This window comes from Pseudorca crassidens, chromosome 2 (genome assembly GCF_039906515.1).
Source record: "Pseudorca crassidens isolate mPseCra1 chromosome 2, mPseCra1.hap1, whole genome shotgun sequence".
Taxonomy (NCBI): domain Eukaryota; kingdom Metazoa; phylum Chordata; class Mammalia; order Artiodactyla; family Delphinidae; genus Pseudorca; species Pseudorca crassidens.
The window spans coordinates 178,148,472-178,292,650 of NC_090297.1; positions in this window are offsets into that span (position 1 = coordinate 178,148,472).

A 144,179-nucleotide genomic window follows, 5' to 3' on the forward strand; every position below is an offset into this window, starting at 1 on the left:
TTATATTTTACTTTTTAAAATGTGTTTATGGTCCGTCTCCATCCTCCAGAACATAAGCTCCAAGAAAGCAAAGACATTTCTGTTTCTGACCTGCTTTATTCTAAGAACCAGAATAATAGCTGTCATATTAAAGTTGCTCAATAAATATTGATAGTTTTGCTTGAATGAACGAATGTATGCTTGCATTAATAAAAAGTTACCTCAAGCAGACAGTTTAAGGGTTTTAAATCAGCATACCACAAAGGCAACATCCTAAAACCGTTAACCACCAAAAGCTTTCAAATATATTGGCAAATGATGTAAAGTTGTATTGATGTGATCTAGTCAGGCATAGGGCCATTTTAATCAAGTTGCCAAGGAAGGGCTCTTTAAGGAGATACATTTAAAATTATACCAATAGTACAAGAGAAGTCACACTTTGAAGTTTCACTCCAGGCAGAAGTCACAATAAATGGAACTTCCTTTAGTGTGACTGAGAAACATGTTAAGTGAGTATATATTGTCCCAAATGGCATAGAGGAGACTAAAGTTTACTAATTCTATAAATCTTTATGGAGCAACAGCTCTGTCAGGAATTGTGCATGGAACAGAAGACAAGATGTATCATGCTCCCATAGAGTCTAGTGGATATTTTAGTGGGAAAGAGAAGCAGAAACCACGTCATCTGAGGCCTTGGGCACAGTAGGAGGACTGAATTTTATTGTTATGATTAGAGCTTTTTAATCAGGAGATTGATATGATTTATCTTTAAAAAAGAAGTCACTCTGATCGATGCATAGAAAATGGAATATAGAGAGGCCGGTGGAGGCAGAATGAGGCGAATGTACAGTAGGTGTGACTTGGACAGTGCTGGGGGAATGGAGAGGAGTGGTCCCCTTCAGGTGATGAGCTGGTATCCACAGGACTGACTGTACATTCTTGTGCACTGTGGACAGAGAGTAGGCAGGCATGATTGAGTTTTGTTTCTTATTAACAGCTCTGTGGTCATTTAGCTCCTTTATGCCGTACTATTTTGAGGATACTTCCATTTTGAGGACACTACAGTTATGAATATCTAATCTTTGAATGTTTTTGCTAGTATGTGCCAGAGGTCTAGCAGTAGAATTGGTTAAAAGTGTACATTTATTTTACATGTTGGTGGATGTTATTAAATTTACTTGACAAGAGTTTGGACTCATTTTTGAAATCACATCAGGATTTAATGAGAGGGGACTCTATTGTAGGCATTATAAAATATCTTCTTTAATCCAACAGCTGAAAAGCGGTTTGCCATTGTTATTTTGCTCTGTATCTCTTTCATTATGAACCTAAAGCTCCTTTTATATACTGTTCATTTATGTATTTTTCTGTGTATGTCATGCCTATTGTCCATTTTGTTAGGTTATTGTTCTTTTCTCATAAATGATGCTAACTGCTTTTTTTATATCTTGGAATTAGTTTTTTCAGTTTATTTTTTGTTTGGGGACATTTTGAACTTCTAGTTATCATGGATTTATTTAATTTTTTTTAATATTCCATAAAACATTGCCTACTACATATTACAAATATAAAATTAAGTAAAGCCAAAAAAATAAATAAAGGTTAGACTTTTTTCCTAGTACTTATACAACTGTTCCGTGTATACTGGTATATTTGATATTTATTTTGTTTTAAGGGCTGATTATTGATAAATCTTCTTTCTTTCCTTCCTCCCTTCTCCCTTCCTTCCTTCCTTCTTTTCTTCCAAATGACCATTAACTTGTCAAAGCATCATTTGTCTCTAACAAGAAAAGCCACCTTCACATATCATAAATTTGTATATGCATTTTGATCTATATCTATACTAAACTGTTCTATTTGTTTATATTCCAATACTAAATAGCTCATTTTACTGTAGTTTAATAATGCATTTTTTAAAAAACAGGCCCTACTCTTTACTGTAACTATTTTCTTTAAACATATTATCTAGTATTTTTTCATGTTTAGTGTTGTTTTCTTTTAAAATTTAGAATCAGGTTATGGAATTCCAAAAAACAAAACAAATTTAAAACTATGTTTTTTTTTTCATTACAGGTGCATCAAATTTATATAGGAATTTCAATCAAATTTACACCTTCATATTATTGAACATTTCTAAGACAAGGTATGTTTTTTCATATTTTTACGCTTGATATAAACTTTTAACAATTTACTCATAGAGAATCCATCTGCATATTTATTAAGTATATTTTTGAGCTTTGTTTTCATTGTAACATGTATATAAGTAACCTACTGAGTTTTGTAGATTAATTTTTAACCAACTGGCATAATAAATTCCCACTATTTCTATCATCTGAATATAACAAGAAATAATAAATCAATTACTATTTCATTAAAAGCTTTTATCAAAATAGGTAGGATAATATAATAATATACACATGCATCCTGTATATGTGTTTTATTTAAATATATGTCCACATATGTATAATTAACACTATTGCTGTTAAAGTTTTTAAAGTAATTGGTGCTGAATTGTATTGATTATATTTGAATGAAACTTTAAAAGAGAATAGATTGATTATATATAATATTATATAAATAATATAAATACATACATATATAAATACACATATATTCATATATCACTTTAGTGTCTTTTCAAAAAGTGTTTTAAATTATTGCAACTGGCCTTTATCGAAGGCTATTTCTGTTTCTCTGGAATTTGTCATAGGGCTTAAATTCTTTGGCCTATCAATATATTTAATCATGATTATGAATACAAAACTCCTTTGAATGCTATTTATTGGTATATTGATCTTGCATAGTACAACTGAAATCTATTTGCTATGATTTTAAGTAATAGTTCTGCATTTATAGTCAAAGTGGATTGGTGTGCAGCTGTCATTATTTTGTATGCCTTTATTGAGTTAGGAAATCAGTGTTCTGCTGATTTCATATCTGAGTGCCTTCTTATTTTTATTAAATTCTGGAAATATAGACATAGATTTGGTGTAGTCTGTCTTTTGATTAACTGATAATATTCTTCTGTGATTCCTTCTGTAATTAATGCTTTGTTTTGAGGTGGGTAAATTTTTAGATGAATTAATCATCAACATTTTACATATGAATTCTTTGGTTACATTTTCTTTTATATTTCTTTTAGTGTCATTTTTTGTTAATTGATATTTTCCTAAAAATAAGTCATATCATGCAAGTTTTCAAATATATTTTTATAAGTGCCATATTATACTTTTATCATTCTTTGATGATCTCTGTACCAGTCATCATGTATTCAATTTCATATCTAATTTTGTAAAATTTATCTTCAGTTTCTTGAGTTAGTTTTCCATGAATCTATTATTTCTCTTTCCTGTGACTTAATCTTTGATATATTTTTCAGATGTCATGCTATTTTAAAAAACTGATATTCTGTAATCATTATAATTTCCTTTTCTATCACTTCTTTTTTATTTGATCATTGTATTACAAAACTTTTAGTTGAATGTTAATTATTATCTTTACTCTTTCTTGTTTTGAAATATTTATGACAATTTTTCCAAGTCCTTTTTTAAAAAGTCACCTTCATTGGTTATGACATGTAACAATTTGACTATAATTTATTTCTAGATATTTTACAATTGATATTTGTCCAGCACTTTGCCATGAGTTGTTGAAAGATCTTTATATGTATTGATGTCACAGAAATAACACAGTAGAGAGTTCCAAAAATTGATCCCTCCACTGGAGCATTAGGCTGGCAAAAACTGACAGAATCAATGTTTTCAGAAGTCTGGAACCAAATAAAAAACTTAGATAACCAGGAGGGTGCTTAATGAAGAATGAGGCTACTACATTTTGATGAATTAGCCTGCCTACCATTTCCCACTCCCCAGGTTAGCACCAGCCATTGCCAATGTTCCTGGGGAAGCTTGCTGGTTTTGGTGGTGAGAAGGTGTAGGGAGGAAAACAATATAGATCTTGTTCTAAAAATAAAATGTTTTTATGCATTTTGATCAGTGTAGAGGCTGACCTTTGTTTCAGTACCCTGTTGGGTTGCAGAAGCTTTCCTAGCAGCAGATTAGAAAGCATGTAAAGACGTGTTCCACCCGAAGCTTCCTGGAGCAAGGGAGACAGGCAGAGCAAGTAGTAGTCAAACTCGAAAGCATGGAAAGGAAGAGGCTGAGGAGGAAATTCTTGGAGGAATAAAGGCTTGGAAGGGCTCCAAGGTATACTAGGGAATCTGGAGTGCCACACACATGCCCAGGGCTGGATATATACTCAGAAAATATCCAAGGATCTTAGGTTTACACCAATGGCTGACCTTTGTGCTCCATGAAAACTAAAGCAGAGTTGTAGATGACTGGGCTTAGCATTGAAGAAGTGCCCTGCACAAAGCCATTCTGAAAAGACCAGAACAGTGTATTTTCTTTGTGGCCATAGGCATTTAAGGAAATCTCTATCAAACCACTAGCTGACCAGTGAAATAATGGGATACAGACTTCACTGACCACACATGAAAAGAAATACAGTCTTTGAAAAGATAATTTCAAAAAGTCACTAAATATGTGGACACCTGAAATTCTGAACAATCCATAAGAACAAACTTTGGGGAGGGGGAGAATCTGATTTCCAATATTATCACATTATAATATACAAAATATCCAGTTTTCAACAAAAAATTAAAGGCATGCAAGGAAACAGGAAAGTATGATCTATTCATAGGACAAAAAGAAATGGACAGAAACTATCCCTGAGCAAATCTAGATATTGGATTTGATAGTGATTTAAAGCAGCTGTCTTAAATATGCTCACAGAGCAAGTGCTGATCCTAAAAAGTTATACAAAGTTAAATGAATCTTAATTAAGAAACCAGAAGAAAAGAACAAGATCTTAGACTCTATATGAGTATAGGTCCAATATAAAGTCATGTATTATAGGGAGGAGTTAAAATTATCTTACATTTTAAGAAACTTCTTTGCCCTAAAAGTAGATAATAAGTAGGCATTTCTTCACATTCCAAGCAATAGCGCAAGTTTTCCTACTCACAGTCTTTTACCGGACTGATCAGCACAGATCACAGAGAAAGTCATAGAACATGCCCTTTCAAGAAGCAATGAGGATACACCTTTAAGTTCACTTTTCTAACTCCTATGGGAAATCTAGTTTTAGTAAGTTAGGCTTTCCATCACTTTCCTTTTAAAATACACTGAAAATAACTACAAATGTATGCCAAGATAAAGATGTGTGGCCATAGTCATGACTTTCTCACAAACATCAGTCTTGTACACGCTGCAGTCATTCCTCTGGCAAATATAAACGAAAACAGGTTGATATTTGGTGCTACTCACTAAAAGTTAGGTGTTTAAACTTGCTGAGGCTAAAAGTATGTATTATCATAAAAATAGATCACATTTTTATAGAGTTAATTATTTATTTCATAGCTCTTCATCCATTGCTTAAAATAGGGTATCACCTTAGCTGTTATAAAACTAAAATTTAAAAATAACAACAACATATATTGTGGTTTCTGTAGCATTATTTGAATTTAAAGAAGTTGTCATGTCCTGACTAACTAGATATTTATGTAGTTCCCTAAGTGTGTGGATCATGAGGTACCTGCTATAATCAAATCACCGTTGTTGGGAATGATATGCTGAATCAGTGGGGCATTAATAATTAAAGTACTGTTTCTACTTCTTTTAAATCACTAGAGAAAATTGAGTCATACTTTCCATAGGCACACTTGAAAAAGGATTATAGTTAGTAAGAACCTGTGCTAAATGTAATTTTGCTGAAATAGAATCTACACCCATTAAAGCTAGGAAGCATATCAAATCATTCTGGACACACACACTGCTTTACTTACATTATTTTGAAATGTTTTTAGGATAGAACAAACAAAAACTACCATTCCATCATCTCCTAGTTGTCATAATTACCTTAGAAAACCAAGATTCATTTGTAATCCTCCTGATTTTTAGGAGAAAATGGAGTTGTGTCACTTGATTAAAATCTGTGTGAAAATGTTCTGTGAAATTTAGTGTTACTCTTGATTTGCAGGCACATAAAACGTTAGCATTATCTAACAGTATGATGTTTCTCATACTCTGAAGTGCCAGGAAAAATTGTTTTATTACAAAATAAAAGGTAGATCAACTTAAAAAACTCCCCTTTGTATTGCTGAATTGGTTTTTCAATCACTTAACTTGGAGAGAAGACCTAAGAACCTCTGAATTCGAGGTCATCAGTGTCAAGAATCTAGGCCTACTGAAGACTGAATCAAAGCTAAACACTATGAAAGGAGCAAGGTGAATGTTGTCCTGAGGTATTGATTCAAACAGAAAATGCTATTTGAAGTTTATTTTTATGAGGTGAGCAGATGGGAAAGCCATTGAGGGAACACTGCTGAGAAAAGGTACAAAGAAACACTGACCTTTCTCAGGCCACCCTTCACGTACCCAGTTTCCCAGGCTCTCCTGGTAGAAAGTCAAGATATGTTCTGGATTATTTTTGAGGGTAGAGTTATGTTTCCACAAATGCTTTTCTGTTCTTCCCATTCTCTTTGTAAGCATTTTTAGTCCCACTGTGATGGACTGCAGGTCTTTCCTACTGTGTCTGCAATTTGCCATATCACAATGACAGGAAACCTCGATGAAGACGAGGTAGATCTGCAAAGATGGTGGCCATAGGAGTCAGAATGTTGTGTGCTTGGTTATCTTCTTGTTTATTAAAGCCACGATTGGTAAGATGCCTAAGTCTCAAATGGATTCAGAGGTTAGCAAGAATGAAGACTTGGGACTTTTCAGTCAGTTTCAAGGCAAATAAGCAGTGTCAAGTTATCAGCTGGACAAGGCTACAGTGATTGAATGCATACAGCTCCCGTAGCCAGCACAGAGATGGTAAGGCAGCTTGCTAAGAGTGAGGAGTCATTTAGGTTACAGTAACTCAGAGCCATGGCCTTGCTACCTGCTATATAATTAAGCAGATTGAGAAGTAATGCTTTACGCCATGTACTGCTTACTGTCTTGTTTGGTTAACTGCAGGCCTGGCTGTGGGTAGAAATGAGGAGTATGGTGGAAATGTAGAGGAAGGTAAACCAGAAGGTAGCTTCACTTCATATTTATCTCTTGTTGTCCATTATGTGTTTCTATGTACATTATTCTGCTCCTTGATAAAAGCAACATATAACCCATACTTTTAGAGATTATGCTGAAGGTCCTCTAAATATTGATCAACCACAGCATGGTAGTAAATGATGGTATAGGGAAGTAAGAACACCAACAAAAATGTATGCTCTTTAGGTGGATAGATGGAGTAAAATAAGTTGCTCATGATTAACACTTGAAAGTATTTGGAGCAACTTTAGAATTAATGATAAATAGTATTGGATTATAAGTCAAAGAACAAAATAAACATTCATGATTCCATAATTGGATAATAAATAATCAAGTAATATAAATAGGGATAATGCACAGCTCTTTCTCAGAAAAGAAATAATGATAAATGTATAAAAATAAAGGAAGAATAAAGTCACTATTAAAACTCCACAACAATACTTCCCACAGGCAAGATCTGAAAATGTTTATTAGGTCAGTGAACAAAAATTAAAGAAAAAATGGAATACATGCATCTTCTCAAAGTATCTACCCTCAACTAAATATGTATTAATTACAAAAAGAATAGTTGGTAACTATTCAGTAGAGAAAACTGACACTATCTTAACCAAGTTCTCTAAGTTAGCATTGTCAGAAAGAAGATTTAACATCATTTAGGCACTGAGAAAAATGCATCAATTCTGTGGTTTTCTTTCCAATAATGCATAACTTTAATAGTTATAAAAAATACCATCAAGCTCAAATTGAGAGTCGTTCTAAAAAAAGGACAGCAGAAGTTTCAAGGTCATGAAAATCAAGGAAAGACTGAGGAACCATTACATATTCCAGGAGGCTAAGGAGACATGGCAAGAAAATGCAACCTGAATTTAGCCAAAATTGTCAGTGGCTCCACCTCAGCTGTGGAAGGCATTCAGGTCAGTCTCAACGCACTGTCCAGGGTAGTTCTGGGTGATAGAGTTACCTTAGGCTTCCTCCTTATGGCACACAGTCTGTAAATCTCTAACATATCCTGCAGTACCTAGATAAATATCTCAAATCAGTGTCGAGGTCAATACTAAACCTTAGGGAGAAATCGACCTGACTCTCTAAGTTAGATCCTGAAGGTTTAAAAGATTTGTTCACAATTTAACATTTGTGTTAAATTGGGAAGCCTGGTTGAGGTCAATACTTCAAGTTGACTTCTTGTTGCTTCTTGAAGTACTATTGATAGGTTCCTAACTAAATACTGTATAGAGAAAAATAAATAAATTTGGTTCTAGATTCTCTTGGTCAGATTAATTAGACTGGTCAATGGGGTGGCATATTTCTGTGAAAATTCACCAAAGCCCAAGATAGTGTAGGTAGAAGTGGATAGTGTTGAATGAAAATCCTGACACTCTGGCCACTGCTATTGGTCTGAGTGTAATACAGTCCTATTATAGGTCACTCTGACGAAGGAATGACATCTGTTCTTTGATTATCCTTATAATTATGGCAGGGTAACTTGTTTTTACCTGTATGCTAAAAGCTCAGATCCTTCACAATTGTTGACACCCACTATAAACTACTATTTCTTATGAAGCAAAAGAGAAAGGCATGTTTACTATAAATGGATATATTAGTAGTCAAGAGCAAATGTTAATAGATAATGCATAATGTCAGGTGAACACTAGATTTTAGGAGAGGGAATGTAAAATTTTCTAGGGATAACGTGAAGCTAGAGATAGCTATCACATCTCTACTTAAACAGCTCTCATTTTTGCTAATGATGAGCTTGTAATTATTAAATAAGTTAAACAGTGTCCAATTCCTAGGTTACTGGACATCTCTGTTACACTGGACGTTTCAATCACTCCATTCTACTCAAAATTTTCCCTTCGTGTCTACAACATTTCATCTTCTCATTCTTCTTATACTTTTCTGATTATTTATTCCTTCTCAATAGGGTATCCTATCTTATCTTCTAAAAGATTACTATTTCCCCAGGATTTGCCAATGTGAAAGTTTATCTACTCCTTAGTGATTTAATTTATCAGGTATTTGCTTTTCACTCTTACACTGATATCTCTCTCTTTCCATATGTACCATTCCCTCAGTCCTAACTTCCTGCTGGATAGTTCTTTCAGAAAACTCAGTATGTTTAAAACTGAACTCACAATCTCTGCATTTTAACCATATTTTTTTCTCATTAGCTGGCAGCATCAGCCAATCAGGTGCCTGAAAGCTATCTTTAACTCGCATTCTCTTTTATATTCTATATCTTACCAACTACCTGGTCCTGCTGAGCTTTCTTATGTTGTCCCTGTTTTCTCCATCTTCATCACTGTGGCCCTTAGTGTAGCTTTCATCTGTTGTTTTCTTTACTTGTATTGTGGTACTCAAAGTTAACTTCTCTGTTGCTGCCAGAAATTTATCTCCTGGTTGATGCCCATAAGATAAAGTGAAACTAAGCTCTGGATTCAAGTACCTCTGCAAAGTTTCCTGCCTCCTTTTCAATTTTGTTTTCTGCCACTTCTTGTATTAAAGTCTGTGGTCAAGCAATAGTAAACTAGGAATTTCTACTCCAGTCCTACAAACATACAAACACTCTCTCAACTCCAAGATTATACTTGTGATGTCCCCTGGAATACTCACATGCCTGGAATAATTCCAACTTTACTATGTGTCCAGAAAAGACAATTTTTCCTTTGAGAATTAGAACTAGCTTCACTTTTTCAGAAAATTCCTTTGCTCCTAATAATTCACTGGGTCTGTTATTTGGTATTACATTACTTATTTTTGGTACTCTCATAGTGTGTTGTGAATTCCTTTTACTAAAACTATACAGTGATTTTTGATCAACTGTTTGTCTTTCTATGCTTCTAAGTTGGTGACTTCTTTAAGGTGAGGTGAAGTCAGGAAACATGTCTTTTTCATCTTTTTTGTTTTGTTTTGTTTTGTTTGTTTTTGTCAAATACAGTGACTGGTGAAGGCTCATCGATTACTTATAAGATCTGCTCTTCTATGACTGAAAATTGACTAAGGCATTTTGGCTGTTCTGAAGCAGTATTTATTAAATGATACCAAAGCCATCTCTGGATTGCCCTTTAGCAGAAGCAGCAGAATTAAGTGTTTATATTTAGCAAACTGGTTCAAGAGCCTGTATGAAGCTACTTCAAACTCATTTCCAAGTCATTTATTTTAACAGCTAGAGTATTTTTTTAAGCCAGTCCTGCCTTAATTCTTTCCTCCTAAGCGAATGTGGGTTCTGCATTAAGAATAATACAACATAACTCTTATCTCCTGAGCACCAGTTATACAAGGAACAATTTATGTGTTCTTCTTTGCTTTTTTGACTGAACATTACTTAATAATTTAAAGTATGCCCACTATTGAACATGTACAATGAAAAATACATACATATTAGTAATAAAATATATTTTGCACTTTCAGACATTATTGTAACACATATGCATTATTTCCAATAAGTAACTGATATTTATCACTTCTTCAAATCCAAACCACAGGATTCTACCTTCTAGAAATGACTATTTCATGACACCTTCTTTCATTTTTAGTTGCCAAAAAGTATGTTTCTACATGAGAATGTCTGAAAGTGCCATCTAGATTTCAACCAGATTTCTAACCCTATTTGGGGGCAGGACAATTATGGTAACAAATTAAAATGTTACTAATGTTTTAAAAACAAACATTAGCCAAGCATTGTTTTTTCAAAAAGCTCAAGTCAATGTAAACATCAACTTTTGTTCACTCTCAAAATACTTGTACAGCTTTGCACTAGCCCTTAAAATGGCTCATATTAAGACCAAATTGGGATGATGAAACAAAAAATAGAAAATGTTAATGACAGAATTTTTTCTAAAAATAATCATAAATTTTAGATTGAGTAGCTTTAGGTATCCAACTAGACTTCTCTTTAGATATGATCTTAAAAATTATTATTTATTTATAAGGGTAATACATACACATCATTTAAAAATTAATAATTATTATTAGGCTAATAAAAATATCAGATCTTTGTCTAATCATTCCTAAATATAAATTCCAGCTGCTAAGATTACATAATTTTTAATGTTTGTTTTTTGAGAGTTTTCTTCCATATTATATCATTATTTTTTGGTATTTCTGTTTTAGAAATTATGTGTTAGTTTCTTATTTTGAATGATAATCTCTTGTCTTTCATGTCTAATTCCACACTGGGCTTCTATCACCAATCCTCCAATTATAATATTATCACCATTTTCATCAAGAAATATTCTGTTTTTTTATTATGATTATATAAATATTATAATCATAGAACACTGTGATTCAGTTACATTTCTTATATGATATTTGTTTTTAAATTGAAGTTAATGATTGCCTCATTTTTTCATTTGACAACAGAATTAACATTTTCTACCCTACTCTCATTTATCTGATAATCCTTCACGCTCACTACACATCTATTCCCCAGGGATATCCATTTGCTCTACTCTGGTAGTTCCTTTAAAAAAAAAACTTCTATGAAGTATAAACTTCATAGAAATGTGCAAAGACATGAATGTATATCTTTGTGTGTGTGTGTGTGTGTGTTTACATCTTTATTGGAGTATAATTGCTTTACAATGGTGTGTTAGTTTCTGCTTTATAACAAAGTGAATCAGTTATACATATACATATGTTCCCTTATCTCTTCTCTCTTGCATCCCCCTCCCTCCCACCCTCCCTATCCCACCCCTCTAGGTGGTCACAAAGCACCAAGCTGATCTCCCTGTGCTATGCGGCTACTTCCCACTAGCTATCTATTTTACGTTTGGTAGTGTATATATGTCCATGCCACTCTCTCACTTTGTCACAGCTTACCCTTCCCCCTCCCCATATCCTCAAGTCCATTCTCTAGTAGGCCTGTGTCTTTATTCCTGTCTAACCCCTAGGTTCTTCATGACATTTTTTTCCCTTAAATTCCATATATATGTGTTAGCATACGGTATTTGTCTTTCTCTTTCTCACTTACTTCACTCTGTATGACAGACTCTAGGTCCATCCGCCTCATTACAAATAGCTCAATTTCGTTTCTTTTTATGGCTGAGTAATATTCCATTGTATATATGTGCCACATCTTCTTTATCCATTCATCCGATGATGGGCACTTAGGTTGTTTCCATCTCCGGGCTATTGTAAATAAAGCTGCAATGAACATTTTGATACATGACTCTTTTTGCATTATGGTTTTCTCAGGATATATGCCCAGTAGTGGGATTGCTGGGTCATATGGTAGTTCTATTTGTAGTTTTTTAAGGAACCTCCATACTGTTCTCCATAGTGGCTGTACCAATTCACATTCTCACCAGCAGTGCAAGAGTGTTCCCTTCCCTCCACACCCACTCCAGCATTTATTGTTTCTAGATTTTTTGATGATAGCCATTCTGACTGGTGTGGGATGATATCTCATTGTAGTTTTGATTTGCATTTCTCTAATGATTAATGATGTTGAGCATTCTTTCATGTGTTCGTTGGCAGTCTGTATATCTTCTTTGGAGAAATGTCTATTTAGGTCTTCTACCCATTTTTGGTTTGAGTTGTTTGTTTTTTTGTTATTGAACTGCATGAGCTGCTTGTAAATTTTGGAGATTAATCCTTTGTCAGTTGCTTCATTTGCAAATATTTTCTCTCATTCTGAAGGATGTCTTTTGGTCTTGTTTATGGTTTCCTCTGCTGTGCAAAAGCTTTGAAGTTTCATTAGATCCCATTTGATTATTTTTGTTTTTATTTCCGTTTCTCTAGGAGGTGGGTCAAAAAAGATCTTGCTATGATTTATGTCATAGAGTGTTCTGCCTATGTTTTCCTCTAAGAGTTTGATAGTTTCTGGCCTTACATTTAGGTCTTTAATCCATTATGAGCTTATTTTTGTGTATGGTGTTAGGGAGTGATCTAATCTCATACTTTTACATGTACCTGTCATGTTTTCCCAGTACCACTTATTGAAGAGGCTGTCCTTTCTCCACTGTACATTCCTGCCTCCTTTATCAAAGATAAGGTGACCATATGTGTGTGGGTTTATCTCTGGGCTTTCTATCCTGTTCTATTGATCTGTATTTCTGTTTCTGTGCCAGTACCGTACTGTCTTCATTACTGTAGCTTTGTAGTATAATCTGAAGTCAAGGAGTCTGATTTCCAGCTCTGTTTTTCGTTCTCAAGATTGCTTTGGCTATTTGGGGTCTTTTGTGTTTCCTTACAAATTGTGAAATTTTATGTTCTAGTTCTGTGAAAAATGCCAGTGGTAGTTTGACGGGGATTGCATTGAATCTGTAGATTGCTTTGGGTAGTAGAGTCATTTTCACAATGTTGATTCTTCCAATCCAAGAACATGGTATATCTCTCCATTTATTTGTATCATCTTTAATGTCTTTTATCAGTGTCTTATACTTTTCTGCATACAGGTCTTTTGTCTCCTTAGGTAGGTTTATTCCTAGATATTTTATTCTTTCTGTTGCAGTCGTAAATGGGAGTGTTTTCTTGATTTCACTTTCAGGTTTTTCATTATTAGTGTATAGGAATGCCAGAGATTTCTGTGCGTTAATTTTGTATCCTGCTATTTTATCGAATTCATTGGTTACCTCTCGTAGTTTTCTGTTAGCATCTTTAGGATTCTCTATGTTTAGTATCATGACATCTGCAAACAGTGACAGCTTTACTTCTTTTCTGATTTGGATTCCTTTTATTTCCTTTTCTTCTCTGATTGCTGTGGCTAAAAGTTCCAAAACTATGTTGAATAAGAGTGTTGAGAGTGGGCAACCTTGTCTTGTTCCTGATCTTAGTGGAAATGCTTTCAGTTTTTCACCATTGAGGATGATGTTGTCTGTGGGTTTGTCATATATGGTCTTTATTACGTTGAGGAAAGTTCCCTCTATGCCTACTTTATGTAGGGTTTTTATCATAGATGGGTGTTGAATTTTTTCAAAAGCTTTCTCTGCATCTATTGAGATGACCATATGGTCTTTCTCCTTCAATTTGTTAATATGGTGTATCACATTGATTTATTTGCATATATTGAAGAATCCTTGCATTCCTGAAGTAAACCCCACTTGCTCATGGTGTATAATCCTTTTAATGTGCTGTTGGATTCTGTTTGCTAGTATTTTGTTGAGGATTTTTGCATCTATGTTCATCAGTGATATTGGCCTGTAGTTTTCTTTCTTTGTGACGTATTTGTCAGTTTTTGGTATCAGGATGATGGTGGCCTCGTAGATTGAGTTTGGGAGTGTTCCTCCCTCTGCTATATTTTGGAAGAGTTTGAGAAGGATAGGTGTTAGCTCTTCTCTAAATGTTTGATAGAATTCGCCTGTGAAGCCATCTGGTCCTGGGCTTTTGTTTGTTGGAAGATTTTTAATCACAGTTTCAATTTCAGTGCTTGTGATCAGTCTGTTCATATTTTCTATTTCTTCCTGATTCAGTCTTGGTGGGTTGTGAATTTCTAAGAATTTGTCCTTTTCTTCCAGGTTGTCCATTTTATTGGCATATAGTTGCTTGTAGTAATCTCTTATGATCTTTTGTATTTCTGCAGTGTCAGTTGTTCTTTCTCCTTTTTCATTTCTAATTCTAGTCATTTGAGTCTTCTCCCTTTTTTTCTTGATGAGTCTGGCTAATGATTTATGAATTTTGTTTATCTTCTCTAAGAACCAGCTTTTAGTTTTATTGATCTTTGCTATCGTTTCTTTCATTTCTTTTTCATTTATTCCTGATCTGATCTTTATGATTTCTTTCCTTCTGCTAAGTTTGGGGGTTTTTTGTACTTCTTTCTCTAATTGCTTTAGGTGCAAGGTTAGGTTGCTTATTTGAGATGTTTCCTGTTTCTTAAGGTAGGATTGGATTGCTATACGCTTCCCTCTTAGAACTGCTCTTGCTGCATCCCGTAGGCTTTGGGTCGTCGTGTCTCCACTGTCATTTGTTTCTAGGTATTTTTTGATTTCCTCTTTGATTTCTTCAGTGATCACTTCGTTATTAAGTAGTGTATTGTTTAGCCTCCATGTGTTTGTATTTTTTGTAGATCTTTTCCTGTAAATGATATCTAGTCTCATAGTGTTGTGGTCGGAAAAGATACTTGATACATTTTCAATATTCTTAAATTTACCAAGGCTTGATTTGTGACCCAAGATATGATCTATCCTGGAGAATGTTCCCTGAGCACTTGAGAAAAATGTGTATTCTGTTGTTTTTGGATGGAATATCCTATAAATATCAATTAAGTCCATTTTGTTTAATGTGTCATTTCAAGGCATGTGTTTCCTTATTTATTTTCATTTTGATGATCTGTCCATTGGTGAAAGTGGGGTGTTAAAATCCCCTTCTATGAATGTGTTACTGTCGATTTGCCCTTTTATGGCTGTTAGTATTTGCCTTATGTATTGAGGTGCTCCTGTGTTGGGTGCATATATGTTTACAATTGTTATGTCTTCTTCTTGAATCGATCCCTTGATCATTATGTAGTGTCCTTCTTTGTCTCTTCTAATAGTCTTTATTTTAAAGTCTATTTTGTCTGATATGAGAATTGCTACTCCAGCTTTCTTTTGATTTCCATTTGCATGGAATATCTTTTTCCATCCCCTCACTTTCAGTCTGTATGTGTCTCTAGGTCTGAAGTGGGTCTCTTGTAGACAGTATATATATGGGTCTTGTTTTTGTATCCATTCAGCCAGTCTGTGTCTTTTGGTGGGAGCAGTTAATCCATTTACATTTAAGGTAATTATTGATATGTATGTTCATATTCCCATTTTCTTAATTGTTTTGGGTTTGTTATTATAGGTCTTTTCCTTGTCTTGTGTTTCTTGCCTAGAGAAGATCCTTTAGCATTTGTTGTAAAGCTGGTTTGGTGGTGCTGAACTCTCTCAACTTTTGCTTTTCTGTAAAGGTTTTAATTTCTCCATCAAATCTGAATGAGATCCTTGCTGGGTAGAGTAATCTTGGTTGCAGGTTTTTCTCCTTCATCATTTTAAATATGTCCAGCCAGTCCCTTCTGACTTGAAGAGTTTCTGCTGAAAGATCAGCTGTTAACCTTATGGGGATTCCGTTGTATGTTACTTGTTGTTTTTCCCTTGATGCTTTTAATAAGTTTTCTTTGTATTTAATTTTTGACAGTTTGATTAATATGTGTATTGGCGTATTTCTCCTTGGATTTATCCTGTATGGGACTCTCTGTGCTTCCTGGACTTGATTAACTATTTCCTTTCCCATATTAGGGAAGTTTTCAACTGTAATCTCTTCAAATATTTTCTCAGTCCCTTTCATTTTCTCTTCCTCTTCTGGAAGAAGTTTAATGTTGTCCCAGAGGTCTCTGAGACTGTGCTCAGTTCTTTTCATTCTTTTTTCTTTATTCTGCTCTGCAGTAGTTATTTCCACTATTTTATCTTCCAGGTCACTTATCTGTTCTTCTGCCTCAGGTATTCTGCTATTGATCCCTTCTAGAGTATTTTTCATTTCATTTATTGTGTTTTTCATTGTTGCTTGTTTCATCTTTAGTTCTTCTAGGTCCTTGTTAAATGTTTCTTGCATTTTGTCTATTCTATTTCCAAGATTTTGGATCATCTTTACTCTCATTATTCTGAATTCTTTTTCAGTTAGACTGCCTATTTCCTCCTCATTTGTTAGGTCTGGTGTGTTTTTATCTTGCTCCTTCATCTGCTGTGTGTTTTTCTGTCTTCTCATTTTGCTTATCTTACTGTGTTTGGGGTCTCCTTTTTGCAGGCTGCAGGTTCGTAGTTCCCGTTGATTTTGGTGTCTGTCCCCAGTGGCTAAAGTTGGTTCAGTGGGTTGTGTCTGCTTTCTGGTGGAGGGGACTAGTGCCTGTGTCCTGGTGGATGAGGCTGGATCTTTTCTTTCTGGTGGGCAGGTCCATGTCTGGTGGTGTGTTTGGGGTGTCTGTTGACTTATTATGATTTTTGGCAGCCTGTCTGATACCGGGTGGGGTTGTGTTCCTGTCTTGCTAGTTGTTTGGCATAGGGTGTCCAGCACTGTAGCTTGCTGGTTATTGAGTGAAGCCGGGTGTTGGTGTTGAGATGGAGATCTCTAGGAGATTTTCACCGTTTGATGTTACATGGAGCTGGGAGGTCTCTTGTGGACCAGTGTCCTGAAGTTGACTCTCCCACCTCTGAGGCACAGCACTGACTCCTGGCTGCAGCACCAAGAGCCTGTCATCCACATGGCTCAGAATAAAAGGGAGAAAAAATAGAAAGAAAAAAAGAAAGAAAGAGGATAAAACAAAATAAAATAAAGGTAAAATGAAAAATATTAAGAAAAAAAAATTTTAAGTAAAAACAAAATAAAAAAAAAATAAACGGACGGACAGAACCCTAGGACAAATGGTGGAAGCAAAGCTATACAGACATAATCTCAAACAGAAGCATACACATACATACTCACAAAAAGAGGCAAAGGAGAAAAAATCATAAATCTTGCTCTCAAAGTCTACCTCCTTAATTTAGGATGATTCGGTGTCTATTCATGTATTCCACAGAGGCAGGTACATGAAGTTGATTGTGGAGATTTAATCCGCTGTTCTTGAGGCTGCTGTGAGGGATTTCCCTTCCTCTTCTTTCTTTGCACAGCTTCCGGGGCTCAGCTTTGGATTTGGCCCCGCCTCTGCTTGTAGGTCGCTGGAAGGCGTCTGTTCTTCACTCAGACAGGACCGGGTTAAAGGAGCCGCTGATTCAGGGGCTCTGGCTCACTCAGGCTGGGGAGAGGAAGGGGTACGGAGTGCGGGGCGAGCCTGCGGCGGCAGAGGCCGGCGTGACGTTGCACCAGCCTGGGGCGTGCCGTGCGTTCTCCTGTGGAAGTTGTCCCTGGATCACGGGACCCTGGCAGTGGCGGGCTTCACAGGCTCCTGGGAGGGGATGTGTGGATAGTGACCTGTGCTCGTACACAGGCTTCTTGGTGGCAGCAGCAGCAGCCTTAGCATCTCATGCCCGTCTCTGGGGTCCGCGCTGTTAGCCGCGGCTCGTGCCCGTCTCTGGAGCTCCTTTAAGCAGTGCTCTTAATCCCGTCTCCTTGTGCGCCTGTAAACAGAGGGAAGAAAAGGTCTCTTGCCTCTTCGGCAGGTCCAGACTTTTCCCCAGCCTCCATCCCGGCTAGCCGTGGTGCAGTAACCCCTTCAGGCTGTGTTCACGCCGCCAACCCCGGTCCTCTCCTTGCACTCCCACCGAAGCGGAGCCTCAGCTCCCAGCCCCGCCCGCCCCGGTGGCGGGTGAGCACACAAGCCTCTCGGGCTGGTGAGTGCTGGTCGGCACCGATCCTCTGTGCGGGAACCTCTCTGCTTTGCCCCCCGCACCCCTGTGGCTGAGCCGTCCTCCGCGGCTCCGAAGCTTCCCCCTCTGCCACCCGCAGTCTCCGCCCGCGAAGGGGTTTCTAGTGTGTGGAAACCTTTTCTCCTTCACGGCTCTCTCCCACTGCTGCAGGTCACATCCTTATTCTTTTGTCTCTGTTTATTCTTTTCTCTTTTGCCCTAACCAGGTACGTGAGGGGGGTTTCTTGCCTTTTGGGAGGTCAGAGGTCTTCTGCCAGCGTTCAGTAGGTGTTCTGTAGGAGTTGTTCCACGTGTAGATGTATTTCTGTTGTATCTTTGGGGAGGAAGTTGATCTCCGCATCTTACTCTTCTGCTGTCTTCCCCCCTCCACCTCTTTTTTCGGGCCTCCAGGTTGTTTCGCATGGGGTCGGTCCAGGAGTGTGAAGTTCGAATCCACTTGTCTGTGTGGGCCCAGGCGGCACCGGGTGCAGCCCTCTGGGTGGGCGGACTAGGTGCGAAGACCTGGTGACCCACTCTAAATGTATATGTTAATGAATATTCACACGTTAAGCAATCATATGCAGTAAGCATTTAGATCAAGAAAAGACACGTCTTGAACCCTGGAAGCACCCCCTTGTGCTATTCCTTAGTCACTTTTTCATAGCATTACTTTTATCCTAACTTCTAGCACAATAGATCAGTTTTATATCTTTTGTACTTTTCATAGACAAAAGGAGTTGAAAAGAGTATATATTATTTTTTTCTGACTCTATTATCTCAAAATTATTTTTGTCAGATTATATTATATGGAATTATAATATGTACTATTACTACTACACAGTAATGCAATACGTGGCTGTATCCCACTGTATTTACCTACTTGACTTTGGACATTTGGGTACCTCCCAGGTTTTGTTTTCTGTAGCTTTATTATATGTAGTCCTGCTTAGATGTTTAGAGTTAGTGTTCTATTTCTTTTACATCTTGTTACCAATGAGAATTTATCATTCTGATTCCTATGTTCTAAAAATCCATAACGATGCAAATGGATGTGTGTGTATGTGTGTTTCACTAATTGTGTACAGTACACAGAAAGTTATTTCAATTTCAACATTGATAACTTCAGTAGTCAAAAACAATCTGGTGTAATTTATTTGATAGTTTACATCTATGTAATTTCCTCTTTTTCTTTAAATTTATATTACTGATATTGAATCTGTTAAAATAATTTTCTAAATTTCTTTCACTGATAGTTCACTGCTTTTTAATTTTGTCTTATTTCTCAGAAGATTTCTTTAATCTTTTTTTATCCCGTTTTTTGAATTTGTCTTTGTTGATCTCATATTTTTATTCTGAAAAGCACTTTATTATTCTAATTATTTGACTTTCTTTTTTCCGTAGACTCTTCTGTGTTTTAATAATGCAGTATCTTCTCTTCTTTTTTGAAAAAAAACTATATATAATAAATATATATTTGAAATTTTACAGTATTTTTTCGTTGTCCTAACATATTTCAGATTGATTTTTTTTTGTCCTTGATATGTCAGGATAGAGACTTTTCACAAATATTTTTTATTCTTTCATATTCATATTTAATAATGAGGATCTAACATGATGGAATGGTGGGGTTTTTTTTTTTTTTTTTTTGCGGTACGAGGGCCTCTCACTGTTGTAGCCTCTCCCTCCGCGGAGCACAGGCTCCAGACGCGCAGGCCCAGCGGCCATGGCTCACGGGCCCAGCTACTCGGCGGCATGTGGGATCTTCCCGGACCGGGGCACGAACCCGTGTCCTCTGCATCGGCAGGCGGATTCCCAACCACTGCGCCACCAGGGAAGCCCTGGAATGGTGGTTTATCCATTGCTGTCCACTGAACATGCCATTGAGGAATGTTAAAGAACTATAGCTACTTTTTTCTTTTTTTTGGAGATCCGTTTTCCCAAAGAATTGTACTTTTCTTTCTTATGATTGTTTGGCTTTGAGCATTCTGTGTGTGTGTGAAGCAGGGGGAGTAAAGGGTTGGAGATCTTGTGGTGTGCATGCTTTACCTAAATCTACTGTTGTCAGCATGGTTTCCACCATTACTCCATTCTCCTGCTTCCAAATTTTTTTTTGAAATACACTTATTTCCTTCTCTTATCTCTCATTTCATTCTTTTTGACCTTTTGGTTCATGCCTTTTTAAAAATTTATCTTACTGCAATTTTAGTGAAGTTTCAGAAGGAAATGGAGCTGGAATAACAAAGTACATTCAATTTTCCATATTTAATTTGAAGATCTTATGTCACTCCCAATTTCATTAACATCCCTGAAAGTTAAGAAGAGCGAATGTGTGAAAGTTTAGTTATTTAGTCCTATTTTATTTCTTTCATTGGTTTTTTAATTCCATCATTTAATAATTATTTCTTGACAGTTTAGCAGCTGTGCTAAAAGCTGTGCTACAGCAGTTAACCAGAGACATGACCTCTGCCTTTTTGATGACCCTCAGCCGTCCCCCAAGGTGTTCAAATGAGGAGAATATTTCCTGATGGAAGGGATTCTTTGAAGGAGCTAGCATGGTGACAGATGGGCGGATCAGAAAGATAGAGTCATGCCCTGAGGCTCAAGGAACAGGAAGCAGTAGTCTCCTGGGGTGAATTCTAGACACCCTGCACCTACCATGAAGAAAATCTGGCCCAAGGATATGCATGAGTGCTTAGGTGTTTTGTATGCATGAGTGTGTGCATGAGTGTGTGCGTGTATGTATGTGCCTGCATCATTGTTTCGTTTTCTCCACCTACTGTATGAAGAGCTTAGTGAAGCTGACTGAGCTCCTTGCTATTTCTTGGAAACAGTGTCAGACGAGGAGCCCAAGGCGCCTTAGGACCAACCATGTGGTGTGTACTCATTATTATACCTGTGGTTCTGGAAGAAAGGGCCATTAAAAAGGTCAGCTGGGGAACTTAGGCCTCAGGGTATCAAGTGAATGTGTGTGTTGAGAAAAACAAAGAAGAGCATCTTAATGTATAGAAAGTTAAATAATCAAATCTTGGATACCATGGTGGTTTTTCTAAGATATTTATTGTTAATTTGGTACCTAAAGGGTGAATCAAAGTAGGCAATGTAAATCTGCGAGCATTTCAAATATGGGGAAAGTCATATTCAGAGATCCTGAGGTACAAAAGAACTCTGAATATTCCAGGAACTAACAAAGTTTAGCATGTTTCTGAGCTATAGAAAGACAGACATTTTTACCAAGAATGTAATGTTAGAATATGTAGAGAAAGATGATTCGGGGTCTTCTGTTTTGCAATTTATTTTAAGCGTAATACATGGGAGGGCTGTAATCATATTTACATTTGTAAACGTTCTCTTTTAGTTCTCCCTGGGAACGAGAGGTAAAGAGAACTTGAACCAAGTGTTAAGTCAGTGGACAGAAGAAAACCTAATCTGTCTTGTTACAGTGTGTGTTTCTATAACATAAATTAGCTCATCCAAGTAGTTAAATAGAAGAATTGTGTCCATATAACATAGAGTTTGTATTTTTTCATATCAGTTTTTTTCCTGTATTCATAGAGCCATAATAGTGGGAATGGAAAGATAGCTTTAAGCAAGAAAGAGAAATTCCTCTGTCTACTGCATAAACAGGCACTTTTCAGCTCTAAGAAAGTTAAAATGAGTGCCTGATATTTCTATTTCTGGGAATTTAGAGTAACATACATTTTCCTATTCTTTTGACTAAGTATAACTAAAAGCCCCAGCAATTGTATATAAAATGAACTTAAGAAAACTCTGAAAGGTGGAGAGAAATAGGCAGACCAACCAGGTGCTCTGGAACCCGAGGAATGATGTTTTGAGGTCCCCGGTTTTTCAGAGACAAGAATTTTATATTATGATAAAAGAGTCAATCCACCAGGAATAGTAATCCTACCTGTATATACATCTAACAACAGAACTCCAAAATATATGAACAAAGTCTAATCAGCATTGATGGAACATCCTACTGAACAATGGCAGGATATATCTTCTCTTCAAGTGCCCATTGAGTATTTACTAAGATAGACTGTATCTAGGGCCATAAAATAAGTCTCAACAGTGTAGGAGAACTGAAATCATACAGAGTGCATTCTCAAAAACACAATGGAATCAAGCTAAAAATCACTAAGAGGAAGACAGGAAAATTTCCAAATACTTGAAACTAAACATTTCTGAATAACCCGTGAGCCAAAGAAGAAGTCTCAAGGGAAATAAAAGAATACATTGAACTGAATGAAAATGAAAATTTCAAGACTTATCATATAGCTGCAAAATACAAGACTGTGGTTTATAGGCAGAGGGATAAACATATAGATCAAAGTTAGAAGAGTAGAGAACACAGACATAAAATCATATAAATATGCCCAGTTGATTTTTTTGATAAAGTTTTAGAACTAATTCACTGAGAAAATATGGCATTTTCAACAAATAGTGCTGGATCATTTGGAGAGTCATAGGCAAGAAAGTGAGCTGTGCCCTAACTTTCACACTTTGTACAAAAATTAACTCAAAATAGATTATAGACATAAATGTAAAATGTGAAATTCTGAAACTTTTAGGGAAAACAAAAACAGAAGAAAATCTTTAGGACTTAAGGCTAGGCAAAGTCTTTTTAGACTTGACACCAAAAGCATGATATATAAAAGCAAAAAGTCATAAATTAGATTCCACAAAATTAAAAACTTTTCCTCTGTGAGAGAGGTAAAGAAACAAGGAGATGTTAAGGAGATAAATTACAAGGTGAGAGAAATGTTTCCAAACCACATATTCAACAATGGATGAATATCTAGAATTTATAAAGCACTCTCAAAATTCAATAATAAAAAGCAAACAATCCAATTAGAGTATGAGCAAAAGGCATAAAGTGAAGAAGATGTACAAGTGTCAAATAAGCACATGAAAAGATGTTCAATTTAATTAGCCAGTAGGGAAATTCAAATTAAAACCTACATACCTATCAGAATAGCTAAAATAAAATATAGTGACAACATCAAATGCTGGTGAGGATTCAGTAAAACTGAGCCACATATACATCGGCATAATTTAAAATAGTATAGCAGCTCTGCAATATACATTGTCTGTTTCTTTCCAAAAAAATGCAATTACTGTATGATCCAGAAATTAAAGTCCTGAGCCTTTATCCCAAAGAAATAAAAACTTATGTTCACACAAAACCCTATACAAGAATGTCTATAGTAACTTTACTTGCAGTAGGCATAAGTGGAAAGTACCCAAATGTCCTTCAAGGTATGAAGGTTCTGTAATGCATCCAGTCCATGGAATATACTTAACACTAAATGGGAAAAAAATTGATACATGCAACAACTTACACAAACACATTCCCAGAAAATCATCCTGTATAAAAAAGCCAATCCCAAAATGTTAAATATTCTATGATTCCATTTACATAACATTTTTGAAATCTTATTATACTATATTAACATACATAAATAGCATGAAATGTTATTATACTATAATTATGTTTTATGTATAAATATAGAAATAGAAAACAGATTACCAATTGCCACAGTTTAAAGAAGGGATGTGGGCAGGAGGAAAATGAATGAAATTAGGGATCTTTGTGGTGATAGAAATGCGCTGTGTCTCGAATGTACTAATGCCAATATCGTGATTCTGATGTTGAACTCTTATTTTTTATTTTATTTTATTTTTTGGCGGTACACGGGCCTCTCACTGTTGTGGCCTCTCCCATTGCGGAGCACAGGCTCCAGACGTGCAGGCTCAGGAGCCATGGCTCACGGGCCCAGCCGCTCCGTGGCATGTGGGATCTTCCCGGACCGGGGCACGAACCCGTGTTCCCTGCATTGGCAGGTGGACTCTCAACCACTGCGCCACCAGGGAAGCCCTGAACTCTTACTTTGCAAAGTATTATCATTTGGGGAAACTGGGCAAAGAGTACACAGAATCTCTCTACATTATTTCTTACAACTGCATATTTATGATTACCTTAAAGTAAGAAGTTTATTTTTTTTAAAAAATGAGTGGCTGAACCTGATCTCCGGCTTATATGGTAAACAGTTCCTGAAAAAGGTTGCACTTCTTTCTGTACCCACCTTAGAGATAGTTGACTAGCTACAAGCTAGTATTTCTACTGTGAATGTATATATGCATGTGCACAAGCACACACACACACACACAATATTTTTAATATATGAGACAGCCCCCAGTTATTTTAAGCTGTGCCAGCCTGAATTATTCAAGTTATTTCTGAAGTACTGTTAATACTCTGGTAAACAAAATTGCATAGGTTTTGAGTTGATACTGTTAATACTCTGGTAAACAAAATTGCATAGGTTTTGAGTGGTCTATCATTAATCCTGTTTTCCCCATAATCTGTGTTTTTATCAGTGCATGATTTTGCAAAAGGTAGAGTTTGTCAAGAATGCCTATGTTGAACTGTATGGAAGTATTTGTAGATATATTTTAAGATCTTTCAATGATAAAATCAACTAAATGTTCATTGATAGGAAAAAGTTTTAGAAGAGTTCATGATGTCTTTATAGTTCTTCCTTGAGTGCCTGGATCAAGGGTGGGTCTAATTGCTCAGTCAGGCCTTACTGGATAAAGCATGAATTTGAGGGATAAATATAAAAAAAAACTTAAGATTTTTATATATTATGTTAAACTTTGTCCTTAAGCCAAGATAGAATTTTGAGATAAAGATACGTGTTTGGAGATTATTAGCAAACATGATGATGATGCTGTGAGAATATATAAGAGTAAACTTATAATATAATATGTAATATTCTATAACCTTATAATATATAATAAGAGTAGGAAGAGTAGAGCAATAATAGAAAGGAGTTGTCAGGTACAGAGCCCCAGTTAAATCCAGCATTCATTTGAGTGGTCAAAAAATATACAAGCCAGGAAGATAACTTATTATGAAAGTCATATTTTTAAGTATTTTGAATATATGGTTCACTTTGTCAAATACTGCTCAGACTCAGTACTATTGAGGACTCAAAAGTTTCTGTTGGATTTAGAATAAAAGAAGCCATTGACAATCCAAGCAGACTCCCTCAAGCTGCGGAGGCAGGATGATCAGAATGTGTTGAGTGATGAGTGGGAGATGAAGAAACACACCCATGAGTTACAATCCTTTTTAAGAAATTTAGTATTGGAACTATTTTTTACTAGATAGATCTGGAAATAAAATCACTTTGCCATGCATCAGTTATGTGAATTTAGGCAATGTTAAGAAACCAAAGAAAACAAATCAAACAACAATCTGTAGTATACATTCTTCTATAAACACAAACACAGGACTGGGGCTAGAAATGTTCCTTGGGAGAGAGTATTTTCAAATACATTGAGAAGTTAGGTAGAAATATTGAAACCTCAAGAGAAGGGTGATTGGCAGACACCCAAATAACTAAAAGATGAGTAGCAATTTTGAAAAAGCTTGGAACATGTAGGGGTTAAAGATATACTCAAAACTGCTTTGTGGTTCTTCGGTCATTGGACAAAGGATATTTTAAAAGTAATGTTATCTTTATTCTAATTGAAATTATGTCTGTAATTTTTTGGTACCAATGAAACCTTTTTCTTTCCCTTTATTTCTCTAATTTTTAATGAAGCCTGTAATATTCAATTATGTTTACTTTGTGTATATGGATGTTGGGTTGTATCCGTGAAAATTAAATGGAGGCTTTATTTCACATCTTTCACATCTGAGTTAATGTGTTGCATATGAAAGTACAAGTTGGGGGCTTCCATGACGGTCCAGTGGTTAAGACTTTACCTTCCAATGCAGGGGGTGGGGGTTTGATCCCTGGTTGGGGAGCTGAGATCCCACATGCCTCATGGCCAAAAAATCAAAACATGAAACAAAGGCAATATTGTAACAAATTCAATAAAGACTTTAAAAATGGTCCACATCAAAAAAAAAAATCTTAAAATTAAAAGTACATGTGGAAATTTGCAGAACCCTTAGAGGTAAATCCACAAGTTATGGATTTTGGTGTTTACTCCAATTATATATTCATTATAAGAGGAGAGTGTCTCCATATGTCATCTGGATAATAATTTAACATGTACGTGCATCAGTTCCTTGTAAGTATAATGGTAGGATTGTTCTGAGTAACAAATAATATAAAACATGCAAAATATAAGGCGACTCATAGTTGGGGCAAACGCAATTTTATTATTAACTATTAACCTAACCTGGTATAAGAAAAGGAAAATGTCTCAAAGGAGCATCTCTTCAGCCAGAGCCTCCTCCTTGTAATATCCCCAAATCTCTGACTAAAATGTCTGCACAGTGTCCCTAGTTATCACAGTTGGAAAACCTTCATACAAGCCTATGACAGTCTGACGTATATTTTATATTACTATATCTAACAGGCAAGCACCATGCTTTTCTGAATATTACCTCTATAGGCTAAACATCTCCAGTGCCTTCAATCATATGATGGACTTTACATTTCCTCATCATTACGGTTTATAATCTTTTGGATCCCAAATTTGATGTTCTCTGTATTTTTTTGTACGTGAGCCACATGAGGCGTAAGGCACAGGCTGTCAGTTACATTGGGCAATTCATTTGTGTCTCTCTCTTTATCATTAAACCCACCCTTGCCCAGCCACTCTGTTTTAAATTCCTTGAATACAATGAGAGTTTTCCAATTCCATAGCCTTTGGATATTCTGTACTATAGGTTTGAGATGCACTTTGTTTCATTTGTCATGAGCTTTTTCTCATTCTGTAAAACTTACCTTCAGTGGCACTGACTCAGAGAGACATTCCCTGATAGCTATAACCTGCCAGCCAATGCTATTCTTTTTGCAATTGTTTCTTTGTCTCTTTCTTAGTAATTTTGATAACATTAAATTATTTTGTATTGTCCTCCTTTCTTGCTTTTTTTGGTCTTCTTCCTCACAGAAATGCAATTCTTTCATAAGTCTAGGGGCCATAATTGCATTCAAAATTGTTTTTTGTCTAGTATTTCAATCAGTAGCTAGCACACAGTAGGGGCTCAATTAATATTTGTTGAAAGAATAAATGAATGGAATCATATGAGTGAGGTATTAAATATGTAACTGTTTTAACTAAATATGTTACAAAATTTTTCTTAATTTTTTATCAGTGGATATATATGGTGTGATATATAAGAATATTATTATCTCTTTATAAGATCTAAATATGGGCATGAATAATCTGTTATTCTGTTGTCGTATATTTATTCATCTGTTACCTCTGAATCACTCAACAAATGAATATATATATGTATCTATATATGTGTGTGTGTATATATATACATGTATATATATATACATACATACATACATATATATATATATATATATATATATATAAAAAACAATTTTTAAATCTGGAATTAAATTGCCCAGCTGGATCAGTATCCAAGCTACTGATTCCATGAACTACATATAGTTTCAAAAGAAAATAGGCAACAATATTAGAAATAGGTTATTGTTTCCTTATTCTTTACCCTTATTAGTAGAACTAAGATAGATTCTACTTGCTCTGTGGCCATGCCTATATTAAAAGTAATGATTTTCATCTTGGCCTTGTAAACCTTATTAAAAACAGTTAATCTATGCAGATTAATTATTGAATGTTTATATATCACCTGAAGATTTTTGGAAGTCAGTGTTTGAGTTCAGATCTTTGAATTTAGGATGGAAACATCAGTTACATTAGGGTTCCGACTTCCAGAATTCCAGATCTGCCTTTTAGCTCCTAATAGATGGCAAATGTATAGAGTGTAAATGTATTTATATAAGGGAGTTTGTAAGTTTTATCTTTACATATTTCTTATATTGGAAGGAATGCAGGATTCAATAATTTGAGGTAATGCCTGGTTTGTGATGCAATATGCAAATATCAAAGTGAAAATAAATAGAACTCCAGTCTGATATCATATGTATGATGTATGTGGGAAAGGTTAATGGTTGGGTGTGTGTATGTGCTGATCAGGGAAAACCTGCTGGAGGAAAAATAATGAGTCACTGTTTGAGTAATGTGAAAGCTTAAAATTGGAATTTAGCAAGCTGAGATCAACGTTACCAGAGACTGATAAACAAGCCAAAGAAATTAAAGTAACACACAGAGGAAATGTAAAAACTAACCTAGTTGTCTCTGTATTAGTTTGCTGCAACTCTCTCCCCATCTCTGGCAAGGTCTATTTAAAGTTCTACAATTTCTTCCCCATTTTTATCACAAAGCAGTCAAACTCAAGAGTTCAGATTCTTACACTCTATTATATTCTTTGTGAATTCAGTATTTACCTTCCCCGCTACTAGTCATTGCTGGTCACTGAGATGATTCTCCTCAATATCAGCATCTCTTCTCTCTTCATATCTCTAAGTGCTACAGTCCCTTCTTAATAAAAATAATTTCCTTGCTATGACTGATATATTTTAATTCAGTAATAATAGTGGAATTTTTAAAGCCTTGAAACAGAATAATAACATGAATATATTCACAACTACTAGTGGCAGCAAGAAAGGACTTTTTACATTATCATCCTCAGGAAATTAAAAACTTGGGACTTCATAAGTCATGATAGTTTGCATGTTCTTATAAGGAAATGCATATGATTTATTCAGAGGAAGATATCATATTGTACACAAAATAAGACAGCGATTAAGAGCAATTTACTAAATGAAAGTGCCCTATTTTCTCTTGCCAAATTATATCTGGAATTCTTCTGGTAGTGACATGGGCTCTTATGTTCTCTGGACCTACTCACGCAGAACTATGGAATCAGAAGATGAAGATAATAAAATTGTAGGTATAGAGAAATATTGTCACAGTAAATGAGATGATTCAGAGTGTCTCAGACACTTAATCCAAGTAACTGACTCTTACAGCTCATTTTCTTTTTGCTTTATATTCTGCTATTTTAATAAGACTAATGTTGGTGCAAGGAATCAGTATTAACAGGTTTCATTCCTGATTATTCTACTTTCTAACAGTGTAAACATGGGCAAACCTCCAAATGTCTCTCTAATACTGGTATTAGAACAATGCAAGACCAGTATGAGATAAATTGAGAGGATGAACAAAAAGTTATTTGGAAAAAATATACACATCAGTATTATACTTACTGATATCATGAGGGCACAATTTGGCCATACCTCGCAATCAGCTATGCCACAAAGGTAAGGAGATCTTAATTCTCATCTCAGTTCAATTAGCAATTTGGTGTAAAACTTTGGCTATTCACTTCCTGGATTTATGCCTAGATTTTCAGCTATACATGAAAATAATTTCTGGCCTTACAGAAATGCTGTGAGGGTCAATTTCTGATTTTTAAATCAATATAAGGAAGAAATGATATTAATTTTGCAAGATGGCAAGTCATCAAAATATGTTTTATGTCAGTACTGGACTGTGTTTTACTAAGTTTGTATTTGGGACTTCTGACTTTCTGGTTTTCATGGTACAATGTTAGTGATACCTGATTCCTCTGTACTGTCAATCCCATTAATGCTCAGAAAAATATGCACATATTTATTCCTGAATTTCTGTTCTCTCAGGGTTTCCGTTCTGTCTCCTAGAAGAATTCTCTTTAGTATTACTCTAGTATAGGTTCTGATGGTAAAAATCAAAACAAGGTGTTTTTTTCCCCCTGAAAACATTTGTTTATTCTCAATGTTTAATGATACTTTTGTTTAATTTAGAATTTTAGAAAATAGTATTTTTTCTGTATTTCCCTTTTATATTCATTTATATTTATAAATATTTTTGATTGCTTTCTGATTTTTGTCATTTCTGTTGAAAAGTCAGCCATCAGTCTTACTTTTGCTCTTTTGAAGACAATACACCTTTTTCCCTCTGTCTGCTTTTATGAGTGTATAGGTCTTTTTTTTTTTTTTTAATTTAATTAAAATGTGCCATGGTAGAATGTTTTATTGTTGTTGGTTTTGTTTGTTATTGCATTTATGCTGCTTGAGATTCTTTGAGCTTCTGGAATATCTAATATGCTATTGAAGCTACCTGTTGAGTTTTTTAGTTTTAGGATATCAATTTTATCCTTTTTTCTAGATTCTAAAGTCTTGAAATTTTCCGTACTTCCATGCATGTTTGTCATACTTTTTTGTTTTCCTGAACTTACTAACATTACTATTTTTAAGTTCATGCATTATTCACATCTTTTATATATACTGTTTGTATTTTGGCTGTGTAGTCTAAATGGGAGAAAATAGAGTCATGAGATCATAAGAGAGAAACTCAGTCCTGATGATAAAATTTTACACCTTAAATAAAGGTTGCCTGAAGCATTATCATTATGTCTGGGCTCATCAGTTATATCAGCAAAAATACTTACTATATATTTCCTACATACAAATTCATTTTGGTTGTGATGTTCTGTCAGCAGTGACAGTTGAGTAGCAGAATTTAAGGAAAGTTATTATTTCTAGTAAGAATTTCATCCTTCACGAATGTTCAGCTAGCCTTTGATCACAGTAACGACACCCTAGAGGCAGTTACTAAAACAACTCAATGTCTTCATAGGCAACCGATATCTGAAGGCTTTCAATTTGACGTAAGAAATATTACCATTTAAATTTTCATTGATGAAATTTGTGACTAGTTTATTTGCATAGTGAAGGATAACATGACATCTCATGGATAAAATAAGCAATATTCAAGATATGTGTATTAACTAGTATATTTTAGCATCACTTCTTACACTTCCATATACAAAATAAGCCCTGTAGTTTGTACTCTTTACGGATAGAATCCAAAGCTTGATCATTAGTCTTGTGTCCAAGTATTGGAGGGATATAGAAAAAATTGGAGGGTTATAGTTGTCTGAAAATAAGGTAATGGAATCCTGACTTGGAATAAGATAGTATCTTATTTGAGCAAACTTATTGGTCAAGATATATTGGATTACCTGGCAGCACAGAGAGCTGGGAACTGCTTGGTGTCTGCTTACTACTGAATGCACGTGTAATAAATGTCTGGGTGTATGTCTTGGAAACAAATTTTGGGGGCCAAATTTTTTGGTGCCTATCCTTTTTAACCAAAAATAGTTTAAAGGTTGTGCTTACCCTGTTGTTTTAGTTCCATTAACAAGGACAGTTATTCCAACATTACTTATTTCATGGACTGGGATTAAATAAAATGGAGTACTTAATACAGTATGGGTGCATATGAAGTGCTCAATAAGATACTAGCTCTGATTATTAGCATTAGAAGATGGATTGCTCGTTACGTTATATTATCTTGTGTGGGAATGTAAGTTGGATGGGCAAAAATCAAGAAGGGAATTAGGTTAAGTGAATTCTTGTGAAGTATAACGTTTGAATTAATTTGATTAATGACCTAACTGGATTCATTTTACAACTTCCTGAGGATAATACCCATAAGAAATCCCTTCAGTTAAATGTCCATTTACATAGTGTTCTTCAAAATGCAGTTAAAAAGAATAATGGAGAATATTGTTCTCAGGTAGGGCAGGACTTTTTTGGATCCTCCAACGATTTCCACCTCTTGTTGACTGTATGCGTGTCTCTTAAATCTGATGGGGAAGCTTGAAGAACTAACTCTGGAGGGAAAATGGCATCTTTAGTCTCTTTTTTCTTATTTTTTTTTTTTTAGTTCTTCTCTTTCTTAGTCCTCCATAGGTAAATGGAACAACTAACTTGAGGGGTTTGATTCCTGGAAAGTTTCAAGGAGACTTTTGTTAGTAAGAGGAGTCTCTGTATATTAAAAGGGCACGTATTTGATGTGATTCTTGTGATTCTTGTTTTCTTTATACTAACGATACTAGGGGAACAAAAATACGTGGACCATGGTATACTTCCTTTACCAGGAGTTCTGGTTACTTTGCTCTTTTCTCAGGAATGCTGTTACTCACTTGGTTATTGTGTAAAGCTGCCCAGGAGTCTGGAAAGAATAGAGTAAAATCCCAAGTTTGTGTTTGAGTTTAGGAAATAGATCTTTTATCCCCATATTCTCCTACAGAACTTATTAGAGTCCTTAGAATTGAGAAAGTAAGTAATTATTCCACAGAAATGCTGACACTAGTAACATTACATGTTACAAATTGTGAAGCTTTTGAATATGCATAAGGATATGTTGTTCTCATAGAAATCCTGTAAATTTGTATATATAATATTAATTTAGTTTTCAAAATAACTTTAAATGAAATGTTGAAATAAATGCTTGAATCTATATATTAACAAAACAAGGGATTTAAAATACAAATCAGGGATTTAAAATAAAATACAAAAATTTTTTCTTTGTATTTTAAATTTAGAAAGGTAGTACAAGTTTTGTTTTTTTAAACAGGCTCATGTGATGTCAAATTCTGCTTGACCATGTCAGTGAGAAGTTTCAACATTGTTTATAAGATAATCGCCCATTTATTGGGTATCTACCCCATTGGGGGTATTCTAACAGTGAGCAATTCTAAAGTTTCTAAAGTTTCACAAATGTTTTTTTGTTTTTTTGTTTGTTTCTCTGTAGTAATTTCTTACACATGAAAACCACTAGAACAACCTTCTGTGAGACTTGAAAATTCAGAACAGAAAGGATTCAAGGGTTGAAACTAGAGTCAGAACTGTGACTCTGACACCACCTCCTGCAGCAAAATGCCCAGTAACTTGGCAGGAAGTGCAGTCAGATGGCTCTCTCTCTCTGGTTTCAACCCTCTCACAAATTCAGCCCACGCAATTTTTTGTTTTTTTCATGCATCTAGGAGAATTAAAGGAGGTAGACAGTGAGTGAATGAGAGAATGTTTATATATATATATATGATGTGTATCTATATATATTTTTTTCAATTCTACATATCTTATTTTAAATCTGAAAGTCCTGCCTACCCAATAAATGCTGCAAATAGAGTGCTATAAGAGATTTGTATGTCTTCCTAAAACTTATTGCATCAATACCCTTCACTTTAGGTAAGTAGCTATACATGTAATTGTCCATCAATTGACCATCTGTTATTTAGTTTATTGAGGTTTAATTAGTTATGTGACTCTGGGTTGCCGGCAGTTATGTTAAAGGTGTTTTAGAGTTTAAAAAATAACTGTGAATAACCTGTTTTTTTAATTATTGTAAGCAATTAATGAGGTGGTTATTATTACTTTCCTTCTCTTGTACTGGAGAAACATGAGACACAGAGATTGATTAATAAAGCCATTGATAAATGAAATTATTCAGCCTGTAAAACATTGAACTTATATTTCAACTATGCAGGCTTTTGCTCCTGAAAAATCTGCGTTCTTTTTAGCACATCTCATGTTACTTCCTTGTTTTGAAATTTAACAGCTTTGATCACTTTAAGAAATTCATTTTGAAATATTAGATGCTGTGAGTCTTTTGAATGAGGAGTGAATCGTTAGAATATTTTTCTTACTAATAGATTTTTGTTATATAACCTATATCCCCAATCTAGCTGAAGAATTAAGTCTTTACAAACCATAAATGTGCTACATGTGTCTGCCATTTTGCATATTATTCATTTTTATATTTTTAGCAATAAAATTATTATTTTTATAATTTAAGAATATAAATAATTATAAAGAAATTGGATTTTCTCAAATATAAAAAGTGGAACAGTGACAAAAATTTCCAGAGACAGTGGATTATTATTTTGCCATTCAAAATAATTCTGTTGTTCAACTTCACTTCAAAAGGATGAAACAACTTTTTGTTTCAAGCCAACAAAATTCGGCTTGAAATTTGGCATTGAAAAATGAAACAAGCCAACAAAAATTACATATACTGTAGATATATAGAACAGTTTTAATAGTCTTCACCTACTTTGTAAAATGGTACCTCAATACTTTTACTTGATTAGACAATTTTTGACATTTTAAATACTATAATTATGCAGAAATACTTATGTCAGAGTTTATTATACATGTCAATTTATCTTTAATTCGCTTACCTCGTGAATTTACACTCTGAATTTAATGATTCATCTTTCAATAAAATATAATTTTATCTTATGTAATTTTTTCCAATAAACTAGGAAACGGTGTTTGTTCTGATTTTTGTTTTTATGAAGTCACCTCATCCTTTTAGACCAGTGCTTTGAAATGTTGCCATTAACACTTTCTCTTATAAGTGTTGAAATTATAATGGGCCCACACAAATAAGTGGGAGGTGCTAATGGACATTTTATTTTTTCTGAATGCAGAGTATCTATCAGAAAAGAGATGCGGCATAGCTTTTTAAAAGCTTAGTGGTTTCTCTTCTTATTAACTGAATTTTACATGAAGAACCAAAAATGTAACTGCAATAGACTTTTATGTTGTATAAAATAGATATAGAATATAAATGTTATAAAATTTTTAATTTAAATTATAGGCCAATTTTTATTGCATATGAGTAAGAGTTACTTTTGTCTGGATCTATTATGAAACAACTTATTTCTGACACAGTCGAATGTTTGTGGACCCCAAGACTCATCACATGTTCATGCTATACCAGAGAAAAATCTATGTACCTATTCACTTTCACTGAGAATAACATAAAGAAATAACATGAACAATAATAGCTTTAAACTGTTGTGTGATGCACTATACCATATGTTTCTATCTGGACTTCTCAGAATCCCGATGATGCAGAAGCTTGAACAGCTGCTGCCATTTTGCAGATAATTGCTATAAAATGCATTTTGCCCTTCCGTTGTTGATTTCTCCTTCTGTTTCTGTAAGTCCAACTGGATGCTTATCGCATCCTCCTTCTAAATGTGTCTGCTTTCCTCCCGAGTTCACTTTGCAAAGTAAATACTTTTATCCAAGAAAAAATTTTCAGGTATGTATCTTTCCAATATATATGAAAACGTATGATAAATACTTCTCCTTCTGCTTACACTGTATTCTCAACAAATACTTAAATTAGGGCTAACCTTTAAAAATGTAGCATGCCTTCCCTTTTCTTGACAATAGATTATGATTTTTTCAGTTACAAACTTTGAGAGCTTGTATGCCAAAGGGGAGAAAATTGTCTTGTTTTTTTTTGGTTGCTTTTAAAAATTTGAAGAACATTTCAAAATCTGAAACGATTTTGTTTAAATATTTATTTTAGGGAAATGGAAACAGAAAGTTTGCAAAAGAATAATGGTAATATTGAATAATTAGTGGTTCTCACAAAGCCTTTTTTTTCCTTAACTATTTCTTACCTGTAAGTAACATATTTTATAATTATATTTTATATAAATTTATATAATCCTCATCATTTTATTGAAAAAGGTTTGAATATCAGGTTTTTCCTCTTTAAACTTCTTCTCAACTAACTTGCCATTTCTAGAAATTAAAAGTAATTGGAAAAACGTAGTAAGGTGAAATATAAATTGCTTTTCCAAACCTATAGGATCATTGAATATATTGAACACTGTTCCTATGAAAAGAGTGTTGGGGCACCTTCAAGATGGTGGAGGAGTAAGACATGGAGATCACCTTCCTCCCCACAAATACATCAAAAAAAATCTGCATGGGGAACAACTCCTACAGAACACCTACTGAACACTGGCAGAAGACCTCAGACTTCCCAAAAGGCAAGAAACTTCCCATGTACCTGTATAGGGCAAAAGAAAAAAGGAAAAATAGAGACGAAAGGATACGGACAGGACCTGCACCTCGGGGAGGGAGCTGTGAAGGAGGAAAAGTTTCCACACACTAGGAAGGCCCTTCACTGGCAGAGATGGGGGGTGGCGGGGGGGCGGGGGAGGAAGCTTCAGAGCCGTGGAGGAGAACACAGCAACAGGGGTACAGAGGGCAAAGCGGAGAGATTCCCGCACAGAGGATTGGTGCCAAACAGCACTCACCAGCCCGAGAGGCTTGTCTGCTCACCCGCTGGGACGGATAAGGGCCGGGAGCTGAGGCTCAGGCTTCAGATGTCAGATCCCAGGGAGAGGACTGGGGTTGACTGCATGAACACAGCCTGAAGGGGGCTAGTGCACCACAGCTAGCCGGGAGAGAGTCTGGGGAAAAAGTCTGGAGCTGCCTAAGAGGCAAGAGACCATTGTTTCCTGGTGTGCAAGGAGAGGGGATTCAGGGCACTGCCTAAAGAAGCTCCAGAGACGGGCATGAGCCACGGCTATCAGGAAGCACCCCAGAGACGGGCAGGAGATGCTAAGGCTGCTGCTGCAGCCACCAAGAAGCCTGTGTGCAAGCACAGGGCACTATCCACACCTCCTCTCCTGGGAGGCTGTGCAGCCCGCCACTGCCAGGGTCCTGTGATCCAGGGACAATTTCCCCGGGAGAACACACGGCATGCCTCAGGCTGGTGCAACTTCCCGCCAGCCTCTGCTGCCGCACGCTCACCCTGCATTCCGTACCCCTCCCTCCCTCCAGCCTGAGTGAAAGAGAGCCCCGTAATCAGCTGCTCCTTTAACCCCGTCCTGTCTGGGTGGGGAACAGAAGTCCTCAGGCCACCTACATGTAGAGGCAGGGCAAAATCCAAAGCTGAACCCCAGGAGCTGTGAGAACAAAGAAGAGAAAGGGAAATCTCTCCCAGCAGCCTCAGGAGCAGTGGATTAAATGTCCACAATGGACTTGATGTACCCTGCATCTGGAGTGGATGGAATACCTGAATAGACAACGAATCATCCCAAACTGAGGTGGTGGACTTCAGGAACAACTGTAGACTTGGGGTTTGCTTTCTGCATCTAATGTGTTTCTGGTTTTATGTTTATCTTAGCTTATTATTTAGAGCTTATTATCATTGGTAGATTTGTTTATTGATTTGGTTGCTCTCTTCCTTTTTTTATTTATATATATTTTTTCTTTTTTCTCTTTTTGTGAGTGTGTATGCTTCTTTGTGTGATTTTGTCTGTATAGCTTTGTTTTGCCATTTGTTCTAGGGTTCTAACTGTCCATTTTGTTTTTGCTTTTTTTTTTTAATATAATTTTTAGTGCTTGTTATCATTGGTGGATTTATTTTTGGCTTGGTTGCTCACTTCTTTCTTTCTGTCTCTTTTTTATTACGTTTTTAATGAATTTTTCTATTTTAATAACTTTATTTTATTTATTTATTTTCTTTCTTTTTTTTTCTCCTTTTTCTTCTGAGCTGTGTGACTGATGGGGCATTGGTGCTCTGGCCGGGTGTAAGGCCTGAGCCTCTGAGGTGGGAGAGCTGAGCTCAGGACATTGGTCCACAAGAGACCTCCCAGTCCCACATAATATCAAATGGCGAAAGTTCTCTCAGAGATCTCCATCTCAATGCTAAGACCCAGCTCCACTCAACGACCAGCAAGCTACAGTGCTGGACACCCTAAGCCAAAAAACTAGCAAGACAGGAGCGCAAACCCACCCATTAGCAGAGAGGCTGCCTAGAATCATAATAAGCTCACAGACACCCCAAAACACACCACGAGACATGGTCCTGCCCACAAGAAAGACGAGATCCAGCCTCATCCACCAGAAAACAGGCACCAGCCCCCTCCACCAGGAAGCCTACACAACCCACTGAACCAACTTTATGCACTGGGAGCAGACACCAAAAACAATGGGAACTATGAACCTGCAGCCTGTGAAACAGAGAACCCAAACACAGTAAGTTAAGCAAAAAGAGAAGACAGAGAAATACGCAAGAGATGAAGGAGCAAGGTAAAAACCCACCAGACCAAACAAATGAAGAGGAAATAGGCAGCCTACCTGAAAAAGAATTCAGAGTAATGATACTAAACATGATCCAAAATCTTGGATATAGAATGGAGAAAACACAAGAATACAAGAAATGTTTAACAAGGACCTAGAAGAACTAAAAAGCAAACAAACAATGATGAACGACACAATAAATGAAATTAAAAATTCTCTAGAAGGACTCAATACCAGAGTAACTGAGGCAGAAGAACATATAAGTGACCTCTAAGATAAAATAGTGGAAATAACTACCGCAGAACAGAATAAAGAAAAAAGAAAAAAAGAATTGAGAACAATCACAGAGACCTCTGGGACAACATTAAACGCACCAACATTTGAATTATAGAGGTCTCAGAAGAAGAAGAGCAAAAGAAGGGACTGAGAAAATATTTGAAGAGATTATAGTTGAAAATTTCCCTAATATGGGTAAAAAAATAGTCAATGAAGTCCAAGAAGCACAGAGAGTCCCATACAGGATAAATCCAAGGAGAAACAGGCCAAGATGCATATTAATCAAACTATCAAAAATTAAATACAAAGAAAAAATATTAAAAGCAGCAAGGGAAAAGCAACAATTAACATACAAGGGAATCCCATAAGATAAACAGCTGATCTTTCAGCAGAAACTCTGCAAGCTAGAAGGGAGTGGCAGGACATATTTAAAGTGATGAAAGAGAAAAACCTACAACCAAAATTTCTATACCCAGCAAGGATCTCATTCAGATTTGACAGAGAAATTAAAACTTTAAAGATAAGCAAAAACTAAAAGAATTTAGCACCACCAAACCAGCTTTACAGCAAACGCTAAAGGAACCTCTCTGGGCAGGAAACACAAGAGAAGGAAAAGACTTACAGGATCAAACCCAAAACAATTTAAGAAATGATAATGTGAACATACATATTGATAACTACCTTAAATATAAATGGATTAAATGCTCCAAACAAAAGACATACACTGGCTGAATGAATACAAAAGTAAAACCCATACATATGCTGTCTACAAGAGACCCACTTCAGACCTAGGAACGCATACAGACTGAAAGTGAGGAGTTGGAAAAAGATATTCCATGCAAATGGAAATCAAAAGAAATCTGGAGTAGCAATTCTCATATCAAACAAAATAGACTGTAAAACAAAGACTACTACAAGAGACAAGGAAGGACAGTACATTATGATTAGGGATCAATCCAAGAAGAAGATATAACAATTGTAAATATTTATGCACCCAACATAGGAGCACCTCAATACATAAGGCAAATACTAACAGCCATATTAGGGGAAATCGTCAGTAAAACAATCATAGTAAGGGACGTTAACACCCCACTTTCACCAATGGACAGATCATCCAGAATGAAAATAAATTAGGAAACAAAAGCTTTAAATGACACATTAAACACGATGGACTTAATTGTTATTTATAAAACATTCCATCCAAAAACAACAGAATACACTTCTCATATGCTCATGGAACAGTCTCTAGAATAGATATCTTGGGTCAAAATTCAAGCCTCTGTAAATTTAATAAAACTGAAATCATATCAAGTATCTTTTCTGACTACAGTGCTATGAGACTAGATATCAATTACAGGAAATAATCTGTATGAAATGCAAATACGTGGAGGCTAACCAATACACTACGTTATAACGGAGAGATCACTGAAGAAATCAAAGAGGAAACAAAACAAAACAAATGACAATGAAAACACGATGACACAAAACTTGTGGGATACAGCAAAAGCAGTTCTAAGAGGGAAGTTTATAGAAATACAATCCTACCTCAAGAAACAAGAAACATCTCAAATAAACAACCTAACCTTACACCTAAAACAGAGAAAGAGGAACAAGAAAACCCCAAAATTAGCAGAAGGAAAGGGATCATAAAGATCAGATCAGGCGCTTCCCTGGTGGTGCAGTGGTTGAGAGTCCACCTGCTGATGCAGGGGACACAGGTTCGTGCCCTGGTCCAGGAAGATCCCACATGCCACGGAGTGGCTGGGCCCGTGAGCCATGGCCGCTGATCCTGTGTGTCTGGAGCCTGTGCTCCGCAAAGGGAGAGGCCACAGCAGTGAGAGGCCCACACACCGCAAAAAAAAAAAAAAAAAAAAAAAAAAAAAAAAAAAAAAAAAAAATCAGAAATAAATGAAAAAGAAATGAAGGAAACAATAGCAAAGATCAATTAAACTAAAAGCTGGTTCTTTGAGAAGATAAACAAACTCTTAAACCATTAGCCATACTCATCAAGAAAAAAAAGGGGAAAGACTCAAATCAACAGAATTAGAAATGAAAAAGGAGAGTAACAACTGACAGTGCAGAAACACAAAGAATCACAAGAGATGAGTAGAAGCTAGTATATGCCAGTAAAATAGACAACCTGGAAGAAATGGACGCATTCTTAGAAAAGCACAACCTTCCGAGACTAAACCGGGAAGAAAGAGAAAATATAAACAGACCAATCACAAGCACTGAAATTGAAACCGTGATTAAAAATCTACCAAGAAACAAAGACCCAGAACCAGATGGCTTCACAGGCAAATTCTATCAAACATTTGGAGAAGAGCTAACACTTATCCTTCTCAAACTCTTCCAAAATATAGTAGAGGGAGGAACACTCCCAAAATCATTCTACAAGGCCACCATCACCTATGATACCAAAACCAGACAAAGATGTCACAACAAAAGAAAACTACAAGCCAGTATCACTGATGAACATAGATGCAAAAATACTCAACAAAACATTAGCAAGCAGAATCCAACAGCACATTAAAAGGATCATACACCATGATCAAGTGGGGTTTATCCCAGGAATGCAAGGATGCTTCAATATACACAAATCAATCAGTGTGATACACCATATTAACAAATTGAAGGAGAAGAACCATATGATCACCTCAATATATGCAGAAACACTTTCAACTGAATTCAACACCCACTTATGATAAAAACTCTCCAGAAGGTAGGCATAGAGGGCACTTACCCCAACATAATAAAGGTCATATATGACAAACCCACAGCCAGCATCGTTCTCAGTGGTGAAAAACTGAAACTATTTCCACTAAGATCAGGAGCAAGGAAAGGTTGCCCACTCTCAACACTATTCAACATAGTTTTGGAAGTTTTAGCCACAGCAATCAGAGATGAAAAAGAAATAAAAGGAATCCAAACTAGAAAAGAAGAAGTCAAGCAGTCACTGTTTGCAGATGACAAGATACTATACATAGAGAATCCTAAATATGCTACCAGAAAACTACTAGAACTAATCAATGAATGTGGTAAAGTAGCAGGATACAAGATTAATGCACAGAAATCTCTTGCATTCCTATACACTAATGAGGAAAAATCTGAAAGAGAAATTAAGGAAACACTCCCATTTTTCATTGCAGAAAGAGAATAAAATATCTAGGAATAAACCTACCTAAGGAGACAAAAGACCTGTATGCACAAAACTATAAGACACTGGTGAAAGAAATTAAAAATGATACAAATAGTTGGAGACATATACCATGTTCTTGGATTGGAAGAATCATCATTGTGAAAATGACTATACTACCCAAAGCAATCTACAGATTCAATACATTTCCTATCAAACTACCAATGGCATTTTTCACAGAACTAGAACAAAAGATTTCACAATTTGTATGGAAACACAAAAGACCCCAAATAGCCAAAGCAATCTTGAGAAAGAAAAATGGAGCTGATGGAATCAGGCTCCCTGACTTCAGACTATACTACAAAGCTACAGTAATCAAGACAGTATGGTAGTCGAACAGAATCAGAAATATAGATCAGTGGAACAGGGTAGAAAGCCCAGAAATAAATCCACACATATATGGTCACCTTATCTTTGATAAAGAAGAAAAGAATGTAAAATGGAGAAAAGACAACCTCTTCGATAACTGGTGCTGAGAAAACAGCCAAATGTAAAAGAATGATGTTAGAACACTCCCTAACACCATATATAAAAATGAACTGAAAAAGGATTAAAGACCTAAATGTAAGGCCAGATACTATAAAACTCATAGAGGAAAACATAGGCAGAACACTCCATGACATAAATCACAGCATGATCCTGTTTGACCCACCTCCTAGAGAAATGGAAATAAAAACAAAAATAAACCAATGGGACCTAATGAAACTTAAAAGCTTTTGCACAGCAAAGGAAACCTTAAAGAAAATGAAAAGATAACACTCAGAATGGGAGAAAATATTTGCAAATGAAGCAACTGACAAAGGATTAACCTCCAAAATATACAAGCAGCTCATGCAGCTCAATATCAAAAAAACAAACAACCCAATCCAAAAATGGGCAGAAGACCTAAATGGACATTTTTCCAAAGAAGATACACAGATTGCCAACAAACACATGAAAGGATGCTCAACATCATTAATCATTAGAGAAATGCAAATCAAAACTACAATGAGATATCATCTCGCACCAGTCAGAATGGCCATCCTCAAAAAATCTACAAACAATAAATGCTGGAGAGTGTGTGGAGAAAAGGGAATCCTCTTGCACTGTTGGTGGGAATGTAAATTGATACAGCCACTATGGAGAACAGTATGGAGGTTTCTTAAAAATCTAAAAATAGAACTACCATACGAACCAGCAATCCCACTACTGCACATATATCCTGAGAAAAGCATAATTCTAAGAGTCATGTACCACAATGTTCATTGCAGCTCTATTTACAATAGCCAGGACATGGAAGCAACCTAAGTGTCCATCGACAGATGAATGGATAAAGAAGATGTGGCACATATATACAATGGAATATTACTCAGCCATGAAAAGAAACAAAATTGAGTTATTTGTAGTGAGTTGGATGCATCTAAAGTCTGTCATACAGAGTGATGTAAGTCAGAAAGAGGAAAACAAATACCATATGCTAACACATATATATAGAATCGAGAAAAAGAAAAATGGTCATGAAAAATCTAGGGGTAGGATGGGAATAAAGATGCAGACCTACTAGAGAACGACTTGAGGACACAGGGAGGGGGAAGGGTAAGCTGGGACAAAGTGAGAGAGTGGTGTGTACATTTGTACACTACCAAATGTAAAACTGATAGCTAGTGGGAAGCAGACACATAGCACAGGGAAATCAGCTCAGTGTTTTGTGACCACCTAGACAGGTTTGATAGGGAATGTAGGAGAGAGACACAAGAGGGAGGAGATATGGGGATATATGTATACGTATAGCTGATTCACTTTGTTCTACAGCAGAAAGTAACACACCATTGTAAAGCAGTTATACTCTAATAAAGATGTTAAAAAAAAAAGTGTTTATTTTCCTTTAAGAAAAGTCTACCTGGATTCCAGGCTCATCCATGGGGTTCCAGTGATTCTTAGGTTATTTGAGCTAGGAAACTACCACTCACGAAAGCCATGACATTGGCAGGGATGAGTGATTTTTTTCTTCTCTTGAAACACCTCCTTTAACATGGAAAGTAGGGTGCTGTCTTCAGTGACCTTTTATCAATTATGCTTCTTAAGCATTGTTGGAAAAGGTTACATCTACAGAATTATTTCCATTAAAACTTCGTGATCAATTTTGTTGTAATGCCCATCTTCCCAAGAGAATTTACCTATCTGAAATGGATGAGAGTCTGGAAAAGACAAGAATGTGATCTATTTGAAAAAACAGATTTGCAACTGCTTAGATCATATGGTCTAGTTAACAACGTCTGATTTGCCTCACTGTAGTTTATGATCTTTCATCAAACAATAGCAGGGCATTTTTTTCTCCTTGACTGACATTTTTTAGTTTGTGTTTTTCTGAACTTATAAATAACGGTTTACAGTCTCACTTTCTAGAGGTTATTCTAACAAAGGCTGAAAATTGGAGGAAATTGCAAGCTTTTTTGTCATGTCTATTTGTTGGTGGGTTTCACTCCACCCAAATAATATTTAGCCTCTAGAAGGATGGTAACTAGGGTAGAAGGGAGAGCAAGTATTTTTTCTGATACAAAGATGAAATATTACTGCTACATAAAACACATATTCCTAGGTTCAGTATTTGTGTTAGGAGGGATATCACAAATGGTAGCTATTAGGAAAATTTTATGCAATTAGCTAGATTCAAGAATACTTCTTTACACTTGGTGTAGGAAAATCTTGTTAAAATCAGTGAGGAGTTACGTTTGATTATTTCTAACTCATTAAATATTTAAACAAAGATGTTTCCACTTGGACTACAAATAATTCTTTCTGCTATAATGAAATTATATATAAAGTGAAGTTTTCTCTATTATTGTTGGATATGTAACATTTCCTCCAGATGTCTAATAGATAATCAAGCAATTATGCCAAAATTCTGGTTTAACTTTATGAAAATGTGTCTAATATATGTTCATGAGTTATAATTAATACACATATTAATGCAATAATCTTTATATCCAATTCCAATAAATCATGAAATAATTTATGTAAATGTATTAAAATTATCTTGTCCTTATTTTTGAGAAATTCAAATGTGCAAAATTAAATTAGCTCACTCATAATCTGTGGCTTGTGATTTACTAGTATCCTTAGTTCATGTGGCCCTCATATTTTATTACACTTAGTCATATTTTATTAATATAATAGGATTATGTTATGTTATACTAATTTCCTGACAAAGATGGGCTTAAAATTCCCCTCAGCTTGACTAAACTTTAGAAGGTTTTTCCTGACGATAGGCCCTTGACCTCCCTCTTCTTGGGGAATTTAAAAAATCAGATTGTAAATTCTTTCCCTGCCTTTTTGTGATGTAAATCTTCTTCAGCCTCTTGAAGTTTTGCAACACAGAAATGTCTTTCTCAAGGACCTGGTATTGATCCCTTTGAAATGTAATCATCAAGACAGGGCCCCTGTCTTCTAGACTGTGGGAAGGTAAGAGTCTAGGAGGGTAGGGTCCCTTCAGCAAGTACCAATTAGCAAACACAGATGGTCTAATACCACAGACTAACCTCTCTAACATTCCTAGTACTTTTCCATTAGATCAACCCAGTTCTTAAAATATCTACAGGCCCTTTTTTCAACAGAATTGAGTTCAATATCTTTTCCTTATCTCAATAGTCTTCACTTCTATTATAATTGTCTTGAATAAGGTGTTCTTTCCCTTTCTAAATTTATCTGGTGCAGTTTTTCTTTGAGAGTCCCAAGCACTAGAATCATTTTTTATATTTAATTTTTCCATTAATGCTGCCTAATTTTATTTATTTTTCTTATTAATTTTAATTGATGTGCAATACTGTATTAGTTTCATGTATATAACATAGTGATGCAATATGTTTATACATTACAAAATGTTCACCACAATAAGTCTAGTTACCATACAGAGGTATTATATTATGATAGACTCTGTTCCCTATGCTGTACCTTTTATCCCCAAGACTTCTTTACCTCATAGCTGGAAGTATGGATCTCTTAATCCCTTACACCCAGCCTAACCCCCAACCTCACTCCCCTATGGCAAATACCAGGTTCTTCTCCGTATCTGTGAGTCTGTTTCTGTTTTGTTTTGTTTGTTCATTTGTTGTATTTTGAGGTTCCACATATAAGTGAAATCATACAGTATTTGTCTTCCTCTGACTGATTTCACTTAGCATAAAACCCTCTAGGTTCATCCATGTTAAAGCAAATCACAAGTTTTAATTCTTTTCATGGCTAATAGTTTATGGATATATATATATATATATATATGTATATATATATACATACACATACATATATAGATATGTGTTATATATGTGTGTGTGTGTGTGTGTGTGTATATATATATATATATATATATAACATTTTTTATCCATTCATCTTGTCAGTGGACATTTATTGTTTCCATATCTTGGCTATTGTAAATAGTGCTGCAGTAACATAGCAGTACACATATATTTTTTCAAATTAGTGTTTTTATTTTCTTTGGATAAACAACCAAGAGTGGATTGCTAGATCTTATGGTAGTACTATTTTTAGTTTTTCGAGGAACCTCCATAGTGTTTTCCATATGGCTCTATCAATTTACATTTCTACCAACAGTGCACAAGGATTCCCTTTTCTCTGCATCCTCATCAAGACTTGCTGTTTCTTGTCCTTTTCATAAAGGCCATTCTGACAGATGTTAGGTGGTATCTCATTGTAGATTTCATTTGGATTTCCCTGCTGATTAGTAATGTTTGCATGTTTTCATGTGCATATTAACCATCTGTATGTCTCTTTTGGAAAAATATCTGTTCAGGTCCTCTGCTCATTTTTAATCAGGTTGTGTGATTTTCTGATATGGAGTATAAGTTTTTTATGTATTTTTTACATCAAACACTTATCATATATATCATTTTCAAATATTTTCTCACATTCAGGAGTTTAACTTTTTGTTTTGTTGATAGTTTCCTTCACTGTTAAAGAAAGTTTTTAGTTTGATATAGTACCATTTGATTATTTTTGCTTTTCTTGCCCTTACCTGAAGAGACAGATTTTAAAAAAAATATTGCTAAGACCAACATTAAAGAGCAGAGTGCTTATGTTTTCTTCTAGAAGCTTTATTGTTTCAGGTGTTACATTTAAGTTTTCAATCCATTTTTAGTTTATTTTTGTATATGTTATAAGGAAAGTGTCTAGTTTCATTCTTTTGCATGTACTTGTCCAATTTTCCCAACACCATCTATTGAAGACACTGTCTTTTCCCATTGTGCATTCTTTCTTCCTTTGTCACAAGTTAATTGTTCATATAAGTGTGAGTTTATATCTGGGCTCTCTATTCTGACCCATTGAACTGTGTTTCTGTTTTTTTGACATTACCTTACAGTTTTGACCACTATACTTTTGTAGTATAGTTTGATATCAGGGAGCATGATCTCTCCAGCTTTGCTCTTTTTTCTCAAGATTGCTTTGACTATTTGAGGACTTTTGAGATTCTATACAAATTTTAGGATTATTTATTCTGCTTCTATAAAAAATGACATTGGTATTTTGATAGGGATCTCATTGAATCTGTAGATTGTTTTGAGTAGTATGGGCATTTTAACAGTATTGATTCTTTCAATTCATAAACGCAGTATAGCTTTCAATTTATTTGTGTGGTCTTCAATTTATTTTATCAATGTTTTATGGTTTTCAGAATACATGTCTTTCAGCTTCTTGGTTAAATTTATTTTTAGGTGTTTTATTCTTTGATGCAGTTGTAACTGGGATGCCTTTCTTAATTTTTATTTCTGACAGTTTGTTACTAGTGTATAGAAACGCCAAAGATTTCTGTATATTGATTTTGTATCCTACAACTTTACTGAATTCAGTCCTTAGTTCTAATACCTTTTGGTGGCATCCTTCGGATTTTCTATGTATAGTATCATGTCATCTGAAAATAGTGACAGTTTTACTTCTTTCTTTCCAATTTCAATTCCTTTTCTTTTACTTGTGTGACTGCTGTGACTAGGACTTCTAATACTATGTTGAAAAAAGGTGGTGAGAGTGAACATCCTTGTCTTTTTCCTGATCTGAGAGGAAATGCTTTCAGCTTTTCACCATTGAGTATGATGTTAGTTGTGGGCTTGTCAGATATGGCCTTTATTATGTTGAGATATTTTCCCTCTATACCCACTTTGTTCAGAGTTTTTGTTGTAAATGGGTATTGAATTTTGTCAAAAGATTTTTCTGCATCTTTTGAGATACTCATATGATTTTTATTCTGCAATTACTTAATGTGGTATATCACATTGAATGATTTGTGGATATTGAATAATACTTGTATCCCTGGGATAAATCCCACTTGAACATGGTGTATTATCCTTATAATGTATAGTTGAATTTGATTTGCTAACATTTGTTGAGGATTTTTGACTCTATGCTCATTAAGGATATTGGCCTGCAATATTCTTTTCTGTTGTAGTGTCTTTGTCTGGTGTTGATATCAAGGTAATTCTGCACTTGCAGAATGAGTTTGGAAGTGTTTGTTCCTTTTCTATTTTTTTTTTTGTAATAATTTGAGAAGACTAAGTATTAGCTTTTCTTTAGATATTTGGTAGAATTATACTGTGAAGCTGTCTGGACCTAGATTTTGTTTGTTGAAAATTTGTTTTTTTTTGTTTGTTAATTACTATTCACTGCCATTATGTATTCAGTGCCATTACTAGTAATCAGTTTATTCACATTTTCCCTTTCTTCAGGATTCTGTGTTGAAAGATTGTTTGTTTATAGGGATTTATCCTTTTCTTCTATCCTTTCTGATTGGTATGCATATAATTGTTCACAGTATTCTCTCATGACCCTTTGTATTTCTGTACTGTAGGTTGTAATTTCTCCGTTTTCATTTTCTGTTTTATTTATTTGCACTCTCTGTCTTCTGTCTTGATGAATTTGGCTAAAGCCTTGCCAATTTTGCTTATCTTTCAAAGTTATTTTCACTGACCTTTTCTGTTTAATTTTTCAGTCTTTATTTCATATATTTCCACTCTGATCGTTATTATTTTCTTCCTTCTACTAACTTTGGGCTTTGTTTTTTCTTATCTTTTAGTTCCTTTATGTATAAGTTTAGATTGTTTATTAGAGATTTTTGTTTCCTGATATAGGCCTGTATCACTATGAACATACATCTTAGAATTGCTTTGTACAGCACCCCATAGATTTTGTAAGTTGTTTTACCATTCTCATTTGTCTCAAAAATTTTTTCATTTCCTCTTTGACTTATTCACTGACCAGTTGATTGTTTAATAGCATGTTGTTTAATCTCCGTGGTTTTTTTTGTTTTGCTTTTTCTTGTAATTTTCTAGTTTCATTTCTAGTTGTGGTTGGAAAAGATGCTTGATATTATTTCTATCTTCTGAAATTTATTGTGACTACTTTTGTGGCCTAACATGTGATCTAACTTGGAGAATGTTTCATGTACACTTGAAAAAAATGTGTATTCTGCTTTTTATGGGATGGAATGTTCTATACATAACTGTTAAATCCATCAGGCATTATGTGTCATTTAAGGCCAGTGTTTCCTTATTGATTTTCTGTCTGGATGATCTATCCATTGATGTAAGTGGGGTATTAAAGTCCCCACCTATTATTCTATTGCTGTCTATTTCTCCCTTCGTTTCTATTAATATTTGCTTTACATATTTAGGTGCTCCTCTTTTGTCTGACATGAGTATTTCTATCCTAGTTTTCTTTTCATTTTAATTTGTGGGGTATATCTTTTTTAATCCTTTAGGGTTGAAGTGATTCTCTTGTAGGCAGCATAGAAGGGTCTTGTCTTTTCATCTATTTTCATCCATTCAGCTACCCTATGTCTTTTGATTAGAGAGTTTAGTCTAACTATTGAGATATATGTATTTACTGCTATTTTGTAAAATGTTTTCTGGCTATTTTAGAGTTGTTCTCTATTTCTTCTCTTTGTGGTTTGATTTTGTATTTACTATATGTTCTTTCTTATAAATGGTTACCATGAGTTTTACATATAACATCCTAAGTATATAACAGTTTCTTTTTAACTGATAGTAACTTAATTTTATTTTATTTATTTTTAAACTTTTATTTATTTATTTTTTGGCCACACCATGTGGCATACGAGATCTTAGTTCCCCGACCAGGGATCGAACCCATGCCTCCTGCAGTGGAAGCACAGAGTCTTAACCACTGGACTGCCAGGGAAGTCCCAATAGTAACTTAATTTTAAACACCTTCTAAAGTGTTATATTTTTATTCCCCTGGCATTTTTTATAATGTTATGACACATTTTAGATTCTTAATGTATCCCTTGACTAATTATTGTTTTTAATAACTTTCAATTTTACCCTTCATCTTTGCTTTATAAGATCTTTTTAAAATCTATTACCTTTATTATTTATTAACTTTTTCCAGTGTGATTTATATATATATATAGTGTGTGTGTGTGTGTGTGTGTGTGTGTGTGTGTGTGTGTGGTATGCGGACCTCTCACTGCTGTGGCCTCTCCCATTGTGGAGCACAGGCTCCGGACGCGCAGGCTCAGCAGCCATGGCTCACGAGCCCAGCCGCTCCGCAACATGTGGGATCTTCCTGGACAGGGGCACGAACCCGTGTTCCCTGCATCAGCAGGCAGACTCTCAACCACTGTGCCACCAGGGAAGCCCCTATATATATTTTTATTCTTAATCAGTGCCTTTTCTTTTTAGCTTGGAGAAGTCCCTTATCATTTCTTTTAAGACCAGTTTATTGGTGATGAACTCCTTTAGCTTCTGCTTATCTGTAAAGCTCTTAGTCTCTCTTTAAATTCTGAATGATAACTTTTCCAGGTAGAGAATTCTTAGTTCATTTTCTTTTTCTTGCAGCACTTTAAATATGTCATGCCACTCCCTTTTGGCCTCCTGAAAAATCTGCTGATAGCCTTATGAGTATTCCCTAATATATAATGTTTCTTTTCTCTTGCTGATTATACGATTTTCTATTTACCCTTAATATTTACCATTTAAATTGTATTGTATCTTGGTCTTTATCTCTTTGATTTCATCCTATTTGGAATTCTATGGGCTTTCTCTACCTGGCTCTCTTGTTTCTTTCCTCAGATTAGGTAAGTTTTTAGCTATTCTTCAAATTTTCTGGCCATTTCTCTCTCTCTTCTCCTTCTGGGACCCCTATAATGTAACTCTTAATCCACTTGATGTTGTCCCAGAAGACACTTAATGCATCCTCCCTTCTTTTATTTATTTATTTATTTATTTAAATTTTGCTACTCTGTCTGGGTGCTTTCCATTACTTTGTCTTCCTGCTTGCTGATTCATGTTTCTGTTTCATTCATTCTGCTGTTGAATCCCTCTAATGTATTTTCAGTTCAATTATAACTTTTGTTTGGTACTTTGTTATATATTTTGTCTCTTTGTTGAAGTTCCCAGTGTGTTCGTCCATTCTTATCCCAAGATCAGTTAGCATCGTTATGATCATTACTTTTAATTCTTTGTTAGTTAGGTTGCATATCTTTGTTTCATTAGGTCTTTTTCTGGGGATTTGCCTTGTTCTTTTGTTTGGAACATATTCCTCTGTCTCATTTTGCCTGTCTCTTTGTGTTTGTCTACATGTATTGGTTGACACTGTTACCTCCATCAATCTTAAACGAGCGACCTTGTGTAAGAGCTGCTCCCTGTGGCCCTGAAGTGCAGTCTCCCCTGGCCACCAGAGACAGGCACTTTATGGTTGTTCCTTGTGTGAGCTGGGTATGCCTGCCACTGTGATAGAGTCACAGCTGCTGCACAGGGAAGACAGGTCTCAGGATGCTTATGTGGCCTGGTTGCAGCTTGGCTGCTGTGTGGTGAGGGCAGGGTTCAAATCACTTGCATGTCTCAGTTGTGACCTGGTCTCTGTGTGTGGTGGGTGGGGCTCGGTGTGCCTGCCTAGCCTGGTTACATCTTCTCTCCTGCCCTGCAGTGAGGGCAGGCCAGGGTGCTCACACATCTGTCGGGCTCAGTCTTTGTGTGAGGTTGGCAGAAATCAGGGCACTCGCCCGGCCTGATTGTGGGTCAACTGCTGTGTGGAGAGGACAGGGCTCGGGGTGCTCACTGGCCCATTTGAAGCCCATCTTCTGCACAGGGAAGGTGGGGGTCAGGGCGCTTTCCCTTCTCAGCTCTATGTGGGGAGCCACCTGATTTATTCTTGATATGCCCCTATTTCTGTGGGTGTGCCAAGACCTGTCAGTGTTCCAAGGGGAGGAACCTCATTTAGTAGCTATTTTCAGTCTGATTGGATACCAACCCCTCAGGCAACAGCTTTTGGAGTATACAGGTATATACAGTCCTGTAAAGTCACAATTGTAACTCTTCTGGCCTCTAGAACAGAAGATCTGGAGGTATCCCCTTGGTGACAGTTGCAAAAATAGAGGCTCTCAACAAGCATTTAAGCTCTTTTTTGGGGAGTCTTGTCAAGGAGTAGTGAAGCCAAGGAGTGTGCAAGTATAATGTTTCTCGGCTTTTGTCCCTTGAGATGGACTCCTTAGCCTCTAGATGTGTAGGAAACCTGAGGTCTGTCCCTCAGGGTGAAGCTTCAGGCTAAGGAAATAGGCCTTTTGTGGAAAGTCTAGGGTTGTGTTTCAGTCTGCCATCTGTGTGTTGCCTGGGGGATGGTGATGGCCTGCCAAGAGCTGTCTTTCTGATGGTCACAGTCCTGTGACTCTCAAGAACACCAGCCCCTTGGCCACCAGTGCCCCGCCATCATGCGGTGTCCCTTGTGTGGATGGCTCACACCCGCTTGCTTTATCTAAGTAGCTGGAATGTGAAGGGGATGGGGCTGGATCTCCTGCTTCCAAGAAGGCAGTGGGAAAGTGACTTGTCTGTGTGCACCTGTGAGCTTCAACAGTGCAGCCTGAGAGTGCTTTGTGCACACATGCTGGCTTTAGGCTAGGAGTGGGACAACACCACAGCTGCTCCAGCCCGCAGGTAGGGAAGTGTGGCAGCCACCTGCTTCACAGACCGTAACTAGAGACGTGGAGAGTGCTGTGACCCTTCACACCCAGCACCACCTTCAGGGAATGGGGTGGGACTGGTGCTCAGCCACCGGGGCTCTCCAGCTCCGGCAGTGTGGCACCCCCATGTCCCAGGTCACTGTCTGTGCAGGCAGGTTAGGTGGGGAGCACAACAGTGGTGTCTGCCAGCCCCCTGTTTCTGGGGAGCATTCTCACTGCCCACTAGCCCTCCAGCCTATGCTTTTAGATTCACAAATGACTCTCTTATTCACGTATAGTCTCAGCACTTTTCAAACTGCTGTTATTTCTCTGGGTCTCAGGGTGAATGAGACTGCATGGAAGCCCTTTAACAGGGTACTCTCCATTTCCTATAGCATGTTGGGACCCTTAAGTGTCAGCATCATTGATTTCCTTAGTCAGGCATTTTGAGGGCTTATCTCTTCAATGTAGATCCCAGGGGCCAGGGTGCCTGATGTGGGCACCCACCCCTTGTTCCTCCGGGAGAAGACTGGTCTGGTGAGCGCCTTCTCTATTCTGTGTGGCCACGCCAGTGGGGATTGGCAAGAGCATTTCCCTGCCTCTCCTACCAGGGTAGTCCTTTTGATTCCTTTGTGGGGCAGGTGCTCAGCTAGTTCTCAGGTTCTTTTCAGAGGAAATTTATCCATATATGTGTAGATTGTCATGTCGATGGGAGGAGTTAAGTCCAGGCTCTTCTAATACCTCTGTCTTGAACCATCTCCCCAAGAACTAGAATCTTACCTGTAACCTACATCCTCTTTCTGCATTACATCCTCCTACCTCCCACATGAAGGCAATCACACTCCCGAATTTCAGGTTTCTCCTTCCCTTGCACTTTCTTTATTTTATTTTTGTTACATATACATGAATATCTAAACAATATTTTGTTATCTTTAAAACTTAAAAAAAAATACTGTGCTGATGATTTTCACTCAATAATACCTTGCAAAAATGAATCAGTTTTATGTGTAGCTCTTGTTTATTAATATTCACAGCTGTAATATATTTTCTCACATGAATATACAACATTGTTATGAACAGACTGTACACATTATTGTGTGTATTTCCTGGTACATACGTGTAAGAGTTTTTGTGAGTATCTTCTTGGAAATGAAGTGTTTTAGAGTATGTGAATGACAAAATTTTCAATATTTGTTCAAATAGATTTCCCAGCAGGCTGTATTGAACATTAGGTTACAACATGTTTTTTAAAACTTGATAATGTCAGTCTTCTCTCTGTCCTGTGCGTGCACTCTTTTTTTTTTTTTTTTTTTTTACAAGATGATGGGTAGGTCATTGAGAGATATGCCACCTGATGTAAAGTAAGAAATTTTCTTTATCAAAGGCATCTTATAAAATTATATTACAACTTAAAAATAATAAAATGACAAGCCACAATCTGGAAGGAGACAAACAAATAAAAATCCACAAAAAAATATAAACAGAAATTTCAAAGGGGAACATAATGTCAATAAACATAAGCTTTTAACTTTGTTCAAAATCTGTTAAACAGGGCTTCCCTGGTGGCACAGTGGTTGCGAGTCCGCCTGCCGGGTTCGTGCCCCTGTCCGGGAAGATCCCACATGCCGCGGAGTGGCTAGGCCCGGAGCCTGTGCTCTGCAATGGGAGAGGCCACAACAGTGAGAGGCCCGCGTACCACAAAAAAAAAAAAAAAAATCTGTTAAACAAATATGAAAGAAAATATACTGGAGTATAAAAATGCAGTGTAATGACTGTTGAATATAAATTTTCTACCTTTCCACATGGATGACAATCTTATTTTAGGTAGTAGTTGTATGTATATTCTTTGGATCCAATACTTTTCAAAAAATTATTTTAAAGAAGTATTGAATGTGATATTCCCAATTAAAATATCAATAACATAGATGATATTGGTGACTTGGTGAATTCTAAGTGTATCTGCTTACAAAGGACAACTCAACTTTCAACTATATCTGCTGTGCTAGAGTTACAACAAATGTCATGTACAAATATAGTATCTAATATTCTTTAGTCTCTAATTACTATAAATATTTTATTGTATTGCAAGGAAGTGTATACTTTCTAATATTATAGTAACTATAAATTATCTAACACCACTGAAATATCTGTAATAATCCACTTTATGAAAGACACTGAAGAATTATATAGAAAAACTTTTCAATATATTCCTAAGAATATTACTAGCAAAACTTCTTAAAACTTTCATTTAATTTAAAATACAGTTATTAACTTTATTACTGTATTCAAGCAATTTGAAATTACAAAACAACAATTTTTAATTTCATAATAGACTAATAAATTTGAAATATTTGAACACAGACGTAAAAGCATGCATTTACTACCATTGGAGATTTCTGGACAAGCATGCAATAAGATAGTTCCAAAGTATAAAATGAAGTCTTGGAGATGGGAAGCATAGCATTAATATGTCTTTTTGTTAAGACTTTGTATTTAGAGCAACTTTAGGTTTAAAACAAAATGGGAAAGGCAGTGCAGAGATTTCCCATGTACTGTCCGCTCCTACATACATAGCCTCCTCATTATCAACATCACTCACCAGAGGTAAGATTTTTAACAAGGATGCACCTACATTGACACGTCATAATCAACCGAAGTCCATAGTTTACTTTGGGGTTCACTCTTGGTGTTTTATACTCTATGGGTTTGGACAGATATATAATGACGTGCATCCATCATTGTAATATTATACGTAGTATTTTCAATACCGTAAAAAGTCTCTGTGCTCTGCCTATTCATCTCCTTCCTTCCCCAATCCTGACAAGCACTGATATATTTTGTCTCCAGAATTTTATAGGATAATATAATTTCAGGAATAGAGCAAGATCTTAGGTCCTTACACAGCTTCCAACCCTAAATGGAATGTCATTTTACAATATATGATAGTTTATTATATATTTATAACTGGAAAAGCTCTATGTGATAGAATTATCTACCTTCAAGAAACCCATCCAATTTTGTGGATAATTCTAATTATTTGCTTTATAGCACACACACACACACACACACACACACACACACACACACACTGCTATATGTTTAAAGTAGCATTAAATTCTTCTTTCACCAGATAATCCAAATGTCTTCTATCATCATTAAATATAAGTATATACAAATTCTAAATGGAAGTTTTTCCCACTCTCCTTGTACCATTTAATAGTATACGTGTTATAGTAAACTTTGAACTTTCCTTATTTTTAATTTTTTTTCTGGACTCTAAGACATCCACATTCTTACCAGTTTTGTGTGTTAACTTGTTATATTTTCTTATAGCCTTCCCTTTTCTATGTGGAAACAAAGAAATGAAAGTGAGACTTCATAACAGCTAAGGAATTTGGCAAAGTAGGGGAGGATATATGGCCAGGTCAAGAAGGTCCAGTGAATTATGAAGGTAGCTCAAAGGTTGATTTTGCAGGACACAGTTGCTTCTTTTTCATGCAGACCTGGTATTGTAAACTAAAACTGAATAGGTAATAGAACAAGGCCTTTGACTTCCATCCCTCCTGATTCAAGGACAAGAAAATATTGATTAAAGGTATAAACTTAGACACATAAGGTAAGGAGTTTTTTTCCTCTTTTAAAGGGTGAGTCCACAGATCCCTTAGCTGTTAACAAAAGAAAAGAGATGAGACAAAGGTAATTCCAAAAAGTGGATACATATAAAAATTCACAAGAGAATTCACACACAAAAGAGAGGTGAAGAAGTAGAAAAAGATCAAGATAAAAACTCACAAAAACTCAGTGCAAGGGTAGAACAATACAGAGTAAAATAACTACTTTGGGGCAGTGATACTGGGATACTGTGTAATTGAAGTTGCCATTTTACATAATCCAAAGTATCATTCTTAAGGTGTCCTATGTCCTCACTATATTCATCTCTTAGTATTTCTCTTTGAGTAGTTTAAAACAATAATTTTTGTCTTTAAGTTTCTTTTGTTCTGAGTATTTACATTCTGTGTCTTTTTAAGCACATTTTTATCAGGAATTAAGCTATGTCTTTGGGATTCAGTATCTCCTGTCCAATATATCTTTTTTTATATTAGTCAATTAGGAAGAGTCTCATACAAGTAAATACCACAGACAACTACTATTTATTTCTGCAAACACTAAAATATTTAAAAAATAATTATTATACCATAGATCATATATTTAATACTTAATGTTATTCTCAAGATATTTTTTCTTTAACCATTTTTTTCTTTATTGAAGTATAGTTAATTTACAGTGTTGTGGTAGTTTCAGGTGTACAGCAAAGTTTAATTGAACTGTTTATTTAATGCTTTAACCATCATTATGAACCTTCATCACTGCATTTGCAGTGAGCTTTCTCCGGTGACTACTTGCAACATTTTTCATCTCTGATCTCTTTATCAAGTTGTCATCCTCATGTCTCCTGCCATTACCATTCCTGTTCTTAAGAGATATGCCTGAATAAAAAATCATAAAAAAATAAAATAAAATTCTATCCATAAAGAAAAAAAAAAGAGATATGCCTGTACACACAGTATTTCCTCTCACTCTCAAAGTGAAAGCTGTTGTTAGCTGAGGACTATTTTGAATGGCCAGAGTTCTTTTCATGAAAGAGTGAACTTGTAGAGAAAAAATTATATGGTCAGAAATCAATCTCTGAGTAAGAAAATGTTTCTCTTTGTTATTTTTAATTAGTTATCACCTTGGTGCATTAGGTGATATTTAAAAATGAGTTGTGATTTAAATTATTTTCTCTGTATTTCCAAATTTACTAAGGTAAATATTATACAAGTTTCTTCTGATTTGGAAACAGATGTAAGAATTAGCTAAAGGATGTGAACAGCTTTTTTATATTTCAGATCAGTCTGAAATGACTCAGAAAGATGATTGTGATCTGCTTTAGCACAAAGAATATAATTAGAGCTTGTCAAATCAATCTACTTAAAATCATGTTACAATGCAAGGGGCATTAATGATCCTTAAGCTGAATCTTATGTAATGGTTTAAAATAAATACATCCTTCATCAGTGCCATGGTAATCTGTCAATAGTTTATTACAAGCATATAAATTCATATTCAAACATTAATATCACCAAACAATCACTTAAGATATTTTAGTTTCTTCCGAAGAACTTACTGTCTTTTTTCCTGCCTTCTCACTTTCTTTTTTTAAATCATCTTCTTATTTCTCTCTTTGACTCTTGAATCCCTGTTCTTAACCATCATATCAGAAAGGCCATATTTATTTTGTTTCCTTTCACAGGGACCAGCTTTGGTAGTGTTGGCTACAGAGCTCTCATTTCTGCAGACTTTGCTCAGGATTTCCAGACTTGGTTTAGTCTTTATACCACTTATCACCATGGTTCCTGACATCATTAAAGATGAGGGTTTGTTTCTTTCCCCCTTTCCTTGTTTTTTCTTTTTGAGAAGAAAAGTGTTAAAGAAAATTTTGCAGTACCATCTTTAATCTAAAATCCTAATTTTCTAGCATATATTACAAATTGTCAAAACAGTATCAGAAACGCTTTTCTTCTAGCAATATTGTCCTTAGTGGATAATGGATAAAATCTTCTATAGGTGTTTTTTTCTTTTTAAAGAATAACACTCTAAAACAAAAATTTTAATTGTAAGTAAAAGTTTGTTCATACATATCAAGGGAAGGAAAATATGTCATGTTAAACAGTTTTTATGTCGTATGTTATATTTTAAAGACAGCTTTAATAGAAATATTTACTAGGCTTTAACTTCATATGTTAAGAGTGGCAGTATTTTTAGGAGATTCCTGTAACTTAAATTGTATCATTGACATCAATAAAATATAAATATATGTCACATGTCCATTCTAAAACAAAGCACATGTAGAATCCCTGCAAGTATGAAATTCAATCAATAATCATTTTGTGAAGACTAGAGAGGCAGTTATAAAACATTCCATTCTGTTTGTAATTTAAATATGCTTTTGTCTCTGAAACCCTGGACTATCATTTTGTAAATAGTTTCAATAGTTTCAATAACCCCTTATCTGCCTCAGTACATTACAGTTTTCCTGGATGTCAGGAATATTAGGGTGACTCCTACAACTTATATTTAGTTTCATGCATATGTATTTATTTTCAAGTTCATTTTCTAGTTCAGTACCAAGTATATAGAATCAGAGCACCACAGTTTGAAAATTAAAGTTTTCTAAAATAATATTGTAACAGAAACAAAATACCAGCTCACATAGATATGTATATATATATGTGTATATATATATATATATACACATATATACATACACACACACATACACTTTTTTTAACCAGGTATTTTTCTAGACCTTATAAATTGTATGAGATGATGTGTATGCTATTGTCTTAATTTTAAATATGAAGCGACTGAGTCTGAATGTTTCAATAGGTAGAGGAGGTCATAGAGTGGGTTTTCTTCCTCATCTATCTAATCATCAGGCCAACTCTTTTATTATAGTACTATAATGTTTCCCTATTATTCTTTTAATGGTGTATACTATTTTTATATACATATTCTTAAAGACCTTATAAAATCCTAAATAAAAGCTAAAAAGCTAATCAAGTCTAATTTGGTGGCAAGTTCTCATTAATTGAAAAAGAAAAGTTCAAGATGATCAGAAAGCAAGGCCCTGTATCTGTTACGTGCCTGTATTTTATTGACAGTCTTTATCAGTTTTAATGGGAGGTTCTTAAAATACTTTATAATCTATGAATTTATGAAGGAAAAGATTTGTAAAAAACATCAAAAGCTTATCATTTAGAGACAGCCACTGATATAATTCATATGTATTTCTTACCATTTCCCTCTTTTTAAATATGCAAACACAAATAGCTTTTAACTGAGATCACATGTTGATGTTTATAATCTGAAGATGGCAATTAAATTCAACCATGATAGTTTTTCCTGTAACTAATGTGAGAAAACCTATCTTAAACAGCCACATGCTGTCCTGCCTTATGGATACATCTTAATTGATTCAACCTTTAGTATGCCATTTATTTTTTTCCCTTTGAAGGTATATATATATATATATGCATGCTATATTTGTATGTGTATATATATGCATGAAATAAACAATCTCATTCAAGGATATTTGCATATATTAATTCCTCATGATAAACTTTTACAAAATTAAATACTGAGCAAAAGAATATGATTATTTATAAACATTTTGATATATAAAAATCTCCTTACTGATTGTTAAGACATATGTTTTAACAGTAGTATGGTTGAAAATGTGTTTTCATGTTTACTGGATATTAGGGTTTTTATGATTTGGCTTTCCATAAATTTAGCTCATTTGTCTTTTGATGTATTTGTCTTTGGAGTAAACACGCTTTTACTCCCACTGCCTTGTTATACGTACTTGCAGTATTAGTGCTCCATTCCTTTTGAGTGAAGGCAAAAGCGAGTTCATGGAGGTAGATGAGAGGAAGTACATATCTCCATCTTTCCCATATCCCACCAAGGTCCTCTGCTCATTTTTTTCATGATCAAAAATAATGAAAATAATGAAGGTCGCCACCAAATGATCGTAACCATCTATACTCAGGTTAACACAGATTATTTAGACTTCTACCTCAGGTGCGCTGTGACTGCAGTTTAACTGAATGAAAATCACACTGTCAATTAAAAATAGAGTGAAAAGTGGGTCGTGACTGAAATGTAGTTTCTTTAGGAGCAAAGGAAATAAGGTATAATTAATAGAATCCAAACTGGACAACGTGAAAACACAGATAATTTGTCTGTTCTTTTAGTCTTCCATAATTGAAGATACAGCATTTGAGTACTGGTATAAATAAAATAGATGCATAAAATTATATTCTGATGAAAACAATTAGTAAAATTGTACTTTTAAATTAACTTAATTTTCTTCAAACTCAATGCTAAGAATTCTAGTTTAAAATAGGATCTCCTTCAGGGTTAAGCATGAAATGCTAAGAAAGATTTATCAGGTATCTCCTGACATGTGAAGAGTAAGGAGAAAGAAATAATTCTCTAGGATTCTTCAATTCAGAAATATAAGTCTGTTTGACTAAGAGAAGATGAGCCCTGCATTCAGACCGAGTGCCAATCACCACCAGGAGACAAGCGAGCAGAACAAGTCACCCTTGGGAATATTGTTTGCATGATTATAATTCTGTAGGCAAAGCTGTAGTTGAGGTACATCCTGAGTACTACAGTTTCTCATGTGCTTTATCAATTTAAAGAATTAGAGAATTCGAAAATGATATTAAGGACATAGTCTACATGAGAATGCTGAAACCTAACGGATGATAGAATTCTGAAAATGGGACATGGTTTTAGAGATGTTTGTAAAAACATGCACAGAAGCAAGCTCTAAGAATTAGAATTTGATAAGACCATAAATGTATTAAAAGTAATTCATGAGGACGAAAAATGGAGACTTCAATTGGATAGAAGCAGAAGGGAAAAGAAGAAAGATTTGAATTATTGGTTTAAGTGGAATAAAATACAATATTTTAGAAGTATTCCAATGACATGTTTTCTTACCCTCACATCTTCACACAAAAATGTTACGATAATTTACAAGGGTTAAGAGAACACGTGGGTGTGGTAGATCAGCAATATCTTTTGTGGAATGATTTTCTGTCAAAAATTTGTCATTATATTCCCTTGAAATGTGGAAAAAGAAAACAATGCACCCCCTTTTCTAATATGTGAAGTTAAGAGGTATTCATAGCTCAGAGTAAACAACAAAGTGCTTTATTTTTTTGTCCTGGAAAATGATTTCAAAACTTGCTTCTTATTTTAAATAATTAAAAAGTTGCATGTGGCTTGCTATTATCCTCGTGCCAGCCTCCCTCCCCTCTGAGCCCACCTCTCCACCATCCATCCCAACCTCCTCACCTTCTAAGAAGACACTTTGCTCAGGAGCCACTGAGAGGTCAAGGCCTTTTACTTTAATGATGGAAATAATGAGCAAAGGCACAAAAAAATAGCAATCAAGGAGGCTAAATGGATTTACTGCACTGTGAAATGTTGAAAATATTTCTCGAGGGAAACAGAAGACTCCAAAAAGCAGACAGGAGAGTGTTTGTTTTTATTTTATTTTTGTTTTTAATTTTAACTTTTTATATTTGGGGGGAATGAGAGGGGAATGAAGGAAGTCAGGGGAAGAATTTTTTATCTAAAATGGAATTTTTTAAATTGTATGAACATACATTAAATTTCAAGTATAATGATATAGAAAGAATGAAAGTTGAAACTTAAAAGGTTCTGTATCTCTTCTAATTAATGTTTTCCAGATTTGAATCCTAGAATAATGTTATATATTTCTAAAAATAATAACACATTATCATTACTCTTCTGAACAATTTTTATACATAATTGTGTCTTGAAAGCCCTTCTCCTGAAGCTAACAAAGAATTCGTTTCTAGCAATGACGTGAACGAATATCAGGATAACCTATTAGGGTAATGATCTGATGCACTGTCAGTGGTATAAAGTAAGCAGTTTGGGATGTAGTTTATTATTATAATTTTTCTTGGTCTTTGCTTTCTATATTTGCATTTCTTGATGGAGTTTGATATTGAAAAAACAGTGTATTTAAGAAAAAAATCACTATTTCTAGAGAAAAAATTTCTTCCAACTTTAAAGTTCACATTTTTCATCACTCATTAATGAATAATTTTTGTGTGATTTAGAAGATACAGCTAAGAAAACACCACCACCTAGAAATAACCTATTTCTCCTTTCAGTTCTCTCAATTTTAGTTTGATGTAGTTTGATGTGTTATTCTTAAGTACATAACGTTAAGGATGGTTGTGTCTTCTTGGGGAATTGACCCCTTTATCATTATGTAGTGCCCCTCTTTATCCCTGGTTAATTTACTTGTTCTGAACTCTGCTTTGCCTGAAATTTATATACTTTGATTAGTATTAGGTGTGTATTAGTCTGTCCATAGACTGGTGGCTTAAACAACAGAAATGTGTTGTCTCAAAGTTCTGAAGGTTAGAAGTTACCTATGAGGACTTGGGGAGGAGGGAGATGGGGATGGAGAGAAAGAGTTCTCATGTCTATTCCCAAAATCAAGATAGGGTTGGAATTTTTCACAGGTCATTTTGATACATATTGTCCAAAATCCACAGGTTGAGACTCACTGTTCTATATTCTATACAAGTATTAATGTACTAGAATTCTAATTAACTAAGATTCTTACCACAATCCTGTTTTATATTTACCATTATTATCCTCATGTGTGGATGAAAAAGCTAAACCCCAGAGTGGTTCATTAACTTGCCAAAATTCACACAGTTAGTAAAGGGCATGAAAAGGTATTTCAATTCTAGATTCTGTGCGTACAAATAGTACATTAGGCTACCCATATATGGATAATTGTTAACTGAATCTAGTTATATTGGCAAAATTAAGTACTTTTGAAACAAGATCCCTAAAAGATTCCCCACCAGGGAAGCCCCGTGAATGCACATTTTAAACTGTAAACCATTTCACATATTGTAGGTGCATTTTTATGAATTTCTGCTTAAAAAAATTAAGAAACAAGTGTCAAAGAGGATAAACCATTTTTTTTTAATGCTGTTAATAACGTCACATTTGCAGAGTCTCTTCTGTGCAAGAACTTAAAATCATGTTCATGGGGGCTTCCCTGGTGGCGCAGTGGTTGAGAGTCCGCCTGCCGATTCAGGGGACACGGGTTCGTGCCCCGGTCCGGGAAGATCCCACATGCCGCGGAGTGGCTAGGCCCGTGAGCCATGGCCGCTGAGCCTGCGCGTCCAGAGCCTGTGCTCCGCCACAGCAGTGAGAGGCCCGCATAACATGTTTATGTTGGGCATCCTCCGCTTTCAGATGGAGAGTTTATTTATACTGTGCCTAGTTCTCCACTTCCACAGTGTAACATATTCAATACTCCTATTTTTGTTAGGTTCATTTTGGAAGAGTTAAAAGCAAGAATGTTCCTGAATTAAGTATTTCTGAAAGACCATTATGAGATTAATTGATACCAAAAGGATGAATATTGTTTTGGCAAAATTTACTTTTATGCTATGTGTGAGAGATCTAAAAGGCTAAGTAGCTTCTTATCGCTTTACTAATGGCAGAGTTTTAAACACATGTAAATCATAGGTTATTTAAAAATCTTGGTTACAATAAACATGTAAGATTAAGTCAGTGAATATGAAGGTTGCAGAGAGAGACAAGTTATCCTAATGTAGAGCTCAAGTTGGAACAATGCCATTTCATAAGCACATGACCCTGACCATTTATCCTGAAGAACCTTTGTGAAAGATTTTTCTATGCCTCGATCATCTGATTGTCCCTTCATAGATTTGTGTTTGCAAAGTTACATAGAGAGAGGCTGAATCATTTTTAGACACTAACCTCCCATTAGAATAGACCCCTGATCCCACAAGGAGGATAACCAAACCTTAGACAATTTTCTGCACAATCTGGTCAACTGTCTTTTCTATAACATGCAATTATCAACCTAGCAGGATAGGATTTGATTAATCTTTATCTTAGTGCTGACTTCTTAACCACCTGTTTCAGAATCTGTAGTTCACTAACTTGGTCTCACCAGCCCTGCCTTCCTGAATAATTCACAGTGATCTCTACCTGTTGTGCACCAAGAATCTGAAGTTTTAATAAGCTTCTCTGGTGATATTCAGGCACATTAAAGTTTGAGAAACACTTCTTCAGCTTGTATTTCTGGATAAGACATACTCTTTCAATGTTTCAGCCTTCAAAAAGTAAAAAAATACCTCCATAAAGTTATGTATTAAATATAATATGCTATTATCAATCATTATTTAAGCTCTTATTTTCTCTAGCAGAATCAAGGACAAAGTAAATATCTGAACTCATCACAACCATGTTCTTAGATAGTTGTTTAGAATGTTTGAAACCAAAACAAGAAAGGTCACAAACTACCTAACTCATATATCACCTTGTCAGACACTTCCTTTTGGATTAATGCTTTTTGGAAGATTTAAATTCATTAATGTTAACAGTTAATTATAACTCTTTTTTTAACCTAAGAGGATTCAGGATTAAGCAGACACTAAATTAAATTATACTATTTATTTAAAAAAATAAAACAAAAAAACCCTCAGACTTGTACCAGGGTACCTTGTCTCTGTCTTTCCCACTACAATTCTTACCTCATTTTGTTCAAATATTTCTGTAATTCATAGATAATGTTCTTAAAGTCCATTTTTCTGTCTTTAAAAATATTTTCACCTATCCTTAGAGAAGGTGTACAATGACCTTGGGTAGAAGATGTACAATGTCCTGGGGTGTAGAAGACCCCAGAGACTACCTCTCTTATGGGGGGGTTGTACAATGTTTTATAGATAAGTATAAATGCAGATTTTGGCCTATGTATTTCATAGCTGTAAAATCAGAAGTGGGGTCCTGCTCATACACAGTGTATGCATAAGGCACACAAGATGATTAACTGCCCATTAGCTGTCTGATCAGTTTTCATGCCTGACATCTGTGTCCTACCTAGCATCAAATTTGAAAAATTTGATCCTTACCTTCATCAGTTTTGAAAATACTACAACACAGTTAAAATGCTATGAAAGAAAACATATATTAATAATTCCCGTCATTACTCAAATTTGTCATGATTGCTTTTTGCTGTTTTTCCATATGTTCTGCCTGTGTGCATGCACACACACTGTTGAAGCGATTTTCATTGTTTTGAGATACTTCACCTTCTGATAGTCATACCATTGGTTAAGAAAGAGCACCATCTCAATACTGTCCTCCTTATGTATTTCAGTGAGTTGTATCACCATCCTCTTACAGAAATTCGGACAGTCATACTGAACTTGCCGTCTACCCCATTCCTTTAGTCATTAAATCTTACTGATTATGGATCTTATAAATAAGTGTATTTCTACCACCATTTCCTTAGGATGAAGATGTAAAATGAGACTTCAGCAGTTGTCTCCGTTTAAGATGATGCGCAGTGCTATTGGAAATTGGTAAAATAATTACTTTCATTTTCTAAAAAAAGATACTAACTACATATGCAGTGCTTGCTAATGAGAACCCTCCAGCCCATCAGCCATCCTCCAGCCTAGATTAGAAAACAATTCGTCAGGAAATCTTAGGAGGATGTTTTGGAAAGAGCTTTCTGAGTGCCATGGCTGTACACCCCTGTGCTCCAACCCCCTTCCTCAATCTCAAACCGAGAGTATTAGATTCAAGGAATCTTTAATGGACTCTTCTCAGAAGGACTACTTAGCAGGTCGAACAACCCCACCTGAAAAGGTCTGTGTACAGTTAACTTTTTTAGGTTATTTCCTGAGGGCAGAATAATAAGAGATAGTAACTCTAATGCCGAGTAACTGCCATTGCCATGCTAGGAAATGGGCTGCAAGCAGGAAGTCTCCAGGACATGGGTAGAGATATCGCTGAATATACAAAACAACCCTCCAGGGAAATGACCAGCTTTCGAGCACCTGTCCCCCAGACCCTGGTTGCACCAACTCTAGATTTTAACAACACTAGTCAAGCAGGACTATTTTGATACCTTACCATTTCTTCCTTCATTTATCGAAAACCTGGGAAGGAGATGACTGCCCCTACTTCCCCAGTCTTAGAGAATTTCCTGTACAAGACAGATTAGGAAAGTGAAGTGTTTATTTGGGTGAGATTGATATTTTGATATTACAATGAACTTTCTCATGTTGACAGTGATACTTATCACCTTCAAGTGCTTGGGAAGGTATAGGATCCAAGCAAGATGCTTTTCAGGGTGGGGAAAAAATATGAAAAGAGCAAGCTTGAATATATGGTGAGAAAAAATTGAATTTCTTTACTCCATCTAAACTCTTGACTTTTTAGCTCATTCTGGTTACATGAATTTCACCATCACTTTTTACTGCAGTGGTCTATTTTAATAGTATATTCACTTCAAATTTTCCCAGCTCTAAGAAAAAATGACCCAATGGCAGTCCAAGTCATCATCTTTATATACAAATATGTTTATGTCTGAGTCCGCATTAATATTATTTGACTGTTTCTTTTAACTAAAAGATATATGGTAAGCTTCTTAACCTGGGTCTCCTTCCCTCTTTACCTCATCTTTTTCACAGTACCCATCTCCCAATTCGTATCTGCTCTTCACCTATAATTGACTCTTTTTTATCAAGATATAACTGACATAAACACGGTGCAGATTTAAGGTATACAACACGTTTAGTTGATACATTTATGTAGTGCAGTATGACTACCACTGTAGCATTAGCTAACAACTCTTTCACATCACATAATTATTTTGTGTGCATATGGTGAGAACAATTAAGATCTAATCTTTTCATTTTTTGATACAGCTGGCCTTTTGTACAATTTCTTCTCCATGTGTAATATCCTTTTCTATCACTCCCACTTATTTATCTGGCCCACTCTCTCTCATGCTTCTGTTGCAGCTTGTGTGACTTTTTGCACATTTCACTAAAGACTTAAGACTGGATCAAATGTGTATGAGATATGCTCCAAAATATATACTTTCATAACCACAGCTCCTGTAATATTTGCTTTGTGTGGTACTGTAAATTTTTGGTATCATTTAGTAACCTGTAAACTTCTGGTGCCAAGAGATTGTGTGTTTCTCTAGTGACTGTCACAGGCCATTGTAATGGCATTTAACATATTTCTGAATGACTCTTTGAACGGGAGTTGGAAAAATTTGCGACAGCAGAACCATGTAGGCAGTTTGGTGTTGTCCTGCCAATAAGTATATCAGGCACAGTGGAAGACCATCTTATGTGTTTTTTTTAACATCTTTATTGGAGTATAATTGCTTTACATTGATCTGTTAGTTGTTGCTGTATCACAAAATGAACCAGCTAAACATATACATATATCCCCATATCGCCTCCCTCTTTCTCCCACCCTCCCTATCACACCCCTCTAGGTGGTCGCAAAGCACTGAGCTGATCTTTCTGTGCTATGCAGCTGCTTCCCACTAGCTATCTATTTTATGTTTGGTAGTGTATATATGTCCATGCCACTCTCTAACTTCATCTCAGTTTACCCTTCTTCCTCCCCGTGTCCTCAAGTCCATTCTCTAGTAGGTCTGCATCTTTATTCCCATCTTGCCCTTAGGTTCTTCGGAACCTTTTTTTTGTTTGTTTTTTTAGATTCCATATATATGTGTTAGCATACGGTATTTGTTTTTCTCTTTCTGACTTACTTCACCCTGTATGACAGGCTCTAGGTCCATCCACCTCACTACAAATAACTCAGTTTCATTTCTTTTTCTGGCTGAGGAATATTCCATTATATATATGTGCCACATCTTCTTTATCCATTCATCTGTTGATGAACACTTAGGTTGTTTCCATGTCCTGGCTATTGTAAATAGTGCTGCAATGAACATTGTGGTACATGACTCTTTTTGAATTATGGTTTTCTCAGGGTATATGCCCAGTATTGGGATTGCTGGGTCATATGGTAGTTCTATTTAAGGAACTTCCATACTGTTCTCCATAGTGACTGCACCAATTTACATTCCTACCAACAGTGCAAGAATATTTTTTGCTGCATTGAGACTTGAATGAAAATAAAGTAACATTGGGAGAATCTTTATTGTGCATTATCTTATGAAAGCGTCTCAAAGGCAGATATGTTGTCTTTACTGAAATGGCAAAGTTACTCTGTAATTAGAGACAATAGAAAAATAGAAATCACAATAAGATAGCTGAAAACAAAACAAACAAAAAAGCTTTGTTAAGGAGGCCTAACTTAATGATATATTGTTTGTATATTTATGGAAATTTTCTATAATTTTTTTTCTCCTTTCACTTCTTTGTGGGCTTACCTGCAGGCTATCTCCCTGCTAATTTCACCCTGCTTGTAGTCCTGACTTTATCACTGAGGTCAGCCTTCTGCAAGTTTACAGTGATCTCTTTTCTAACTAAAGATCAGAGATTTAGAAACTTTGGTGCATTACTCTTTCAATGTAATGTAATGATGTTTATTATTGTGGCTTTCTTAGTTACTATCTAAAGAGAGGTCTTTGAAGATAGCACTAACCTCTCTCATTTAAAAAGCAAAATTAGATTACTCAGTTTGCCTTAGTTCACAACACATGGCCATTAGGTTTCTTAATGGATTTGGAAAACTCAATAATTCCTTGCTAAGATTAGATATTATTAGATTTGGATGTCTTTTGTACTAACTTTTAAAGATCTGTAGACAGTATAATCATGTTAGAGTCCCAGACTCAATGCCTTACAATATATTATAACATTTTTATTGGCTCTTCACAAGCACCTAAAGTCACATTGAGAGCAATATGATACTGAGTGTTCACAAAATTAAATTCAGAAGGCGAGAAATTCTCATATCCTTGCATTGTAGAATTGTTTTTCCCTTGTTAGCATATTTCTTCTTTGTTTTCACATACTCTTATAGTTGTCAGGAAGGAGAAAACCTATGTCGTTTATAAAATAAGAATAAAATGTGTTTTACATATCATATATATTATGTATAACATAAAACAAGAAGGAATGGTATTTAAAATAGAGAAATTACCTCTCACTTTGTACATAATTTTTATGATGTATGTGTGGTAATTAAGTGCCATATCAGTGCTATCTTAATTGAAACCTATTTCTTGTATTAAATTATCAGGAAATACAGGCCATGCATTACAATATTTCTTTCTAAATACTGACTACAGAAACAATGGCATTTTAAATACAACTGTTTTAATGGTTGCCTTTACTGCTGAATATAAAGTTTTCTTGGAAATGACAGTTATGTTGCACGAAGGGAGACCCCTTCCAGGGCCCGAAAGTGGGCTGTTCTGTAACATTTGGAAATGAATTGTCCGAGGAGACAACGTGTGCTGACAAAGCAAGAGACTTTATTGGGAAGGGACACCCAGGCGGAGAGCAGCAGGGTAAGGGAACCCAGGAGGACTGCTCTGCCACGTGGCTCAAAGTCTTGGGTCTTATGGTGATTGGGTAATTGGGATTAGTTTCCAGGTTGTCTCTGGCCAATCATTCTGACTCAGGGTCCTTCCTGGTGGCGTGCACGTCACTTAGCCAAGATGGATTCCAAGATGGAGGAGGATTCTGGGAGGTTGGTAGGACATTTGGACTGGCGTCTCCCCTCTCCTTTTGACCTTTCCCAAATTCTTCTGGCTGTTGGTAGCTTGTTAGTTCCACGTGCCTTACCAGGACCTCCTGTTGTAAGATAACTCATGCAAGTGGTTACTATTGGGTCTGGCCAGGGCGGGTGGTTTCTGTCAGTGGTTCCCCTAACAGAGTTCAGTAAGTGAGGAACACAATAAACTCAGTATCAATAATAATTTTAAGCATGTAACACAAATGGTATATCTCAGCTTTGTATAACTCATTCAAAGGAATGTGTCATTGTTACTGATGTGAAAGACTGGATGTCTACATATTTAAGAAATATGTTTATCAAAATATTTTTAAAATGTCAGAGGGATGATATGTAAAAAAGCACATTCCTATAGCAGGTGTGCCTCACAGAGTCCATCGTTCCCTGGGAATAGGTCCTTTGGTGCTCACATTTCTTTAGTGTCAACTTGAACTTTGATCTTTTGGGAGTTTGGCTGATAATCTTTGCATATGTTTCTTTTGTGCAACATCTTATGTGCTTGATCTCCAGTGTTTCCTGGGCATGTTGCATTTGGAACTGCCTGCATTTCTGTCCTTGCTGGGGGTGGCGAGGGAGCTGGAGAGAGAGGGAAGACAGACTAGGCTGGATGAAGTTTGTTCATAGCTGTAAACACTCTGGGAGAAGGGATCCAACAGTCCTAGACGCAGTCATTTTCTCTCAAACTGAAAAGCCCTGAACTGTTCCATAGTATGATAGTTCCTGTAAACTCAAGTCTTATCCTTAGAAGCATTCTGCTTTTTCTAGTTTATCTGGGCAACTACTTTTTCCTTCTGTAATCTGAAAATATTAGTTTTTTGTTATATCTTGTGACTGTCTCTCTGAATAGAGTATAAGTAATCCCAACTATGAAATATGTTAAATGAACAGCTTTAGGTGACCACTGATCACAGTTAATTTATCAGTTTTTCTCACTTGACTGAGAGCAGTATCTCTACTCTGCATTATAACTTGGGACCATGCAAATTATTATCCAAATTGAGATGATATTATGAATGAAAAGAGGCACTATTAATAATTGTGCTGGGAAAGTGGGTAAAAACTAGTACTGTCCCAGGCAAACCAATATGTGTGTCTATATTCTAATTATAACACTTTAGGTTTTATATATTTTTTAAAAAGGTATATTGCATGCAAGGATGTGATCATTAGTATTGATCTATTGTTGATTGTATGCAGATATAATCTCCTAAATTGGAATAGCAACTCTTAGAAGCCTGGGGCTATATTTTGTGGTTATTTTAATTTTATCCAAGGTGCAAAATCAATATTTTTTATAAGTAAATGTCTATAATCCAAGTACCCGTGACATGAATTGTTTCATAATTATTCTGATCATGACCTAAGTGACCCAAATTAAAATAAAGCAGTTGACATTTTGAGTGTATACCAGGAGCACATAAATTTTCCAACAACCATGAGGGTTTTGTATATTATTCTCCTCAACTGAGTGTTAGCTAGCAGATGACATGGCTTGATTAAAATATATGTAATTGGGACTTCCTTGGTGGTGCAGTGGTTAAGAATTCGCCTGCCAATGCAAGGGACACAGGTTTGATCCCTGGTCTGGGAAGATCCCACATGCCACAGAGCAACTAAGCCAGTGCACCACAACTACAGAGCATGCACTCTAGAGCCCGCGAGCCACAACTACTGAACCTGTGTGCCACAACTACTGAAGCCTACGTGCCTAGGGCCCGTGCTCCACAACAAGAGAAACCACCGCAGTGAGAAGCCCGTGCACCACAACAAAGAGTAGCCCCTGCTCGCTGCAACTAGAGAAAGCCCACGTGCAGCATAGAAGACCCAATGAGCCAAAAAATAATTAATTAGTTTAAAAAATATATATGTAATCCATTTCCCTCAAACATAGTATTAACTACTTCTTTATACTAGCTCTCATTCTGTTGAGATCTTTTTATGTATCATCCTGTACTTTATGTATTGTTAATCTTCACATTGAGTTATCTAAGGTGTTATTACTGTTATTATTATCTAAATCTTTAGGTAAAGGAAGCTTATCAAGTTGTCCCTAACAAATGAGTTGGCATTTTCACCTAGAACTAACTATAAAGCAGGGATTAGGAAACATTTTCCATAGAAAGCCAAATAGTAAATGTTTTAGACTTTTTAGAGCACATATGGTCTCTGTTACATATTCTTTGTTAGTTTTTTCCAACCCTTTAAAAAGGAACTTGGGGCTTCCCTGGTGGCGCAGTGGTTGAGAGTCCGCCTGCCAATGCGGGCGGGGGACACGGGCTCGTGCCCTGGTCCGGGAGGATCCCACGTGCCGCGGAGCGGCTGGGCCCGTGAGCCATGGCCGCTGAGCCTGCGCATCCGAAGCCTGTGCTCTGCAACGGGAGAGGCCACGGCAGTGAGAGGCCCGCATACTGCAAAAAAAAAAAAAAAAAAAAAAAAAAAAACCTCTATTCCTGGCAAAGGTGACTGGAATTGTTTCAAATATGTGCATATTTACTTAGACTCATTAGATTTATTAACAGTTCCTGGCCACATTGTGTACAGAACCATTGGACCATGGAGCACCCTTCCTATTAGTTTTTGTATTCCTTTGGGTCACTTCACATCACTGAGGAGCATGGAGATGGGTTGCAGGTGCACATAGCTTCCATTTCTATGCCTACCTGGCCATTTATCATCAGTACAAACTTAGGTGAGTAAATTGACTTTCCTGTGCTTCAAATTCATCATCTTTAAAAGGTGACTAAATGATACAACCAAACTCTTAGTGTTGTTCCAATTTAAAACAATATCAAGAACATAGTAAGTCCTCAATAAATGTTAGCTATTATTATATTATTATTTTAATTCTAGCTAAAGTCTACTACCTAGAATTATAGCTGTTAGAATATTTATTTCAATTTGTTTCACTTAAATAACGTACTTAACTACAGCAATATGAGACACATGCTAACAAATGTAGTGTATTTAGTGTATCTTTTTAAATTAATAAGGCAATGTCTCTGCCTTGTCAAGATATAAAATAATTATCTGAGAAATTATAATATCTGACTGAATATCATGAATGCTGCCGTGGTTCAAAGTAACGTGTTAGACTTCTCTATTAGAAGGAACGGCAAAGGCTTCATAGAGAATGTATAATGTGTGAAATACCTTTGAAAAATTGGGAAGAAAAACTGGGAATGAGTAGAGGACCACTGTAAATTGAAGAAGTATCATCAGCGAGTTTCCAAAGAAGAGTTACACAGTGTTATCCTGAATGGTGAGATACGGTCTATGTATTTGCCTTGACAGTCCCAGGAGACATTGAAAATACCTCTCTTTCTACAGAGTCACACAGTTTTGAGATGATTGATCTGACTGGGGAGTGTAGGATGGTTCATATCCACAAGAGACTGCATGCTAAAAAGCTATAACAAAGGTTTAAGTGGGAGGTAATCCAGATTCAAGAGAGTGTAATGGTAACAGAGAAAGCGAGATTGCCTAGAAAGGATAACATTTCTACTGGTAGGTTCTACCAACTACACATTCTTTGTGTGTCAACCATATGTAATCAAAGGTTAATACTTGGCTTAAACACTTTTGTAATAGGGAGAATCCTGTACCATTAACAGGGATAGAAAAGTCCAGCGGAAAAGTTTTAGGAATGGAGGAACTAATGAAAGAGCAGGCAGAAAAATATGATCACTGGACAGAAAAGTAGAGACATAGGGACTCATTTAATAAGTCATAGTTGATTCTATAGATCTCAAGATTCAACTCAAAGGCAGAGACTTAGAAAAAGGAGCAGGAGGGATCCCCAACATTTTTCTAGGATGTATTGTGTACAGAAAATGAGAGCATTAAAAAATTAGCTGCAGAATTAGCAGTGTCCAATCCAAAAAAAAAATGTGAAGAAAAGTGACATATTTATTCTGTCCAAAATTAACGACTATCCCTGAGTTCAGAATTTTGATTGTGCTCCTGAGTGACACTCTGAACTGTGAGTTGTAGCAAATATGGAAGCTATGTGAGAGTACTGGGAAACTAATCAATTCAGAAAGATCTACAAAAGTTAGTTCTTGGAATCTTAATGATACTTACATTTACGTTCTAAGTCCTGTGTGGGCTGGGTGGGTACTAGCACAGTCCCTGGAATATGTCAAGCATACATCCAATATACATTGAAAATCTGCTGGTCACCGCATGTGAATCCTCACAGAAGTTAATTCTTTTGGTATTTTTCCTTTTGGATATTATTCCTTTGGGGTTATTTAATAAGGTCTTACTTCATTGTGCGTCCAAAAAGTAAATAGTCACTGGAGAGCCATATTTTATCTGCACTTCTACTGTGTGGGATCCTAAAAATACGCTAAATCATGGCAATCATAGGCATTATTAACAAGAGTATTAGTGAGCTACAAGAACCCCAAACTTAATGATTTCAAACAATTGTAATTTCATCTGATATTCAATGTCTTGTGTGATGATTACAACTTGACTGGAATAGGCTGGATTCTAGGCCCCAAACTTCAGGTTGGGCTGGATCTGCTCTGTCCGTCTCCTCTTCTTTTTGGAATATAACTTACCAGGAGCGTATGATGTGCTCCAAGTATCCTATCCTGAGGCACTGATTATCTGGGTAGTAGTCGTATAGCAAATCATCAAGTTACAAGAGGTGAACCCCAAACTCACTTTTTTTAAAATTAATTTTTATTGGAGTATAGTTGCTTTAAAATGTTGTGTTACTTTCTGCTGTATAGCAAAGTGAATCACCTATATGTATACACATATCTCCTCCTTTTTGGATTTCCTTCCCATTTAGGTCACCACAGAGCATTGAGTAGAGTTCCCCGTGCTAACAAACTCACTTTTTTTTTTTTGCCATTATTAGCATTTTTTAAAAACATCTTTATTGGAGTATAATTGCTTTACAATGGTGTGTTAGGTTCTGTTTTATAACAAAGTGAATCAGCTATACATATACATATATCCCCATATCTCTTCCCTCTTGCATCTCCCTCACTCCCACCCTCCCTATCCCACCCCTGTAGGTGGTCACAAAGCACCGAGCTGATCTCCCTGTGCTATGCGGCTGTTTCCACTAGCTATCTATTTTACATTTGGTAGTGTATATATGTCCCTGCCACTCTCTCACTTTGTCCCAGCTTACCCTCCCCCTCCCCATATCCTCAAGTCCATTCTCTAGTAGGTCTGCATCTTTATTCCTGTCTTGCCACTAGGTTCTTCATGACCTTTTTTTTTTTTTTTTAGATTCCATATATATGTGTTAGCATACGGTATTTGTTTTTCTCTTTCTGACTTACTTCACTCTGTATGACAATCTCTAGTTCCATCCACCTCACTATAAATAACTAAGTTTCGTCCCTTTTTATGGCTGAGTAATATTCCATTGTATATATGCACCATATCTTCTTTATCCATTCATCAGTTGATGGACACTTAGATTGCTTCCATGTCCTGGCTATTGTAAATAGAGCTGAAATGAACATTGTGGCACATGACTCTTTTTGAATTATGGTTTTCTCAGGGTATATGCCCAGTAGTGGGACTGCTGAGTCGTATGATAGTTCTATTTGTAGTTTTTTAAGGAACCTCCATACTGTTCTCCATAGTGGCTGTATCAATTTACATTCCCACCAACAGTGCAAGAGAGTTCCCTTTTCTCCATACCCTCTCCAGCATTTATAGTTTGTAGAATTTTTGATGCTGGCCATTCTGAACAGTGTGAGATGATATCTCATTGTAGTTTTGATTTGCATTTCTCTAATGATGTTGAGCATTCTTTCATGTGTCTGTTGGCAATCTGTATATCTTCTTTGGAAAAATGTCTGTTTTGGTCTTCTGCCCATTTTTGGATTGGGTTGTTTGTTTTTTTGATATTGAGCTGCATGAGTTGCTTGTATATTTTGGAGATTAATCCTTTGTCAGTTGCTTCATTTGCAAATATATTCTCCCATTCTGAGGGTTGTCTTTTCGTCTTGTTTATGGTTTCCTTTGCTGTGCAAAAGCTTTGAAGTGTCATTAGGTCCCATTTGTTTATTTTTGTTTTTATTTCCATTTCTCTAGGAGGTGGGTCAAAAAGGATCTTGCTGTGGTTTATGTCAAAGAGTGTTCTTCCTATGTTTTCCCCTAGGAGTTTGATAGTGTCTGGCCTTACATTTAGGTCTTTAATCCATTTTGAGTTTATTTTTGTATATGGTGTTAGGGAGTGTTCTAATTTCATTCTTTTACATGTAGCTGAGCATTTTTCCCAGCACCAGTTATTGACGAGGCTGTCTTTTCTCCACTCTATATTCTTGCCTCTTTTATCAAAGATAGGGTGACCATATGTGGGTCGGTTTATCTCTGGGCTTTCTATCCTGTTCCATTGATCTATATTTCTGTTTCTGTGCCAGTACCATCCTGTCTTGATTACTGTAGCTTTGTAGTGTAATCTGAAGTCAGGGAGCCTGATTCCTTCAGCTCCATTTTTCATTCTCAAGATTGCTTTGGCTATTCGGGCTCTTTTGTGTTTCCATACAAATTGTGAAATCTTTTGTTCTAGTTCTGTGAAAAATGCCATTGGTAGTTTGATAGGGATTGCATTGAATCGAACATGGTATATCTCTCTATCTATTTGTATCACCTTTAATTTCTTTCATCTTATAATTTTTATAATTATAATAATCTTATAATTATTATTATTAATTAATAATATTAATAGTAATAATAATCTTATAATAATAATAATCTTTTAATTATATAATCTTATAATTATAAAGTGTCTTATAATTTTCTGCATACGGGTCTTTTGTCTTCTTAGGTAGGTTTATTCCTCGTTATTTCATTCTTCTTGTTGCAATGGTAAATGGGAGTGTTTTCTTAATTTCACTTTCAGATTTTTCATCATTAGTGTACAGGAATGCAAGGGATTTCTGTGCATTAATTTTGTATCCTGCTACTTTACCAAATCCATTGATTAGCTCTAGTAGTTTTCTGGTAGCATCTTTAGGATTCTCTATGTATAGCGTCATGTCATCTGCAAACAGTGACAGCTTTATTTCTTCTTTTCCAATTTGGATTCCTTTTATTTCATTTTCTTCTCTGATTGCTGTGGCTAAAACTTCTAAAACTATGTTGATTAATAGTGGTGAGAGTTGGCAACCTTTTCTTGTTCCTTATCTTAGTGGAAATGGTTTCAGTTTTTCACATTGAGGACAATGTTGGCTGTGGGTTTGTCATATATGGCCTTTATAATGTTGAGGGAAGTTCCCTCTATGCCTACTTTCTGGAGGGTTTTTATCATACAAGGGTGTTGAATTTTGTTGAAAGCTTTTGCTGCATCTATTGAGATGATCATATGGTTTTTCTCCTTCAATTTTTTAATATGGTGTATCATGTTGATTGATTTGTGTAAATTAAAGAATCCTTCAATTCCTGGGATAAACCCCACTTGATCATAGTGTATGACCCTTTTAATGTACTGTTGGATTCTGTTTGCTAATATTTTGTTGAGGTCAGTGATAATTGGCCTGTAGTTTTCTTTCTTTCTGACATCTTTGTCTGGTTTGGTATCAGAGTGATGATGGCCTCGTAAAATGAGTTTGGGACTGTTCCTCCCTCTGCTGTATTTTGGAAGAGTTTGAGAAGGATAGGTGTTAGGTCTTATCAAATGTTTGATAGAATTCGCCTGTGAAGCCATCTGGTCCTTGGCTTTTGTCTGTTGAAAGATTTTTAATCACAGTTTCAATTTCAGTGCTTGTCATTGGTCTGTTCATATTTTCTATTTCTTCCTGGTTCAGTCTCAGAAGTTGTGCATTTCTAAGAATTTGTCCATTTCTTCCAAGTTTTCCATTATATTGGCATATAGTTGCTTGTAGTAACCTCTCATGATCCTTTGTATTTCTGCAGTGTCACTTGTTACTTCTCCTTTTTCACTTCTAATTCTATTGATTTGAGTCTTCTCCCTTTTATTCTTGATGAGTCTGGCTAATGGTTTATCAATTTTGTTTATCTTCTCAAAGAACCAGCTTTTAGTTTTATTGATCTTTGCTATTGTTTCCTTCATTTCTTTTTATTTTTGATCTGACTTTTATGATTTCTTTCCTTCTGCTAACTTCGGGGTTTTTTTCTTCTTTCTCTAATTGCTTTAGGTGTAAGGTTAGCTTCTTTATTTGAAATGTTTCTTGTTTCTTAGATAGGATTTTATTGCTATAAAATTCCCTCTTAGAACTGCTTTTGTTGCATCCCATAGGGTTTGGGTCATTGTGTTTTCATTGTCATTTGTTTCTATGTGTTTTATTTTTTCCTCTTTGATTTCTTCAGTGATCTCTTGGTTATTAAGTAGTGTGTTGTTTAGCCTCCATGTGTTTATATTTCTTACAGGTTTTTTCCTGTAATTGATATCTAGTCTCATAGCGTTGTGGTCGGAAAAGATACTTGATATGATTTCAATTTTCTTAAATTTACCAAGGGTTGATTTGTGACCCAAGATATGATCTATCCTGGAGAATGTTCCATGGGCACTTGAGAATAATGTGTATTCTGTTGTTTTTGGATGAAATGTCCTATAAATATCAGTTAAGTCCATCTTGTTTAATATATCATTTAAAGCTTGTGTTTCCTTATTTATTTTCATTTTGGATGATATGTCCATTGGTGAAACTGGGGTGTTAAACTCCCCTACTATGATTGTGTTACTGTCGATTTCCCCTTTTATGGCTGTTAGTATTTGCCTTGTGTATTGATGTGCTCCTATGTTGAGTGCATAAATATTTACAATTGTTATATCTTCTTCTTGGATCGATCCCTTGATCATTATGTAGTGTCCTTCTTTGTCTCTTGTAATAGTCTTTATTTTAAAGTCTATTTTGTCTGATATGAGAATTGCTACTCCAGCTTTCTTTTAATTTCCATTTTCATGGAACATCTTTTTCTATCCCCTCACTTTCAGTCTGTATGTGTCTCTAGGTCTGAAGTGGGTCTCTTGTGGACAGCATATATACAGGTCTTGTTTTTGTATGCATTCAGCCAGTCTGTGTCTTTTGGTTGGAGCATTTAATCCATTTACATTTAAGGTAATTATCGATATTTATGTTACTATTACCATTTTCTTAATTGTTTTGGGTTTATTATTGTAGGTCATTTCCTTCTCTTTTTGTTCCCTGCCTAGAGAAGTTCCTTTAGCATTTGTTGTAAAGCTGGTTTTGTGGTGCTTAGTTCTCTTAGCTTTTGCTTGTGTGTAAAGGTCTTAATTTCTCCATCAAATCTGAATGAGATCCTTGCTGGGTACAGTAATCTTGGTTTCAGGTTTTTCTCCTTCATCACTTTAAATATGTCCTGCCACTCCCTTCTGGCTTGCAGAGTTTCTGCTGAAAGATCAGCTGTTAACCTTATGGGGATTACCTTATGTGTTATTTGTTGTTTTTCCCTTGCTGCTTTTAATATTTGTTCTTTGTATTTAATATTTGTTAGTTTGATTACTATGTGTCTTGACATGTTTCTCCTTGGATTTATCCTATATGGGACTCTCTGTGCTTCCTGGACTTGATTAACTATTTCCTTTCCCATATTAGGAAAGTTTTCATCTATAATCTCTTCAAATATTTTCTCAGTCCCTTTCTTTTTCTCTTCTTCTTCTGGGACCCCTATAATTAGAATGTTGGTGCGTTTAATGTTGTCCCAGAGGTCTCTGAGACTGTCCTGAATTCTTTTCATTCTTTTTTTTTTTTTCTGCTCTGCAGTAGTTATTTCCACTATTTTATCTTCCAGGTCACTTATGTATTCTTCTGCCTCAGTTATTCTGCTATTGATCCCTTCTAGAGAATTTTTAATTTCATTTATTGTGTTGTTCATCATTGTTTCTTTGCTCTTTAGTTCTTCTAGGTCCTTGTTAAATGTTTCTTGTATTTTCTCCATTCTATTTCTAAGATTTTGCATCACCTTTACTATCATTATTCTGAATTCTTTTTCAGGTAGACTGCCTGTTTTCGTTTGTTAGTTCTGGTGGGTTTTTGCCGTGCTCCTTCATCTGCTGTGTGTTCTTCTGTCTTCTCATTTTGCTTATTTTACTGTGTTTGGAGTCTCCTTTTTGCAGGCTGCAGGTTCGTAGTTCCTGTTGTTTTTGGTGTATGTCTCCAGTGGCTAAGGTTGGTTCAGTGGGTTGTGTAGACTTCCAGGTGGAGTGGACTGGTGCCTGTGTTCTGGTGGATGAGCCTGGATCTTGTCTTTCTGGTGGGCAGTTCCACATCTGGTCGTGTGTTTTGGGGTGTCTGTGGCCTTATTATGATTTTAGGCAGCCTTTGTGCTAATGGATGGGGTTGTGTTCCTGTCTTGCTAGTTGTTTCTCATAGGGTGTCCAGGGTGTTGGTGTTGAGATGGAGATCTCTGGAAGATATTCGCCGTTTGATATTACATGGAGCTGGGAGGTCTCTTGTGGACGAGTGTCCTGAACTTGGCTCTCCCACCTCAGAGGCACAGCCCTGACGCCTGGCTGGAGCACCAAGAGCCTGTTATCCACATGGCTCAGAATAAAAGGGAGGAAAGAAAGAAAGAAAGAAAAAGATAAAATAAAATACAGTAAAATAAAATAAAGTTATTAAAGTAAGAAATAAAAAATAATTATTAAGAAAGAAAATTTTTTAAGTAATAAAACATACAAAAATAAAACGGACAGACAGAACTCTAGGACAAGTGGTTAAAGTAAAGCTATACAGACAAAATCACACACAGAAGCATACACATACACATTCACAAAAGAGAAAAAGGGAAAAACTATGTGTGTGTATATATATATGTGTATATATATATATATATATGTGTGTGTGTGTGTGTATATATATATATATATATATATCTCGTTGCTCCCAAAGTCCACTCCTCAATTTTGGATGATTCGTTGTCTATTCATGTATTCCACAGACACAGGGTACATCAAGTTGGTTGTGGAACTTTAATCTGCTGCTCCTGAGGCTGCTGGGAGAGATTTCCCTTTCTCTTCTTTGTTCACACAGCTCCTGGGGTTCAGCTTTCGATTTGGCTCCGCCTCTGCGTATAGCTCGCCTGAGGGCATCTGTTTTTCGCTCAGACAGGACGGGGTTAAAGGAGCAGCTGATTCGGGGGCTCTGGCTCACTCAGGCCAGGGGGAGGGAGTGGTATGGAGGCGGAGCAAGACTGCGGCGACAGAGGACTGCATGACGTTGCACCAGCCTGAGGCGCACCGTGCGTTCTCCCGGGGAAGCTGTCCCTGGATCACGGGGCCCTGGCAGTGGCGGGCTGCACAGGCTCCCGGGAGAGGAGGTGTGGGTAGTGACCTGTGCTCACACACAGGCTTCTTGGTGGTGGCAGCAGCAGCCTTAGCGTCTCATGCCCGTCTCTGTGGTCCGCGCTGATAGCCATGGCTCGTGCCTGTCTCTGGAGCTCCTTTAATCGGCACTCTTAATCCCCTCTCCTCGAGCACCAGGAAACAATGAGGCAAGGAAAAGTCTCTTGCCTCTTCGTCAGCTCCCGACCTTTTCCCGGGACTCCCTCCCGGCCAGCCGTGGCGCACTAGCTCCCTTCAGGCTGTGTTCACGCTGCCAACCCCGGTCCTCTCCCTGGGATCTGACCTCCGAAGTCCGAGCCTCAGCTCCCAGCCCCACCTGCCCCGGCGGGTGAGCAGACAAGCCTCTCGGACTGGTGAGTGCCGGTCGGCACCGATCCTCCATGCAGGAATCTCTCCTCTTTGCCCTCCGCACCCCTTGGCTGCACTCTCCTCCACGGCTTCAAAGCGCCCCGCCTCCGCCACCCGCAGTCTCCGCCCGCGAAGGGGCTCCTAGTGTGTGGAAACCTTTCCTCCTTCACAGCTCCTTCCCACTGGTGCAGGTCCCGTCCATATTCTTTGTCTCTGTTTTTTTTCTTTTTTCTTTTGCCCTACCCAGGTACATGGGGAGTTTCTTGCCTTTTGGGAGGTCTGAGGTCTTCTGCCAGCATTCAGTAGTTGTTCTGTAGGAGCTGTTCTACCTGTAGGTGTATTTCTGATGTACTTTTGGGGAGGAAGGTGATCTCCACGTCTTACTCTTGCCATCTTGAAGCTGCTGTCCCAAACTCATCTTTTTAAAGCTAAAGTCACATCCATTAACATGTCATCGGCTAAAGCAAGTTATATGGCAAAGCCCAAAATCCAATGGTAGGGATGGACATTCTGACCGATAAGAGGACACAGCAAGACTCAAATATATGATACCACTCTGAAGAGTAAAGTATGAGGACCAGTAATTTATTCAGTCACAACACATGATCTCTCCTGCCTACCACCTCGGCTTTTCCCTTTGATACTTCTCTTGCATGGATCCACAAATTATCAGTATTCTCTTTGATTATGATCACCAAAATGGATCAGACTGCCCTTTCTTTAATAAATAATGCAAATATCTGAGAGCTGGTTAAGTATCAAAACTGGTGCAAATAAAAGGTTTTGTTGTTTATTTAATTCATGCTAATGAGTCAGCAAATAGGTGTCTTTCAGTTTAAGCATAATGAGGTTCTGTGCTTTCTAACGACTTGTATTTCCAGCATAGACGGGCCATGGTTTTTGTTATCCTTTACATCCCCACCATTAAGGTTTTGTCATCAAATATGTTTCCTGCTTCTAAAGATGATCATGTCATGTGTGTTCAATTAATATTTCTTGAATAAAATATAAAATAATTCTTAGAATTATTATACATATACTAAGCACTCTATGTTTGATAAAATATAAAGCATTGATGTATGCATTTTCCCCTGATTTTACATTTGTCATGTAGTAGACATTTAATGGATTCCATAGTGAGATATACACAATTTTAAATATAAATATCTCTGCTTATTAAATGTATACCTTTGGGAAACATATTTAAACTCCTCTTTTTCTTTATGCATAAAATGAAGATAATATCTATTTCATATTTTATGAATACTAAATAAGTTACATAAATCATGTGGCCCAATGTTCAGTACATTTAGTTACTAAATTTTTCCACCCATCCTCAATAGATTTAACAAGATTTTAATTGCTTTTCAACAGCAATAATCAATAAATCCAAGAGTCTATTTTTACATCAGTTTTGTTCTTATTTAAGCTCTGGCTAGAAGAGTGTATCTCTCTTTTATTTTTTCATTAAAGTTGTACAGTATTTAACTTTTATTTTAAAATCCTCTGCTTAAAAGTTAAGTATGATCCTTCTAATATCCTCCCAAATTTTGATCTAATGATTGTGTGAAAACTGTATAAAATGATAACCACCTTTTTGTGGTTCTGAATAATGTTCTTTTTCTAGCTTATTTCATGCCCTACTGTTCAAATAAAATAACTATCACAAAATAGCATATTATCTTTAATTAAAGTTAATCAGTTGGATCAACTGGCTTTTGGAAAATGCCATTCTCTTCCTGAAAGAATAAATACAATGTCTTTTTCAACAGTACATTATAACCCATTTTTCTTATTGTACCTTCTCCTAAGCAGCTTCAGAGAATTGAGGTACAAATGAATAAAACATGTGTTTATTACAGTGGGTGAAGAGACAATGACAAGTTTCTCAACTTCCTCTTTCCGTGGCTGCTCTCAGACAGGGGAGGAGTTGAGACAGCCAGGAAATAGAATGACCCATCAAAGAACTGAATTTAAATGTGATTGTTTTATTTCAGTTTTCCTAGGAAGTTTCTTAAATCATAATACACATGAGAATAGAGACAGAGAATCTACATGTGTAGGAGCTACTTTTAATTATATGCATCATTAAACTGTAGCCATTATAGATGAAAAGCTGAAAAAGTTGTATATTTTCATACTATGGTATATCAGGTAAACTCTTCTGATTGAAATAACAACACATATAAAGACATGTAAAGTTTCATGTCCAGCTCTGTTTGGAATTATAAGTGCAGAGCTCAAGCTGGAGTTAGGACCCCAAATTCTAGCAGCTACAACTCTATAAACTTCGGGAAAATGGTGCAAGGAAATAATGAGGTGCAAAGGAAATGTTGACGAAAGTGTCAGGGATGATATTCACTAGTAAATACTAATGAGAAAAGTTGAGTTAAGGGAACAAGGTGATGTGTCCTGTTGTAGTGTATTAGTAAGTAAAAACCCCTTATTATATGTTTAAAAAATTATAATAACTGCCCACAGGACAAAGAGGTAATAGGCACAAGCTAGAAAGAAAAGTCTGCATTTTATAGTAAAAAGCAAAGAGAATATCCACATTTAAAGATATGTCATTATATATTTTTTAATTTTTTAACCATTTTTTATTGAAGTATAGTTAATTTACCATGTTGTGTAAATTTCAGGTGTACAGCATAGTGATTCAGTTATATATATATATATAACAGTTATATATTTAGTTATATATATATATATAAATATATATATATATATCTGTTGATCCCAAACTCCTAATTTATCTCTCCCCTCAACCCCTGCTCTCCCCTTTGGTAACCATAAGTTTGTTTTCTATTTCTGTGAGTCTGTTAGAGTTTTCTCTGGATGTATACTCAGGAGTGGGATTGCTGGATCGTATGGTAGCTCTATTTTTAGTTTCTAAGGAACCTCCATACTCTCTTCCATAGTGGATGTACCGATTGCCATTCCCACCAACTGTGTGTGGGGGGGGGGTTCCATTTTCTCCCTACCCTCTCCACCCTTTACTGTCTGTGGATTTTTTGATGATGGCCTTTCTGACTGGTGTGAGGTGATACGTCATTGTAATTTTGATTTGCATTTCTCTAATGATTAGTGATTTTGAGCATCCTTTCATGTGTTTGTTGGCAATCTGTATATCTTCTTTGGAGAAATGTCTATTTAGGTTTTCTGCCCATTTTTTGATTCAGTTTGGTTTTTTTTTTTTGATACTGTGCTTTATGAGCTGTTTGTATATTTTGGAAATTAATCTCTTGTCGGTAGCATCATTTGCAAATATCTTCTCCCAGTCTGTAGGTTGTTTTTTCATTTTGTTTAAGATACGGCATTATATTTTAAAGTGGGGAATGTCTGCTTATTGTATTGACAAGGTACTGTCTACTCTCCACTTGATCCAATCAAAGATATTAAGAAGTTTTCAGTAAAGTCATTAGTTTTAGACTGACAAATTCCCATGAGACTATTTTTCTTTGGATTATATGTTAAAATGTATAATTTAGAAATATATAATAAAATTTAAAAATGGATATCATTTATTTATTTATTTATCTATCTTTATTGGAGTATAATTGCTTTACAATGTTGTGTTAGTTTCTGTTGTACAACAAAGTGAATCAGCTATAAGTATACATATATCCCCATATTCCCTCCCTCTTATCCTCCCTATCCCACTCAAAGGATTAATCTCCAAAATATACAAGCAGCTCAATGTCAAAAAAACAAACAAGTAAATTGATACAGCCACTATAGAGAACAGTATGGAGGTTCCTTAATAAACTAAAAAATGGATATCATTTAGTTAGGAGAAGAAATGCTTGTTGGATTCTTACTACTGTTCTTCAGATATGTGAGGTTTCAATAAGAGGATGGGGAAATGGTGATTTTTTTTTTCTTTTTGAAAGTTATTGAAACAGTTAGATGAATGTTAAGTACAGTAATACATTTTGAGAAAGAACACATGGTGACTATGAAAATATGTTATTGAGGAAGTAAGTAACGCTGGGTCCTTTGCTTTTTAACATATGTGACAGTTTATGTACAAATTTGCTTATAGGCAGAGAAATAAACTAAATTATCTACCAAGTCCCTTTGGGTTGGTTGGTTGATCTGTACATAAAGAATTTAATGTACTATTGGATTAACTTGCTCAATTTTCTTCTTCTTATTTCAAATAGTTAGGCACTTATTTTATGTGCTTTGAACTGCAGATTTAATATGCAAAGGTATGGGCACACACCTTCCCCCAAAATGTTATTATGAAGCTAAAGCAATGGAACTTATGAGACACATTACTAAAAAGTGATAGAAAGAAACTAAGTCATAGCATCACACCTTCGCTCTCATAAAACATGTAAAGTTGGCTTTTAAATGGCTGGAGCTCAAAGTGGCAATAAAGGGAAAGAAGATTATGCACTTTCATGAGTGTCCCGATGTAAGATTCAGTGGGATCAGAAAGTACTGAATTATGAGGGGTTATATTTTTCCTGTGGCTCTTAGGAGAGTCATTGATCGTATCACTTAAAAAGTTTATTAATAGCTGGAGATTTTTGCATAGGATATAACTGAGTAAATGTGAGATGAGTCAATTATAACCACTTTAATGACAGGTGCAAGAGTATTATGCATTAACTACAAAGGAAGCTAATACAGTTATTAAAAACCACAGGCCCTTAAAAAGCTTAGTACTCAGAATTCCAGAAGGAAAAAAAAAGAAGAAATTGAAAAAAAACTACCAAATTAACTATTTGACGCATAATGTTATTTATTAAACATTAAATTTTATAGTGTAAAATCTTGTACCAATGTTTATTAAAATCAATTTCTAAAACATAAAAACGGTGTTTACTAAAAGTACCTTTTACATACAGTCCTATGCTCAAGCCTCTCATCTTTTCTTTCTATTTTTTCTCTCTTTTAGTCTCACAGCATCAGACTATGTGCAGATATTCTACCTTTCAGTTTCATTTCCATGACATTCTAGCACAGTTTTTCTAACCTATGTCCCCACTGCCACTGCTCTAGCTTAGATTTTCATTGCCTCTAATGACACACACACACACACACACACTTTTCCCCCTTCAATTAAAGGCTCTTATATATCTGCATTTCATTAAAATTAGATCTCTCTGACAATTTCTGATCACTCTATCTCCTTATTATTTTATATTCCTGTAATATCCCTTTACCTATTCTCTACCATAAAGTATATAAATCCCATCCATTCAGATTTCTTCAAGAAGACTTCTAGAAGAAATATTCCATCTTTTGTTTTGAAACAATATTCTGCATTAAATATTTTTTTTACACTTGCTGCATTCTACCTGTATTTCAATACTATTTGTGCTTACTTCTGCTCTTAGGTTGCAACTATGTAAGGTCATTGTTTTCATTATTGTATTTACCAGAATAAGAGGTATTTAGTACGTTTGCTGAATTGCTTTGAAATGGCAAGATAGAAATTTATAGTTTTAACTTGGCAATTGCAGAGTAAGAGACAATTGAAAAAAAATAAACCTTTGGTACTATTGTATCATTTAACAATATAAAAAATTAAATTGAGTGCCTAAAACATTTTTTTGCACATATTCAACAAACAATGATTAAGTATATATGTCGTGCCAGGAACTGTGTCAGTGTTGGGATATAAAGACAGAGTTCAAAACTCCTCCCTAAGTGGGAAAATCAAGCATACCAGCAATCAGAGACAGTGCGATGTTACAAATATTTTACAGTGATACTGCCAGGCAGGAGATCCTCTGGTAGCATAGAGGAAGGGGTTCCTGTCTCAGTTTGGGCTATGGAGGACCCAAAGGAGTTCACAATGGCTTCACACATAAACTCCTGACATTTTAAACTCCCTGTCAGATAGGAATTGTGCTGAAGTAATCAATAATTTTAAAGACCTCCATAAATATTGCATCAGTCATCTTTAGACTATGAATCTTGAATAGCTACTGAAAGGGCAATTCAGTTGCTGAGGAAAGTGGGTAAATGTTAAGAATACAGGCATCTTCAAGTTGATTTAAAAAATGGAAAAAGACTTTTTACCCCATACAGAAAAATCAACTGAAAATGGATTAAAGACTTAAATGTAAGACGCAAAACTCTAAAACTCCCTGAAGAAAACACAGGGGAAAACCTTCTTGAATTTGATATTGGTAGGGGTTTCTTGAATTTGACACCAAAAGCACAGGCAACAAAACTAATAATAGGCAAGTGGGACTATATCAAACTAAAAGCTTCTATATAGCAAATAATCAACAGACTGAAAAGGCAAGCTGTGAAATGATAGAAAATATTTGCAACCATCTATGTGATAAGGGGTTAGTATACAAAATTTATAGCAATCTCTTACAACTCAATGACATAAACCAAATAGCCTGATTTTAAAATAGGCAAATAAATTAGCATTTCTCCAAGAAGACATACACTTGGCCAAGAAGTATATGAGGAGGTGTTCAACATTACTAATTACCAGAGAAATGAAAATTGAACCACATGAGCTATCATCTCACACCTGTTAGGATGCCCATTTTATATATATATATATATATATATATATATATATATATATATACACACACACACACATATGTGTGTGTATATATATACATATATATGTGTGTATATATATATATGCTACAAATGATGTGTTGGTGAGGATGTAGAAATATTAGAAAACATATACACTGTTATTGGAAATGCAAAATGGTGTAGCCACTATGGAAAATAGTTATGGAGGTTTCTCAAACAATTAAAAATATAACCACCATATAATCCAGCAGTACTACTTCTGGGTACATATCCAAAGGAATTGAAATTAGGATCTCCGAGAGATATCTGCACCCCTGTATTATTTGTAGCATTAGTCACAATGGCCAAGATATGGAAGAAATTGGAGTGTCTGTCAACAGATGAATCAAGAAAGTGTGGCATATATGTACCTAAATTTAAAAAATCCTTTGTTGTTAAAAAAGCTAACCATCTGAGGGACTTCCCTGGTGGTGCAGTGGTTAAGAATCCGCCTGCCAATGCAGGGGACAGGGGTTCAATCCCTGGTCTGGGAAGATCCTACATGCCGTGGAGCAACTAAGCCTGTGCGCCACAACTGCTGAGGCTGTGCGCCACAACTACTGAAGGCCACATTCCTAGAGTTCACGCTCCACCACAAGAGAAGCCACTGCAGTGAGAAGCCCATGCACTGCAGTGAAGAGTGGCCCCTGCTCACCGCAACGAAGATACAATGCTGCCAAAAATAAATTTATATATATATAAAAAAGAAAGCTAACCATCTGAGCCTTCATAGAGTCATAATCTTTTTGCTGGTAGAAGGTCTTGCCTTGATGTTGATGGCTGCTGACTGATCAGGGTGGTAGTTGCTGAAGGGTAGGGTGGCCATGGCAATTTCTTAAAATAAGATGCAGTTGGAGTTTGACACATCAACTGACTCTTCCTTTCACAGAGAATTTCTCTGTAGCATGTGATGCGTTTTGCGCACAGTAGAAGTTCTTTCAAAATTGGAGTCAATCCTCTCAAACCCTGCCACTGATTCATTAACTAAGTTTATGTAATATTTTAAATCCTTTGTTGTCATGTCAATAATCTTCACAGCATTTTCACCGAGTAGTTTCCATCTCAAGAAACCACTTTCTTTGCACATCCCTAAGACGCAAATTCTCATTCTTCAAGTTTTATCATGCGATTGCTTCAATTCAGTCACATCTTCAGGCTCCACTTCTAATTCTAGTTCTCTTCCTATTTCCACTGCATCTGTGGTTCCTTCATTCACTGAAGTCTTGAACACCTCAGAGTCATCCTTGAGGGTTGAAATCAACTGCTTCCAAATTCCTGTTCATGTTGATATTTGACTTCTTCCCTTGAATCATGAATGTTCTCAATGGAATGTAGAAGCTGAATCCTTTCCAGGTTTTCAATTTACTTTGCCAAGATCTATCAGAGGAATCACTATCTGTGGCAGCTGTGGCCTTACAAAACGTATTTCTTAAATAATAAGACTTGAAAGTTGAAATTACTTTTTGATCTATGGACCTACAGAATGGATGTTGCGTTAGCAGGCATGAAAACAACATTAATCTTGTACATTTCCATCAGAGCTCTTGGGTGACCAGGTGCATTGTCAATGAACAGTAATATTTTGAACGGAATCTTTTTTTCTGAGTAGTAGGTGTCAACAGGAAACCATCTTGTAAAAGAATGTGCTGCCATACAGGCTTTGTTGTTCTACTTATAGAGCACAGTCAGAGTAGATTTAGCGTAATTTTTAAGGGCCCTAGGATTTTCAGAATAGTAAATAAGCCCTGGCTTCAGCTCAACCTCACCAGCTGCATTAGCCCCTAAAAAGAGTGTCAGTCTGTCCTTTGAAGCTTTGAAGACAGGCAGTGACTTCTCTCTAGCTTTGAAAGTCCTAGATGGCATCTTCTGGCAGTAGAAAGCTGTTCTGTCTACATTGAAAATCTGTTGTTTATTGTCGCCACCTTCATTAATGATCTCAGTTCGAATTTCTGTATAACTTGCTGCAGCTTCTACATGAGCACTTGCTGCTCCACCTTACGCTTTTATGTTATGCAGACGACTTCTTTCCTTCAGCCTCATGAACCAACCTGTGCTAGCTTCAGACTTTTCTTCTGCAGCTTCCTCACTGCTCCCAGCCTCCACAGAATTAAAGAGAGTTAGAGTCTTGCTCTGGATTAGGCTTTGAATTAAGGGAATGATTTTTGTTGGTTTGATTGTCTATCTAGACCACTAAAACGTCCTCATATCAGTAATAATGCTCTTTCCTCTTCTTATCATTTGTGTGATCACTGTAGTAGCACTTTTAATTTCCTTCAAAAACTTTTCCTTTGCATTCACAACTCGGCTAACCATTTGGTGCAAGAGGCCTAGCTCTCTGCCTACTTCGGCTTTTGACATGCTGTCCTCACTAAGCTTAATCATTTCTAGTTTTTGATTTAAAGTGAGAGATGTGACTCTTCCTTTCACTTGAATACTTAGAGGCCATTGTAAGGTTATTAATTGGCCTAATTTCAACAATGTGGTATCTCAGGAAATAGAGAGGCTGAGGAGAGGGAGAGAGATGGGAGAATGGCCAGCTGGTGGAGCAGTCAGAACACACATTTATAGATTAAGTTTGTCACCTTGTGTGGGCGTGGCAGCAATGGCACCCCCAAACAATTGCAATAGTAACATCAAAGGTCGCTGATTACAGAGCACCATAAAAAATGTAATAATAATGAAAAAGTCTGAAATATTATAAGAATTACAAAATGTGACACAAGAGACACAAAGTGAGCAGATGCTATGGGAAAAATGGCACCAATTGACTTGCTAGACACAGGGTTGCCACAAACCTTCAGCTTGTAAAAAGATGCAATGTCTGCAAAGTACAACAAAGCAAAGTGCAATAAAATGAGGTGTGCTGTGGGACTTTCCTGGTGGCACAGTTGTTAATATAAAGTGATGCTTAGAGAGTAATTTATAGCATTGCATTGAAACTAATGTTAAACAGGAGAAAGATCTCATATTAGCAATTTAAGCTTCTACCTTAATAAAATAAAGAAAATTCAATTAAACTTAAAGCAAAGAAAAGAAAGGTATATAATAAATATAAGAGAAGAAATAAATAAAATTGAAAACACAAAACATAGAAAATTAATGAAAACAAAAGCTGACTTTTTTGAGATCAATAAACTGATAAATCTCTAAGCTACATTGACAAAGATAAAAGAGAAAACATCAACTATAAATATTAGGGCTTAAAGAGAAGGCATTACTACTATACAAACAGACACTGAAAGGATAATAAGGAAATACTAAGAACAACTCCATGCCCATAAATTCAGCAGTTTTAGTGCCAGGGGACCAATTCTTCAGACACAAACTACTAAAACTCACTCAAGAAAGAATAATCTGAACCTCTGTATATCTATGAAAGAAATTTAGTCTGAAAGAAATTTAAAAGCTTCCATAAACAAGGTCTCCAGGCACAGGTGGTTTCACTGGCAAGTTATACCAACGATTTATGGTGGAAATATTACCAATCCATGTAATCTCAGCCTGACAGTAGAAGCAGCCATGGTAGGGAGTGGAGGAGGGAATGGAACTAGAGATGGTGATAAAAACCCAAAGCAATTTAAAAGAAAGCTTTCTTCTTCTAACCAACAAATTCAAATTCTTAGAATACTTCAAATTTGAGAGATGTGTTTTGCTTTTTTCTCAAATCTGCCAAAACTATAGTATTGCACTTGCTTTTGACTATTTGGAATGATTTTCCATCGTATTCCTATGATTTAACTTCTTATTTTATTCAGATCTCTGCTCAAATGTCACCTCCTCAGAGAAGCTCTCCCTGAAATCCTGTGTAGAATAGCCATCTTGCAACATTTTCTTATCATTTAATTGACTTTATTAGATGTCAGTGCACTTATTATCTGAGATCAAAGTGTATAGTTATTATTTTCGCTTGTTTATGCTGGTAGTCAGTGATTTCCACCTGATTTGACTGTCTAAGAGGTGTCGTGTTTTTTCATCACCATCCATATTTATCTTTCTTATTTCCATATTTTGGTTTAAGAGTATAGGTAAACTATGCAGATACAGTGGGGCTATATTTTGGTCCTAAGCGTAGGAAAATGGTAACCAGACTCACACAGTAACTTTATTTATTTTTATTGGAATAAAATTGCTTTACAATATTGTGTTAGTTTCAGCTGTACAACTAAATGAATCAGCTATATGTATACCTATATCCCCTCCCTCTTGGACCTCCCACCCTCCCCATCCCACCCATCTAGGTCATCACAGAACGCCAAGCTGATCTCCCTGTGCTATACAGCAGGTTCCCACTAGCTATCTGTTTTACACATGTCAGATAGATGTCAGGTAGATGAGGTGATTTTACAAATTGATCTGAAGATTCAGTATTAAATTTGGGATTCATGGGCCATTTTCAGTAATGGGGAAACTCTATGTTGCCCCCAGTACTTTTCCCTGTATGGCTGTAAGAATTTGCCTAAGCAACAAACTAATATTTACTGAGAACTAGTTGTATGTCTAACGTTGTCTCGTGTGCCTTTTATGTGGTAATATTATTTATTTTGAAAATACACTGTAATGTCTCTTTAATTCATGTGGTGAGGAGTATCCTGTAGGAACAAATGAAGGATAATGCGTATTAAGCAACATCATACTCCTACATACATTTTATATAACTTATAAATACCAGGAAGATATTAAGCTGTATGTGCATGTGTGTGTGGGTGTGTATACTGTACCTGTGTAAGGTGCTTTAAACAAACAGTTGATCAAGTTGAAGAGGAAGATATTTCAGAGAGAACCCACACAAAAGGGGTAGGTTCTGCATTCAAAAACCATCGATGCTGGGAAATGAAGTGTCTTTCAGTTTTAAGGATCAACTAGTGTCAGAGCCTAAGGAGACAAGCATTGAGGTAGAAGGTGAAGGTGCTGTTTGACACGTCATCCACACAAAAACTGGAAATCATCACTTCTGTACTCTGTGGAAAATTACCTATTCTTTGTGGCCCATGTTCTTTTAATCTACCACTGTGTTTTCATTCTTGTCACTGTCTCACAGTTCTTTTAATCATTACTGTCTTCAAGTACTTGATATCATAATTTTATCTATATTTGATAGATAAAATTGATATCATAATTTTATCTATATTTCAAGAGCTGTCATTATTCCCCTAGATTTCAGTGTTCATATAGATATTTATAGCTTTTCATTATCTTCACCTCTTCATATTAAAAGACTTTTCTATCCATCCCATTTTAGCAAAATATGACCACATTCTAGAATTTACAACTATCCAAATCTGCTCCGATACCCAGACCTTGATTAAAAATACCACTGTCTTAAATTCAATGCATTTTTCTTTTTATTATTCATTTAGTTACCCACACCAGACCATTTTCCATCCTAATAAGTTTTTATCCCTCTCTATCCAAGAGTTCCCAATGCTTTTTTCCTTATTGTCTCTATCCATATGCCAATGACTCCCAAATCTGTATCTCCAGCCAAGATTTCTTTTACCATGTACTTTTTTTTTTTTTTTTTTTTGCGGTACGCGGGCCTCTCACTCTTGTGGCCTCTCCCGTTGCGGAGCACAGGCTCCGGACGCGCAGGCTCAGCGGCCATGGCTCACAGGCCCAGCCGCTCCACGGTATGTGGGATCCTCCCGGACCGGGGCACGAACCCGCGTCCCCTGCAACGGCAGGCAGACTCCCAATCACTGCGCCACCAGGGAAGCCCTACCATGTATTTCTTTACTTGGATTTCGGGTAGACACAACAAACTCAAGACATTTTGATTGAACGTATGATCTTTTCCTTTGACCTACTTCTCCTCCTGTGTTCCCAATCTCAATAATCTCACTACTAACTAACCAGTAAATTAAACCAGAATTTAAAGTATAATCTTTGATTCTTCCTGTTCACTCATTCTTCATATTATATTAATTGCCAAATGTTTTTGAATTCATCTTACAAATATTTCTCAATCCTACCCTGACTCTCCTAAAGGAATATCTTAATTCAAGCTTCCATCATGTCTTGGCTAGAATTTTCTAACAGTGTCTTAAATATTCTCTCTGTACAACCTTGAGACCCTTCCAGTCTATTCTGTATACTAAAGACAGAGTGATATTTTTGAAATGCACGTGTAATCAAGCAAATCCCTGATAAAGCTTGGTTAACTCAGGTTAGAGTTGTAAAATTTGGGGACAACCTAAATGTTCAAAAATAGGAAAATGGTTAAAAATATTTGGTTGCATCAATTTTTATTTGCAAGAATATAACACAATATAACAATTGGAGTAGTAGATGCTAATGACCAAGAAAAAATTTCAGTGAGATGGACAAAATTTACATGTTAATTTAAAGTATATAATTGAATGATATATGCCCATCCGTATGTGCACACATACAAAATTTTCAACTTTAGAAAGTTCTATATGTGTGGACATATATAATTCAAGTATATATTTTAAATTAGCATGTACTTTCAATTAACATTGTAATTGTGTTTCATTTTATTGTAATAGTTATAACTCTTCTTTTCAGGGAATATTCTCAAATGTGGTATACTTACATAATATTTTAAAAACAAATACTTCTAAGATAATAAAAGCTCATTTTCTGCTTTCTGCAGAGTTTTGGTACATCTTATTTATGTAAATTTCCAGACAGGGCTTGGTGACCGTGGAGTGGGAGGAAGGTGATGTGAAAACTCAGATGGACCTGGGCTCCACGCCAGGCTGTGCCAGTTGAACAGTAACCTTGGTTGGGCACTTACATCAACCTCGCTAAGGCTTCGTTTTCCTTATCCTTAGATAAAATAATACACATCATTGTGTTAACTGTGGGGATTAAAGCAAATAATTTAAAGTCTGTAGTGACATAGAGTCAGTCCTCAGTGAGAGTGATTTCTATTCTTAGTTTCTCCTGAGACACCTGTTATTTTTGTGAAGCAGGGGAGTGTGTGTCCCAGCATGATCTGTTTCATTAGGGTGGGCTGACTTTGCTCTGCAGCTGCACCCACTCCGGTTATGCAAGAGGACCTGGTACATTGATCACCCCTGATCTGCCCACAGCTTCTCGCAGAGCTGAGGGAGCTAGTATAGTTGTATCTGGGCTGAGATATATATAAGGACAATAAGCTCTAGCTGATTTTATTGCCTTTTGTTCTCCATTGTTTCGATTTTATAAAAAAAAAAAATGAAGTGTTTCTTTCCAGGACTTAATTAGTAGGAAGAAGCAAAGCAAAATAATTCTTGGGTAGCATGGAAGAACATAAAATCAGTTGTGTCACAAGACTTAACCAGATGTTCAAGAATGATCCAGAAAATTGTCTATATGAAATTTAATAAAAAGATATTTGAAAATGATATTGGTTAAAGAGAGGCTACGGTGGCTATGATGGTTATTCCACTTAATACCAAAGACATAAGAATAAAGATAAATCAGTTATCTTCATTTCCAAGTTTCAAATAAGTTTAGGCATGCACTGAGCCAGTACTAATGACATATTAATTTTCTATACAGTACGACATACAAGAAGCCAGTAGTGATTTTATTAATATAAAAATAGCAACCATTATATAGTTTTTATATTTCATTGACTGAGCTTGATTTTTTTTCCCTAGTTTTTATAGACTTTTTCACAAACATTGACTAAAAGCAGCTCTTAACCACAGAGGACAACACACAGTATTAGTTATTTCATGCTGTTATATTACTGTTATCTATGAAGTTAATAACTTGAAAAATAAAAGGAAATCTGTAATATAATGAAAAACTGCCCAAATTGGATTATTCGTCATTTATTTATGTTTTAAATAGCCTGCATTTATATAAACTCACAGTAAGAGAACTATTATTAAATTCATAAATTATTCTTAGTTTTCAAGGCAGAGTTTGCAAAAGAAAAATATATATGCATATTATTTTTGCCATATTAAAGAATATATATATATATATACTATAATATGTATATATAATATATTATAATGTCTTACAGGAATCACTTTTTAAAATGATAATGGGAAAGACTTCAGATTTGTAGGTCATGTAAGGACACATATTTGATGATGTAATAAGGAATTTGGCCCTCATTCAAATCACTCCACTTAAAAACTTCATAAGTAATTAATTGTATTCATTAATTCAAGACACAGTAATTGGAAGCAAGTCAGAGGAGGGAATTTTTCTAGGTATTTGGCACACAGAAATTAATACATCAGTGTTCTTGTCCTTACATTATTATAGTATTTTGGGACTGACAAATGCATGAGCAATTTATGGCTCAATGGTGTGATAAGTATAATCTCTTCATGTATAAAATGGGGATAATATTGTATTCCCTGCAATGAAATCATGTAAGTAAAACTTGAGCATAGGGCATGTTAGGAGAAGATGCTCACTTATGGTTTATATTAGAGATGTGTGCATAGCTCTAGCTTATACAGAGACGGGTGACTCAGTGGAAGGTACAGTAAGAGAAAACTGAATACAGTACAATGAACCTCTCCCCAATCCTTGGGGTCACTGTTCATTTTTCTCTTGTTCTTAGGGTCCACTTACGTTCTGTGAGTAAATCCTGTTGCATCTACCTTCTCCCTGTAGGAACTATTTTACACTTAGCAGGCAGAATCATCCTGTTAAAATGTAAATCCGTGTAGGCAGCTTCTCTTCACCAAACTATCAAAGGTTCACTCCTTTTTCAGAGCAAAAGGTAAAAGTCCCTACCTACACGGAGGTTTGTGATTTACATCTTTCTCCTTCATGGTTTGAACTCATTTCCAACCTCTTTCCTCTGTATTCACTCAAAGCATTCTGGTCTTCTTACTATTTCTTGACCATAAACACCTCCTTGTCAAGGCATCTAACCTGCTAAGCTCACTACCTGGATGCTCTTCCTACAGGTATCTGCATGGCTCCCTCTATTGAGTAACCTTTCTTTAATTGTTACATTCTCATCATGACCTTCCAGAACCGCTTTATTGTAAATTGTCAATCCTCTCCTCCCTGAAACCTGTAGTGGTTTTTGTCTTCTTTTGCTGCTTTATTTTTTCCCATAATACTTACCATCACTTGATATTCTATATAGTTATTTATCTGTGTACTATTTCTCATACTGAAATATAGGCTCCACAATAGCAAGGATTTCTGTATCTCTTCTTTGCTGCTGTATCACCAGCAATGAAAAATAGTGCTTACCACGTAGTACCCAGTATATACTTTCTGAATTAAAGAAAAAATGAGTAGGTGATAATAAAAAAAAATGACTAGGCATTTACCAGAGGGGCAAGGGAGGAAGAACAGATATTTTAAGCAAGAAATAGTGAATGCAAAGTCAAAGACATCCAACAAGATGACACTGTTAAGAATTTCTCTATATAAGAGAAGAAGCAAATGACGTTGGAGCGAGAGCAAGGGACAGGGCTTCTTGAATCATAAATCTCATACCTTATCTAAGCTTCCTTTGTTTTAGAACCAGTAAGATTGTGATAATAGTACAATTATATATATTTTCTGATTTTAAATGGCTGTCCTTTAGCCCTTGCCTATGGCTTACCTACACACTCGTGTTATCTTGCTAATTTGAGGAGAAATAGTTAAGCAGGTATTTCATAAGCTTCTTAACCAAGAAACAATAAAAATTCAACAGCATACCTTCTGGGTATGTTACCTGTGAGATGACAGTAAATTAAGAACTATATTCAATCTTCAAATATATTCATTTGAGGTTTATTAGTCTTTCAGAATTAGAACATTTAACTTTTACAAATATTCTCTAGAGATTAAAATAATTCATAATAAAGGTCACCACCTAAAGTTGAAGGGCACATTTTCATTAACATTTTAAATTATGTGCTGGTATATTTAACAAAACTGAAAAGACAGCTTAATAAAAGCTTACTCTATTTTCCAAAGGCCAATTTACTACACATACTTTTAAATTTTCATATTTACATTACACTATAATTGTAATGATTTAAGAACTACTAGCAGCAGAAAGAACCAAAGAACTTGTAAACATAAAATGCAAAATATTTACACAATGAATAACATTCAACTACAAAAGAAGCTCTTTTCCTCATCTGTTTTTTTTGATAAAGGGTATGTTTAGAAGAGGTGGATAGTACATATTGGCAAAGTGAAACTTTAAACAATTGTCTAATAAACTTGGTCAAATTAGTTGTTGCTGTGTAAACTTCTGGTTAAAATACCTGTATTTACCTGTCTCCTCTTTCTTGCTCTTCTTTTAAGAACAGTATATTTACTAGTAAGAGAAGTTGTTCTAATTCCTGTTCTGCCACTACTAGTTGTGCAAATCTGAGCTATTACTAGGGTTGGTTTGAGGGAAAATGCGATACTGTATGAAAAATATTGTATCTTAAGTGCTGAATAAATATTATCCTTCCTTTTTCTAGAATTCTCCCCTACTCTCCCTCCTCCCCAAAACTGCTCTTTTCTTCAAGATATTCCTTACAGATAGGAAAGAAATTCAGTCATTAACCTACTATCATTACCTCCTGGTATAATTTGGTTTTAAATGAACATGTCTTTTTTTTTTTTTTTTTTTTTTTTTTTTTTTTTTGCGGTACGCGGGCCTCTCACTGTTGTGGCCTCTACCTTGCGGAGCACAGGATCCGGATGCACAGGCTCAGCGGCCGTGGCTCACGGGCCCAGCCGCTCCGCGGCATGTGGGATCTTCGCGGACCGGGGCACAAACTCGCGTCCCCTGCATCGGCAGGCGGACTCCCAATCACTGCGCCACCAGGGAAGCCCATGAACATGTCTTGATTGAGTGATATAGATGGAATTATGATGATGACAGCTATCAGTTAGTGAGTACTTAATATATGCCAGACACTGGTCTATGTATTTTCTTATATAAATGTATTTAATTTTTTTAGTAACCTCTTGAGTAGGTATAATTATTATTTCCATGTGATAGATAAGGAAACGGAGACATAGTTTAAGTTTTTCTTTCACAGTCATACAACCTCTAAGTGATAGAACCGGAATTTCAATACATGAAATTCAACTCTGTAGTCTATGCTTTTGAGTGCTTCATTCACTCTAGGGAGAGGATGGATATTACCTGCAGTAGAACCTACTACTCTCGAGAGGGAGATATTATATTTTCAGTGTGTCTGAGAAAAGCCATCCAGATACACTTATTTAACCATTAAGGTCATCACTATTTATTCTAAAAATACAGTTCTTTTCTTTAAGCTTTATTTAATTATCATTGCTATAATGTTCTACATAATTGCCCAGCATTATTATTTAGTTTTCATAGGCACTATAATTTCTCAAACAAATCAGAAGATCTCCAAGGACAGTTTTGATACATGTTAGAGTACACTTAAGACATTCATTACATCTTATTTATTTTTCTGGGCAAAAATAATGTTGAATGGGGGAGATCTCCATATTTATGTTGCTTAGAAAAACAAAAATCTTGTCCTTTTGCTTTCTTTTTTTTGGGGGGCTCTTAAGTTCCAAGTACTTTTCTTATATCTTCCATAAAAACTTGAAAGATATTTTATATAGCCTATGGGCTCCAAAATATTTTTGACAGGCAAAAATGAAAAGAAAATTTGGTGAAGCATTTTTTCTAAGCTTGGGTTCTGGGCTGTTAGACTTTGAATAATGAGGCCAAGGCAGCAATTTTAACCTCCACACGGCCTCTTAGGCCCCTCTCTGCCACAGTGTCACAGGCAACAAACTCATGCTCTAATCAAGATGTGAGCTCCCATGTCCAGGGCAAGCCCATCTGCTTGTCTGATTTTTCTTCTCGTGCTCAGCCAAGTCCCAGAAGATAATAGTCCTGGGCTATAGGAAAGAATTCAGGTGTCGCTGCTTCCTAAACTAAATTTCCAACATGTGGCTCATGCCAGACCATGCTCAAGTGTCTGGATGCAGTTCCAGATCCAGTCAGGAGGGGGAACTGCTAATATGGAGAAGGGACCTATTTATGCACACTAACTTTATATATTCAGGACGAAGAGTTGATACCATAGCCAATGAGTACAAAATCCTAGGTCCACATTCCAGATAAACAGCAACAATTTGTCCAAATTAGGAAAAAGAAATCATGGCTGGGAAGATGATTAAGTCAAAGCCTAGTCAACAGTGGCTATGAGATGCATTTAGGCAGAGGACCATTTCTAGTAACTGGGAGAGGAACTAATAAAATTGGCAGTAACTCAATCCTAGGAAGAAACAGGCATGGGGACACAGGGAGGAAAGATTAAATCTAGGGTGAATAGGGCATAGTGGAGAGCTTGGTGGTTAGTAATGAATTGAAATAGTAAGAGAGATTGATTCCCTCTGGACTTGTTTTCTAGGCAGGTATATAGATGCCCTGCACACTCAGGATTTAACTTTACCTGAAGGCAGTTCTTAGCATCTTGATGGCCAAGTCTTGTGGAGGGCAAAGTAAATTTGAAGAAATGGACTAAAGCTAACAAAAACTTATTTTATTTGGATTGAGATGACCTTTCTCCTTACTGGTGGAAGAGAAGATATATATTTCAGAATAAAAAGGTGCCCTCAGCCCTGTTTCACACTCCTCCACCAAAAATTGAGAGTTGGTAGGAAAGTATCCTTACAATTTTAGAGCTGTCTTTTATTCGTATATACAGAAAGGACAATAAGTTGATTTTAAATTTGGAAATAAGACTGAGCGGGTGGCTTTTCTATGTTTCTGTGTGCTCAGGATCTGAAGTTCTACTTCCCTCTTATTGAGCAGTGGACCCAGGAGAAAAGTATTCACATCCTGCTGATGTTCATGAAGATCTACAAGCCTAGGGAGAGGTTCCTAGACTAGAAAGAGTTGGAGGACAGTAGGACTGATAAAATGATAGAAGAGGTTAAAGGGACATAGACAAACAAAAAGGTAGGCATATGAAGGAGAATAAAGTAATCCTGGGAAAAGGACAAAAACACTTCCATGTGAAAACACCTAGAAAAGAAGATAACTTCTCAACATTTGGGCAAAGGGATATGCAAGCCAGGATACGTGTATCACAGATACATTACATGATATTATCCCCAGTGCTGACCACCTGTCCTGACACACATCCTAGCATCAGCAGGCTAGTGAGATCCCTCAGCAGTGGCCACAGCAAGGCAGAAATTTGCAGGTTTCACTCATTTGAACTATAAACTGGTACAGCTGTTTCTCTGATTGTTTTCCTTGGCTAAGTCACTTCCCCTTTTGGCACTTATAATCCTTTGCTTAGTTTTATTTGTCATGACTCATAATGAAGATAATACTTTAAAAAATATTTACTTTTCTACATTATGTTCCCTTGTTCAGGATTATTCTTTAATCTGCCGGAGTCATCCATTTGCTTCAAAAATAAATAAATAGGATTTGTAGGAGGAATTTTATGAGGAAGATGGAAAAAATACATTTACCTTTTGATATCTAGAGTAAAATTTTGGCGATAGTCTTGAAAATCAAGCTTTTTCAGAAGATTTTCTTAGTTCACTCATATTCCATTGACACATTTCTCGTTGATTAGATCATAGCAATTTAGTAACCTCAAGCTGTGGTAATAAGAAGTAAGGATATGAAATATTAGAAGTCCCAACCATGAGTGAAGGGAATAAAATCCTATTAGTTCTGAGTCCCAGAAGACTGTGGGAAAGGAAGAGGGTCAAACCAGTGAAACACAGTGCTGATCTCCTGGAACACAGAGGTGGGTTCAAAGGCTGAGGAGGAAAAGCTCAGAGCAGCTGGGCGTTAGCCTGCTTTCCTCATGGAAGCTTGGGAAGAGCCGTCTGTGCAAGGTGGCTTTCTTCCCAGATGAGGGCTGATAGCACAGCAGTTGTAGCAGCCACAGCGTGTAGCATCCAGATGTGTAAGTCTGATTCAGTGTTCCTGGTGCATCACAACCTATGTGGCCAAAAAACAGAACTGGAAGTTTGATTATGTCTACGGAGGCCACGAAAATGTGCTTCTCCTATTTCTTGCTTTTGAGAGCGTAATTGAAGGGCACCCCCAACCACTGACACTCTATTTGCCACTGACTCTTTACCTAGTCCACATGTTCACAGGCTGCTCCCAGTCAAAGACTGAGCATGGAAAGGGGTACTGAGGCAGGCCTACTTCTGTTAGATGCCAGGTACCGCCAACAGGCAACTTCAGCTCAAGGACTCCCCATGGGCATGGCCCAGACATTCTTAGAACTGCATGGTGATGTAGACTCTTCCATGAAATCCACCCCCCTTCCTCCTCTCCTTTTCAGGGGGCAAATTTGCATGATAGCCTAAAGGGTCTCCATGTTCCCTCTCCTCCCATGCAAAAGACAGATGGCTGCATCTGGAACCCCATACCGCAAAGAAGGAAGCACAATGCCTCGTAGACTGCCTTGAGTTTTGGAGGCAACACATTCTGTACAGGAAATTCTGCCACTTTTGAGTGAGTCTCAGAGCATGAAAGGCTGTGCGGCAGATCTGGGTCTTGAGGAAAACAACCCTGCCAGTGACCATAAAAGTTAGTGAAACCCATAGTGTCAGAAATGTCAGTGGTAGGAAACAATGCGATGAGTAACCCCAAAGGGAGAAATAGAATGCAGGCCCCTGAGATTCTGGAGTGAGGCTGAGAATTAGACGCCTCTTGACAACCAGCTTCAGGCATTTTACTATTTCCTGGAAGATACAGAATACTTGATGATAACCACCCCCATGACCATAATGTGTAGCCAGGATTGACCCTCAAGTGTGGTCTCTATCCTAGGAGCACCTGGTAACTCATTAGAAATGCAAGTTCTTTGGCCCTAACCCAGGTGATTGGAGACTCAGCTGGAGGGTGTAGGTGTGGAATGAATGTGCAGTAGTCTCTGTTTTAACAAAATTCTGGGTGATTCTAATGCACATTAAGATTTGAAAACCACTACTTTTTATTGGGTTGGCCAAAATGTCCCTTCGCTTATCAAGTAAAAATAAAAGACATTTTTCATTTTCACCCAGAACTTTATTGAACAACATATTCACCATTTTGTTCCACTACCTTCTACCATTTTTCAGGCAACTTCATAATAACCCATCTTCCTAAAATTTTTTTATCTTTTTGAGCAAAGAACTGTTCCAGGTGCCTTTTACAGTCTTCCAGGGAATTGAAATATTTTCATAAGAGTATTTTGTAAAGACTAAAATAAATGGAAACCCAAAGGTGCAGTGTCTGGTAAATGTGGTGGATGAATCAGAACTTCCCAGCCAAGCTGTGACAGTTTTTGCCTGGTCATCAAAGAAACATGCGGTCCTGGCGTTACCCTGATGGATGATTATGCGTTTTCTGTTGACTAATTCCGGACACTTTTCATCGAGTGCTGCTTTCAGTTGGTCTAACTGGGAGCAGTACTTGTTGGAATTAATTGTTTGGTTTTCCAGAAGTAGCTCATAATAGAGGACGCCCTTCCAATCCCACCATATACACAACATTGCCTTCTTTGTATGAAGACTGGCATTTGGTGTGATTTGTGGTGGTTCATTTTACCTGCCCCGCAATCTCTTCCATTTCACATTATTGTACAGTATCCACTTTTCATCACCTATCATATTTTTTTTAAAAAACAGAACGTTTTTGTTACGTTTAAGTAGAGAATTGCATGTGGAAATATGGTCAAGACTTTTTTTTTGCTTAACTGCTGTGGAACCCAAACACCAAAGAGATTCACATAACCAAGCTGGTGCACATGATTTTCAATTCTTGATTTGGATATTTTGAGTGTGTTGGCTATCTCCTGTGTGGTATAACGTTGGTTGTTCTCAATGTCTCGATTTGATCGCTATCAGTTTCAACTGGTCTACCCGACCACGGAGCAGCGAGAAATATCCAGCATGCAACTTTGCAAACCACTTTTGACACGTTCGATCAGTCACAGCACCTTCTGCATACATTGCACAAATCTTTTTTTTTGCATTTAGTTGCATTTTTACCTTTCTTGAAATAATAAAGCGTAATATGCCGAAAACCTTGCTTTTTTTCTTCCACCTTCAATATTAAAATGGCTGCACAAAAATTCACCAATTTTGATAAGTTTTTTTAAAATGCATGTTGATATGACAGGTGTCACGATACAATCTAACAAAATTGTTTCGAATGAAGTTAAAGACAACTAAGCGCAACTAGAACCATCTTGTGGAAAAAATCAAATGAATGTTTTTGCCAACCCAGTAGTATGAACATCTAGCTTTTGTTAATCTTCTTTGTCTTCTACACTTAAAACTGCTGCTAAAGTATTTGAGGAATTTAATAAAAAGTTTGATCAATTTTAGAAATGATGTTTTTTTCTCCACAATGTTGTTCATCTCTCTTCTCTGAACTTTCCTTTGCTCATAGTATCATCCTATAATTATAGATACGTTTTCCTGCCTTTTATTCCCTACTAAAATCATCTGGGACTAACAATTATTTGTATATAAAAAGTATTAGTAATAACTATTAACAGAGTAGGAAAAAAGCCCTCTATGTTTGTAGATCTAGTAATTAACAAAATATCTCAAAAGCTACATTCACATATACTTTCACCTTGTTAATACGCCCTTAAGTCTTTCCCTGTACAATTTATATTTATTTTAGTGCAACAGAATGATCTCTGAGTGGTAATAACTTTTATTATTTTATTATCTTTTATGTCAGTTAAATGGAACACCCATTCTATATGTTGATCAAGAGATGAAATAACACTGGTTAAAATGATTCAAATTATTGTCCTATAGTTACTGGTTGATAAACATACATTCAAGACTCATGGAACATTTTTCCCAAGAGGAACAAGCAAGCTTTGAGTTAAGTCCTGTATTTACAATTCCAGAGGTAAAGAAAATATAGATTAATGTTATTATTTTACTTTGGAATTTGACATCAAATACACATTTTAGAGAGCTAGGCTTAATTAAGAGAATTCCCTAGATGATGTCAACAATATTAATATTCTACAGATTTTTGATTATATGATACAAGTTCTGTTGTTTGTATGAGGGAATCAGAAAAATAAAATGTTAGAGCAGAAAATTGCTTACCAGTGTAATGATTAAGGCTGACACTGGTGTCTGACTGTTATAAAACTGTAATTTATGTTTTTATATTCAGTGTTAATGATTAAAACTAATATTTGCCTATCACTGCACTTAATATTTATATTTTAAATGTTTTGATCAACATCTAAAAGACTCCATATATTTGTTTTTCATTTTTCTCATTTAATTGGATCAACATAGATTAGAATTTAGGTCAAGTTGTTACCCAGTAACAGAATTTGTTGGCTTTCATGCTTTAAGGCAAACTGACTGAGGTTCAGACCATTGATGCTAAAACATAGAGAGTATTTTTTATTGCCTACAGCCTAGTGTTAACATAATCTGTAACTTTCAGTGAAAGGATTAATGCTTTAAAATCTTAGATACCAGGGTATTTCAGCCTATCATTTTTATTTCCTTTCATGGGAAAAAAATGAATAAAAATTGCAGTGTAAAACACCTGCTGTAAAATGTTTATATCAAATGTAAAATGTAGACTGCAGTAAGATATACACTATGAAAGATTTAGTAATGTTTCTTTTATTTCTTGTCAAACAGCAGGAAAATAGAGATAAGAAGCAAAAACGTACACTGAGTAACAGGAAAATGATCCTCGCTTATATTTATTTGTTATTTGTTATTATTATTATTATTTTGGCCATGCAGCTTGTGGAATCGTAGTTCCCCAACGAGGATTGAACCCTGGCCCCTGGCAGTGAAAGTGCCAAGTCCTAACCACTGGACCGCCAGGGAAGTCTCGATCCTCATTTTTAAATTGTTTGGAAGTAAACCCAACCCTTAAGCATTTTTGTGTTTTCCGATTATTTAGTGGCTCCAAATTTCCTTTGACTTTAATGAAGTTACATCACTGTAGCATTAAAGGAATACGGTGATATCAACCAACTCTTCCCTGCAGTTAGTTCTGATGAGTGATGATATTTATAGATGCCATGATGCAGGAAGCACTAAAATGTGTAAGAAGAGGTACTTTGTGAGTGTCACACTCTCAGGAGGCACACCCAAGTTGCACTTGGTACGTTTTCAATTTGAAAGATCCATTCTGTCCCTTCCTTCCCCCTCCCTCCCTCCCTCCCTCCCCCTTCCTTCCTTCCTTCCTTCCTTCTTTCCTTCCTCCCTCCCTTCCTTCCCCCTTCCCTCCTTCCCCTCCCTCCCTTCCTTCCTTCATTCCTTCCTTCCTCCCCTCCTTCCCCTCCCTCCCTTCCTTTCTTCCTTCCTTCCTTCCTTTCTCAACACCTTTCTCTCTCTCTCCCCCTCCCTCTCTCTCATATTCCAGTGTCTTCCACAGTGTTTCCTTAGTAATATGGAGAGTGCCTTAGTCCTAATCAGAACAAATATCATGGATCTTCTTTACACTGAGCCAAGAGGCTTTACCTGCAGAAAACAAACCACATAATCCCAGTATTTAAGATCCTCAAGGCATTGGTTTTCCTTCTACCCCACAGGATCTAACGTCACAATATGTATCACATAACTTTAAACCATCATGCTAACTGCTTATCTTTTAGAAGAGGCAGACACAAAACGAAGTAGTTATGGCATGTTTCTCCATCTGCAGGAGGATGTAATCCTCTTTAAGATTTTCCTTGTTATTTTAATAATGGTGTATAATGATTCCATGGCTTGTAGGAAACAAAATGAGGTAAAATGCTAATGCCACAGATACCAAGGCAATTTGACCCTATCACCAGTTGCCTAGTTCTGAGGATGATCTCATTATTTTATGATAGACATTTTTTAGCACCTGTTGAGTACCATTCATTGTACCAGGCACTGGAAAGACAGAGATAAATAAAGCCAAGTTTTTCTAATTAAGGATTTTCTAGCCTCTAGAAGAGGCAAACCCCAGAAAACAGATAATTTCCAGAGCACACTAAGTAGGGATTTTATAATGGTATGTTTGGGTTGCATCGTCGTGAGGGGAACTCAGTCCATCTCAGAGGTCCAGGAAAGGAATTATAGATGAGATATTTGATTTGCTTCTTTGAAGATAAATGAGATTTTTTTTCATTAAAGAAACAGGGTGGGAGAAATCCTTTCCTTTCAGAGTACTAGAAAAGTCAGAGAGATGTGAAAGAGAATATTTCATGCAGGATATTCTGACCTGTTCTATATCACCTGGTTTAAAATAGGTAAGTGAGGCAAAGAGACAGCTGGATGGGGGCAGATCACAGAGCACTTTGTGTCTTGGTGAAGGATATCAGTATTATCACTTGAATTATGATCTCATGACCATTTGTATGAAGCTTCAACTTTTTCCCAAGACAGCCCCATATTCTTAAAATTGTAGAGTTCTAGATAGGATTATGATTTTCAAAAGACTTGCAAAGTTTTACTTTGGTTAAATAATCCTTGAAAATGTAAACCAAAATACTTCATGAGTTCTTAGTCGTTTATGAAATTATCCACAGGAAGCTTATGTTTGCTGATGCCACGGTTCCATTTCTATCGCTTACTCATTTATCCAGCTTTTAAAACCAGTGTTCTTTGGCCCTTACTCTCAAATTTGTTTTGTTTTTTTTAATTTTATGGAATTAAACAAAATAGTAATAACAAAGTGCATTTTAAAGCCAGAAATTATTTTTCTTTTTTCCAAATATAGACTAAAATGTTTCAAAATATAGATGTTTGTTTAGGTTTTTTACTAGGTCAGATTACTTTTTTTAGTTTTTCTACTGAAGAAAAATATAGGAAGTGATTTCAAGGGGAAAAAAAAAAACAACTTAGAAATATGAGTGGAAGTAATGGCAAGTTGGAATGAAATTCATGTATGAGGATCTTCTCCAAGGAAAGAGAGGGAACTTCAATGCACACACTCCTCGCTTGGAATCCCTTTTCTGGAATTGCTTCTTGACGTTTTCGTATATTCTGTCATAAGGGTAGACCTTTGCATTTTCTTGATTATTTACCTTTCAATCTTTCTAGTCACATATATGTCATAGAAAGAGAAGTGATTATGTTATCTACATGACAATTTGAATTTATAGTCTGACAGCCAGTAAGTGGTAGTTTTCCTTTATCTGTTATCACATTATTTTTCATCATTGGAAATTTAATTAAATAATGTTTCTTCTTTCAAAGTAGCTGTCACTGGTAGCCTTCTTAACCTGAGTCTGAGAAGCAATTTGGCAAAGCTGTATCTCTTTCTGTCTTTAAAATTGTATTCCTTTCTGTTTTTATCAGTCACTTATGACATAATAAATATTATAAATGGCAGGCAATATATTTTAAGTGCTATTGATACAGTTTTGTTTTGCCATAAATAAACAAGTCCATTTCTCTAGCTTAAATAGGAGTAAAAATTTGATACACTGTCTTCCCCCATCAAGCAGCTGCAGCAAGTCGCCATTAGGGAGTCGCTAGATTTGCTAGAGTTCTCCATCATACAAGATATTAAATTAACTGTCGTATGTGTTTTGGGGTATAAGGAAGGTTGTAACCTTATGTGTGTTTAACATACTGACATCTCCATTACTCTGGATATAAGAAGACGTAATTATTGACTCTTGCTCTAGGTTTTTACATGATGTGATGACAAGCAGCAATGAATGTGGTTGTGAAGATATTAAACATCCAAAAATAATGTGATCTTTTCTAAAGAAATTGTTTGGGAGTGCAAGTGAGTGTTTGTATTGTGTAGCAGAGATAAGAGGTAGAGCAAAGGCCTGGTGGGTTCCCATGTTTAACGTCAGCAAGGGGGCCAGTGTGAATGGAGCAGAGAGGGAAGAAAGAGTAATAGGAGATCCGGTAGAGTGGAAAAGAGGTGGGAGTGTTGGCGGTCATACAGGGCCATGTAAGCATCTATGAAGATGGTAGGCTCTATTCTAAGTGAAATAAGGCACTGAGCATGAGACTGACCTTTCTCACTGGTGCTTTAAGGGGATTATTCCAGTGGTGGTGTTGGGAATGGTTCATGGATGAAAGGTAGAAGCTAGAATCCTCTTTGAATGTTTCTCCAGTATTCCAGGTGTGAGATGATGGTGAGATAAGGCTGTAGCAGTGGAGATGAAGAAAAGAGGTCAGATTGTAGATATATTTCGAAAGCAAAGCCAAAATGATTCTGTGGTAGATTGCATGTGAAATGTGAGAGAAACAGAAAGACCAAGGATGATTCATCTAGAGTTTTGACCAATTATGTGGATCTCACCCGACATTTAAGAAAAGAATCAAACGAATATACTCATATTGATCTGCAAGGTAGTGAAAGATAATTTTATTTTTCTCACAAAGCTTCAAATCAAACTGGAAAAAAGAAGCATTAAAGAAATAATAAAAAATTACGTATCTGAGCACCAAAGAATGTTGAGATATTGACTGTGAATACAATAAAATTTCCATTAAATTTCAAGGTCTTTGAATGTCGAGACCAGAACTTATTAAATTATCATTGTGTACCGAATCTTGGAACATGTGATGCTCTCAATTAACTGACTTTTGAGAACAGAAGGTAAAAAACTAGACACATTTCATGGAGGAAATGTCAAATTTGTTTTCTTCTTAAAATACATGCAGGGTTTATAAAGCTGAAATTCTTATAATAAAAGGGAAACAGTGGGGAACAATAGGAATGTATTCAGAAAAGTGTCAGTTCTTTCCAATAAATGTTTATTTAGAATCAACTCCATGCCAAAGACAAGAATGAGGAAGGGGCTTTGGAAAAACTCATACAAAAAAACGTACACACATTGTAACATCTATTTTCTGGAAAAGATGATGAGAGAGCCTTTGGAGTAGTACTGAAAGAATGCATATAAAATATGTGTATTAAAAAGAAAAGTTTATACATGCTCTAATTAAACAAAATACAAACAAAAGATCCAATATACCAAGCACATATTTGAAGATACTAAGATTAATGATACATCTTCAATATAGGCCCACATAAGAAATTATTCTAGTATGTTTAAAACTATACCCATCTTGCAAAAAAAGAAAAAAAAAAAGTAAAGCTAGTTTATTCTTGCACTTCCCTATTTAGAGACACTACATCATGGCAGTTTATTTGTAGTTTCTCATAAGGTTTTAGGGAGATTTAAAATGCCATTGTCAAAGAAAAACAACTAGCATTTATTAAGGGCCCTCCATGTTGAAAGTGTGCGAGGCTAAATCCAATGGAAAAGGTAAAGATGTGTAAGACTTGTATCCTTCTCTCAGTTCACAGTGTAATGCGGTAGAAAAATTTAAAGAAAAAATCAAAATAGTGGGTACTGGGTGCTAGACATTGTAATACATTCTACGATCAGAGGAACTGAAAATACTACTTTTTTCCTGTGAAGTAGCAGAAGCCTTCAAAGAGTATGTGCATTTTGTGCTGTGTTTTGAAAGAGTAGAATTCGATATGGAAAAGGGAACAGCTATTAGAGTGAACAACCTAGAGAGAATCACAAGCTCCTCTAAAAGGAGTCATGGAAAGAGATTCAGTGAGTGGTTCATGTGTTAAGTGTTGAAGACTTAAGAGTCATGTCAGAGAGTTGGTCTGCAAAGCTGTCTTGTGACTTAAATAGTCCAAGTGACCATGTAAAGCAAGAAAAAGGGACTGAAAATAGTGCCTGGAGGTTTGCTTTGCTTTTCCTTTATTTGCTTATTATTTTTTAATCTGAAGACAAAGAAGAGCCAGTAAAGTGGGCTTACAGATAATGATTGCAGATATAGGACTAGTGCATTACTAGGCAAGACAAATGAGAAAAGATTTCTAGAATAACGATGTGAAAGAAAAGAAAAAAAAAACACATGTAGGGTGTGGTCAAAGGAGTTAAATACTTCAGAAGGTTTAACAGGTCAGTGATGACTGAGAACAGGTCAGAGGAATTAGAAATGAAGATGGGCATGAAGAACTTTGAGAGAAAGTACTGTCTTAATTGTTTGGATGAATATCAGGCTTTAGGTATTTAGGTATAGGTGTAAACAGAGGAAAAAAAATATTGTGAAACCATAGACTACTTCCAGTTTGAGTATTTTATACAATTTTCTGTTCTCCACCAGGAGAGTTAATTTGGGTAACAGAAAAGATTTTCAGATTTCCTCCTTAATTTAGTATGTCCTTACTCCTATGTCATTTAATAGGGTTTCACTCCCCCTGTGTCATTTATATTATATATTTTATGGGCAATTTATATTGGCCAGTGAAGGTCAATCATTCAGACACTGAGAATTGTTGACCCCTGATCTGTGGAGTACTTCATTTTATTGCTTCTTTTCACACTTTCAGCTGACCTTCAGCTGATCTATTTCTTAAGTGGGAACCAATGGATAGAAACCAATCCAACTCCATGCAATCTTTTTCTTGCATTGAGCCTATGAGTACTTGAGACTTTAAATGACCCCCAAAAAAAACTTGACATATGCTGTCTGATATTGCCTGCAACTGTCTCTGAGATCCTGAGATAAACACAAAATTTGACTTTCTATATCTTTTTTTTAATTTAAAAAAATTTTTAATAGATCTTTATTGGAGTATATGAACACATTCAAGTACACCTATCAGGTTAAGAAAAGATCTCAGAATGATTAGGGCATGCTTCATTTCTTTTTTTCTGGATAATATAAATGCCAAATTTTAGAATAAAATCATTCTGGCAGCCTGGAAACAAATAGAATTTCATTCTTGTTTATTATAATTGATTGGCAGCAAAGAGTATTATGTCATTAAAAGAGCCCAAAAATGCTGACAGTTACCATTATAATAGATATTTGAAAGAACAACCAAGTTGGTGGTGCCATTGAGATCTAAAAGTCAAAATGCCAAACAGCAGAAAGGCTAGTGAATATTAATTATTTCAGTTCAGAAAACCGAGGGAAAAATAATTAATACCTTAGAGGACACCTTTTCTAAATTTAAGGTATCTGATTTATGTCAGCTTTTCGTTAAACTGCAGATGTTAAAAATTAAAGGGAACCCCACAGTTTCTTACTCAATCTTCCTCTTTCTCATACTTCTGTGGCATTGCTATCTTTCATTGAAAACTCTATCTTTTCTGTAATATTATCAATATATTATCCTGGCTGGCTATGCTATAATTTCTCAGTCTCTTTAAGTGCTTCTTCTCTGAATTCATCCCCTCAGTGTGAGCATTTGCCTGGGTTCTGTCCATCCTCTCTCCATCTCTTCAATTTCCAATAAGTCAAAAGAGACAGCAGGCTAGGAGTACAGATGCTGAAGCCAAAGCACCTGGCTGTTCCTACTCTGTCACTTATTCGCTGTGTGAACTGGAATAAATTACTTACACCCTCAGGATTTCCAATTCCTCTTTCACTTCCTGCTGTATCTCTGCTTCTATCACTCTGACTTAGAGCCTATCAACTGCATTATTAATGAAAATGATAAAAATCAAAATAAGCACAATGTACACTTTCTACAACTGAATGATTTATTGGGTAGCATTTTATTTTTCTTTGTATAGCTCTCTTGGAAATTCAACCTCTTTTGTAACCTTTACAATTACCCTTGCATATCTTGTCCCATTCTCTTCTCAGTAATCACCTTTCATACTTTCATATCTCCTGGATTTATTCCTCCATGGTATCCTGCTAAGACCTCAGTTTCTACATGTCTGCTCTTCAGTCAGCTTTTTATACTGCTATTATTAGTACCCACAGTCACATGACCTGATAACTGGAAATAATTTTTATACCTTTTCTACCACCTGTCTCAGCGACCACATTTTCTCACATTTTTTTTCATAGTATCTGTAATATACAACCTTTTATTTTTTCACTTTACATATAAGTATTAAGTATCTGCCAAGTGCTTTGGGCTTTCTGGTCACTGAAGCAGCAACAATGAAATAGATGAGATAGACTCTCTTATGCAGATTATACTCTAGCAGTGAAGATGACCATTTGGATGTGGCAGATACCATAATGGGGAAATTACAGGATGATTAAGGAGGACAAACAAGAAAATTGTATTTTGGGAAATAGGGTGTGATGTTTAATTTTATGTGTCAACCTGGCTGAGCCATGGTACTCAGATATTGGGGTCAACTATTACTCTAGATATTTTGCTGAAGGTTTTGTGGGGGTTTTTTTTTTGTTTGTTTTTTGTGTTTTGGGAATAGAGTTAACATTTAAATCAGTACACATTTAGTAAAGCAGATTGCCCTTCATAATGTGGTGGGCCTCGTATAATCATGAAAGATCTTAAAATGATTGACCTTCCTGAAGAAGAGAGAATTTGGCTATAAGGCTGCATATGGACCTAAACAACTCTTCCCTGCATCTCCAGCCTGCAGGCCTACCCTGCAGATTTTGGACTTGCATCTGTACAATTTCATGAGCCAGTTCCTTAAAATCATTCTCTGACTTCCTGTATCTCTCTCTGACTGTCTGCCTCTCTCATTTTCTCTCTATCTACACACACACACACACACACACACACACACACACACACACACACATACAACTTATTTGTTATGTTTTGAGTTTTTTCTCATTTTGCCATGTGTCTATAGCCTCCCCCATTCTCAACACCCCCCACCACAGTGGTGCATTTGTTAAAATTGATGAACCTACGCTGACACATTGTAATCATCCAAAGTTCATAATTTACATTATTGTTCACTTTTGGTGTTGTACATTCTATGAGCTTGGACAAATGTGTAATGACATGTATCCATCATTATGGTCTCATATTAAGTGTTTTCATTGTCCTAAAGATTCTGCCTATACATTCTCCCCACTCTCTCTGGAGACCTTGATCTTTTTACTGAATGTCATCTACTTGAAATTACACAGTATGTGGTCTTTCAATCTGGCTTCTTTCATTTAATAATATGCATTTAAGGTTTTTTCATGTCTTTTCATGGCTTGACAGGTCATTGCTTGCTTTATTATTATTTTTTTTCTTTCATTGCTTGCTTTTTGGTGCTGAATAATATATCATTGTCTGGATGTACCACAGTTTATTCACCTACCAAAGGTCATCTTGTTTGATTCCAAGTTTTTACAATTATGAATAAAGCTGCTATACACAACCATGTGCAGGTTGTGTTGTGGACCTAAGTTTTCAGCTTTGGGTAAATACCAAGAATTGTGATTGCTGAATCACATTGTAAGAGTATGTTTACTTTTGTAAGAAACCACCAAACTGTCTGCCAGTGTGGTCATACTATTCTGCGTTCCCACCAGGAATGAATGAGAGTTCCTATTGCTCCACATCCTTGCCAGCATTTGGCCCTGACCCTGTTCTCTGTTTTGGGCTGTTGTAATAGATATGTAGTAATATCTCATTATTTTTTAAATTTTAATTTCCCTAATGACATATGATGAGACCATATTTTCATATGCTTATTTGCCATCTGTCTATCTTCTTCACTGAGATCTCTGTTCAGGTCTTTCACCCATTTTTTAATCAGGTTTTTGGCCTTTTTTGGGGGGTCTCAGGAGTTCTTTGTATATTTGGGTTAAGGGTCCTTTAGAAGATAGGACTTTTGCAAATATTTTCCCCTAGTCTGTGGCAGTCTCTTGACATTATCTGACTCAGAGCAGAAGTTCTTAATTTTAATAAAGTCCTGTTCATTAGTGGTAACACACTTTTACTTGCAAAACTTCTTTTGTATTTTTTTTTTTTTTTTGCTGAAAATCTGCTGCTGATGAAGAGTCTCAGTGTTTGTTTGCCTAAAACTTATGTCTATTTTGCCTTCATTTTTGCAGGGTTTTTTTTTTTTTTTTTTTTTTTTTTACTGCTTGTAGAATTCTTTGTTGGCTGGTTTCTGTTGCTACGTGAAAAAAAAAAAAAATCATCCCATGGTCTTTTTTCTCTCATTTATGTTGCCAGTTCAGTTGTTATCTTATTATTATTTTAAAAATATCTGGTTATTTATAGTATTTTCTCTTTCTTTTTGACATTTTAGACGTTTTAATAAATATGTGTTATTTCCATTTTATATATTCTATTTGAGGTTTGAAAAACTCCTTAAATCTTTGACTTGATGTAATCGATTAGTTTTGGAAATCATCAGCTATTATTTTCAAATAATTTTTCTGTCTCATTCTGTTTACTTCTACAAGGACTCCAATTACACATATATTAGACTTGTTCATTGTATCTCTTTTTTTCTGTATTCCTCTCTCTGGATATTTTCATTTGTCTTATTATTCAGTTACCCAAACCTGTATTTTGCTGTGTCTCATCTGTTTTCCAATCTAGCTTTTTAATTGTTAATTTCGCCTATAACATGTTTTCCATTCTTAAACTTCTTAAAATCATTTATAGAATCCAATTCCCTGATAAAAATTTCCAACATCTCTATTATTTTTAAATACTAATTTAACTTATCTTAACGTCTAGGTCTCAAAATTCCAAATCTAGCTCTCCTCTGGAACTACTTTTTTTGTCTGTTTCTTTTTCAATTGTCATCTTTATTATCATCATGATCATTCTGTTGATTTTTATCTCTTCTTATGCCATTTTTAAAAATTGAACTGTGGACATTGTAGAAGAAAATTTCTAGAAATAATATAACATATTGGATTATCTTCCTTCATAGAGGTTTTCTTTTGTTTCTCACAGGCAATTCAATGAGGTCCATATTAAGCAAAATGAAATTCAGCTTGTTTAAAGCTGGATACCAGTCTTTTGGAGAGCTGATGACATCTCATTGACATTTAGTCCCAGGGCAACTGAAAGCCTAGTATATTCATCAAAAATGCTCCACCTTTGGGTTTCCCTGGTGGCGCAGTGGTTGAGAGTCTGCCTGCCGATGCAGGGGACGCGGGTTCGTGCCCCGGTCTGGAAGGATCCCACATGCCGCCGAGCGGCTGGGCCCATGAGCCATGGCTGCTGAGCCTATGCATCCGGAGCCTGTGCTCCACAACGGGAGAGGCCTGGGTACCAAAGGAAAAAAAAAAAAAAGTTCCACCTCTGCAAGCCCTGAATGCCAATATTTCTTCCATGTTTAGTAAGATTACTGATAGCTATCTTCAGTTTCCAATCTCTGGGGCTTGTTGTCGGTTATAGGCAAATTACCATAATTCATTCAGTGATTGGGCTCATCTTTAGTGTGATTTCAGTCTTTGTGAGAGCTCATCTGTTTATAGGCTGCCGTTACATTTGCAGCTTATTCCTCTGTGTCTTATAAATGAAAAGCTAAACTATCTATGAGTACTCAGCTCCTTGATGGATGTTCCATTCAATTTCTATTATCCCACCTTTGAGAGATTGCAAAAATCGTTGTCCAGCATCTTGGCTTCTAAAGAACCACAGTTGGATTGTTAAGTGCCTAGAGGGAGATGCCCTCAGGAAATCCAGGGCAACCTCTCTGCTTCTCTTCTGTCCAGGATCCTGTTCCCTCAGATCTTGGCAGCCTTGAAGTAACTGTTTAAAAGAACTTATCTGGGTTTTCTAGTTTGGGTTTGGAAGATTTGTAGGATACAGGATAATTCGACATTGCTGGAAGAAGTACTTCTATTATTTTTATCTGTAAAGACTTAAGTTTTTGTTCCCTAGAGAAAACTTTAGACCCATATTAATGGAGAAAGCACAGACTTAAATCTGTATAACAACTTTACCCTTGTTTACCATGCTTTTCCTGGTAACCTCTCCATAACTGTCTCCCCTCACCCCCTACATCTTTCTTTCTTTTGTCTTTAGGTGATGATAGTATTTAGCTAGAGTTCTAAACCACCTCTTTGAAATACTTTTTTCCCCTGGGTATTTCTCAAGTATTCATAAAGTATGCATGTTAATAAACTTCTGTATGTTTTTCTCTTGTTAATCTGTCTTTTATTATAGGGGTTTCAACTAAGAACTCCGAAGAGTAAAGGGAAAAAATAGTTGTCCTCCCTTATAGTAGGAAACATTAAATTAGCTTCATTTAGTATTGTAAACTAGTTTCATTTAGTATTAGCTGTGATTAGCTGCTGTGGTCAAAACCAGAACTTTCTCTAGGTCATCATATAGAATGCATATGTCTGTATTCAATATTTTAAAAGTCTTTTATAGTCATGGATTGTAACTTATTAACTTGAGAAATACGTTTAAGTGACAAAATTTTATTATGTATTTATACATAAATACAGGACATGCACTGCTTCAGTCACTATGTTTGACCTCAGGGATATGATAACTCACTTCAAGGGCCACTTGGTCTCACAAAAATAGATACACTTAAGTACAATGCAGGTAACCTCTATCTTTCTGGGAATTTAGAGCTTGACCTCCTAATTCAGACAAAGTGAGGGTAGTGGGATTCCAAGGGACATAAAAAATGCAGAGGTAGTTACAAATAACATGAGTTACAAATGAGTCACAAACATAAGTTGCAAATAACGTGTGATGGCTGAATACAGAATGCAGAGAGCTAGAGAGAAATAATAAAATGTTAATGATAACACAGAGCAAATATCCTGTTAGTGGTGAAACCGAAGCACCTTACTCTCTTCCCTTTACCCTAAAACTTATGTCAAAATAGGTCTGAATTGTAGTCAGTTTATAGAAGTAAGGGATCTTGATGTGTTAAGTGGTCAATAACATAAAGGAGTCCCGGTATCTACAATTTAGCAAGAGGATACTCTTTCTGGGGAGGACTGGAATGGTAGCTTAGAGTCAGATCTGCTCTACACATTGAGGCAATGCCCCCTTTCTTTACCTCGGTAAACTTTGTTTTCACATTTGCCATTCCTTAAGAGCAGAGAAATAATATCTCACAGTGGGGCAGTTTGGCTGTAACCCGAAAGCGAGGGAGCCGCCCACATTAGACACTGGCTGCACTGGTTTGTGTTGTCTTAGGAACTGACTGTTGCTAACAACGTAAATCCTTGTCAACTCAAGTGGTTCAAACTAGCTGGCATGTGGATTCTTGTTTTAGTCAGAAGTTTTAACAAGTATTAAGGAGCATTGTTTTTACATGAAACACCCTTTGCCTATCTCTGTGAATTTAAGTTGGCAGTAGGTGACTGGTTGAAAATATGATGTCTCAGGTCTTAATCGATTATATGTCAAAATGACTAACATCTTGCTAAGGAGATTTGGCTTGTCTAAGACTAGTGAGTTTGAAAAACACCAAAGGGATTTAGGCAAGAAACAAATATTGCAAGATTTGCTTCTTTGAAAGATTATCCAGAAGACAGTGAGTAGAGGACAGAATGAAGCAAGTCAAGTGTTATGGACTGAAGATAAATTATATTTCTATAATTGTTATGAGAAATATTAGTGATACTAGGATTTTTATATTAGCAGTTAAAAGCTTCTCAATTCACACTTTCTGTTTTTCTTAGAAGCAGATCAAATGATAAATGACTTCTCTATTACTTGGTTTCTAAAGGATGCCCCTCTTGGCTAACCCTTCCCCAGGAACAAGGAGAATTACATACACAAGGAAAAAGTACTAGTTTTCTCACTTTGATTCAATGAGAGCACTAAGTGCCGAGGGAGCTGATGTTGTGTTCTATTTCATTGCTAGTCCCTCAAATAAAGTTGGAAGACTTACTGTTGCCCAGCATCAGTTTTCCTCTTTATTGGAACACAGCTCCTGACATTCATTGGAAAACACAACCTCCCGTTATCAGCTGTGCGGTTTCATCAGATGCTCGTGATATGAGCCATGTTGGGCTCAAACTATGCTGTGTAATGCAACTCCATCACCTTATTTATTTCTTCGGGAAAAGGCTTAAAATACAAAAAGATTTAATATGGCTAAGAAAAGCATGCCAAGAGTTTCTGGAGAGAGGAAAAAAAACAGTCTTCTCTGTCCCAATGCAACTGTAGTAGATATTTCTTTTAAGTGATTGTTCATAATTGATCTGTACAACTGTTTTTCATGTGTCATACTATCATAGCTATTTGTTTATTTTTTCCCACACTTACACTAGTCCATATGTTTCCAAGGAAAGAAGGGGTGTGTGTGTGTGTGTGTGTGTGTGAATTGCAGTAGATGACAGTGAAAAGCTTTCCTGCTTTTCAAGCATATCGACATACAGGAATGACTGAGGGGAAAGGTTAAGGTTTAGCATTCTTCTATGACTCCAATTGAAGTGAAACTATAGTGATGTAGTTAACTAACTACCACTAACTACAGTTATCTACATAGTTAAATATGTTTAATAATTTAGTTTTTTTCCAGTTTCTTAAGTGAAATTTTTGTCAAGTCATAATAAAGTTTCACTTACTAATAGTAAGAGATATGCTATATTCATAAGCTCCAAATGCTTACTGGGAGAAACACATCTACATAGGAGGTAAATGTGATACCAAAAATCCTATATAATCAGTTTGGGATATCATGTCTTACAATGCTGTTTTATTTTATTTTTATAAGGAGTTACACCTTTTAAAAATAATACTTGCTAAATATAAAACATAAGATTTCAAAAAACAGCTATATAAGGCTAATTTTGTTTTAAATGAGTAATCACCAACAATGCCAATACCTAGAAAAACATTACTAATATTTGCTGAAATCACTTTAGATGTCTCTCAAGGAATATGGTTAGTTATAAAGAAAAAGTAAGAACAAAAAGAAATTGGTTTAACATCTGCAAATTATTATATCTAAGTTGATTTTGACCAAATTAAAAAAAAAGTATATCTTAAGGGATTTTTAGTAATTGATTCTTTATCATAAGAGGTGTTAATTGACAAATATTCTTCACAAACCAACAAAGAAAATAAAATAAATAAGATATTAACCTCATTTACAAATTTGTATTTTAAATTAGACTCTGTAAAGCAAGTTCTTGCTATAGAAAAATGAGAAGATTAGTATATATTTTAACTTCATTCCAATCTTCTGTCTTCTGATTTGTTATAGTGTTATAGTGTTAACTTTAAAACACAAAGGTTCATAACATTTATGTTCTGTTTTTTCAGAGATTTTGTTTTTTCCTTTCTAAATATATTTAATGCTTACCAAAAATCCTTTTACCATTTTCTTTACCATTTTCTTCATTCTGCTTTATTTTGAATCATATCCTGTCCCAAGAATTGATCTTCATATAAAATTTCAATAATTTTTTATATCTATTCAATTTTCTGAATTCTGGTATGGGTATGATACAAATGTCTATCTTTTACCATCAAACCTAAAAGATCATTTGGATATTTATGACATGCTTGGTTCATTCTTTTTCTCAGATTTTTGTTGGAATTACTCTGTTGTCATCTGTATACGAGTAGAGTATGGCTGCAGAAATTCTGAGATCTGATTTTCCACACGTCGGTGACGTATTATTATTTACTTCTACCTAGACCCACGTTTGGTTTCTTCTTTATGATTAAACTCACTGCATTCCGTTGGATCATTCTTTTTCCCTTTCTGATACAGAGTAAGGCATTCGCTACAACAGAATCTTTATTTAAGTAAAGGAAATTTTTTTCTCTTAGACCCATGAATATTTTTCTTTTACTTTTGTTTATTCTATAGTAATACCAGTTATACCCTGCTAAATCTTATTTATTTGATTTATATAATTAACTAATCAATAACCATTCTCATATATTCATTCTTCTCCTTTCTATATCTTGTGCTTTCCTCAAGCCTGACATCACATTACTGTCTCAGTTGCTTTAATTTTTAGTTTGATACTTATCATAAGGCTTTCAATGCTGTTTAACATTGAATTTCTCTTACATTTCTTTCCTAGGATGTCAGTCTGATACTTTTAATGATACGTATTTTTCTTTAAACTGTTCTAATTCTCATTTGAGGTTTTAGAAGATAGTTTATGTAATTTATAATCCCTTTCATATTTTGATGAACCCTTCTTTCTTTCTTTGAATGAGGACTCTTGTGAGGTTTCCATTATCTGCCTCTTAATTTTGTCTTTTTCTCCACTTTCTTTTTAATGTCTTAAGACAAATTTCTACTGTTCACTTGTGATTATTTTTCAATTTTGAAAAAAAATTAGTTTTTGCCCAAAACTTTGTACTTTAATCAAAATTATTTTGTATTGGTATCTCTTATCATTGGATGATCTATATATCTTGCTGAACTGCTTATGGCCAGAGACAGCCCCACCACCTCTCAGCCTGGGTTAGCCGTCAGAGCACTGGCCTTGCTCTGTCACAGTCTGACATTGAGGTAGTTCTCCATCTTTCTATATGTTTTATTGTTGTTGCTGTGTTTTGTGAGGTACAAAAGAGGGAAATAAGTAAGAAGACTATTCCACTGTCTTTAAGCAAAAATTCTGTTCCGTTAAATATAAAACTAAATGGAGGCTTAGTGGTAATTTAGTTGAAACACTATTTTATAGATTAGAAAATTGAGTCCTAGAACTTAGTAGCAGAGCTGGACCTAGAAGGCAAGTCTCCTAACTTTTTTTTTTTTTTTTTTTTGGCCACACCACGTGGCTTGTGGGATCTTAGTTCCCTGACCAGGGATTGAATCCAGGCCTCCGCAGTGAAAGCGCCAATTTCTAACCACTGGACCACCAGGGAATTCCCAAGTCTCCTAACTTTTAATCCAGTGCTTATTCCACTTTATCTGACTGCCTTTCTATAGAACAAATATACCTGTCACATAGAAGACATTCTGGTTGTATTCGCAGGCAAAAGAGTTCCACAATCATCTCAGTGCCACTATGGCCCCTCTTCTCCTCCCAGACTCTGAGTCACTCTTGAACTTCCTACCTCTCTTTGTTTTTTTTTGGGAAATCTGATAGTTTTGGATAGAAAGCAGGAGGCACAGATGGAATCACAAGCTGCATGGTGTTTAGTTTTTCTTGGCTGGAAAAGAGCTCTTAGGCTTTATTTTTCACTAATCTTGCTTTGTCAGTGGAGGAAAAGAGAAAGTAGTAATAAATGAATCAACAATGTTCATATTCAGCATACAATTTATTTGTGAAGCTAGAAGGTCAGTGATAGTTCTTGAATCTGTAATCTAAGTGGAATACATTTCTGGGTTTCTCTGTATGATCCTGTCAGCACTGATGTACCAGACCCAGCTACAATGCTTCCATTGACATCCTAGGGCTCTGACCTTCAGAGATGCAGACCTTTATGATTTTTAATTATCCACATCCATCAGAGCAAAGAGAATCAAATCTAAAAGGAAGGAGCCTCTGCGCTAAGGCAAGAGGTTAAAGCCTTTTTGTTAACATTGCTCTTCTCTGATTTTGACCCATATTTCAACATTGAGGGTTTTAAGTCTAATGAAATAGACTTTAGCTACTTGTTCTAATTTGAAAGTCCTGACTTAATCTTTGCAAGACCCCATCGACCTTGATCAGATCAGGACTCTAGACCCACCTGTTTGACTACCTGGATCTCAACACTTGCAGTCTTTGTATTGCACTTGCCCAGGATTTGATTTATTGACTAGTTAAAATGCTACTGTTTCCGAGTCCTTCTCCACAATGTGCATTACTCTGCTGGTCTTCTTTAATCTTTCTTAGCCCAAAGAACAGCATGACATGTTTCCAAAAGAATTTACCCATTCTAATTTTAGAATTTCACATTCTCTTTGGAGATTTTTTTCCTGATGTTTATCTTTTCAGAGTTCTATCTAAACATGTTGTTTATGAATCCAACAACTACTCAGTCTTTGGGGGTCTTATTTTCTATTGAATTAATGATTGCTTAAAGCCCCCTTTTCCCTAACATGAGTCCATAAATATTGTAGAATGGGGTCTCAAAAATTTGGATTTCACTTTTCCACCTCTGACAAATATTTAATCATTCAGTTCAAGCATAAACATTTCTAGAAATATTGCTCTTATTCCTTCAGGCTACCTTTTGTATTTCAACAATTCCCTATTCATAGCTTTATTTGTGTCTTTAATAATTGTATAATAAGTATATACTTATTTTTCATTTCTTTCACATTGCCGCACATTTCCTGAAAGACTTATTCATCTTGATTTTCCTGACACTTAGCACAATGTCAGGTATAGAAAGTATTCAATAAGTGTTTCATGGACAAATGAATAAGTAATGTGAATCCAGCTTTTAGTTCTGCTATCGCTATAGCCAAAAGGGGTTGAATTAGGTGAACTGTAATGTCCCTTCCACATCTGAAACTCCATTTCTTCATTTTGCAGAAGTTTGGAGTATATAAAAGAAATGAGAAACTTCGAATGTTAGAGTCATGTCCATTGAGTACATTATCTAGACATAAATCTTTATCTTTTGAGCGAGAAATGGAGAATTTTACTTGCTGAGAATACAGAGTTGATAAATTACAGGATTAGAACTGCAATCTAATTCTTCTGATAATTGTGATGCGTTTTTTTCAGTGACATATGGCACAATTGAGGAAGTAAGAAAATATTTAAAAATTGGCAAAAATGTATAATAGTAAATATAATGTGCAAGTAAGTGCAATATTTAGTAGAGTAATTGTGAGAGATTATGGATGAAGTGGGATAAAAATTAGACCCAGAAATTTGATAGGGTTTGGATACAAAAGGGGGTACAGGCAGATACTAACATTACTAAAGACGTAGATGGGCGTGATTGGCTTGTTTAGGTACTTTAAAAGGTAAGTTGTAGTCAACAGTGACACAGGCCCTAGACTTACTTTGGAAGACTAAGAATTGAGACTTACCAACTTAATTTAAGCAATAATTGCCATTTAATGACACGCTTATTCACTTCAAAAATATTTTGTTATTATTGTGGCACTTATCAGCTACATGGAGGTGAATGATAATAATACTGCCTATTTTAGTAGTCTTTTATTCTGGACCATAGGTCATCACTATTCTGACATTTAGGTCTCTCTTGTTACTATTGTTTGCTTTTCAAAGGTAATAACTTTTAATAGTCTTCCATATTTTCTATTTATTTTTTGTTTCTATATGCTTACTTTCTTTTTATGGTGCTCCCTCTCTTCATAGATTATAAATGTTACATATATATTTCTGTGTGTTTCTATAGTTCTTTAACATTATGAAAATTTTCACAAATGCTGTGAATGTTGCATTCATAGCATTTAGAAGCCAGTGCAGTTTAATGGAAAGTCTCAAGTTTTAGAACTGAACTATGTAAGTTTACAGTCTTCTTTCAGACATTTATATGTAAGACCTCATTGGAAATTTTAGTCAATCAATAGTAAAATTGTGTTTATTTTATTGAAAGTAATTTTCTGAGCTACTGCTACTTATTTGACAAAATAGTGGCTTGATCATTTAGCCTTAATTCCAGTCACAATAGCATTGACATTCTTTAACAGTTTTCCTTCATATATATATAGTTAGTGATGATTTTGTTTGTAAACACTGTTTCTTTTTTTAAAATTATTCTATTGAAGTATAGTTGATTTACAATGTTGTGTTAATTTCTGTACACCAAAGTGATTCAATTATACATATATATATTCTTTTTCATATTCTTTTTCATTAAACCTTGTTTTATTTTTAAAGCATACAAGTTAGCATGTAATAATTCTTGAAAAATAGCTAATATTTAATAATCATCTGTCTATTTTATGCCCTCAAGTTATGCATAGATTCCTGAAGTACCAAAGTTTTGTTACTACTCTTACTTCCATTCTGTAACCACAATATATTTAATTGTGTTTGCAGATAAGAAAAACATTTAAAAGAAAATATATGAGTAATCAAAAATTTTGACCTGCTTCTGATTTCAAACTTTCATGCTATTTCTAAATATAAAATTCTTTAATAAAACTCCACTTTCATATTTTTATTCAATTATCACTCCTCCTGTTCACAGTGAATTTTGTCTTCCTAAGACAGATAATTTTGCCCTTGAGATATTAGGTCACTCTTTGACATCCTGTAAAAGAGCCCACATCTGTTCAAATGATGAATGCTAAATCCCATGTGGATATTCATCTGTGGGAAAAAAATATATCCTCATGTTTATAATTTTATTTTGTCATTCAAGCATGTTCTTTTGTTACAGCCATAATGAGGACCAATCTGTTCTTTATCCTTATGCTTAAATAGAATATGTCTGAAGAAAAAATACAGTATTTTTAAGGGGTCTACAGCCAGAAAGTGATCCTTTAAAAATGCTAAGTGAATATTAAAGGCTACCAGACTTTCTAATTTTCTGGTTTAGCCATTGAAACTCTACTTGTGCTATTCCTTTACGTTCTTTGATAACTTTTGCATATTTTCTCCATTGATTTTCCAAAACTAACTGGTCTTGCTTGGGTTGTTGATTTTTTTTTCTTAAATGATCAAAATGTGAAAAACTAGGTGAAATCAGCAGTTTAAAATTTTCCACAGATCATTACCTGTATTTCTAGTCAAGAAGATTATTGGGAAATTGTTATTTTCCCTTATCATAATAAATATCCTAATTATTATACTTTAAAAAATATGGGTAATTGGTCAATGTAGTGGGGAAAATCTGTGTTTTTTTCAAAACTCATGATGCAAATATTTATTGAGAACATATATACTAAGAAATGTTCTAGACCTGCACTTCCCAGTATTGTAGCCACAGGTACATATGCCTATTTGAATTTAAGTTTAAACCAATCAAATTTAATAAAGTTAAATATTCTGCTCCTCACTTACTGTAGTCACATTTCAGTATTCAGTAACTACATGTGGCTAGTGGGTACAACATTGAACAATGCAGAAATAGAACATTCCCATCGTGGCACACAATTACATTGGACAGCACTGTGAATCTTGACACTGGAAGTAATTGCTTTTAAAAGTTTACCTTTTGATGAGTTCACTCAAAAAAGGAGGATGTATACAACTACAAAGAACTACAATAGACTGTGAGTATTTTGATAGGCAATATTGCTTATTTTCCAAATAAAAAAGTGATGTACTAGCTAATTATTGAATTAATTCTAATAGAGATTTTCTTATCTATCTTTTTTTATACTTACTATGTAGAAATTTATGATTTTCAAATAATTTTATAGATGGTGATACTATTAGTAGTGTAGCTACCTATACTATACCATAAAAATAGAAATAAAAATATATACGATGGAATATTACTCAGCCATAAAAAGGAATGGAATTGGGTCATTTGTAGAGACATGGATGGACCTAGAGACAGTCATACAGAGTGAAGTAAGTCAGAAAGAGAAAAACAAGTATCGTATATTAACACAAATATATGGAATCTAGAGAAATGGTACAGATGAAGTGGTTTGCAAGCAGAGATAGAGACACAGATGTAGAGAACAAACGTATGGACACCAAGGAGGGAAGGTGGTGGGGGATGAATTGGGAGATTGAGATTGACATATATACACTAATATGTATAAAATAGTTAACTAATGAGAACCTGATGTATAGCACAGGGAACTCCACTTTGCTGTACAGAAGAAACTAACACAACGTTGTAAAGCAATTATACCCCAATAAAGATGTTAAAAAAATGAGTGAATAAATAAATATTCCCTCTGCGTTCAAAAGAATATAAAATTTTAGTGCCTATTGGGCTGGCCAAAAAGTTTGTTCAGGTTTTTCTGTAAGATATTATGGAAAAACCCTAATGAACTTTTTGGCCAACCAAATATGTCACTGTATATGATATTGTAGAAATCCCTATTTCACTAAATATCTTAACTTGTTTCTAAAATAACATGATTAAGACACATTTGAATAAATGATAATTCATATAAATCTTTTTTCTTGACAAGCTTTGAAAAATTTTTTCAAGCTCTGAAGATGTTCTGATTTTGTGTTCAGCCATACTAGGAAATATGTTATTAAATCTCTTTTTAACTTAACTAGATTATTCATTCACTTATTTGAAAAAACAATGATTGAGTATCTATTATAGGCTAGGGATACTCTTGACATCTGAAATTTTAGGTTCAGCATACTTTATAGAGACTGAATATTACAATTCAAAGCATTGATTTCTTTTTCATACACACACAAAAAAGGGAGTCTTATTTGGGACTTCGATTCATCAATATATCTTTTTGTGTGTGATTATAATCTTTCGATTATTCTCCCTGAGTTTGTAAGCATAGTAAATCTCAACTATCCTTTGATCCTAATTGGTCACTTACTCTCATTTTTTCCTCATCATTTCCTTGCAATCTAGGTAAGCCATGGGACCCCTCATACATAACCTTTGCTTGACCAAATTTCCCAACCTGCTTTCAGTTCATCACTACAGAATAGGTTATGTACCAACATGACATGTGTCTCCTCTGGGCCAGTGCAGCGAAGAGGCAGTGAAGTTTGCACCAGAATTTCTGCCTGTCATCAGTGGTGCCATTCCCTATGGTACAGCCTACATCTGAATTGAAAGTGATTGTGTGCATCAGGGCCCACCATCCCAAACCCCATCACTGACTCATGCTGGACAAGCAGTTAGGGAAAACCACCCAAATCTTTGTGATATTAAGCTATTGAGGTTGCAGGGTTAATTTGTTAGTGCAGCAAACGTAATTTACCCTATTATACCAATGATCCATCATTTACTCTATCCAAGGACTTTTTTTGGGGGGGGGTTATTTGATTTGAGTAAAATCCCAGTTTTATTATTCATTTATGCTTAGAAAGATCTTTAGTGTCTTTGCTTCTCAGTAGTCTTCTATAAATTGGTAATATTAATCACTAAATCATAACTTTGTTGTAAAAAATAGGTTAAATAGATGTTATTTTCTTTCCTCTTTCCTTTGAATCACCTGGCTTCCATAACATTTAAATCTAGGAATGTGCCTAAGCTTTTGATTTTTCCCTCTTTCTTTGAATGAGTCATCTGCCCTTATTCAGCCACTTAAATAGCACAAAGTACCACTCTCAGAATCTCTTTCTTTATTACATGTATTTCATTCCCTCAAATCTCGAATTTATTTTCATAATTTCAACTAACATTTCTATGATCTTATTCTCCCATTTATCCAGTCAAGACCCCTCTTCTCAAGACCACTTCTTCTTTTCTCACTTCCCACTAGCTGTTTTCTCTTGTTTCTCAGCAGCCCAGCACGTCCATACGTTTTCATCTGCCTCTGTCCCCCTAGGCCACGTTTCCTTCACGATCCTTGTCAGCATGCCTCATCCCATTTGAGTTATTAAAGTGTTCTCTCCAACCAACATTTTAAGTTGTTCAATTATTTTGCGTCTATTTTATAATCGTTCTCCTCTTTCCCCGAGTCCGCTCCATTGGTTCAAGCTCTATTAGGCTTATACTTACGGTCCCACGTTGTGTAAAGAATAAATTTAAACACACACACAAAATTTAGTGCTTAAAATCTTTCACAGTAGAACCTCAGATCTTATCTCCTAAATCTTGCCTGCCTATCCTATGTTTATGGCACATAGTTCTCTTCCCCATTCTGTGAACACAGGGGATTTCAGGCTGGAGAAGTGTGAGAATAAGATCATAGAACTTTGATTTTTCCTTAATTTCCTTCCTGCACCCATATCTGAATATAAATAAACCTGTCTGTCAGCACTGCGCTCTAGAAAGATTATGTCATCCGACAGTCATCTCTCCCTAACCTCCTACAGAATCTGGTTCTTGCTTTATCACAACGTGCCTTACACGTTACTAATTGAACTGTTTATGGATCCTCTATTAACATGCAGCTCATGGAGAGTAGCAAGGACGGCCTTCATTTCCTTCTATTTCTCACAATACCTAGAACAGACTGGAGAAACTTACTAACACTGTAAAATTGGAGTGAACATCTTTATTAGATTATCAACTGAAATTAAAGTATGATTTTATTTATAATAATTATGTGAGCAATGCCTATAATCTATGAATTGTAATTTATAGATGTAATCTGTAAATTACGGGGCAGATGCATGGATGCATTGTACAATTTCCCACCTTGGCAAATGGAAGAGCTAATGCTGTTTTTGAAAACGAGTTATGTTAGAGCACTTTGGAACATAAAACTAATTTATTTTTATATTAGAAAATCCATCTGTCCCTATTTTATTAGTGTTACTTCTGTACATGCCTACTATTTAGCCAAAGCATATACCTTTCTTAATTATATGCTACCCTAAACACATGGCACAGTATAAATTTAAAATTAAAACCATTGTGAGGCACCACTCCACACACTCCCGCTAGAACCAAAAAACAATACCAAGTGTAGGAATGCTATTTCTGTTCAGGGTGTGTGCATTGGCAGTTAATATGGGGAATTGACGTTTTACTCATAACTCAAGTTACAACTGTAGAATGACAATGTTTGTTGAATCTACTGATGAAAATCAGGGCTCATATCCTGTATGTCTTTGGCATTCTTCTGGTAACTCATTTTATTATATTATATACAAAATATTGTTCCATATAAATTAGAGAGCATAATATAAAATATATTATTAATATCATAATAAATATTTTAATAAATAAATATACGAAATATAATACTAACAGTAATAAGCTGACCCTTTACCACTGGTAGTTTGGAAGCACTCCTCAGACCCCGTGAAAGGACACACACATGGAAGACACTTGGAAGCAATCATTGCAGACAGAGACCTGACATTCTGGGATTTTACTGATTGGGAGTAAGTTTGGTACTCACCAGATATCACTAAGGAAGAAGTTCATGTCCTGTGGTGCTCTTTTAATTATGGAGGCAGTGTATTTATCTGGGCCATTTACCATGTGCCTAGAAAAATTGCTCACTTTTAAAAGAATCCATAGTCAGGGACATACTTTTAACAAATTCAGGTTCCCGATGACTCAGTTTCTCTTACCTCATAAATGACCATTATTGAAATGTGTGAAATAGACTGGTTGAAGGTGGTGAAGAATTACAACAGATTCTAACAGAAGATGTCGTTAGTCAGTAATCCAGTTTGTTTGTTAATTTTGGTGTAAGGTCATGATCCTAAAAGTGAGAATGTATTTCTACTTTCTGGTAAAAATCCAATATTATTAAACATAGATGATTTGTAAACAAACAAGCTGTAGGAGTCTCCGAAGGTACAAGTAAGATCCATGATCAGATTCCTCAATTTTCTAACACACTCGAATATATTTGAGAATATTTTTAATTTTCTGACCTACTGAGTGTGGATAAGAATAGTTGATCTCACTTTCTGTGTGGTTTCACATGCTGCAGTGACACTAGTTGGAGTTGAATAGCTGTGGCCTTAGGGAATATGCTAGAAGGTCCTGGGGAGAAAAAGCATGCTAGTGTAAAGATTATATCTTGAAATGGTATCTTCTGCCATCCAGATGTCGCTGATGTGACAGAGGGTCCAGTTTCTTTTTATTTGTTTATATTTTAATCACAGGCATTACTTTGAAGAACATATGCTCTGATTGACCAATGGCACTCTTAAATTTGTTCTGTTATATTCTGACTACACATCTGATTATGAAGGGTTGGAGTTACTGACAATCACATACAGTGACTCACTTTTAAAATGAGTTGCTTTATCCTAAGACTCATGAGGTTTTATGGTGGGAATCCTGTCCACTGGATGTTTCAGGCTTCTCATGTCATTAGAAGACTAGAAATAAAAGAGAGATACAGTACAGTTTGAGTTCACAGGATTTATGAGTAGAGACCAACAGGCTCCATTTCCTCGATTTGCTGCAGTTCCAATAGTAAGAATTAATGGGAGAGCATTTTTGGTTATGTGCATAATAGGATGCTCAGAATCTATGAAGGTGGAGACTAAGTTTTCTCCACTAGGCAAGGGGAGTTGACATACTTGAAAATCCAGTAAAAGGCAAGAGACACCTGGAGGTGGTAACAGAGGAGGGAAGTAATAAGATGCTGGCACTGTGAAAAATTTGGTTGTAGGTATAAATTTCACGTTAGTTTTCTTTCTGTTACTAGTGAGTAGGTATTTAGAAATTAAAAGAAATATTTACCACCAGTTTATACCCTTCCTGATCAGTATTCATTGTGCTTTAAAGCCTTTACCATTTGATGCATAGAACAAAATGTAAGAATACTGGAACTGAAAAAAATTACAAAAATACTTTAACAAATGGTCACCAGCTAGTCCACGGGTTGCAAACTGGCAAGATATAATCAAATTAATGGGATCACTATGAAAAATGGACATAAGTTGACAGTACCATGTGATAAAGTACTCTGGACTTGAAAAGTCGCTTCGGGTGGCTAAACATCTATAAGTTCCTGAACTAGACATAACTTGCGAGTTGCAATAGGGACCACACCATAAACTTAAGGTAACTCTGTATGGAAATACAGTGAAGACATTGTGAATGTCAGCGCCAGAATAAATCAGTCAGCATTCTACACTTGGAAGTATAATTTCAGAACGAAGAAAATGAGTATGAACCTCTGCTCAGAATTGCTCTCCTTGGTTAGGAGGTTATTGTATATATGCCAGTGTGGGAAGAATTCTTAAACAGAACCGCTGCTGCTCTGCTAATTCCTTTTCAACCTCCTGTATCTTGGCACTGAACTTCCATTGTTGGAAATGACATGAGCATAACTTTACCTCAGATTCTCAGCAGCCTGGCCAGGAAGTTCATGGGAATACGATGGGTAACCTATAAGAAAGTAAAAAGGAATGTATTAAAGAAGTTGTGAGTTTTTTCTTACTCATTATTTCCTGAAGGACAGAAATCATGACTTTTTAAAAATATTATCTTCATTTCTAAGCACATTGTCAGCTGGCCCATAATAATGAGTTTATACTTCACTGAAAAAGTGGAAAGTACAAGTAACCTAGAAGACTTACTTTTTCAACATTTGTCAATTTCCATAATGAAAGATTAGGGCTAGAAGTTGGGAAATGACTAGATTCGGGAATAAATTCAAACATGTGAGAAAGTGTAAGGAGGGATAGAACAAAAAAGGAGCTCTATTGGATGTCTCCTTGTCTGTATCTCTCAACACAATTTTAATAGCTGATTTCAAAGTTATAATTGCATATAATTACTCCTGCATGTCACTTTCACACACAATGTATTCAGTACAAACAGAGCCTGGTACAGAAAACAAGCTTCCCCAATAATTTTAGACTAATGGATAGAAACAGGAAGAAAAGAAAAAAAATAAAAAGAAGGAAAGAATTTGGTAGAAACAACTCTGGGGAAAAAAATCAGGGAAAATGCTATAGCGAAAGAAATGGGAAAATTCACAGTGAAGGACCTGGAGTACATGTGATTCCATGTAATATATTGGCTTTCATATATTAAATATGTTAAGATGAAGGTAGTTTGATATGCTGACAGGAACAGGGAGAGAGAGAGGCGGGGGAGAGAGAGAGAGGGAGATTATTATTTTAAATATTGGGAATAGAAATGTTTGATCTCATTTGGAAGAAATTTGATTTCTGAATGTGACAAACTTGTAAAATAAAGTCGAGTTATCACATTTTTTTTTTGCTTCACTTTCAGATTTTCATTTCATCTCCCATTTTTGCTTTAAAAATTTGAAGAAAAATTTTTTTATATTTTCCAAATGAGTTTGTTGCAAGACAGTTATATATCTTTTGTATTATGGTAGATATGACAGGATTGGGTGTCTTGGATATAGAAACTTTTTCACTGTTGACTCCTAATCTTAATTAGTTACCTGCTACACTTGCTTATTCCTACACTATCTTTTCCACTCTTTTGCCTTATAGTGACAAGCAGTGATGCTACATGTCTGCTCAGGGCTTTACTTGTCAAATTGAAGTCACAGAAAGCACAGCGCCTTGTTTTGGATGGAGTGGGATAAGATAAATCTTGTTTTTCTCTTCTTTCTGTTAATAGCTAGCTGCTTTTGAAAAAATTGGCCTTTTTCAAACTGAATACATAAAATCTGGAAGGTTGGAACTGCAGAGGGTCAGCTTGCAAAGGCTAAAGCCAAATTAATGACCACGCTGTGGTGGTGTAACAGCATGTTGGAAACGTAGGCGCTTTTTTCCTCCTTGTATTGGATTTAGGTCAGAGAAGGATAAAGTGAAACTGTAGCTCTCCTGGGAGATGAAGGGCTGATGGCTGTAAGTGGTTTCTGGTTTTGGCACTGAACTGACCTTAACAATCTATGTTAAAATAATAGGTCTTTAAAATGAACTTCTACTAATAGGTTACAAAATATAATAATGATGAGGAAAAAGTAGCATCCACACACGAAAGTCTTGATTGTACCTAAACTTCCACAAAAATAAAATACATAATAATGATGAAACTATTTGAATATTATAAAATGTGATATATTAATTTAATTTTATAATACTTGTTTCTGTCATGTTAGTTTTTGATTCTACTGTCTGTGCTTTATGCTTAAATTTGAGATAAGAATGATGACAATGAGACAGCATACATAGACTTTATAGCTAACATAACGTATTCACATATATTTTCTTAATTGTAATAATAAAGCTGGCATAAGACTGTGATTGAGATGTTTTGAGAGGGTTTGTCCAAGGCACAAGTACAAAGTAGGAAATGTTTAACAGGAACCCAAGTCATGAGAACCTCTTCCTTCTCCAAACCATTTCCTCTGGGTAAGACTAGAATTAGTCCATTTTTAGTTATTCTTGAAGTTTTTAACATCTACTTTGGGAAATATATAATCATATAATGTAATGGATATTTCTTGATTACCTACTAAGAAAGAGCTACACTACTTGGCAAAGAAGTAATGACAGTCAATATGAGAGGACCTGCTACTATCATATAGCAAAAAAATATATACAAAAATAAAGAGAATACACACAAAACATCACTTTTTGATAAGCATTATAATGAGTTGCAAGATGGTATAGGAACATAGAAAAGATGTATGACCTAGTCTTAAAGGTAAAAGACTTCCAGGGAAATAAATTTCAATTTGTGACCTGAAATTATTAGACAGGATTAGAACAGTAGGTGGGAGAGTTGTTCCTTCAAACGGAATATCCCATGTGGGTAATCTGGGAGGAAGGACAGTACAATGTAAGGATGGAAGTATCTCCACTCTCTGTGGAGATTAGCAAGCAAGGAGAGGTAAAGGGGGAGATGGACGAGGTCCAGTTCACTGAGAGCCACACAGACAAACCATAGAGGAGATTTAAGCCGGTCCCAGACATTAGACTTGCCCAGGTGCCTGGAATTGGCCTGGGTGAGAACTGGCTCACAGATGGGGCACATCTATCCACACCTCTCTTCCCAATCCCATGTTCACATTGTTGGCTTGAGATCAGCCATGGTGGGGGACTTCACACGCAGGAATCCCCTCTGGGCTGCTTTTAGAACAGTTCCTAAGGAGAAGGAGTGCGCAGAGTGGGATGAGAAATGGTATGAGCAGACCTGTTACGTAGCTTCTGCAGTGATTCAGGTGAGATGTGATTTACATTTAGGTTAGAAGATTGACAGAGATGATCAGTATGAATAACTTCTGAGAAGTATGGCGGAAGTTGAGCTAGGACTTGTTGATTGATTAGCGGTGAGAGGTGAAGGGGAGAACGTGGCATGAACAGGTGGGTGCATAGTTCCATTTAGAAAGGCCATAAAAGTGCCCTCCCACCCCCCAAAAGGGATGGCTCTCTATTGGATAGCTATATAATTTTTCCCACTAGTTCTAATATATATCTCTAATAAGCATGATATTTCTTTTCTTACCCAGCCTGTGGAGTGGGCAATAATTATACAAAATGGAATGCAGACAGGAGTTCTATTTTATGAGCAAAGAAAAATGCATCAAAGTTAGTGTGTAGCTATAAAAACAGTAAAGTTTAATAGGCTTAAAAAGTGGCCTGGTGAGATCTTACGGAGAAAAAGGTCAAACAAGGATATAATGTTAACCAAAGTATGAGATTGTTTGCCTTCCTTTGGCTACTGTAGGGATAGGAGATAAGTACATAGCTAGGGTTTGCATAAGACACAGACTAAGCTTGTGCCAGTGTGAATTCCCCTGCGTGGAGCCATCAGAGTTGTAGTCATGATTTAATGCTGAGGAAGAAATATTACGCTTAAAATAGCTAGTAATCAAGGGTGCAAAACCTCATGCAAAGATTTGCAGATAAGTATGGAATTTTTGCTAAAGAGAGGAGGGCACAAATTGATAGATCTGAGTATTTCTCTTACTGATTTGGTCACACTCAGTGCCAGCAAATGAAGTAGTGAATAGCACGCCATCTCACAAGTTATAAATATTGACATCTCTGCCTACGAAACAGTCTTGCTGGGAAAATCAACTTCATTTTCCTAGTGACTTGCATAAATTTGTAAAAATATTTAGCACCTATAGAGCGAGCTTTTTTAAAATTACTCAACCAGTAAGTGGCTGAGCCAGGATAAAACTCAGACTCCCTTGCCTTAATATCCTACAATACAACAATAAAATTCAAATATTTTTTAAAAAATTAAAGATAATGATACTGTAGATAATAATGTTCTTCAAACCAGTTTGCTACCAAATTAAGTCTTTTTTTGACAACAGAGAAATTACAACCAAAATATTTCCCCTTACATTTAGCAACAGTATATAGCAGCCAGTCTATTATGGCTTAGAGCCTGCTCAATAAAAATACTTTTGAGATTTTTCCATGGTCCTTATGGGTTTATAATTCATAAATTCTTTATTATTAGTTAAACAAAAACAGTAAAGTATCAGACCGTATCATAATCCAAGAATGAGGTACATAAAGGAATATTTGAGGCTCTTAATTCAATCCCTGCATTTTAGATTTTTATGTAGAAGAATTGTGTGGATCGTTTTCATTTGAAAATTGTTTTTTTTTTGTTTTATGTCCTTTTAGAAAATATGCAATCACTCAATATACTACTTGCCAAAATCTGCCAGAATAATTCTAGTATGTTGTTTTACAGACAGACACTTTTTCAATTTTAAATCAAAGAAAGACTCTTTGAGAACTAAATGTATAAAAGTGTTGGTTGTATTTTGGTTTTGTTTTTGCAAGAAGAGGAAAACTAAAGTACAAAGAGCAATTGTTCATTAAAAGTGTCTAAAACTTAAGTGAAAAAAAAACCCAGAATGACTTCCATTCTCCTGGTCAGATTCCAAGTTGGGTAATTGCGTTTCTGCTTCCTTACAGTTTCTTGCCAGCTCCTAGCACAGCTGTCATCCTCCTCTATTTCTATGCTAAACTACAGTGCAGGGTTCTCACACATAATGGGAGGCAGCAAATCGTTTTACCCTCCAGAGAGAGGTGAGGCTCTGAGGAGAAGGGGATGGATTCTTTACTTCCCTTCTCTGATTCTGGGAATGCTATATAATTTAATTGCTACATATTTTGAAAAAAAAAATAAAGTAAAAAGTGCTATTGTGCATGTAATATTTTCCTTTTGTTATCCCTCTCTGCCTCCAGGCAGTAGCTCTAATAAAAGGACGTGCTGTTAACACAAAACATAAAGTTAAATACAGCTTCAACAAAAGGATCAAATACGTATGTATGTATATGATACTTAAAACACCAGGGAGGCATATAGTTGAATGAATTGTAAAGTGTTCATATGAATGCTTCTTAGACGAGGTTTTAAGTAATTTTCTTAAGCATATAGAGGCTCCTTAACTATGAGAATTGTGAGACCCTGTAATGCATGGACATGATTTTTTTTTTTTTTTTTACATAGAGAAGAGTTGATTAAAAACCCTTAGTCATTGTCAGTCTGCCAAATTATTTATATTATAATAACATTTTCCATAAACATACTAAAGCTGAGTATGTGCATACCCATGCCTCAAAGGAAATGTATACAGGTGTGCACCAAAAAATATGTGCATGAATGATTGTAGCAATAGAAAAATAAACTATTATTACATGCAACAGAAGTAAAAAGATACAGATTGTATAATTCCATTGATATAAATTTCAAAAAGAGGTAATACTAATCTAAGGTGTTATAAGGATGTGATGATGATTGGAGCAGGGTTGAGGGGTTTTCTTTCTGGCCTATTGTTAATGTCCTGTAATTCGTCTGGCTTTTGGTTACATGGCTATGTTCACTATGGGAAAATTCACTCAGCAATACAGCTATGATTTGTGGTGCTTTCTAATACATACTTTATTAAACAATATTATACTTTTAAAATCTGTTAATATTTTCAATAATGCCTGTTTATCCATCTGCCCAAAGTTCCCCATCTATATTTCATGTAGTTTTAGTAGTGTTGATAATTGTGGCTTGGATTCCATGATTTTCTTCAGCGGTGATCAAGTATTTTCATTTCTGACTCTGAAGCACTGGGCATAGTACCTAACAGAGGAAAGTGCTCAATACTTGTTTGTAAAATGAAGGAACAAATAAATGAATCTCTGGTGTGGAGTCCAGGCTCTGATAGTTTAGACTTAGAAAATAGAAGTGGAGTTTGTTGTTCTACAGACAAGTATCAAATAAGCCGTGAGAAAAGAAAATAAAATGAAGGAGTCAACAGCAAGAGAAAAGGGAGAGTACCTGAAAAAGCAAACCCAGGAAATCTGATAAAACAGGAATCTGGAACCATTTAGTCCAGGGACAGATATTCCAACATACTTCTATGGGCCTTGCAGGTATCTCTAAAATAAACACACTAGAAAGCTGGAAATGATTAAATTAATGGAGGACTTTGGGTTTCATATCTATTGTTCACTCCCTCAAATAAAGACACATACAAGAAATGTATGATATGGTGGTTTTACTGCACTTTGCTTTATTTCTCTATACATAAGGGGTTCTATTGGATGATATCTAGAAACTCAGTTTTAAGCCCTTGTTCAAGATCAAAGAGACATTTTATGGAAAAACAGAATAAATTTTCCCAGTGAATTCTTTCCCCAGGTTAGTTGTTCGTTCCACTGTGCCCACATTTGTCCTTCAAAAACTCTTTGTATTCTTTTAATGGTTAATGTAATTATCTACATAAATAGAAATAGTGTATTTAATAACAATGTCTGTCTGCCTCACTGAACTTCAGGTTCCTGGACAGCAGTGGTAGGTCTGTTTTGTTCACTCTTGTATCTCCTGCTTTTGGGATAGTTTTAGGGACATAGAATGTGTTTATAAAAATGGGTTAACACAGTGATATTTTGTGTTAAACCTAAAATTCACAATGGTGACAGCTACACAACTTCAATTATGATTCTGATACATAAAGTGAGGTTGCTATATTTACATTGTTGAAAAAAATGAGTTTTCTATTGTTAACAGAATACCAACAACATGATCATTTTGGGAAAATATTTCAGTTGCTATTCAGATGCTGATGTCTATTCGCATTCTAACTCAGTCAAGTCGCTATACAGAAAAGGTAAATAAATAGCTTAATTGTAAATGTGTCAATCAGAAAACCTTAGCCACCTTCAATCTGCCAAATAATAATGTTGTGACATCATTTTATAAATACACTAAAACCAAAGTATGCATACTCGTAGTTTAACAATCCTACTCTTAGGTATATACTAAGCACAGATGCATACATATATGCACCAAAATATATACCAGGATGTTGAGGGCAAAAGATTTGTAAACGGTTGGATGAAATAGGAAGACACATTCTCAGTTCAGTCTAGATCACCATGGCTTCCTCCATCATTGCTCTACGTTTGTCATTCCCATATTATTAACTGAATGCAACATGTATTTGTACAATTACCCTGGTCATTATTTTTTATTCTATGTAGTGTCATTTTATTAAATGATGATTGCATATGGGCTCTGAAGTCAAACTTCTTGGGTTTAAATCTCACCTAGTTACTTACAATGCTCACTAGCTGTGTAGATTGAAATTCCATTGCTTTGCTTCCTTCATCTGCAAAATGGAGGAGAAAAATACCAAAAACCTAGGACAGCTGTGAGGGTTGAATGGGACAATAGTTGTGTTGCACTTAAACAGTACTACGTGTAGTAAATGTTCAATATGATACATATTGTGGCTATTAGGAACTTTATTGACATATAGAACATCAATGTCTATTTGAAATTATGATCTATAGAAAATAAAAGGGTGGCAAAAAAAGCATGGCTCATGTAGGGGAAGAGCTCTAGATTTGAGTTTCTGCTCTGACTACCAGAGTATGTGATGTCATTAAATTTAATCAGTCCCTTGCACCCTCAATACTCCCATGTTTAAATGAGATTAATAATTCCAATTCCATAGGGTTCTTATGAGAATTTCTTTCTTTTTTTAAATACATTTGTTCCATAAATGCAAGGATTTCTTAAGGTCAAATATATGGCAGTGTTTGGCTTGTAAAAGATATTTAAAATTGAAGAATTCCTTCTGTTACAGTTAAAAACACACTGTAGGCGCTTAACAAACGTGATGCAATGTTAATCTCCCTTATCTCCCTTTGATATTATCATTTATGGACATTAAGTTTTCCTGAATGTATAAACACATTTTGCTTTACTATGAAAGTTAATAACATAGACTCATAAACTCAAAGAGATTAAATGTAGAATGAATAAATTCACTGACAATAGGAAAAAAAGAAAAGAGGCCAGGGTTAGCATGAGAAACACCATGATGACTGATAACAGTCCTCCTCTGCTTGGGATTGACATTTGGAAAGTACTGAACCAAAAGAACTATTATAGTTCCCCACCAAACAGTCAGGACCGAATGACTTTCATACCTTGTTTGTGGTTTTTACCTTTGTAGACTCTGCCTGTTTGCCTCAATGGTGGGCACACCATGTGGTATTCAACCAGACCATGTCTCCCCAGTTTGCAAACCCTTTAAAGAGCTGCTGTTACTCTGCTTGACAGTCAAGTTGCCTGTCAGTGTTTTTCTTTCAGTTGACATCACACAGTGGATACATATCGTTAATCCTCTGTTGTTTTGAAAATCTTGAGGAGATAGACCCAGAAAAGTCACAGAATCGTGTTTCACAAGGTAGAGTTGTGACAGTAATTTTGCTGAATAGGTCATTCGTGCATTGGCCCCATTTAACAGAATGAGCAGAACCAGAAATTGCTTTATAAATGCAGAAGTAAATGTTAATTTACTAAGAATTCCAGAGCTACAAAAGCAAAGTAAAAACAGATGAGAAATATAGAATATGAGTATGAAGATACTTTCTTTTTTTTAACAGAATATTGAATATAATTCCCTGTGCCATACTGTAGGTCCTTGTTATCTATTTTATACATAGTAGTGTATATATGTTAATCCCAATCTCCTAATTTATCACTTCCCCCCATGTTTCCCCTTTAGTAACCATAAATTTGATTTCAAGATCTGAGAGTCTGTTTCTATTTTGTAATAAAGTTCTTTTGTATCATTTTTTAATTAGATTCCACATATAAGTGATATCATATGATATTTGTCTTTATCTGACTTATTTCACTTAGTATGATAATATTTAAGTCAATCTATGTTGCTGCAAATAGCATTATTTCATTCTTTATTGTTGAGTAGTATTTCATTATATATATACACATATGTATATACATATATATGTAAGTATATGCCACATCTTCTTTATCCATTCATTTGTATATGGACATTTAGGTTCCTTCCATGTCTTGACTATTGTAGATTGTGCTGCAATGAACATTGGGGTGCATGTATGCTTTAGAATTAGAGTTTTCTCCTGATATATGCCCAGGAGTGGGATTGCAGGATCATAAGTTAACTCTATTTTTAGTGTTTTGGAGGAAACTCCATACTGTTCTCCATAGTGGCTGCACCAGTTTACATTCTCATGAACAGTGTAGGAGGGTTTCCTTTTTCTCCACACTCTCTCCAGCATTGTTTATTTATAGACTTTTTAATGATGGTTATTCTGACTGGTGTGAGGTGATACCTCATTGCGGTTTTGATTTGCATTTCTGTAGTAATTAGTGATATTGAGCATCTTTTCATGTGCCTATTAGCCATCTGTGTGTCTTATTTGTAGAAATTTCTCTTTTGATCTTTTGTCCATTTTTTGATTGGGTTGTTTGGTTTTTTTGATATTAAGCTGTATGAGCTGTCTGTATATTTTGGAAATTAATCCCTTGTCGGTAGCATCGTTTGCAAATATTTTCTCCCAGTCCATAGGTTTTTTTGTTTGTTTGTTTATGGTTTCCTTTACTATGCAAAAGCTTTTAAGTTTGATTAGTTACCATGTGTTTATTTTTGTTTTTATTTTCATCGCTGTAGGAGGTGGATCCAAACAAATATTTCTGCGATTTTTGTCAAAGAATGTTCTGTCTATGTTTTCTTCTAAGAGTTTTATAGCATCTTACATTTAGGTCTTACATTTAGGTCTTTAATTCATTTTCAGTTTATTTTTGTACATGGTGTTAGAGAATGTTCTAATCTCATTCTTTTCCATGTAGCTGTCCAGTTTTCCCAGCACCACTTATTTGAGAGACTGTCTTTTCTCCATTTTATATTCTTGTCTCCTTTGTTGTAATAGATTAATTGATCATAGTGTGTGGGTTTGTTTCTGGGCTCTCTTTCCTGTTCCATTGATCTATATGTCTGTTTTTGTGCCAGTATCATACTGTTTTGATTACTGTAGCTTTGTAGTATAGTCTGAAGTCAGGGAGCATGATTCCTCAGCTCTGTTCTTCTTTCTCAAGATTGTTTTGGCTTATATTTAGGGGAGACTTTCTATCACCAATTTATATTTCTGTCATGCTTCAGTTTGACAATAACAACAAAGAATATCTGGATAAAAACCTTTAATCTGCTTTATTTTGGGAAGAGGTATAAAGAGGTGCTAGGTTGGTAGACATTTTACAACACAGTTATTTGGATAAATAATGCAAGCTTAAATATTTCTCTTAAAAGAATATGTGTACAAATCAGTTATTCTGCTTTACTTTACTACTTTAAATTATAGGTAGAAATTCCATTTTAGATTGTGCGATGCTCATTTTTTCTTAATTATTTCTAAATACAGTTTATTCTTAACATGAACAGACAAAAAATTGGATTCTGATTGTATTCTATTTCTCTGCTGAGTATGAAGCTTATTTTATGTTCAGTGTACAATCCTGGTACATATACTGGCTTCTCCTTGGGCACACTAAGGCATTATTCCATTTCATATCCTTGTAGTCATTATGTAAAAATTGCTGAATCTGCATTTCTTTTTCAGAGTCAGTACAAGATAAGGATTATATAATACAGTGTATTCGTAAAATATCCCTATCTATTGCCATTATATTCCTCCAATAAGGCTTTGCCTATGTACTAATTATCTTATAGCTCTGACCATGTAAATTTTACCTGTCTTGTTATCCTGACAAACAGCAAAGATTAAGAAATTCCACTTGGGCTTCCCTGGTGGTGGCACGGTGGTTAAGAATCTGCCTGCCAATGCAAGGGACACGGGTTTGAGCCCTGGCCTGGGAAGATCCCACATGCTGTGGAGCCACTAAGCCTATGGACTAAAACTACTGAGCCTGCGCTCTAGAGCCCACAAGCCACACCTACTGAGCCCACGTGCCACAACTACCGAAGCCTGTGCACCTAGAGCCTGTGCTCTGCAACAAGAGAAGACAGGACAATGAGAAGCCCGCGCACCTCAACAAAGGGTAGCCCCCACTCACCACAATTAGAGAAAGCCTGCACACAGCAACGAAGACCCAACAGAGCCAAAAATAAAAACAAATAAATAAATTTATTTTAAAAAAAAGAAAAATAAATTCCACTTATGCTCTGGAAAACCACTTATTCTAAACAACCATATTTCCCCATATGTCTCAAATAAATACTCCTAGATACCCTCTTTGTTTACCTAGGACAAGACCAAAATCACCCCTCCAAATTTCCACTCTCTGGTTCATAAATGTTTAGCTGAACTGCTTGTCCTTGTTGATTAATTGGAATAAAATGTTTATTAATCAAACTCTGGTTAAGATAATCTCCTTCCCCCAGACTCTGGGACATCTGGCCCACTCTCATCCTGAGCCAGCAGACAATCCATCCTCAATAGGTCCTCCTGGGACATAGGCTGGCTTTAGGATAAAACATTCTCGGATCTGCTTTCTGCTCATACCATCCTCTCTTCCCACTTCTCACACCTTTCATTCTATTTCCACACACGCAATTCCTTTCAGCATTGTTGACTTCTCTCTATAAAAGAAAACCCCTTTTTTCATAACCCTTGAGACACTTGATGATTGTAGGATCAGAGAATGCCCCCTATTGCAGTAATCCTCCTCCTTCTGTAGGTCTTTCCCCCACGACGACAACCCTTTTGAATAAAGTCTTTTCTTACTAACAATCCTTTCGAATAAAGTCTTTTCTTACTCAGTCCAGATTTATTTTGCTTTCGCTTTTGTTTATTTGACAGTTCTCTTATTGTTTATGTTTAACGTAATTGTATAAATTATGGCATCTTGACTCAAGTGTCTCTTAAAATGTAAATTCTATTTTTGGAGGGCTGGATGACTATTTGCTAATATATATGATAGAAGGAGTATACATTTCCAAGAATTATGCATGTAATAAAACTTTAATCATCCTGCACAGTTCATGAGAGCTCAAATATTCTTTCATCCAAACAGTCCAAACACAAAAATCAAATTTGAGGGAGGAAAAAAAAAGATGCATAGATGTCTTATACAGCTCAAAGACTCTTTATAACTCAAGAATTCTAAACTCTTCATTTTATAGATGAGATAATATGAGAGTACAGAGGTGAACTATGTCACCCAAAATAATATATCTAGTAAGTAGTAGAATTCTGGAGAAGACTTTCAGAATACAGGCAGAAATTATTATGAATCACATTTGCCGCTAAAAATGACCTTCTGGTTTCTCTCAGAACCTCTTAGACACATTCAGTCAGCCTCAAAGTTCTCATTCATTTTTTAATACCTTGTAATGAAGTACAAACTACATTCAGACAGATCCACATATCAGAATTGTATAAACTAGCTGGATTTTCACAAACTGAACACACATGTACAAACAGCATCCTCTCAATCCATTGTAGGTTCTTAATTTTAAAGCCACGTCTTGAAATTGTCAATGCATAAAACCTCTAGAAGAGCAGGAGAAGAGAATTATTCCATCATGGAATGTGGCACTAAGCAAGCTTGTGTTTGAATCAGGATGTGCCACTTAGTGACTGGGTAACATTGGAATGCTGAGTAACCTTTCAAACCTCAGTGTAGCCATTTCTAAAAGGGGTTGTAAGCCCCTCCACAGACTCCTTGCGAGATAAAGGAGATAGTGTGAAATGTGGAACACAAGCTTAGCATATAGTAGACACTTGGAAAAATTCATGGTTATTAGTATTGGTCTAAGGACCCTCTGAATCAGCTGAAGAATGACTTAAGACACTAAAAACACCCTGTCCTTAAAATAATCTCTCAATCCCTCTCTCTTTGTATGCCTTCATTCCCACTGAATGCTCCTGCATCAGGTTATATCTCCCCACACCCGTGGACAGCCAGAGCCTAACAGAGAGAAGTGGCATAACAGCATTAATTGCCTCATCAAAATTTATGATTTCTAACCTTAGCTAGGTATTCAGCCCTACTCAGCAATCTTATTTAGCCCTAATTGGCTTCTGTTCCCATTTTCTACAGTTTCAGGTTTTTTTTTTTTTAACTCCTCTCAAAGCCTTCATCTTCTTTCAGCCACTTTACATGCATGTGGATGTTCTTGTCTCACAGGTGACTAAGATCAAGACCAGCAGCTCTTTGAATTCCCTCAACTCCTCCTGGTCCCATCTCTTTGATGGCCTAGATCTTTTCTAATGGTTCTCCATCCTCCTTGCCCACTCATTTGTTTAGAATCATCTTTTGAATTCACATTATTATGTATCTCTCGATCCTTTCCC